The following is a 141,379-nucleotide window of genomic DNA, read 5'->3' as shown; positions in this document are numbered from 1 at the left end:
CTACACACACACACACACACACACACACACACACACACACACACACCCTAGGCCTTAGAGGTCGGGAGGCGTAGAACCTTGAGGGAAATTTTTCCTGAAGATCTCCTACATGCTTTAATTAAAAGTGGAACACAGCCAAGGTGGTGTCACACGTCTTTAATCCCAACACTTGGGGAGGCAGAGGCAGGTGGATTTCTGTAAATTTTAGGCCAATATGGTTTACAGAGGGGAGGGAGTTCCAGGATAGCCAAGGCTACACAAAGAAACCCTAAAAATAAAAAATAAAAAGTTGAACACAGTTGTCGTGCCTGGGAGGGCTACCCACCTTTAATTCCAGCACTCTGGGAGGCAGTAGCAGGTAGGTCTTTGTGAGTTCGAGACCAGCCTGGTCTACAAGAGCTAGTTCCAGAACAGGCTCCAAAGATACACAGGGAAACACTATCACTGGAAAAACAACAACAAATTGAACACAGTTGTTTGACTTTTTGAATTAGAAAAAGGCTTCATTCCAGATTGATAACAGACAGGAAAGGAAATTCTTAGGGTGAATGTAGATGTCAAACTCTACCTTAGGGGTTGTGAAAGTTCTAAAACTAGTGATTGAGCCAGGCATTGGTAGTGCATACCTTTAATCCCAACACTCAGGAGGCAGGGGCTAGTGAATCTGTAAATTCGAGGACAGCCTGGTCTACAGAGCAAATTCCAGGACAGGCTCCAAAACAAAACAGAGAAAACCTGTCTCAAAAACAAAACAACAACAAAAAAAAAAAAAAAAAAAAACTAGTCAGTGATAGAGTGGAGATTTGCATTGTCTTCAGTTTGAGTTAAGGTTAGATTAGATGCAGAAATGTTATGGGACTTGCTGCAAAACCAGCTGGGCATAGATAGTCCTGTTATTCCAGCGCAGGAGTCAAAGGCAAGAAGGTCAGTAGTTCAAGGTCATGCTTGGTTAAACAAGAAATCTGAGGCAATGAGACTATTTCATGAAGAAAGTGAATGAAAAAAAAAATGAAATGAAGACATGATGCAACAAGCTTGAGTGGGAGAGAAGGGTTATTGCAGATATGAGGGAGAGCAGAGGCATCTAGAAGAGTCTAGAGTGGACATGGCCAACAGACTAAACCAGGCCATGTGGGAAGAAAGGGGAGGGGAGAGGGACTAGCTAGAAGTCAAAAGGCCAGGAACCAAGAGGCAAAGAGACCTGTGTAGCTAAAATGGCTAGATCATATAGGAATCAGAAAAGCTAAGGGAGAGGCAGACCAGCACCTGAGTTGGAGAGTTCAGGGTAAGTGGCAGGGCATGCCAGCCAGGAGGATCCTATAAGGTAGGGACTGAGACAGACTGGCAGCCAGAGTCCACTTTGATATGTTAAATAGGCACCTTAGTTAACCATTTGTTCCAGATATGAACCCTAACAGAAAGGCTTCGAGAGATGGCTCCAGTAAAGAGCCCTTACAGAGAACCAGAGTTTGCCTCCCATTACCTACACTGGCTGGTTCACAGCTGCCTATAACCCCAAAACCAGGGGATCAGTTGCCCTCCTCTGGCCTCTGCAAACAATGCACACATGTACACATATAGACAAGCAGGCACACACACATATATTTTAAAAACCCAACAGGGCAGGAGAGGTGGCTCACTGGTTAAGAGAACATGCTGCTCTTCCAGAGGATGGGATTCAATTCCCAGCACCCACAGCAAGCAGCTCAGAACCACCTGTAACGTCAGCTCCAAGGACTCCAACGCCTCTAGCCTCTGCACACACCCACATACATATTAAAATTAATAAAAATGGAGCCTGGAAGCAGTGGCACATTGCTAGTTCCAGAACAGCCAAAGCTACATAGAATAAACAACAACTGAGACAGTGTCTCCATAGCTCTGACACTACTGGAACTCACTATTGAAATGACCACCACCTAGTCATGACTCTATTTTGTTTTTGCTTGAACAGTTCTTAGCCTTCTCCCCACCAATAATCACGTCTGCCTTGGCAACACACAGGAGATTTCCATGGCCTTGATCATGGTCCAGATGAACTAACCAAAATAATTAATGTAAACCAAAATAAGTGAAGAAAGTATAAGTTAAAAATAATTGTTAATGGGTGAAGGTGGTGGTGCACGCCTTTAATCTCAGCACTTGGGAGGCAGAGGCAGGCAGATCTCTGTGAGTTCGAGGCCAGCACTGTCTACATAGCAAGTTCCAGAACAGCCAGAGCTGTTACACAGAGAAAGCCTGTCTTAGAAACCCAATAAACAAATAATGAAAATAAATCATTAAAAATAAATAGATAAAGAAAAATATATTCCTCTAATAAGAGAGAAAGAGGGGGGAGAGACATTTGTGGAATTGCAGAGCTGGTTGGGTTCTGCCTGGGCCACAGGTAATGAAGGCCTGAGCTAGGGCAATGGAAAGGTTAAGTAACGAGGAGGCTTAATTGCTGCAATGGTTATGAGCTGACCACCATCGCTTCACTGTCCTAGTAATTGGCTTTCAGTCTCAGGTGCTGGCATCTCATCTGGCAGCTGCTTCTCACCCCCCCCACACCACCACATCCCAATTTGCACATGATGACACATTACTACATTACTGTGCTATCCACTGTAGTATGCTGGTTTCTCCACTGATGTGGACGGTGAAGCAGGCAGAATTTCTACCAAAAATACAGATGAAGGGGTTAATCTCTCCCACTTTTTACAACTTGTGCCAGGTTTAGAGCATCCCAAACCAACCCAAGGAGCCAACAGGTACCTCCAATGCCAAAGCAAAGGCTTCTTTTTATTGTTCAAGCTGGCCAGCTTGGATCTCACTCCATAGGGGGAGGGGGGGATGAGATGCCAACCAGCCATAAAGAGAAGCTTTTAAAGGAGAAGGCCACAAGGCTGAAGGCCACAGACTTCAGAGTTTCCATGGTGACTTAAGGTCATACAAAGTACAGAGTAAAACAGTAACTATATATTTTAAGCAAGATACATTTGAGTGCATGGGGTCCCAGGGTTACAGAGTCACAAGGTCTGTCAGTTGTCCCCTGAGCCAAGGGATCTTTACAACCTTATGACCAGCAATTAGCAGACATAGGAATGTTGACACAAGTGGTGGACAGTCACCTCCCCTTCTCTGAGAGCAGGGCTCAGGTACGGCATTCCCAGTCATTAAGTTCCCATTTCAGGGCCCAAGTTTTTAAACTTTTATTAATTTTAATTTTTTGGTCCTATAAACTGAATTTAAGTTTCACTTCTCTGAGAAGGGCACACAGGTGTCTTTTCCAACAAAGGGCCGTTTATCTACCAGGCTCTTACCTTCAGGGTCCAAGGAGAAAACAAACAGAGGGCCTAGGTCAGCCTCACAGTATCTCAAGGAGGAACCCAGAGGCCCCCTTCTGAGTCTTGTGCAAGCTTGTGTAGATGAGTCCAACAATTAACCTCAGCCAGTTAGAAACATACTAACATAACTGATGCTTACTTAACCAATTCAGTTTGAAATAACCTAATTACTCCTGAAACTCCCCTTAGCTGTGCTTAAATGGAGCCTACAGGTTTCTCTCAGGGTTCATGGCCATCTTGTACAGGTGAAGGACCCCCACATGCATGTGCTATAACAAATGCTCTTTGTTCTTGCATACTATTTAAGTCTGGAGTCTTCCTTTAGACCCTACATAGAAAGCACAGAGAAGCAGGCTTAGGTTTTTTGTTTTTTGTTTTTTTTTTTTTTTTTTTGTCTATCCCGGCACTCACTCTGTAGACCAGACTGGTCTCAAACTCACAGAGATCCGCCTGCCTCTGCCTCTGCCTCTGCCTCTGCCTCCCGAGTGCTGGGATTAAAGGCGTGCACTGCCAGCAGCCTGAAGGAGATTTGGAAGGGAGAGGAATGGGGGGAGCTGGAAGGGAGGCGATGGAAGGTGAATAGTGAATGGTTAATGACTGAATGACAATGAGAACTAGTGCTTCCTAGGTATGGTTGAGAAGGTCTTTATTGTAGATATGAGGGAGAAGATGCCAGAGGCATCTTGAAGGGTTCAGACTGCACCAGGCTATGAAGGGGGTTGTTGAGAAGAACAAGAAGGGAAGAGAGAGGAGAAAGGGTGTTTACTGCCCAAGCTGACCAAGAGAGGAACCAAGGACCAAACAGCCCAGATGTGGCAAAGAGGCCAAGAGAGTGGATGGCTAAAATGGCTGGTTTATATAGGAAGGAGGACTGTGGGAAGGGATGCAAAGCCCTGGGCTGGAGAGGTTTAGGGCAGGGGGCAGGTGAGACGTGCCGGGAGAAGGGGCAGGCAGGCACTGAGTGAGTCTTATCCTGGTTTCTCTGGCATCTGATGATGCCCTAAAGGCCTAGGTGGACTGAGAAGCTCTGAACAAGAAAGGTTGACTTGAATGATCTCACACACACACACACACACACACACACACACACACACACACACGGAAACTTCCCATCAGGAAGGACAGCCACATACTAAACCTGCTGCTATCTACCACTATGAGCCTTCAAGGGAACCCACCTGCAAATGGAGTCTTCCATCCCCCAAACTCCCCCTTTTCTGTTCTATAAAACCCCAACACCCCTGTGCTGCATGCATACTGTCTCCATAGGGTCAAAATACACTGTGATCGTGCATCACATTCTCAAAGAATAAGCATGTCTATTCAAATATAATACATACATTTATGGTTACAAAATAGAAGAAGATTTACAGTTAAAACAGATGCCTCCCAGAGAGAGAGGGGTCAAGGATATGTGTATCAGGACATCCAGTGGGAATTTGAGTCGTGGGGGGGGGGTCGGGTCATATCGCTCCAGAATCATGAATTTTCAGTCTCTACTGGTCCTTCCTCATCAGCATACAAATGTGCTGGGATGTCCCTTTTTTTTTTTTTTTTTTCTGAGACAGGGTTTCTCTGTGTAGCACAAGCTGCCTTGGAACTCACTTTGTAGACCAGGCCTCTGCCTCCCAAATGCTGGGGTTAAAGGTGTGAGCCACACACACACACACACACACACACACCCGTGGGACTTCTCTCATTTAACAAGCCATCTCTTGATCCTTGTGTCCTTTTCTATCGTGTCACTTCCCTGTTCCCCTGCATAGTAAAACTATGGAAAGAATTCCCCATACTTTCAACTCCCCTTCCAACTCTTCCTTAAACCAGTTCCAAATTGGTTTCACTATCACACCCATAAAAAACATTGTCAAGTACTAGGTGGTGGTGGTGGCCCAACCCTTTAATCTCAGCACTCCGGAGGCTGAGGCAGGTGCATCTCTTTGAGTTCACCGCCAGCCAGCCTTGAGTTCCAGGACAGGCTCCAAATCTTCAAGGAAACCCTGTCTTGAAAAGCCCCCCCCCCCAAAAAAAAAGTATCAAAAGACAAAATCAAAATTAAACCAGGCATGGTGGCAGACACTTGGTAACCCATCACTGGCAGGATTGACCCCAAGTTGAAGGCCAAGCTATTCAGTATAGCAATTTCTAAAGTGGATGTGGTAGGGAATGCTTGTAATGCCAGAATTCCAGAGGTGGAGGCAGGAGGATCTTGAATTTTAAGCTCATCTTAGCTGCAAGGCAAATTCAACCTACCTGGATCTGGGCTAGGTGAAGGCCTTGACTAAAACAACAAACACACACACACACACACACACACACACACACACACACACACAGACAGACAGACAGACAGACAGACAGAGGAACTCTGCAGGCAGGAAAGATCTCTCAGCAGTTAACAGCGCTTGCTGCTCTTACAGGACTTCGAATCAGTTCCCAGCACCCACATGGCCAAAGGTACTCTACACAGTACATGTACACACTTGGAGATACACTGTAAGAGCCTGAGTTACATTTTAAGTTTTAATTTCTATTCCTAAAAGGTCCATGAAACAAAAATGCCTCTGCCTCTGATCTACAAGCCCCTTGCCTAAGGACAGACAGTTTCTGAAATGCTGGAGGCTATTATTTATGAGAGATAATAAGACATGATTTTCATTCCCCTAAACAAGTTTGTTTGACCCACCTGTACCAATGTGTTTGATCATATATGGGTGGGAAGTTCATAGGATGGATGGATGTTAGGATGTATGCTTGCTTACCCCTGAGTGGACCTGATGTGAAATACAATAAATTACAGGTTTTCTGAGACAGGGTTTCTCTGTGTAGCTTTGGCTGTCCTGGAACTCAGAGACCCCAAGTTAGCTCCCTATCACCTTGTACCAAAGATATGATGGTCCATACCTGTGATCCCAGCACTCATGAAGGCAGCAGAATCAGAAGTTCAGGTTCATCCTCAGCTATGTAAGTATTTCAAGACTAAATTGGGCTATACAAAAACTCAAACACACACACACAAAAAAGCGAATGTGCCAGCCGTGGTGGCATTTTAATCCCAGCACTCAGGAGGCAGAGTGGATTCCAGGTCAGCCAGAGCTACATAGTGAGAGCATGTTTTTAAAAAAACAAACAAACAAAAAGCTAATGGATCTTGTTAGTAATGCACTGTTTTTCTAATATCCCAAGGTAGAGAGAACAAGCCATGCATAAACAAGGGAGTGTCACAGAGCCAAAACACAAGAGTTTCTATACAGCCACATAGACTGAGGCTTAGGTTAATGATTAAGAAAAACAATTGAGTCCCAGTAGCACAGCTAGCTAAAATTCTTTTAACTTTAATGTTGGGAGACGTGTTCACAGATGTTTGGAGTGCACCACAGCTGAAACAAAGTTTTAAAAATAACTTAGTTAAATAGCTTTGAGGGGGAAAACCCAAGAAGACAATCTAAAGTTTTAGAAAGGCACACAGTTAAGTGAGGAACTCTGTAAGGTCAGGGAATAAGAACAAAGCAGCCCAAATGACATTAGCTGGTGTGCCTTTCTTGCTAGGATTGGTTAATAACCAAAAGTGATAATGAATTTCTTATACCCATCTCTGCCCTCAATCTTCTGATATTAAAAAGAAAAAAACAAAAAACAAACAAACAAACAAAAAAAAAACTATTGATGGGTGGGAATATACCCTAAAGAGTTAAAGTAGAGATGACTGATTCTTTTCATATATAAAAGTTTGGATTTGTGATTGGTCTCTTCTTTGTAACTGCAAAACACAACCTGTCAGTAGAAAAACAACTTGCTTGCTTACACTCTGCTAATCTGTAACAAGTTGCTTGGGAATGAATGTATGTGGGTTCTTGGGGATAATTTGTACTTTACCTGTAATACATAAAAAGCACAATCCTGTAACAGGTGTGAAAAACATGCTGTTTTTTTTAAAAAAACAAAACAAAACAAAACAAAAAAAAAAAACCCCATGTATTTATTGTAATCATTCACTTGAAAAACAAGATGTAACCCTTTTGTAATTTGTATACTGCCTGAAACATTTTGCTGGGGTATATAAGCTGTAAGAGAAAGGATAAGGATAGGTTAAAATGAGTTAGAAGAAAAACATCAAGAGTGAGAGAATTAGAAGGAAACAAAGTTAGAAGGAAAACAAAGAATGAGAATCTCTGCCTCTTTTCTTTCTCTGTCTCTCTCTCCCTCTCCTTCCCCTACTCCCTTCCCTTCCTCCAACACACTTCCAAACTTAAGTTAAAACAAACAACCAATCGAATAAGGAAGAATAAAGACAGAGTTAGAAGGAAAACACCAAAAAATGAGATAAAGAAATCACCAGGAAAATAAAGAGTAAAAAAATATGAGAAAGGAATAGAGAAGATTAATGAAGGAAACCATCAAGAGTGTGCCTTTCCTCTTATCCCTCAGATTAAAAAACAAAACAAACAAACAAACAAAAAAAAAACCCTACTCTTTGGATTCCCTTCAAGCTGGAGGCTGGTCTCCAAGGCTGCAAAACACCTAACATTAAAAAAAGGAAGAAAGAAAGGAAAGAAAAATGTGGGTTTGAGAGATGGCTTGGCTTGGTGGTTAAAAGCACTGACTGCTGTTGCAGAGACTCCAACACCTAGGCCATCTGGCTCAACCCAGTGGGTATTACCCATAACATTACCCATAACCTCATTCAGACACACATACCCACACACCTTACTATTTTTCACAAAATAAATTAGCTATTCAATTCCTTGAATCTTCTCTAGTGCCTAAGATGGAGGTTTATGGTCCTTGAAAACTGAATTTACATGGATAATTAAACATGAAATTCCCCAATAACCCAATAAGATCATTTAGTGCTGTCCAGCTTTTGTACATGAGAAAAGCAAGACACAGATTAAGACCACTGAGCAATGGTCATGCAGTTAGGAAATCTGGCACAAGTAATACTCCATCCAATGCTTTAGTGACTTTGCTTATCATTATTTGTACTCAGATTCCTCACCATTTGTTTATTTACATTTATTTCTGTCATTATATGTGTGTGTCCTCTGAGACAGAAGAGGGCGTCGGATCTCTTGGAGCCAGAGTTACAGGCTGTTGTAAGCCACCCTAAGTGAGTGCTGGGATGAGTTCAGGGTCCTCTGAAAGAACACCACACACTACCCACCACCAGCTATTTTTCCAATGCCAAAGGTCTCATCTTTTAAATGAGGCATTTTGAGCACCTGTGTTAAGAGCAGTTTTCCAGACGGCCTGGTCCCACAGCCATGCCAGTGCCAATTTAACACACAGAGACACTGTATTAGGTATAATTCTGTTAGCCTATTACTAGCATTTCTTATTGGCTAGCTCTGTCTTAAATATTAACCCATTTCTATTAATCTAAGTATTTCCACGTGGTCTAATCTTACTGGAGAGAGGGGCCAGAATTCTGTTCTCCCTGGCCTACATCTTGAATCTCCTCCCTACTACTTCCCGAATTCTCCTTCTCTCCTAATCCCGCCTATCTTGCTTTCCTATTGGCCAACAGTGCTTTATTCATTAACCAATAAAAGAAACAGATTTACAGAATGACATCTCCCATCACACTTGCTCATGGTGGGTTCATGGTGGCAAGTGTTTATGACAGAGGGGATAACAAGTTCATCATCAACACTTGGCCTAGGGTCATCACTCAAGAGGGCTAGGGTGTAGCTAGGAGATATAGCAAATGCTTAGCTTATGGGTCCCCAGCACTAGCAAACAAAGGGTCAGGGAGTACTAGAGATATGAATGGTTGACCCCAGTTATGAAAGCTGGGGATATTTTAGGCTTGGAGCCCTGTCAGGGGATAAGAAAGTTTGATATGCTTTTTTTTTTTTCTTGGGGGGCAGGGTTCTCTGTGTAGCTTTGCAGCCTATCCTGGCACTCAATCTGTAGACCAGGCTAGTCTCAAACTCACAGAGATCCCCCTATTTCTGCCTCCCAAAAGCTGCTACTAAAGGCATGTGCAACCACTGACCAGCTGCTATGATTGTTATTATTGCTGTCATTCTCCTTTAATCCTCTGTCAGCATCTTTTAGTAGAACCCACCTATTCCCAGGGTGAGTGACTAACCTCATATACAGTTGTAATCCTTGCACTTGGGAGGCAGAGGCATAAGGATCAGGAATTCAAGGTCAAGTTTGAGGCCAGTGTGGATTACATCAGACTTTGTCGGAAAACACATAGATTAAAAATGAAAATAAAAATCAGTATTTCTAGAGAGTCCTGAAAAGATAAATTCAGAGAGATGTGATTGATTGATTGATTGATGGTTGGAGGACTCTTTCAGTTGGTTACAGAAGTGAAGTGTAGTCTGAGGAGGCAAAATGTGAGCCATGACCTAATGCCCTAACAAAGTCAGTCATGGACAGACAGCTTATAGGGGAGGAGCACTATGGATAGGAGTGCAAAGAGTCTGGGGCAGGAACCCTTAGGAATTGAAGCAGCTCCTACTGCCATGCACCATCCCTTCCCACAAATCTAGGCCCTCAGAGGGTTCCTTTGGTACCCTGGGATTTTCTCAAGCTCATTCTCCCACCTACCCAGGAAGGCCCAAGGCTGGAGGCCCCCACTTCTAGAAGCCCAGCAGCAAAGCCGGATCTGAGGCTCCTGATTTCTGTTTGCCTTGTCTTCTCCAGCGTGGGGCTGCAAATCTCCTTGGCAACCCTTAGACACAATTCTGATGCAAAGGAGGAAGACCTGGGAAGGGGAACCCAAAACACAGTGAGGGGACCCTAGGAGCTAGCCTCCCTGTTCCTTGTGCCCTGTGCACTTCGAGGAGCAGCACGTCCCTGCACCCCAATATCCCCAAAGACCCCAAAGGAGATTCTGAGGTCTGCCCGCTGCTGGACAGAGACCAAGGATGGTTTTTCTTTGGCAGCTGCCCCAAACGCTGCTCCTGCTGGTGGCAACTGCCTTGAGTGTGTCTGCCCTGGGGACAGGTGAGTATGCAGGGCCTAGAAGGGGTACATCTGAAACCCTTTCCCAGGCCTTCCCCAGTCAACCCTCACTCTGGCGGGCAGTCTCTTGATAGAGGAGGCAGGGTCTTACTTAGCATCCCCAAGCCTATTCCAACCCCTTTTAGAAGATTGGAGCGTTTTGTTTTGTTTTGTCTTTTTTGTTTGTTTTTTTGTTTTGTTTTGTTTTGTTTTTTTTTCAAGACAGGGTTTCTCTGTAGCTTTGGAGCCTGTCCTGGAACTCTCTGTAGACCAGGCTGGCCTTGAACTCTCAGAGATCCACCTGCCTCTGCCTCCCAAGCACTAAGATTAAAGACCTGCACCACCACCACCCAGCTAGGCTGCAGCTTCCAGAAGGACCCAGAAGGGATCTGTGGGAGTATGGTAACCCTTAGGTCTGCGGCTGTGGTTGACAGATTTTGCATTGGGCATTCCTGCATCCTCCCAACTTCCATTCTGCTGTGTCTCCTGCTGTCAAGGGGCCGGCAGTGCATCTCAGTAATAGCAAGTGGTTAAGTTGTCTAAGGCCATGGGTTCCATTCCTATACCACATTTAAAAAAAAAAAATGTAGCCTGGAGGTGGTAGAACATGCTTTTAATCCCAACACTCAGGCTGCAGGTGGATCTCTGAGTTCCAGGCCAGCCTAGTTTACAAAGCTAGTTCCAGGACAGCCAAAGCTACAAGAGAAACTCTGTCTCGAAAAACAGAGAGAACGAGGGGGGACAGATACAGAGAAAGGGACAGAGAGAGACAGGGAGACAGACAGAGACAGAGAGAGAGACAGAGAGAGAATAGCCATAAGTGGTTCCAGAGACAGATACTTCAGCAGCTAAATCATATCACAATCTCATCCCTGTAAGAGGGTTGCTGTGGCTTCCGCCATTACAACTTTTAGACACTGGAAGGAAAGAGAGCTTCTCAACTCATTTCACTCCGCCTTTTATTTTTTACAATACTAGATATTGAACCTAGGGCCTCACAGGCCTTAGGTACATGCTATACCTCTGAGCTACATCCCCAGGTGGCTGTTTGCAATCTGTAAGGCAGAGTTTCACTAAATTATCCAGGCTGTCCTTGAGCATGCTCTAAAGTCCAGGCAGGCCTTGGTGTTTTTAATTCTCCTACATGGGATTACAAGACTGCAACAGCTACTCATGCTTAGTTCTCATCACAACCCAAGACAAAAGGATGACATCCCCATTTAACACATCGAAGTGGACCTGTGCCAGGTTCCCCCTGCATCCCTCAGTCCCTAACTGCCATAGGATCCTCCTAGCTGGCATACCCCACCTCCTACCCTTGAACTCTCCAGCCCAGGGGGGCTGGGCTGTTCTTCATTTTGGTCACCCACTCTTTGTATTTTGGCCTCCTGGCTGCTACACCTGGCTCCCCTCTCTCTTTCCCTCCCCCTTCTCCTCACATGGCCCAGTTCAGTCTGGACATGTCCACTCTGGACTCTCCCAGATGTCCCTGCCCCTGGCTGTGCTCCCCCACATATCTACAACAAACCGTCTCCTCTACCATACCTAGGAGCAGTCATGTCCTTTTCTTCCTTTTTTTTATTCAGTCCTTGTTGTTATTATTTGCTGCTATTTATATATTGAGTAAGGTCTTGATGTGCAGTCTAGATGGTCTCAAACTTTGGGAGATCCTCTTGAGTGTTGGAATTAAATGTATGTACTACTATGCCTATTTTTATTTTTTAATCAGGGAGTAAACTACTCCCCAGAAACCCCCAGCAGATCTCTTAAGTCTCATAGGCCAGAACTAGGTCATATACTAATATGCCTTTTTTTTTTTTTAATCAGGGAAGAAAATTATTTCCCAGAAACCTCCAGAAGATCTCTCTTTAAATCTCATAGGTCAGAACTAGGTCACATAATAATCCCAAAGGCCCAGGGATGGAATTGGTACCTGTTATGATAAAGCTTGAGGGGGACCCTTTGTGGATTCCATGGCAGGTGGGGGTGACCAAGGCGGAGGGACAAACATGCCAGGCAGACAGAATTTTTTTTTTTCTCTGAGACAGGGTTTTTCTGTGGCTTTGAGGCTGTCCTGGAACTCGCTCTTGTAGACCAGGCTGGTCTCGAACTCACAGAGATCTGCCTACCCCTGCCTCCCACGTGCTGGGATTAAAGGCATGTGCCACCAGGCAGACAGAACTTAAGTACAAAGTTTTATTAGAAAGGGAAGGGGGGGGGGAAGGAAAGCGAAAAGAGGTAAAGAGACGCAGAGACAGAGAGAGCACACAAAAGAGGGAGACAGGAAAAGTCCTGTCTGCTCCAGGGGAAAGCAGTTAAGAGAAGGAAAGAAGGGGAGAGCTGGAAAAGGGAGGAGCTGGAAAGAGAGAGTAAGTGGGCGGGGTCTTTCTTTGTACCTGCCTGCAGATAATGCAACCACGGAACCCTGGGCTGACCAGGATACTGCCAGGTAACAAGGGCAGGCCAGCATAATGCCTGAGTCCTTACAGGACCATTTTAAAAAGGAGAAACAGAGAATGGGAGGTGGGTGGGCAGGCAGCACCCAAATGTCCAAATGTATCCACCTCATCCTCAAAAAAGATAACGGAGGTGGCTGAATTCTGAAGTGTGGGAAAACATTCCTAGATGCCCAAGCGTTCGTTGTTGTTGCAATCCCAACCTACAAAATACTTGAAAAAGTAACATTTGTTTTTTTAATCTTGACCACAAGACCTAATTTGACAGGAGCTGTTTGTTTTACCCCTAGCTATGCTCTGGCCTGTTTACTGTTTAAGGTTCATCTTTCCTGCAGTTAACGCAAGAGTTCTTGGGGTAGTACCTGATGGTAGAGAGGTCCCCTTTTTTTTCTTGAGACAGGTCTCTAGTGTCTCAGCTGGACTTGAACTTTCTGTGTAGTTATGGGTGGCCTTAAACTTCCAATCCTCCTGCCTCCACCTCTTAAGTGTTGGGATCAGAGAAGTGTACTACCTGAAAACTTTATTTACATTTTCTCTCCCTGTTTGTGTCTTTTTGTCTCTCTATCTTTCTGTCCAACTCTGTCTCTGCCCCTCTCTCCCTCTCCCTTTCCCCCTTCTCTGGTATTTTGAGATAGTCTCACTACATAAGCTCTGGCTGTCCTAGAATTCACTATGTATCATAGACTTTGAGGGCTGACCTTCAACTCACAGAGATCCACCTGCCTCTGCCTCCTGGGTGCCAAGACACGCATGGCCATGCCTGGCTATTGTAGTATTCTTTTTTTGAGACAGGATCCGAATTTGCAACCCAAGCTACCTTAACCCACTATGCTTCTTCCTGTCCTCCATAACATTGGGTTTACAGACGCTACCACCCTAAGGGCTGAAGTCCAGAGCTTTCGAATAAGGAATTGTGACTTTGAATTAGTAATAAAATGCTCATCTCAATTCATCCCTATTTCGCCAATGAGGCTCATAGAGGTTGTATAACTTGATGGGATCAAGCAGTGAGGGCGGGCCCGGGATGGCGGGATAAGCCCGGCATGATCCTTGTGCTCTCGCCCTCAGCGGACCTGACAGACCTGTGCGGACAGACGTGGCAAGGGGATGCCCTACAGCTGAGCTCGCACTCGGCTTCCCGCAAGTTCTACTTCGTGACTCCGGACACTGACTGCACTCTGTGGCTGCTTGCCGCAGCCCCTGAAGACAGGATACGCTTCCAGTTCCGCTTCTTCCTGGTCTACAGCCTGTCCTCGGCCACACAGATCACCGTAGCCACCCCGGCCACCGCGGCCGCCCTGACCCCCAATGCGTCCTCGCCTGACCCCGACCCGTGCACACCCGGCTCCTACCTGCAGTTCTACGACGGCCCTCAGGGGGCGCCCCGGGCTCTGGGACTCCCAACCTGCGGCCTGACCATCCCTATCCCTATCACATCCTCCGGACCCTGGCTCGGCCTGCGTTTGGTCACCAGGGGCCGTCATCCCCGCGTGGACTTCTTGGGCGTGGTGACCTCTTTCCGTCTGGGTGGGTTGGGGCTAATGACCAGGATGAGGTGAGGTGAGACAGAGCAGGAAAGGAGAGGTTCAGATGACGGAGGGAGGAATGGGGTCCTAGCTGGGAAAGATTGGGTGACCTGGACAGGGTTGGGGAACCTGTGAGGGAGGTATCAATGAGAGACCTACAAGTCCCACCTTCTTTTAGCCTTGACACACACTCTCTAAGCACACTTTGAAGCACATTCCCACAGGACACCAATTCCCACCCAAACCATACCAGTATCAAAGTCACAATTGAACTGATACTCACACATACACCTCACACACTCATTACCCCACCCCCCCACTTCAAGACTTTCTGTCATTGTGGGCCACACTACTGTAGGAGCTGGTCTAGGATTTCTTTCTTTCTTTTTTCTCTTTTCTTTGTTTTTCAAGACAGGGTTTCTACATGTAACAGTCCTGGCCATCCTGGAACTCACTTTGTAGATCAGGCTGGCCTGGAACTCATTGAGAGTCACCTGCCTCTGCCTCCCAAGTACTGGGACTTAAGGCCTGCGCCACCACTGCCTGGCTGGTCTAGGACTCTTACTCTCTGCTTTCCTTTTCTACCCCAGGGTCTTGTGGTACCTACTTCCGATGTCGGAATAGTAGGTGTGTGCCCCAAAGCCTTCTGTGTGATGACTGGGACATGGACAACTGTGGTGATGGCAGTGACCAGGACTCCCAACCCCCAGCCAGCTGCAGAGGTCAGTGATGAGGGGTGTTTGGACTCTCAATGAACAGCAAAGTGGAGAGGCTGGTTGGCCCTAATATCCTTCTTCTGGGTGGCAGGGCCTGGGTTGGCAGGTGGCATGCAGCAGGATGGAATGTGGCCACAGTGGCAGTTAGTTTAGAGACCAAGGGTGTGAGGGCCCGTGCAACAGGGAAGGGTCTAGTCTAGCTTGTGGCCTGAAACCTCAGGAGAGAGGCAGTTCTTCACAGGGCCTGAGGACCCAGCTCATTTATTTCAGTTAATTATTGCCAGCCATTACAATGACATCTGGGTTATAGCAAATGCTTGAGAAACAATAGTTAACTGATTAAAACAGCAAACTTCCTGATACCTTGGTTTCCTCATCAGGAGGGGGTGGGGTCATTGCACCTCACCTTGCAGAAACCTCGACTGCAAGTGTTGTCAGTTAAGTGTTCCACATAGAACGTGACACTTAATGTACAGAAGCTGTTCACCCAGGCAGGTCTGTCCCATGTCCTGAGAAGCAGCTCCATTTATAAGCCTGCTGAGGAGGAGACCAGACCTCACTTCCAGCTGTGTGACCTTGGCCAGATGTGTTATCTACTCTTTGTCCCTCATTTCCCTTATTTTGGTAGTGGGGATAGCAAAGAGGTCTTGTGAGGAGTGACACAGCAGTGCCCCATGAAGGGGAGCTCTCAGTCTGCTGTTAATTCTCACAGGTCCCTCTCTGATACCCAAGCACACCCCAAGAATGGAAGGTGACAGTTCCAGACCTCTGACTCTCCTCACAGCTCTTGGCTCTGCAGCCGAAAGGACCTCTCCAGCAAGCCTGGCACCCGTCACACAAGAAGTTCTGGAAGGTAGATGGCACTTGGTGACAAACCTCTTACATTCTTCTACCAAAATCCCTCTTGGCTCAGTCAGGAAAAAAACAAAAAAAACAAAAAACAAACACTTGTGCAAGTGTGAGAAGTTGAGTTTGGATCCCACCAGAGTATAAAGCCAGGCTCAGTGGGGTGTACCTGCACCTCAGCACTGGGAAAGCCAGTCCAGCCCAACAGGCAAGTCTTGGGTTCAGTGGGAGGCCTTGTCTCAGATAATTAGGTAGCAAAGAAGAGAGCAAGGCAAGGAAGCCTCCTGCATTGAGAAATAGCTGAGTTTCATTGCCAGCACACAGCTGGGCAGCTCACAGACGCCTGTGACTCCAGCTCCAGGGGAAACTGATGCCTCTGGCTCCCAAGGACACCTATGCTCACATGCAAATGCCCACACACATATACATAGTTAAAAATAAATCTTACAAAAAGAGGCTTGAGGGAATGGGATGGGGGTTGGAAGGGGACAGGAGAAAGGGGAGGATGAGGGAACTGGGATTGACATGTAAAACAAGCTTGTTGCAAATTTAAATAAAAATATATTATCAAAAAAAGAAGAAGAAGCAGCTTGGTGGGCATGGTGGTACGCCTTTAATCCCAGCACTTGGGAAGCAGAGGCAGGAGGATCTCTGTGAGTTCGAGACCAGCCTGGTCTACATAGTGAATTCCAGGCTAGCCTCCAAAGCCACAGAGAAACCCTGTCTCAAAAATAAACAAGCAAACAAAAACAAACAAACAAAAAAAGATGGAGGACTGACATGAAGGCTTCGTGGGTAAAGGTGATTGCTGAGTAACCCTCTTGCAGTCTGAGTTCCATTTCCAGTAACTGTGTTAAGGAAGGAGAGGACATGGTCCATTCAGCTGTCCCCAGACCACACACTTGCTGTGGCTCAATGCCTTCACCGCACCATAATATTACCTGGTGGTAGCACGCATGCATGTGCCCACACACACACACACACACACACACACACACTCACACACACACACACACACACACACACACGTCTCGTCTAGGTGATGGGCAGAACATCAGGCCTAGGGGGAATCTAACTGGATTCTCATTCCTCCTACAGGTACCTGGATCTGGTGGGTGGCTTTGGCCTCCTCGATATTATTGACCTCTACTGGCCTCTTCTGCTGGTGCTGCTGCTGCCCAGGCTGGCTGGTCTGGCACCCAGGTGCCCATAAGCTCAGCTTCAGATGCTGCACAGAATACAACCCCTGCCATCTATGTCCTGGCCGGGTGGCTCCTGGAGATCTGTGGCTGACCTGGCCAGCTTTCCAGAACCAGGGAGGCCATCCTTAGGGGGCTGTAATTATCAGATGTGTAGACCCTGGAGTCTGAAAGGCCTGAGCTTTTAAGTTCTGTTGAGTGGCTGACTTGGAACATGTCACTCAGTTCTTTGAGCCTCAGTCTGCCTCTCTGGGAAATGGGCCAAATTCTGTTTCCTGAATTGCGTAAAGGCTGCAGGAAGCAGAATAACCAGGCACACGTTGCTCTGAGTTATTCCTTATTGTCCAGCACAGTAACTTCCGTGCTGGGCCTCGCTCTGAGCAAATCCACTGTAGAAGCAGCAGCTGGCTGCGCCTGAAGTACAACGGCTGAGGCAGACTGACTCCTAACAAGTGCTGCAGCATGGACAGTGAGGCCCAGGCTGGGGACTAACAGACTAAACATCGCCACCTGTGACCATGTCAGGTTAAATCAGAACACACTGACACGGGGTTCATTCAGGCCTGGGGATGTAGCCCAGCACAATACTCACCTAGCATATACAGAGTCCTGGGTTCCATCCCCACCAACACCTCATAAAACTGGGTATGGCAGAATGCAACAGTTGTCCCAGTACGTAGCAGGCAGAGGCAAGAGCATCAGTATTCAAGATCATCCTTGACTACATACTAAGTGCAAAGTCAGCGTGGGCTACATGAGACTCTGGTTAACAACACATGCCCAAAACAACCATACGTCCCTTAACCTAGAGACAGGAGAGAAGTCCTGGTCTCTACTTCAAATGACTTGACAGATTTACATGACCCCACCTGGATGGCATCGCCCTTCATGTGGAATTGGGGTGGGGGGGATGGGAGGGAAGGGTGGTCAGGGTGCATGTGAAGGGGGAGAGAGGGTAAGAGGGAGGGAAGGAGGGAGAGAGAACTGGGATCGACATGTAAAATAAAAAATAATAAAAAACAAAAAACCAACCATACAAATAATAAATAAATAAGGACATTGGAGAGATGATAGCTCAGTGGTTAAGAATACTTGTTTCAGGGGCTGGAGTGATGGTTTGTGGCTAAGAACACTGGCTGCTTTTCCAGAGGTCCTGAGTTGAATTCCCAACAACCATATGGTGGCTCACAACCATCTCTAGCAGGACCTGATACCCTCTTCTGGCATAAATGCATACATGCAGATACACATATACATAAAATAAATAAATATCCAAAATATTTTCTTTAAAAAAGAACACTTATTGAGGATCTGCTTTCTATTCCTGTTGCCCACTTGGTATCGTGTACCACCATCTGTAACCTCAGGCCCAGTGAATCTGATGCCTCCTTTTGTCCTCTTTGGACATTGGTACTAGGCATTCATGGGGTATACATATATAAATGCAGACAAAAACAAACAAAATGAGTAAATCTCCCAAATCATTGGTCGATTTATTTTATTTATTTATTTTTGAGACAGGGTTTCTCTTTGTAACAGCCCTAGCGGCCCTGGAACTCATTTTGTAGACCAGGCTGGCCTTCAACTCACAGAGATCCTCCTGGCTCTGCCTCCCAAGAGCTGGCATAAAAAGCATGTACCACCACTACCTGGCCTAAATACATTTTTTGTTGCTTTAATGAGCCTATTAAAACTATATCAGAAAAGCCAAGTTAGATGTCAGTGATTACACCTGTAATCCCAGCACTTGAAATGTTGCCCTAAATTTGCCAGCCTGGGCTACAGAGTAAGACCTTGTCCTAAAAATACAAAAACTTGGGCTAGAGCCTGGCATGGTAACATTCAGCACTCAGGAGGCAGATCTGTTTGAGTTTGAGGCTAGCTTGGACTATATATTGAGTGCCAGGACAGTCAGGGCTACACAAAGAAACCCTGTCTTGGAAAACCAAACCAGGAGAGATGGCTCAGTGGTTAAAAGCACTGGCTGCTGCTCTTCCAGAGGACTCAGATTTGATTCCCAGCACCTACATGGCAGTCCACAACTGTCTGTAATTCCAGTTCCAGGGTGTTCAATACCCTCTTCTGACTTCATCAGATATTAGACACACATGTGGCATACAGCAGACACATGCAAACCAAACTCCTATACACATAAAATTTAAAAATACCGAACAGGAAGAAATACCAAGCCTATGAGCATAACATACCAATGAATGAAGGAGCCTCCTACCCTGGGTCATATACAAGGAAGGACACCTAATGTAGGGGTACAGTGGCTGCCATCAGCTGGTGGTGTCCTAGATGGAAGGCTGAAGCATTTGGGACTATGTCCTAATGTGGGGGCTTTGGTGCGGCAGGGAGCAGGGTGCCCTGCTTGCCTTGTTTGAGCTGCTAACTGTTGGGACCCAGCTCCTAGGTAACTGGGAATGCTGAGTTGTTAGACTAACTACAGCAGGGCCTCTCTGCATCTCTGCCATTGCCTTCCCTGGGGTCTCTTCAACCCTGTAGCTGTTCTGTAACACAACACACATGTAAATACACGTACATACACAAACACTGCTATGAGAAGTGTCCTGAGATATCTGAGAAATATTAGTCATTAGAATTGGAGGGAAAAGAATCTAACATTGTCAACGGCCAAGTCTGTGAGTGAAATTGTAGCCAATGATACTGACACAGCTTATGAATTTATTGTCAATTCAATAAAACCTGATTTGTGGAAAGACATCATCTTTCCATCTGTCTCTGAAGCAGAGTGTTCATAACAGAGAGAACAGGTCCTGTGGGTAGGGGTTGGCACTGTGCTGGGGGGGTCCTGTGGGTGGGCACTGTGCTGGGGGGTCCTGTGGGTGGGGGTGGGCACTATGGGTAGGGTGGGCACTGTGGGTAGGGGTGGGCACTGTGCTGGCTGGGAAGGGTGCCTGGGGCAGGTACTGAAGCCTTCTCTGATCATGAAACTTGTTTGGTTTTGCTTCTCCTCCAGATCTCAAAAACCATGATCTGTGCCCCCAACACTGTGCAGTACTGAATGAACCCCTTGTTAAAGAGAGGAGTCCAGCTGGGCAGTGGTGGTCTTGAATCCCAGCACTAGAGGCAGAAGCAGTCATCTCTGAGTTCAAGGCCAGCCTGGATTATAGGCAAATTCTAGGGTGGCCAGAGCTGTTATACAGAGAAACTCTGTCTCAAAAAACCAAAGAGAGAGAGAGAGAGAGGGAGGGAGGGAGGGAGGAAGGGAGGGGGAAAAGGAGGAGAGACAGGAGACTTCTTGGCGGGGATAGCACCATTTATTAAGAAAAAAAAATCAGATGAAGACCACAGGGTTCCCTCTAGGACCCGAGGTCAGGTATCCCAACAGCCTGCTTACTCCTCAGTTGGGTCCTCAGGCTTCCAGGTGGGCAGGGCATCACCCCTCTTCCCCTTCCCCATCTGAGGGCTCGGCTGCCCCCACCAAGGCACTGGTCTTCCTGATTCCTGCTCCCCCACGCCCTGGGCCTTCACCTCCAGAAGAGTGGGGGGGTGTGGCCTGGTGTGGTGGGATTTCATTGCTGGGCTCTGCCTAGCGGGTCATGGGAAGAGTCGGTCTCCCTTGCAGCTCCTGAGGGCAGGGCCCCGAGCTGTGTGTGGGTGGTGGTGGTGGGGAATGCAGGTGGAAGTGGCCTGGGTGGGAGGGGATGCTGTCAGGGACATGGGGTTTCGGGTGGGGGGGGTAGGGGGGGTGGGGGGTGGAGGAAGCAGGGATGTGGCCAGGGGGGAAGTGAGCTGCCTTCTACTCCCAGCACAGTAGCTCAGGCCATTGTAACACCAACCCTTCATTCAGTGTGGCAGTGAGGTACCAGGTGGTAAACTGAGGTTGGCACTCACAGCAATGAGGACTGTCCATGGACCGCTTAAATGAGCAGCCCGGCTTTCCTTTGTAGTGGGGATGGAGGTGGAGCAGTTCTGAGCCCTAGCAGTCATGGCACCTGACTTTAAGTCCCAGTGGCCTTCTGAGGAAAACCTCTTTCAGTCCACCTGCCCTACCCACCAGCCTTGGGGCTCTGCCCACACGTGTGTGGGAGCTGGTGCACCCACCCTCCAGTCCAGCCCAGGGTGGTAGCAGCAAGCGTGGCATTGCCTCAGTCTCTTACAAAAAATCATAATAATATTAATAATAATATACTCGACATTGTCAGGCTGGGTGCTGCCCAGGAGTCCGTGGGAGGCAGGCGGGTGCCTATGAAGGGCAGGGACCTGTGTCGGCCCCTGCCTGGGCACGATGCTGCAGGTCCAGGGGTTGTGGGGGTGGGGCTCCAGGCCGGGCTGAGTGCAGCACCAGATTCTTGATACAGCCTGTGATCCCAGAGGAGAACTTGCCCCTGGTCAGTGTGGCCACATCTGGGGCACCACCTGTGGGAGAGGAGTGTGACAGTGGGTCAGTAGTGAAACCAGAGAGTAGAGGAAGCCAGACTGCAGTCCTGAAGGCTGCCTGGCCCCCGACCTGTCTCAACACCCTGTTGGGCACTCACCAACATAGACGATATCCTTGGTGTTGACTGCCACGTTAGGACCTGGGGACCGGCCGATAACCAGCTCCTCACCGTCTACTTGGATGGAGCCTCTCTGGCCCTTTCTGCAGTGTGACAGGTTCAGACCCCTTGCCCTGAATCCCCATCCTTCACAAATGTCCTCCCCTTGTCATTGAGACTCCTTCCCCATAGACAAATCTGGCCCCTGCTTGCTCTCAGGTTCCCCCTTTCCTACTGGCCACACACAGCTACCTTCTGAAGCCCGTCCTCAGGTTGCCTCTCCTGCCTCTACCCGCCAAGTGCTGGGATTCCAGGTGTGTACCACCTGGACCCTGTGGAGCGCTGCATGGCCAGGAGCTCTGCTTGTCGGCAAAGTGTCTCCCCACATCAGTTTCTCATTCTCTCTAAGATGGCCAAACCTCCTCTTCCTTGCCACCCCCCCCCAGGGGTGCTCCTGGTCCCATGCCCACCTCTGGCCCCTCACCCTACCCAACTGGACTCCTTACCGAAGGGCCGTCACCCGATGCCACTCGCCATCATTAATGGGGTCCTCAGAGACAAGACGTGCCTCCCCACTGCCCAGTTGGTAGCTGTAGTATCAAAGATCCATGGAGGTGTGAGTTTTGGGGTGGGACAGAAGGTGAAAGGTGCAGATGGTTCTGGGGCTGTGTGGCTGGGGGGGGCACCTGGAGCTTCAGCTTCCCATGAGAGAAGCCAGGGATGGAAGAGGGGGATGGAGGTGCTAGGATTCACCTGAAGACGAGGTGGCCATCCTGCAGGCCAAGACTGATGAAGTCCTTGCTGCGGCTGGCCTCTCTCACCTGCCAAGGAAGCTTAAGGTGTCTAGGGTCCCACACTGGAGAGCTGAGACCCTGAGGGGTATAACCCCGGCCTTCCTCTTCCTACAGTTCCCCAACCAGGAGGCCAGTTTCCAGTCCCAGGAATTCCAAGACCCTCAGTTGGTTGTCTACTCACCACACCCTGCCAGAGCAGGAGGCCATTGGCTGTGCTGGTCCGAACCTCAAATTCAATGGTCTCAGGTACTTCAGGAAGACTAGGGGTGGGGGAGGGAGGGGCGGGGCAAGAAGCAGTAGGTCAGGGGAAGCCTGAGTCTCAGACTCCTGTTAACCCTGCTGGACCCATTGAGTCAACAACAGCTGTCTTACCTCCTGGAGAAGATGTTGCCAGGGAGAGCTAGGAAGCCATTGTCATGAAAGTAGGCTCCATATTGCCCAGGGGCATCTGTTCGAGAGTGGAAGAGAGTGAGTAAGCGTTACTGTGCCCATCTTATTTTTACTTATCATCAATTATCATTGTGCATGATGTGTGTGTGAGTGTGTGAGTGTGGGAATGTTCACACCAAGGTGTGTGTATGTGGGGATCAGACAACAACTTTTAGGGGTCAGTTCTCTCCTTCCATCGTGTGCTCTTGGGATCAAACTCAGGTCATCGGGCTTCCATGGTGAGTTCTACCTGCTAAGCCCTCTCATCTACCCACATTTTTACTTTTTTTTTTTTTTTTGGTGGTGGGGTGTGGGGAGGATTTTTCTGTAACCCCGGCTGTTGTGGAACTCATGCTGTAGACCAGGCTGGCTTCAAATTCATAGAGATCCACCTGCCCCTGTCTCCCAAGTTCTGAATTGTGTGCGAGCATATCAGAGCTTGTGGAGGTTAGAAGAGATGGTCAAACCCCCTAGATCTGGAGTCCCAGGCCACTGTGAGCTGCCTGATGTGGGTGGTGGGAACTGAACTCAGATCTTAGTAGGAGCCCCAATCACTGTTAACTGCTGAGTCACATCTCCAGGCACACATACTTTAACTTTTAAGTATGTGGAATTCCAGAGCATGAGCCCTGCACTGTTCCAAGCTGGCACACAATAGATGCTTGCTGCCTGAGGAACCAACGTCAGAGTGGGTCAAAGGTGGCCCAAGGTCGCCTTGCCAACAACAAGTTGTGTATGACTCTGTCCTTCTTTGTTCCCGCCTATCTGTGCCCAGTGAGCTCCTCCCACGGGCTTGTTTAACTTGACGACCCAAACTGAGGAATAAATAACTGGAGGAAAAGGGCCTGAGAGACCAAGACCAAGAAGAACGAGGCCACCCGTTTGCCTGGCTGGCCACAGGGAGTACATACCATTGCCTCCACTGCCTTCAATGCGCCAGTCAGATTCCACTACGCCATACCCTGCGCCTGTGGAGAAGGGTGGGCTCTGGTTGGTGGACACAGATAACAGAAGCTGTGTCTGGCCCCAGAGGAGGGTGGAGAACAACTATACCTTGTTGGCATCGGGGACCAGAGAAACCAGGGAGACAGAGACAATGAGCACCCCGGCAGGTGCCGCCATTCAGACAAGGCTCTTGGAGCTGGCAAGGGTTCTCCTCATGCTCACAAAGGTCTCCTGTTGGCCAAGGCAAAGGTGAGTGGGTAAGGGCTATAATTACCCTCTGAGCCTTGGCTTGCCGGTCCCATGCCCTGTTGTGCCCTGGGCTGGCTCTGGTACCTTTAAAGCCATCTTGACAAAGGCACTGGAACTCATATTCGCCAGCAGGCATGCATGTGGCACCATTCCGGCAGGGCTGGCGTTCGCACGGGGAGCTGTCATAGCACTGTCCCACACCCTGGCTGCCCAAGAAGCTGTAGGTGAGGTCCAACCGCTTGCCATTCACAGATACCTGTGGGCATAGGAACACCAAGGGGACTCATGGAGTGGGGAAGGCAGAGGCATGGGTGTGCCAGCGGAGAGATCATGTGTTATGGAGTATCTGGGAAGTCAGCCATGGGCATGAAAAGTGACAAAGGACCCTGAGTGTGGACCGGAGGCCTTGAGGCTGAGTACCTCCTGTGCAGCCAGTTCCCATCATGACTTTAGAGTGCCTACTATTACCCTATTTTGAAGAAACGGACTCAGAAGAAAATGTGGTTCCTAGGGCCCTGTGAGTAGCGCCACACTGAGTCGGACCCTCCCACTGTTCCTCTTGGGGGTGCTCCTCACCTCACCCACACAGCCGCGGAAGTGAGCACTCATATTGGTGGCTGGGGAAAGCTGTACGGAGGGCTCCACGCCACCCAGGTAGAGCAGCGTGTGCAGATTGAGGCCCTGGCTCTTTCCTGGTGAGGAGCGCAGCACAGGGCGCCCTCCATCCACCCGCAGGCTGCCATCTTTGTTGAGGCGCTCGGCAGACACTCGGTGCCAGCGTCCCAGGGCCAGCGGCTCATGGCTCCGCAGAACAGCCAGACCTGACAAGACAGTAGGCAGCATTGGGTATTGGAAGGGCCCTGATACTCTCTCACTCTAGGATGTGGTTAATAGGACACTTCTCATACGTCTGAAGAATCTCTGAAGAGGAGTTTGTGGTTAGGGGTGGCCTTAAAGTCACAGAGAAGGTCTCAGGAGGTCTGGCTTGTGAATTTAGCCCCTCTTGCTCCTGGAAACACGGTGACCCAAAGACAGTGCAGAGATTGGCATCCAGGCTCATCCACACATGGCAACCAGTGCTTACCTGACCCTAACTCATAGCGGAATTCCAGGTGGCCACCAACCATCGCTAGGGACACAAAATCTTCCACGGGCCCACTCTTGCCCCCACTGAACAGCAAGATCCCATCGGGTGCCTGTGGCTTGAACTCCACATCCAGGCGTAGCTCATGGTGAGTATTGGTGAGAGCCGGTAGTACAAGGTAGGAGCCAGTGCCAGACATAGATGGGGTGGTCACAGTCACACCTGTAGTAGCCAGAGTTTAGCTAGGAGCAGTGGGGATAGCAGAGTTCTGGGGCCCCTGCCCAATACCCTACCAGAGGCTCAGGACCAGCCCTGCCCATCAGATTGAAGATTCCCGGGAAAACAGTGTCCTCTTAGGGAATCCCAAGTACGGGACTCAGACTAGGCAGGAGTGTGTGTGGCCAGTTTATTTGAACACCTTCTGCTTTAGACTAACTTTACTACTCATAGGACTTGTGCCTTGTATAATGTTCCCAGCCATCATAGAGAACACTCACCTTCCTCACACCTCATTCCTGAGCGGCCCAGGTGGCAGCGACAGGTGTAGCCTCGGCCGTCTGGCCGGTTCACACAGGTGGCGTCGGGCCCACAGGCCTCTGGAGGCATAGTGAAGAGGCGTGGAGATGACTTAGCAGGGAGATTCTGCTACCTAAACTCTGCTCTCACACTCCTGGGGACCTTGGCTCTTAGGGCCAAGCCAGCCTAGGAGGACTGTCCGGGTCCAAAGTGGGGGCAAACAAAGGATACTGTCGGAGAGGACAGAGAACCCCGAGGGACAACTGTGGCATTGAGTGACTGTACCTGTGTTTGTTTTTGCTTTTAGGCAGTCTTGCTTTGTAGCCCTGGCTGGCCTGGAACTCACTTGGTAGCTCAGTCTGGCTTTGAACTAGTACATGATCCTAAATGCTACCACCCAGTATGTTTTTTGCTTTGTTTAGATTTGTTTGCTTTTTGAAATAGGGTCTCATGTAGTTCAGGCTGGCCTCAAAGTCTCTAGGAATCTGATGACCTTGAACTTCTGACCCTCCTGCTTCCAATTCCCAAGTGCTGGGACTATAGACATGCACAGGACACCTAGTTTATGAGGTGCTGGGGACTGAACACAGGGCCTTGGGGATGCAAACATTAGGCAGATACTCTAACCATTGAGATAAGTTCCCAGCCCTGTTTACAGAGCCTTTGAGACAGGGCCTCACTCATAACCCAGGCTTGCCAGGAGCTCACGGTAATCCTCCAGTCTCAGTCACCCAAGTCCTGGGATTATAGATGTGTGCCACCATGACCAGCTTGCAGTAGTAAGACTGGGGATGTGGTCAGGGCTGTAGCTAAGTGGCAGAGCACTTGTCTAGCATGTTCACGGCCTTGGGCTCAATCGCAGCACATACATACACACACAAAGAGAGCACCTGGGTAAGAGTGCAGGGCATGGATGGAGAGGCAGCAGAGGCACAGATGGTAGTGTCTGGGCTACAGAGAGTTAGCTACCGTTATGGGAGGGGGTCTTAAGTTCCTGAGGAGGAAGAATGGAGAGTTAGGGTGGGGTACTCACCTGGGTGGCAGTGCAGGGCTTGTGAATGCTCACAACGGCTGCCAGTGAAGCCAGCAGGGCAGACACACGTGTAGCTGCTGCTCTCAGAATCATGGCACTGGCCCCCATTCTGCAAAGCACCACAGACATCAAGCCAAGGAGACCACAGATCTCTCCCTCCCTGTCCGTCCCCCCACCCAGGGGCAAGTCATGGCTCAGGGCGGCTGGGGAGTAGTACAGGAAGAACCACCTGGCAGGGTCGGTCCTGGCAAGTAGGGCAGTGGGAGATGCCATGTGTTGTGAGGTTGAGGTCGTGGAAGATGATTTCCTCGCCTTGGATGCGCAGCTCACGTACACAGCCTGGAGGGCGGGGCAGGATTGGGGGGAGGCAGGATGAGCAAATGGAGGGAAGAGAAAGCTGGCCAGCTGTAGTCCACATCTATGGTGCCCCCCGTTTGGCTCATGGGGTTCTATAACCAGCCAGGCAAGTTTAGCTGGGGAGGTGGGGAGAAGGAAGGCTCACCAGCTGGGGAGGTGGGGGGAGAAGGAAGGCTCACCTACAAAGCCGCTGCTCAGCCCAGCCTTGGGGATGGCACCATAGTCAGGATAGCCACCCAGATACAGCTCCTCATTGAGGTCTAAGCCTTGGAACTTGCCCTGTGGAGGTGGGTAAGTCAGGTCCAGGTATTGGGGCAGGTACTGGCTGGGAACTGGAAACAGGACAGGCTGGGTCTCACCTGGGAGGTTCCGTTGACAGGGGCCGAATTGCCCACAATGAGGGATCCATGTGTGAGGCTTCGGAGCAGGGTCACAGTGTGGAACTGGCCTAGGGCCAGTGGTGTGGGGTGGCGGATAGTGGCCATGCCAGAGCCTGCATCAAATCTGCTCCGTAGGGTGGGGCAGGGGAAAGAGAGAGGTTTTAAAGCACAGTCAGACAGGCCCAGGTTAGACAATGAGGGCCAAAGGAAAGGCATCATTCCCTGTGGCCCTCGCTCTGAACTTCCTGCCTTTGCTTGTTTCTCCCTCATCACCCAGCCCAAGCTATCCTCACCCTTTCCAAAAGTTTTCTCCATCACTGCCTTTCATTGGGAGCATCTCCTGAGAAGGCTTTTAGGACTAGGAGAATTCTCTGCTCTGAGGCCCTGCAGCCTAGTACTTGCTTGACTGCATTTGCCTCTGAGGTGACCTTGCTTTTTTGTTATGTTTTGGTATCCCTAACTAGAGTGGACATTCCTATAGGAAACAATCTGATTTGTTCTGTTCATACCTGCAATAGTGCCTGGCACATGGCAAGCGTCAAGCAAGTAATTACTGGATGGATGAATGATTGGTGAGAAGATGAATGAATAGATGGATGAACTGATGGATGGATGGGCGGATGGATGGATAAGTAGATAACTGGTGATGTGAATGAATGGAAGAAGATGGATGAAGTAGATAATGTGTCTGGCACAAGATTCACAGGGCTGGCTCAAATGTAGATTAACTTTATACAGGGAGAAATCACTTACAGGTGATGCACATGATCACCACAAGTCCCTGCTCCGAGGATCCACACCGGCTGCCCTCCGTGACCCAATTGGGAGCAAGAGAGAGAACTGGGGTCCGGGACCCCAGACCTAGCCTCCCACAGGTCACCTCTGCCTGTGCCCATGCCCCAAATGGCATCGTCAGTGCAACAGGTGCAGGCAGGGGGTATCTCACTATAGATGCATGGGTGTGTGGATAAATGGAATATATAGATAGATGGATGATGGATGGATAGATGGGTAGATGAATGAATAAATGGACGGATGGATGGATGAGTAGATGGATGAATGAATGGGGTAGATGATGGATGAAAGGAATGAATGAATGAACAAGTAGATGGATGGATGAATGAATGAATCCTGCCTACATTAGAAGATCCCTCCTCTGCCTGCTCAGGAGATGGTGCCTCCTCCAATCGACTGAGTGGCCATCAACAGTAGTAGTCATAACTACTCTGTCTACAGATTCACCATAGTGTAACTCAGCCTAAAGCAGAATATGTCCAACTAAATCCTGTGTCCAGTGCCCAGTCTATCCCTCCTAGAAGATAGGGAGGTAGAAATCTCACCGGAACTCAGGTCTTCCGCCCACGAGGCCAAAGGAGATGAAATCAGGCTGCCTGTTGGCCAGGTTGGTGGGACTCCCTGGGATCCGCTTCTGCCCATTGTACAGCAGCATCCCTGGAGGGCATAGCGGTGTGAACAGCCACCCCTCTGGTCACCAGCCCTCTGTCACTCACCTAAGCTCTTCAGCCAGTGGTTTTCAACCTTGCTAATGTTGTGACCCCTTAATATAGTTCATGTTTTGGTGACTCTCAACCATAAAAACATTTTTGTTGCTACTTCATAATTATAATTTTGATACTGTTACGAATCATAATGTAAATATCTGATATGCACATGGTCTTAGGCATGTGAAAAGATTGTTCAATTCTCCCAAAGGGGTCATGACCCACAAGTTGGGGACCACTGCCTTTAACCTTTCTCTTCCATGATCCCTCACTCTGGAATGTGGCCAGGAACCTCAATCATAGGTTCAGTGACCCAAGGAGAAGAGTCTTACTAAGAGCTCCGAGATATGACCTTTTTGGGCATGCATCCTTAGGGTGTGTCTCAAGGAGGAGAGGAAGGCAGAAACTCACCTGAGTAGAGAAGGAGGCCTGGGCAGTGAAAGTGAGAGACCAGCAAGATGAGAGGATGAGGGGAAAGAGAGAGTGGGAGAGAGAGAGAGAGAAGTCCATCAGACAAGAAAAAACACTGAGCAGGACAGGAAGATGGGCCAGGAGAGCTGAGCACCAAGGCAACCATACAGCAGGGCCTGGTAGAGGCTAGAATGTCACAGAAGAGGGACTGAAAAGCAAGAAGGCAAGAGAAACCCAGTGGGCTCTGGACAGAACAGGGGTTCTGCCAGGGTTCCTACCATGATGACAGCTCTAAGGGACCGGTCCCCACCCTACACCAGCCTCCAGACTCACTAGGTGCTTGCTTACCATCTGCAGAATCTGGCCGGAAGGTAATCTTGATCTCAAACTTCCTGTAGGCATCTTTGATGGTGGGAAGTGGCAGGAAGGAGTAGGGTGTCTGGGTGAAGTAGGGTACCACTCGCTCTGCAGAGAGAAGACTGTCAGAGAAGACACCTGTGGGTGAGTTAGCACGTGCTGCCAATCATGGCTGGAGTTGGCCTACCTGGCACCTGCAGATAGGCGAAGGCTTTGACCTTGCCCTGCCGGTTGGTGGCAGTGCACACATAGGTGCCGGCGTCCTGGGGGCGAACTGATGGCAGCATCAGCATGTTGTTCTCCAGGCGGCTGTCGGGTGGCAGGTCACCATCCACCTACAAACATTGGCACTGAAGGCCTGGCCTTGGCTCATGCCCCTACTTTGCCCCAGGCCCATCTTCAAATTGGGCATTCACTCCTGACCAGGTCCTGTGGTACTGAGCTAGCTCAGAGCTGGGCCTGGCCTAGAGGAACATCGGCTGGCACTTGCCCAACATTTACCTTGCTCCAGGTGATGGCAGGTGTCGGGTAACCTGAGGCCATGCATGGGAAGACTGCTGCAGAGCCAGCAGGCACTCGGACCTCTGGGGGAGTCGAGATCTGAGGCAAGGCTGAGGGAACAGACAGAGGTCACTCGTGTGATGGCATCCACCAAATGTGTATTGCCTTATGCTTTTCTAGTCTTCATTTTACTCTGGGGGAGAGGTACTGCACCCACTGCATGAACGGGGGTGGACTATGGCTGTTCATTGCTGGTTGGACAGAGAGGACCAGGCAGAGATGCAGCTCAGGCCCAGGCCAGCTGATACCACTTCATGCCTGAGCAGACATCTTTACAGCAGGGGCCTGAGAAGGCCGCACTAGGACAGTGCAGTTGAATGGGCATGAAGTAAGTCTCAGAGTCCGGGGTAAAAGGAACCGCCTTTGAAGAAAACAGGTTTGGATGGGCGGTGGTGGCATACACCTTTAATTCCAGCACCCAGGAGGCAGAGGCAGGAGGATCTCTGTGAGTTCAAGACCAGCCTGGTCTATAAGAGCTAGTTCCAAAGCAACACAGAAACCCTGTCTTGAAAAACCAAAAAACCAAAAACCAAAAAACAGGGTTGTGTATACTGCATACCATGGTGTCTTTTTATTTGAAAACTACACTTATTTATTTGTGTTTATATTTGTGTAAGTGTGCACATGCCATGTATGTGTATGGAGGTCTCAGAGGACAACTTGCAGGATTTGGTTCTCTCTTTCTACCATGTGAATCCTGGAGCTTGGCAGCAAGTTCCTTTACCCTGTCTCCACCCCCTTTAAAAAAAAAGGCCGGGTCTCTTGTAGCCCAGACTGGCCTCTACCCACGCTATGTAACCTAGGGTGGCTGTAAACCTATGACTCCTCTTGCCTCCACCTTGGAGATATTGGATTATAGGTGCATGTTTATTTATTTATTTTGAGATGTTTTGTAGCCCAGGCTGGCCTCAAACCCAAGATCTTTCTTTCCCAGTCTCCTGAGTGCTGGAATGGCAAGTGTGTGTCACCACACTCGATTTTACACTGTCTGTTTCTGTAAAGTCTACCATTGGACTAGGGTATGGGTCTCCTCCATTGGACTTGGGTATGGATCTCCCCCATTAGACTAGGATAGGGGGTCTCCTCCATTAGAGTAAGGGTTATTTCTCCTCTTCCTCCTCCTCCTTTTTTTGGAGACAGAGCCTCACTATGTACCCCCAACTGGCCTGGAACTTGATATGTAGACCAGGCTGACCTGAAACTCACAGAAATTGCCTTGCCTATGCCTCTGGAGCCAGCAAGCCCAGGAAGCCTCCTGTCTGCCTCCCCAGAGTCCTGGGAGTGAAGGCATGCACCACCACACCAGGCCTACTTTTTCTTCTTGATAGTCTTTGGCATGCAGCCTGCTCAGACAAAACACTTACTTGCATTAATTTATTTGCTGGGAGAGCTATTCCTTAAATATAAACACTAGGAGATTCCCCAGGATAGCACAAAATGAGCAATGTAGCAAGATGGAGCTGGCAGCACCTCAAGGTCCTGTCCCTCCCCTGTCCCTTCCATAGTCCCTAGTAGTCTCTACCTTGTACGAGCAGCAGCACATGGGACTGGGTGGTACCAGCAGCATTGGTGGCCGCACAGCGGTACTGTCCTGCATCAGTCAGCTCCACATGGGCAATCCTAATGACACTTCCACTCTGCACGATGCCAGGCCTTAGGTGTCCTCCAACTTTGCTCCAAGTTACCTGAGGCTTAGGGTCACCCAGGGCCAAGCACTCAAACTCCACGGAGTGGCCGACTACCACGGAGTGCACAGAGGTTCGTACGTTGATGAGAACTGAGGGCAAGGCTGGAGGAGAGGCAGTTGTGGTGAGCCAGGATGGCAGGAGGTCAAGGTTGGGGGAGAGACAGGGTGATGAGCCAGGCCACAGGAGGTCAAGTCTGGGAGAAGGACCACCTAGAGGGAGCTCTAGGCATTCAGCCATCTCCTGGCTTGCTTTGTGTGTGACCACTCACACATCCAATTGGTAAGCTTCTGTTTGTTCATGCACTCAAGCAGCTGCTAACTCAGTCTTTACTGCTTTGCCAAGCACCCACTTGTCCACCCATCTCCCTTCTTTCCTTCCTAGCAATACTTGTCTCCGTGCAAGGTGCAAGCAAGGAGACAGTAAATCTCTTTATCATGCACATTTACAGGCTTTCCTGGGGAGCAGGGGCAGACCCCACCACCACCCCTTTCTTTTCTCTGGCTCCGCTCTTAGCACAGGTCTGAAGCCACCTCCTACCTTGAACAATTAGCTGGGCACTGGCCTGGGCTTGTCCCCAAGGCCCATGGGCCTGACAAACATACGTCCCTTGGCAGCTCTGGTCTATGTTCTGGATTCTGAGAAGAAAGAAGGGTGATGTCAGAAGTAGCCATAGAAAATGTTTGCAACTATGTGAGTCAAACCAGACAGACCACGGAGCTGGTGAGATGACTCACTGTGTAAAAATCACCTGCCCCAAAGTCAGGTGACCTGAGTTTAATCCCTGGGTCCTACATGGTGGAAGAGAACTGACTCCTGCAAACTGTCCTCTGATACACACACACACACACACACACACACTCACACACATTCACACACACACACAGACACACACATTCACACACACACACTCACACGTGGTGGCAAGTATATATGCAGACATGTATACACTTAAATACATGAATAGATAGATAGATAGATAGATAGATAGATAGATAGATAGATAGATAGATAAGGCCTCACACATGCCAGGCCAGTGCTCTACCAATGAGTTACATTCTCATTTGATTTTCACTTTGTTTGGAGACATGCTCTCAACTAAGTTGTCCAGGCCAACCTTAACTCATTCTGTAGCCTCCCTATTACAAGCCTGTGCCACGAGGCTTGGCTACCATGCCCGTCTCAGGCATAGGTTTCTTGCTCTAAGACTCTCTGTTACATTGACTTAAGGTCTCGCAGTGACTGAGCTGTAGATCTCTGGCCCCATTTTCTTGCCTTTAATAATAGTAGGAACACAGAGTTGGACACAGTGACTCACATTTGTATCCCAGTACTCGAGAGGCTGAGGCAGGAAGATCACAGCTAGTTAAGAGGCCAATCTGATCCACATAGTAAGTTTCAGGCTGGCCTGAACAATTAGACCTGGTCTCAGAAATACCAAAACCAAATAATACCAAAAAACAAAACACCCAAACCAAACCAGAATAGAAGGAACGCAGGCCACTGTTAGCAGATGGCCTTCCAGGCTCCAAGAAAGCACTAAGTATTTTAGAGAGAACAGCCTTCAATTTCCTAACTTACTGACCACTGTAAGAACTAAGGCTCAGAGAATTGCTCTGCTGTGGGCCCCATAGGCAGGTAAAGTGACTCAGTTCCACTGAGGTTAGGCTGGGAGAGGGGGTACCTGAGTCCAGTACACACCCACCACCACTCACCGGAGGACTCCATCCTGTACACTGTGTCCAGGAGGCAGTTGACCTCCCTCCTTGAGCCATCGAAGGTGGGTACCCCGTTCATTGGGCACAGCACAGTGGAACTCAATGCTGGCCCCCACATTCTTGGTCTCTACCTGAGGAGTGACTTGCACAGTCGGTGTGGATCCTACTGGGATGGAAGTGTCAGGGAGGTCACCAGAAGGGCCTGTGGAGATACATGAGATTTAGTATTTATTTTATTGCAATAGGATCTCATATAGCAAGAGGCTATCTTCAGACTTGCTAGGTAGCTAAGAATGACCTTGAACTTTGAACTCTGGATTTTCCTGCCTAAATGCTGGGATTACACATGTCACTACATCTAGTTTATGTGGTGTTGGGCATTGAACCCAGGACTCAGTGTAAGTTAAACAAGCACAAGTCATACCCCCCAGGCTCAGGGCATGAGGTTGTAGGTATAGGATTTTGAGATGAGGTCTCTCCTCTGTTGTTCAGAATAGTTCAGAATAGTCTGGAACTCCTAGGCTCAAGTGCTACCTCAGCTTAGTATCTTGATGAGCTTGGGGCTAAAGTCCACAGCATCACACAGGACACCTAAGGTTCTTCTGTACAAATGTATGCACCATGTCCCTGAAACACCCAGGTACCAGCATACCCTCATCTCAACATTCAAGAGATGTTCTTCTGATAGTCCTTTAAATACAGATCCATTCATCTACTTGTTCTCACGGTCAATCATTTGATGCACATAAGGACCAGTATGGAGTGTGGGGCTGGACTTTTCCTCTCATAATCTGGGCCCTTGGATAGGGAAAGTGGCCCAAGAGATGAATGGACAGAAGGGAGACACTTTTTTCCCCTATCTCTTTACATATGAAAAACACTGTGGTTCAACATCAGCTAACTTAGCTAACGTTCTCTGAGGCCACAGTCCAGGCTCTTGAACAGTAAGCTAGGTGCTCTGCTGCTTTTGAACTTTTGTGTCCAAAGGCTTATGTGGCTATGTGAGAGTCTTCATAGATACATTGGGGTCCTAACCCTGTCAGAGGTGGCCCTGTTATTTATTGATGCCGTTTCAGTCAAGTGTTTACTTCACTTTCTTTGGGCCTGTGGAGGACAAGCTCAGGGCTTCTGGGACAATAGGGTCCAGGCCTTGCATTGAGTGTCCTTCCTCTGTGGCAGGTGAGGTAATTTTCCTAGCAAATACAAAGCTAAGGGAGCTGAGAACAGTAATGGAGGAAAGGTCTTCCTGGACAAGGAAGCTACCTCAGGCCCTAGAGCAGGACACTGAAGATGGGTAACAGCTGAAGGCAATGTATCCCAAGTGTACATGCTGGTCAAGAAAAGGTCCACAGGGAAGCTGACCCCTGGCTTTCCACTGAGATTCCAGCTGCTTACCTTGTACCAACACTTGGGCAAAGGCCTCAGCTGAGCCCACCTTGTTGGAGACCTGGCAGCGGTAGCGGCCAGAGTCTGCAGGGCCTGTGGGCTCCAAGCGCAGCAGCTCGTTCCTGGCAACAGCCCTTTCAGGGAGGATGCCAGCCACACGGCTCCACTGGAAGGTGAGTGGGGGTGTGCCATGAGCCAGGCATTGCAGCTGAACCAGCTTCCCTGGCTGCACCGAGATATGCTCTGGAATTATGGTGGCATATGGAGGACCTGAAGGACACACATACAGAGATCAGGTGGGAAAGAGCAGAGGTCAGGGTCACAGTAGGTAGCTGAATCCAGATAATGCATTCAAGCTCCTAGGACCCAAGAGGAGACATGGATGGCAGCCAGGGCAGGCTCTGGAGTCATCTAGATGGAAAGGGAAGCTGGGGTTCTGTCCAAAGAGGAGCTTGGCAGGGGAACATAGACCTCCATGCAACACTGACCTAAGTCCAAGGAAAGGGTATGGGAGACTTACTCTCCACGTGCAGTACAACAGTGGCTTCAGTATGCCCAGCAGAGTTGGTGGCATTACAGATGTACTGTCCTGAGTCCTGCTGGGCCACCCGGGGAATGACCAGTGTGTTGCCTTCTACCCGGTGCTGCCATGGCAGGGGGGCACGCAGTTTGGACCAGTGGATGGTAGGCGGGGGGTTGCCTATGGGGTTGAAGATGGCTTGGTCATTAGGTTGTTCTAGGGATCAATCAAGTGTGTGTGGGTGATAGGAAAAGGTTCTAAGTGACCTATTCCTCCATGGGACTGGCTAAGTGGATGCTTCTGGGACATGGCATCATCTTCAGATGAATTCAAGCCCCAGAGCAGCACTGCTCTGCCTTTCTGTGGGGCCCCCACCACACCACACCTGTGGCTGAGCAGTGAAGGGTGGCCGTGTGTCCAGCCTCCAAGGTCAGCTCAGCTTCTTCGACCTGAACCTGGGGGGCACCGGGGGCCACGGTGCCAGTGTCCACGATCACCTCCACCTGCTTCCGTGCTGTGCCGAGGGCATTCTGGGCTACACACACATAGGTGCCTGCATCCGATGGTTTAGCTGATGAGATCTAGAAGAAAACAGTCTGGTTTGGGAGGTGCCCAGCAAAGAACACTGATATTGATCCTTTCCTTTGTATTTTGATTATTGTGTTTGTTTTCTGAGCTAGGGTCTCATGTAACCCAGGCTGGCCTTGAACTCTATGTTTGATGACAATCTTGATCTCCTGATCCTTCTGCCTCCAATACCCTGAATGCTTCAAGTACAGGCCTATGCCACCATGGATTTTTTTTATGTGGTTCTGGGAATCAAAACCAGGATTTTGGTGCATGATGGACAAACACTTTCCCAACTAAGCTATATGCCCAGATGCCTTCCTTTGCTTTCAGCTCCTCTCTGTGCTGCTCGAAGATTCACTTTCACATTTTTCCATGAGTCTACCCATCTGCTTAGGTACCAGTCTACCCATCACTCAGCTACCCATCCATCCAGGCTTCTGAGCCATTAATTAGTTCTTCCTTTCCTTCTCTCTTCTCCCATCTTCCAATCTACTCACCAACCTCCTCTTACCTATCCATCTACTTATGTCCCCTCTAGACACCTGCTTCAGTCAGTTCCTAGGAAGGACCTATGACTCAGACATGGGGCAGCCCCAATCTCACCTTCAGCATCGCATGGCTATTCATGAGTCCATATATCCGCGGCTCCAACTTGACAGGGGTGCCGAGTCGGGTCCAACGGGGGGATGAGCGGGGTTCCCCAGTACTGATGCACTCCAGGGTGATGTCCTTACCCATTTTCACATGCACAGGGCCCTCAGGGAGCACAGAAACCGTAGGAGACCCTGAGGGAGGAATGATACGCAGAGCTTTGGGTTACATACGAGTCACAGTCCATGGCTGAATACCATTCTTATATGGAAACTGACTTAGAGGACCAGAGCCATGGGTTGGTGTTTCTCACCATGCACACTGAGATTGACGACACTCTGGGCCACACCATAGGCATTGGAAGCCACACAGCGATAGGCTCCATGGTTGCTGGGCCGGGTGCCCACGATGGTAATGATGGAGCCATTGGGGCTGATGTGAACATTGTCTGTGGGGTTGCATTGGGAAAGTGTGGTGGTTAGTGTTAGCTGTTGCTTGACAGGATCTAGGACCATCCAGGAGACATTAGGTTAACTGTGGAGAAAGCTATCCCCTGGGCAGAGAATTCTGGACTGTATGAAAAGAGACAGTGAGCTAAGCAGTGGTATTCACCCCTCCCTCCCTACTTCCTGGCTGTAGATGTCACATGACCAGCTGCTTTGAGTTCTTGCTGCCTTGACTTTCCTACTGTGGAGCACCCCCAAGCTGTGGCCTGAAATTAAGTCCTATTTCCCCCGGAGTTGCTTTCATCAGGGTATTTTATGGCATCAACACTAAGAGAGGGAAGGCTAGGGAAGGCTAGCCCACTATCGATGCTTTGTGCCTGGGCACAGGACTTAAAGTCACAGATGCCGTAAGTGGGAGCTCTTGGAGTCTCCTGGGTTCTGCTCCATCACTAATGGATGGGTTCAAGCCTCACTCAGAGGCACTCGAGAATATGGCACGGACCCAGCTTCCCATCCTGTCTCTCACACCAGATGGCCCTCCCTCCTGCCTCCAACCCAGGCAGCCGGCCACCCACCCTCCAGCTCTTGGTTCCGGGTCTTCCACTCAAGGCTGATGGGTGTTGCTCCCTCGTGGATAAGGCACTTGAAACTGGCATCCTGGCCCTGTTGCACTGTGCTGCTTGGTGGCTCAATGGAGATGACAGGGCTCCTGAGGCCTGGATGGAACGATGGAACCCAAGGGTCAGATTCTAGGCAAAGTTGGATGGGCTGGCTCCACTCAGGTAGGGCCTACCTGGGCTCCAAGCCCCCGTCCCCACTCCCGGCATTCCCCATACTCACGGTAGGAAGATCCTGCACTGGGTGGGACTGTGACTGTGAAGGAAGCTTCATGCTCAGGGCGGGAGCTACCAGCCACTTGGCACACATACTCGCCGGAGTCAGCAGGGGAGATATGGTGGAGCCTCAGCACGGAGCCATGAGTCTGACAGGAGAGGAAGAGAAGGAAGCCATCAAGGGTTCTGGAGATGAGGTAAGTTCCCAAGTGAGGCATAGTAGCTAGGCCTATAGCTGTGGGCTGAAGGAGCTTCCTGTGCAGAATCTCTCGTCTGACCCAATTCTCTTTACTGAGGGGCACATGGGTTCGAATGCTAGGTGTAAAGCAACTCCAGGAAGAAAGTCTTTCAGCAACTGTTCTCTTGGTCTGGGGCACACTTCCCCATGGGACACCTGTTTCCCATGATCCCACGAATGCTGGAGTCTGCATGAGGCTTATGTGCAGAGGAAACTATAGGAGAAGACCTTGCCTGCCTTGGACTTCTCCCCACCCTGACCAAGTACCTGGTGTCGTGCAGGGAGGCTGCCCCCTCGTTTGTGCCATGTGACCTGGGCATGGGCGTGCCCAGGGACCACACAGTTCAGATCCAAAGTCTGCCCTTCAGCCACGTGGGAGGAGGAGGACTCGATATAGATCGGCTGGGCCAGTCCTGGGGCTGCAGGGACAGAGATGGGGAATGGTCAAGGCTCCTGGGGTGAGGGCAAGGACCCAACTGTGGTGATCCTCTTAGAGGGGACATGGCTGAGCCACATCAACAAAGGTGGTGTCCCGTCCCTGGGTTTGAAGTGTCTTGCTGAGAACCAGGGCTGGGTTCCCACTGATTGAGGGTGACTGAAGGACTAGTGATCCAGACACAGGAGCTTTGACCTGGGTGGGGGCTTGATCCTCAGCCATAGGAATGCCAATGCCCCAAGAACAATGCCAGGCCTAGCCAGGTATGCTGACAACTACAACTGTCTGTAACTCCAGAACTTGAGGCAGAGAAAGAGGAGTAGCATGAGTCTGAGGCCAGTAAGGGCTACAGAGTGGGACCTTATCTCAAAAAAAAAAAAAAAAAAAAGTAACAACCACAAAACCGAAATAAAGGCCCTAAGTGAAAAAGCAAGGCCAGGAAAGCACCACCCCAACCTCGCCCACTGTTCCATGTCACTCACCAGGGATAGGGCTGGGGTTAGAAGACTCAATGTTGATCAGGACAGAAGCCTCCAGGGTACCTGAGCTGCCAGTCACTTGGCATGAGTACTCGCCAGAGTCCGCTGGGGACACATGGTTCAGCCTCAGTATGTGGCCATGGACCTGCATAGAGGGCAGAGGGAGGGGAAGAACCGTGATGCCTCTAGATGCCCCGCCCTGTCCCACACAGCTCTGCCTCCTATGCAATAGACAGTAGAGTTTAGAAAGTAGGGTCTTGAGGAGATGGCTGGGTACTGGTGCTAACCCTGTTGAGCCCAGCCTGTTTGCAAATGCTTGTCTTTAGTGGCTGTAAATGTTTCCCAAACTGTCACCCACTGCTAGGGCCACCCTCCCTTCAGGGATGGGCTCTGGAAATGATCACTGGGGCTGAGGAAGAGGGGCACATGCTGCTCTTTTCGGCTCTGTACCTGGTGCCCGGCGGGCAGGCTGCCTCCACGTTTGTGCCATGTGACCTGGGCATGCGCCTGCCCAGGAACCACACAGCTTAGATCCAGGGTCTGCCCCTCAGCCACTCGGGAGGAAGAGGTCTCGATGCGGATGGGTGGGACTCCACCTGGGGCCAGGGCACAGGTACTGGTCAGTGGCTGAGGCTGCTCAGTCTCTCCCAGGTGCCCTTCCGTGCACACTGGATTCAAGGGGCCGGGTGGCTTCTTTCCCTTTCCACAACACTCAGACTTGGAGGGTAGGACTCCTTGGGGATGGGGGCCCCTCTTTTTTCCTAGCCCCACCCCCAGGCAACCTTGTGCTCCCAGAGTCACTGTGCCAGGCCCCTCCACAGAGTCACTGACACTTCCCTGTCTGCAGTAGGTGGTAGCTAAGGAGGCAGATCTTGGGGCCAGACTGCAAGAGCTCGGCTCCTAGCATGGCCATGTACTGTGTGATCTTTGGGACGCTACCTCTACCTCTGCGTCTCCATTTCCCCAGCTGAAAAATGGAGAACCTTCATCCTCAGGGCTAACAGGATGAGAAGCGGTTAACATGAACATCAGGAGGATTGGATCTGGGCAACGGATGTCACATCTGATCAGTTCCCGTCAGGCCTGGGTCCCCTTCCCCCCCACTGTCAGTTTCTGTGTTTTCCTTTAACTGGATCACTTTTAAAACATTCTAGTCCTTAGCCCCACTCTAGTGATAACTACCACAAACCACAACAGGTCTGAGGTGCCACAGTTGTTAATAGACCACAACTAGTAGATACACTCATCAAGGCAATCTCAAATGATCTCTAACAACCGACAGGGCAAGCTCAGGCTTTCAGGGCCTCTTAGATTGCCTATACATCGAGATAGTAGAGGGTAAAAACCCCACTAGCAAGAACCCCAATGTCCTTTGTCCATTAAGGACAGCAATGTGGAGAGGCAAAGTTCTTTGTGTGACATCTCCAGGTGGGGACACTGAGACCCAAGTCCACTAATACCACACTTGAAAGCTTGTGTTCTCAAGCTCGTGAGAGAGAAAAGACCCATTCCATCTGGCCTGGCCCTGTGTTCTGGAACAGCGAGGGAGAGCAAGAGACAGGAGGCAGAAGTCTGGGATCAGATGCCTGTTGTCTCCAGGTCTCTCAGGGCCTTTCTTTTGCCCAACTCAGCAGATATTCTCCCTCCCTCGTCTTTTTCCAGACCCATGCAGGGATTCTTACCAGGGATGTGGGCATTAGCGGTAGGTGCTGTAATGGAGACCAGGACTGAAGCTTCCAGAGGCCCAGAGCTGCTTAGAACTCTGCACACATACTCTCCCGAGTCAGCAGGGGACACCTGGTGCAGCCTTAGCCTTGAGCCATAGGCCTGGTCAGGGGTGGGCCAAAGACAGAGGAGCAGGGATAAGATGTCAACCAAGAGGCCTGGAAGGCTGGCAGCCAGGCACCCCTACAGGGTCTCATGCTTCCTTCCTGGGCAGAGCAAACCAGGACTCCCAGCCAGTATTTCTCTCATTTCTTTTCCATTTTATACCTGATGACGAGCAGGGAGGCTGCCCCCTCGCTTGTGCCAAGTGACCTGGGCATGGGCGTGCCCAGGGACCACACAGTTCAGATCCACGGTCTGCCCTTCAGCCACATTTGAAGACGAGGACTCGATTCTGATGGGTGTAGCACCGGCTGGGCCTGAAGATAGAGGAGAGCAGGTTGGCCTGGGTTAGATTCTCAGATGGGGTTTAGGATCCACAGAACAGAAAACCCATAGCTCAGGGTAGTCTCAACTGCCCCTGGCAAGCACCAACAGGGTGCCAGGCACTGCTCTAAGGGCCCACATCCTTGACCAGCTCACTTAACCCTCACAATTCCATACCCTGGGGTGATGGAAACATCCTTTTATGTGGACTTTAATTTTTATTTACAGATGCTCAGTATAAAATGAGTGTGTGTGTGTGTGTGTGTAGTAGCCAGAGATCAACCTTAGGTTCTATTTCTCAGAGCCATCAATTTTGATTTTATTCATTTATTTATTTGTTTTGGAGGTAGGGTTTTACTTTGCAGCCCAGTCTGGCCTCTAACTCATAGAGATCTGCTTGTTTCTTGCCTCTTGAGGACAAATCTTGTCCTTTCATTTTTTGGTTTCCCAAGACAAGGTTTCTCTATATAAGAGTCCTGGCTGTCCTGGAACTTGCTCTATAGACCAGGTTGGCCTCAAACTCACAGAGATCCTCCTGCCTCTGCCTCCTGAGTGCTGGGATTAAAAGTGTGTGCCACCACTGTCCGGCCACATCCAGTTTTTCTATGTGAGCTCTAGTGTGAATGGGGCAAGCACTTTACTGGTTGCACTCTCTCCAGTCTACAAGCCACATTACTTTCTGCTTTGTCTTCTGCAGAGCTTGGACTGAACCCAGGGTCTTTTGCATGCTAGGCAAGAACCTGAGCACTGAGCCCCAGCCCCAGCCCTCTTTTTACTTTGGTTTTGAGATAGAGTCTCACTAAGGTGTATAGGCTGCCCTTGGACTTTTGGTTTCTCTTGTCCTTACTTCACAAATAGCTGATATTATAGGCCTTTGCCATCAGGCCTGGCTTTACCCCACAAGGCTAGTGAGAGCTTTTTAGACAGTTTAGCCTTATGAGAGACAGCAGTGATCTGTATTGCCATTTCACTGTCAAGGAGGCTGAGGCTAAAAAGTGTAGCTTATTCAGTCCTGGAGTAACACAGCAGTATTTGAACACAGACACTCTTTGTGAACCCTTGCCTTCACCTGCATCCAGGTCTGTGGGCTACAACTCAAGGCTCCTGTTCCTAGGGAACTGTGTTTCCCTATCCCTTTCCTGGATCAGGAGTCACACTCACCAGAGGGACTGTTGTTGCTGGGGGAGACCGAGATCATGATGGAGGTCTCCTGGGCATCAATGTTGTTGTTGGCTCGGCACACATACTCGCCCGAGTCAGCCACTGACATCTGGTGTAGCCGCAGACGAGAGCCATGGGCCTGGGACAGGTGGGGATAAGACAGACAGGGCTGGGGGTCAGCAGCCACAGGGTCCCCACTGGCTCCAGCTTCCCTTGACAGGCCTTCTGAGGCTATCTTATTTTTTTTTTTTTTAATGTGTGTGCTTTTGTGAGTGTGTATGTATGTGTATGAATTTGGGTGTGGTTGTGCTGATACACGTGTCTGGACATGTGTGTAGAGGCCAGAGGATGGCCATTTTGTTCCTTTGAGGCAGGGTCTCTCTGTGAACTTGGGGATGTTTTGCCAGCTCAGCTGGTAGCCAGCAAGCCCCAGAGACACCCTGTCTCTGCCAACTTCAATGCTGGGATCACAGGCAGGTACAGGACCATACCTGGCCTCTTATATGAGTGCTGGGACTTGAACTCAGGTCCTCACACAGACCAGAATGGTCTGGGAAACTTACTAAACAGCGGAGGATAACTTTGAACTTCTAACCCTTCTGCTTTCACCTCCTGAGAACACAGCACAACTTCTGGTTTTATGTGGCACTAGGGAGGGGGTGTTCATGCCAGGCAAGCACTCTACCAACTGAGCTACATCCCTAGCTCTGGTGAGGCTGCCTTTTGTCTTCCCACAGTCCAGACTGCTGGAGTACACTGGGCGTGAGAAGGAGCCCGCCATCCTGAGAGATCCTGAGAGATCAAAGGGCCACCCCACTGCCTCAGTTCCTCTTAGTACCTGGTGTCTGGGCGGCAGGCTGCCTCCACGCTTGTACCACGTGATAGTGGCCTGGGGCTGCCCAGCCACCACACAGTTCAGATCCAAGGTTTGCCCTTCCACCACTAAGGGAGATGAAGTCTCAATCCTCATTGGTGGGGAGACACTGGGCACTGGGAACAGAGCAGGGGAGGGGAGAGAATGCAATTAGACAATAGAGACAATACTGGGGACCTCTGTCTCCCCAACACTCACTTTCCCAGCCCCTTGTTCACCACATTCTCACCATGGGATGGACCTCTGCTCTCAATGTTGACAATGAGTGAGGTCTCCTGGGAGCCAACACCATTACTGACATGACACACATATTCTCCGGAGTCCGCTGGGGTCACTTGAGGGATCCGGAGGCGGGAGCCCACGATCTGAAGGACAGATGGCAGTGGGTTGAGGTAGAACCTGAGTATCATAGTCCCTGCAGGCATCAGATCCTGGAAGCCCCCCCCCCCCCGACCTTGTGTGGAGACCCGGCAGCAGCCTCCGTGCCCTCCTGAGGGTCCTGGTGTGGCACCCTCTGGGTCCTGTGGGAGGAGCCTCTAGTCTTCATGCTGTTCCTATACTTCACCCCTCCAAAGGCCTGCTGGGCCCCCACAGCGGGTCCCACCTGTCACACCCTCCTGTCATTTAGCATGTCAGCTTCAGTGCCAGGCAAAGAGCTTGAACCAGGGCCGGCAGGATCAGTCTATACCCCAGTACCAGTTCAAGTCTACCCAGCAGAGATGATCAGTGTTTGCTAAGTGACTGAATGAGTGCAGGACTAAGGGCTAGAATCCACTCTGGACTGCCTACTAGACTGCTGTCCTATCTACTGACTCTGTACCTGATGCCGGCTGGGTAAGCTGCTTCCACGCTTATACCAGGTGATGGTGTGGGGGGCGTGGCTGGCCACCAGGCAGTTCAGGTCCAGGGTGTGCCCATTGGCCATTGAGGGTGACGAGGACTCGATGCGAACAGGGTGCACCACGGTCTGGGCTGGGATGAGACAGAATGCAAGCTGAGGGTGCAGCTGGGCCCCTCCCAGCCTCCGCTAGTCACTGTACTCTCTAAGATACTCACAGTGGGAGGGGCTGAGGCGCTGCTGGATGGTGACAAGGACAGAAGCTTCGTGGGTGCCTGAGCCACTGACCACACGGCACACATACTCCCCGGAGTCAGCCGGGGTCACCTGGAGCAGTCTCAACCTGGAGCCATGTATCTGAGAGGAGGGGAATAGAGGTGCCGGGTTCGAGACCAGCATGGCGGCCACCCACCAGATTCTACTTCCCTTGCCTGGTTCCCTCCCAGCCCAGTTAGCTAGGGGCTGTTCAGGTTATGACTGATTAAGTCTCCTTGAGCCTGACACCTGACTGCACACAGGGCTTGCAGAGACTCAGTCACGCTTGTTGACAGGAAGTCCGTTTGACAGGTGACCTCAAGAATCAGAGAGGTCAAGCAACTGGCCCAATGCTGCCCAGCAGATGGTGAGTGCATCTGAACTACAATACGCTTGAATTCACAGTCTGTACTCTTTATTCCCCAGCTGCAAGGGCTCTTTGGGCCCTTCCTTTGCTTCCCACTTCCTACCTGATGCCGGGCAGGGAGGCTGCCCCCACGTTTGTGCCAGGAGATCTGGGGGTGAGCCTGCCCAGCAACAAGGCAGTTCAGGTCCAAGCTCTGCCCTTCTGCCACGTGGGAGGGAGATGACTCGATTCGGACTGGAGGGGTGACCCCGAGTGCTAGCAACAGAGGGCCGAGTGTCAGTTTCCAGCAGATGAGAGATGGGTATGAGTGGGGACAGGGAGCCCACTGGACTCATGGAGGCATGGAAGGCAGTGTTGCCTCTGGGTCTTGTCATGGCTGCAATGGATTGTCTTCCATCCCCTCCCAACATGGCTACTCACCAGGCACAGAGCCTGCAGGCTCAATGGTGACCAGGACAGAGCTCTCCAGAGGCACAGGTCCTCCCTCCACCCGACACACATATTCTCCTGAGTCGATAGGAGACACCTGGTGCAGCCGCAGCAGGGAGCCATGGGTCTGACCGAGACAGGGTGGCATCAGGGAAGAATCCCCCCAGGACCCCCAACACAACACCCACAATCTGCAAACTGCATCCCTCTGTGAGCCCCAGGGCTTGCCCATTAGGTCTGGGTCAATCCAGTCTTGTGCTAGGAGTGGAGGATGCTGGGAGAAGCCCTTGAACTGGCATGCATCTTCCTACACTGTGTCAGTGCTAAGCATACTCTCCAATCCCAGTCAAGACCCTCTGCAGTGGTTATCAAATGACTGTAACCCCCCCCCCCAGGGGCACATCAAATAGTGCATCACACAGTCAGTGGGGTCAAAAGGCTGAAAACCCCAGCACACAAGCTGATGAGTTGCAATGATGGTTCAGTTCTTCTGCAAGCTGAGACCCTGAGAGCTGAACTTGGTCCAGAGACAACTCTGAAGACAGGGACTATTTCCTTATAGACCCCAAGCCTACCAGCACGGAGAGGTTGAACAACTTGCCTAAGGTCACAAGCCTGGGTGATAGATGCAGTTCCTACCTAGGGTGGGCTAGCTACAGTAGGACACACCAGGGTGACGGGCCCCGTGCCACCAGTTTTCCCCACCCAGAATTCCCCCTTCTTCTTGGCTCCTTTGCCCTCTATCCTCTACCTGGTGTCGGGCAGGCAGGCTGCCTCCTCGTTTGTGCCACGTGACTTGGGCATGGGCCTGTCCCTGCACCACACAGTTTAGATCCAGGGTCTGCCCCTCAGCCACACGAGAGGAAGAGGGCTCAATGCGAATGCGTGGCGTGCTACCCGGGGCTGGAGGAAAAGTGATAATCAAACAGATTCTCTAAAGCCACCCCAGCCTCCCCTTACCCACCCCCATCTCAGCCCAGCCAAGTGGACTGGCTACTCACGGTAGGCAAAGTTGGCCCCTTGGTTGCTTGTGACTTTGACTGTGATGGCGGCCTCTTGCCCATTGCCTGCTCGGCAAACATATTCTCCAGCATCCACTGGGGAAGCCTGGAAGATGTACAGGTGGGAGCCACGGACCTGGACAGTCATGGGAGCAGTATAAGAGGGTTTCCCAGAGCCCAGCGTGGGGCCCACCCTGACTGCCACGCTGTGACCCCATATAGCTTCCCACCCATGGACCCTCCCACATTCTAGGAGTGAGTACCTGATGGCGGGCAGGCAGGCTGCCCCCACGCTTGTACCATGTGACCTGTGTGTGGGCTTGTCCTGCCACCACACAGTTGAGTTCTAGCGTCTGACCCTCAGCCACTGTGGAGGATGGGGAATCAATTCTGACAGGCAGGACAGGTCCAGGGGCTGTAGGGACAAGGGGGAGGTCATAGATACTTCCCAAGATCCAGGACTGGAATTCCCTCCTGGATCTGGCTCAGCCTTGTAATTTGAGGTCAGACCCCCACTTCAGACACTTGACAGCCCTGGCTTGAAGCCTCAGCTCAGTAAGTATTGGAGGATCCAGGAGGAGGATCTCACAGAAAGTGGAAAGAGAGACAAAGTAAGTAAGTAAGACAGACAGGCAGGCATCAGGTGGGGTGGTGCATGCCTTTAGTCCCAGCACTAGGGAGGGAGAGGCATGCGGATCTCTGTGAGTTCGAGGTCAGCCTAATCTACAGAGTGAGTTCCAGGACAGCCAGGGGCCAGTGCTGTTACACAGGGAAACCCTATCTCAAAAGAAGAAAGAGGAGGAGGAGGAGGAGGAGAAAGAAGACAGGCAGGCAGTAAGGCTAGGGTGGAGAAGGGGAGGCAGGAGCAGGAGTAGAAACCAAGGTAGTGACATGGCCAGGGATAGCATGATGGGAAATCTGGGTCATTCAGACAAAGCAGTCTGCCTAAAGCCAGAGGCTGGGTGGCCTACCATCCCAGGCAGCAGTAGGAGCCATAGATGGTGACATTACTCCCTGGAATACTTCTGCCTCTCACAGCTTTCTGTATCAGTGGGAGCCACTCACCAGGGATGGACTCGGAAGGCTCAATGGTGACCAGAACAGAGGACTCTACGTGCTCAGAGCCAAGGACCACATGGCACACGTACTCGCCCGAGTCAGCAGGGGACACCTGGTGTAGTCTCAGTAGGGGGCCGTGGGTCTGTGTGGATGGGGAGGATTGAGGGTTAAACAGGGCCCAAAGTGTTCCTATCCATCCTCTCTAGCAGGCTGGCCCTGGGGTGGCTGTACCTGGTGCCGGGCAGGAAGGCTGCCTCCACGTTTACGCCATGTCACCTGTGCCTGGCCAGGCACCACACAGTTCAGATCCAAGGTTTGCCCCTCAGCCACATGGGAGGATGAAGACTCAATGCGGATAGGTGGGGTGCTGCCAGTGGCTGGACGCAGAGAGGGTGGTTAGAGGCCTAGCCTTGAACCTTATTGGTACCCTGAACAGAGTCATGAGCATCTCTCTTCCCCCACCTCCAGCTCCAGGGCTCTAGGCTCATCTGCCCTTGTGACCTTGGTTGAGGTGACAAGATGTCTCTCAGGCCAGGCAATAGGATGCACGGTAATGAGCTACTCCCTTTTCAGAACACCTACCATAGTTTCCCAACATGTTTCCTGGGCCCCATGTCACCTAAGCACACCCTGATAGCTTCACAGCTCCCATCGAGCTAAGCACATTCTGACTTGACAGGTGTTGAAACCACACCCATACCCAGCAGGATAACCTACAAATGGCACAGTCTACTCAGAGCGGGAAAACGAGGTTACCAGAGGTCGAAGAACCAAGTCAAGGTTGAAAAAGGGACAGAGTCCAGATCTGAACCCAGGTCAGCCTAACTCCCCGCTCAGAGTGAAAGCCAACACTGTGTTTTGCAGGTAGAGACTTATGGGGCTTGAGGCAAGCTGGGTCAGCCTCCACTCTACCCAAAGACTTCCGGCTTCCGGAGCAGATAGCAGAGAGTAACAGGAAGCCTCTGCATCCTGACGACCCTGAAGAGATCACAGCGTCCTTCCCTGCAGCTGGGAGAGCCTATGGCTCTGGCCCTCTCAGCCTGGCTCGCACCTCACCTGGGGTATAGCTGGGGCCCGAATGAACACCGTGAAGGACAGAAACAACAATGGAAGCCTCCTTGGGGCCCAAGTCACTCTCTACTCGGCACACATATTCTCCAGAGTCTGCTGGAGAGACCCGGGGGAGCCGCAGCCTGGAGCCGTGGGCCTGGTCAAGGTGGAGGCAGAGGTAAGTGAGGATGGGGCTCTGATTACCACTGCCTCTGAGCCCCAGTAGTTCAGTCATCCAACTCACAGGCTCCACTCTGAGCCATTCACACTAGGCTGGGAGCCAGGAGGGAGGAGGAAACTGTCCTGGTCCTAGAGCACAGGAGAGCTCGGCAGCCGGAACACCCAAACCCCCCACACCCTAAGGCTATTCACAGCTAGTGTCTCTGTCCAGTCCCCCAGGCCCAGGCTGGAAAAGCATCCTACCTGGGCGTGGGGAGGCAGGCTTCCCCCTCGCTTGTACCACGTGACCTGGGTATAGCTCAGCCCCATCACTGCACAGTTGAGGTCAAGAGTCTGTCCTTCAGTGACAGACGGCGAGGAGGACTCGATCCTGACTGACCCCGAGCTGGCCCCTGAGGCTGTGAGCACAGTGGGATGAGCATACCTCAAAGGAGGCCTGGCTCACCTTACCCATAATGTTAGCCCCAGAGGAGGCCCCATACCTGAGAGGACGACCACCTGGATGCGGGCCTGAGCGGTGCCTGTGGGGCTGGTGGCCACACAGAGGTAGAAGCCAGCGTCAGCAGGTGTGATGGCTGGGATGAGCAGCGTGGGGATTTCTGTGTTGTCTGACCGGGCCTAGCACATGGAGAGAGTGCTCAGGTACTTGGGAGGGAGTCCGCTAGGGCAGACTTGGAGGGAACAAGTCCTACACCAAGGCCCAGTGGGACTCCAAAGACCATGGAATTGGGAACTATTAGGATAGAGGCACATGGAATTGGGCACCTTGGAATCAGGCAGTAAAGGGGTGAGTGGGGGTCAAGCATGACTGGGGTACGGGATCTAAGCAGTAATCCTGAGGAGGGAGAGAACATGGAGGGACAGGTGGCTGGCTCACCTGTGGCGGCAGGCTGCCTCCCTCCTTCCTCCAGGTGATGCTGGCACTGGGCACTCCTGCTGCCCTGCAGTACAGCCTGACTGTGTGGCCCTCGTGCACCTGGGTCCTCTCGGGGCTCACCTGGACCCTGGGTCCACTGCCTCCTGCAGACAGAACCCTGTGAAGATGCCTCTCTGAGCCTCCCCAGCCCCACCCCCACCTCAAGCCCCGCCCTCTCACCGTGCACCTGAAGCATGGCCCTAGCTACATGCTGCCCGGCACTGCTGAGGGCGCGGCACAGGTACTGGCCCTGATCTGAGGGCTCGATTGCTGGCAGGCGCAGGATGCCACCGTGGATCTGAGCCTTCTGAGGAAGCTGGCCACTAGGTCCTCCTGGTGTGGAGACACTGGTCAGCACACCCCAGGACTGGTCTGACTCTTGTCCTGTCCTCCTCACCCAAAAAAGCCATCATGGCCTCACCTGTCCATTCCAGAGTGGGGGTGGGGTTCCCTGTGGCACTACAGCGGAACTCAGCCAGTTGTCCAGGCTGCACAGTGAGCTGTGGCGGGTGTATGGAGACCACAGGGGCGGTTGAGGTGCCCGAGACTAACAATGGAGAAGCAAGGATGAGATATGATCAGGCTGGGGACTGTTCTCCAGCTCATACCTATAGCTCCTTGCCCGTCTCGGCTTCTGCTCTAGCCCGGCATAGCCAGAGCATTGAAAACTTCATGGGCCTTGTTGCTTCCTTATCTAAGGCCTGCCTATAGCAGTCACCCTTTTTCAGAGGCGGCTTCAATATGCTGCCCAGGCTCCTTGGCTGTACAGTGCTTCGGCCTCAACCTCCAATTGCTGGGATTGCAGGCTCCCATTTGTGCCCTCCCATCCCTCCAATCACTCTCACTGCTGGCACGCATCACCACACACAAGTGCCTTGTTTCTGCTCTCTTGCTAGGGTTTCCTCAATTACACTTCCCCTAGCGTACACTTGAGGAGGCCTGAGACACAGTTTGTCCCTCTCTGTCCCCTGCTTCTTAAGAGCCTAGCGCATGTAGGGGTATCCCTGGGGCCAGACTCGGATCACAACAAGGCATACCTTGAACATGCAGTGTGGCTGTGCCCTGGTCCATGGCGAACATGTTGGAGCCAGTACACACGTAGGTGCCCGCGTCACTTGGCTGCACATTGCGGATGGTCAGGATGCCGTTGAAGTCCATAGCACGAGAGGGCAGCTTCCCGTTGTGTAGGCGGGTCCATACCAGGGTGTAGGCTGGAGACTGCAGGGCAGCGTCAGGGTGAGAGACACGTGTGGCCTCAGGGAGCCCAAGAGACAGACTTCCCCCACGGCTCCCTGTCCACTCACTTTGCTCTTGGCTGTGCAGATGAAGGTGACATCAGCTCCAGGTCGCACACTCTGGCTCCTCTGCTCCTCCACCGTCACTGTGATGGGCTTGCTGGGAGCCTCTGTGAGTGGGAGGTCTCCAGTGAGCTCCACACGCCTGTTCAGTGTCCTGTTTCTGTATCACTTGCTCTTAGGCCTGCTTTCCCGACCTCATCTTATTCTGTTTCCTGACTAGCCTGGAACTCACTATGTAGACCAGGATAGCTTCAAACTCAGAGATCTTCCTGACTGTCCCTCAAGTAAGCTCACTTCACTTTCTCTCTCTCTCTTGGTTTTTCGAGACACGGTTTCTCTGTAGCTTTGGAACCTGTCCTGAAATGAGCTTTGTAGACCAGGCTGGCTTCAAACTCAGGAGATCGCCTGCCTCTGCCTCCTGAGTGCTGGGACTAGAGGCGTGTGCCACCAATGCCCGGGTTGATACCTTTTAAGACAGAATCTCATGTGCCACAAGCTGGCTTCAAACTCCTTATGTAGCTAAGAATGACTTTAAACTCTTGATCCTCCTGCTTCAACCTCTCAAGTGCTGGGATTACAGGTTTGTGCCACCATACCCAGTTTTTATGTAATAATGTATATGTGTGTGGGTGTATGTATGTATGTATGTGAGTATGTATAGTCTATATACATGTGAGTATAGGTGCCTGCAGAGGTCAGAAGAGGGTATTGGATCCAAGCTGCAGTTACAGGTAATTGTAAGCCACCGACAGAGGAAGACCAACATATGCTTTTAACCACTGAGCCATACCTCCAGCCCCATCATCTGGTTTTTGTGTGGTTTGAATGCAAGGCTTTGTGCATGGCTGGAAAGCCCTCTGCCAGCTAAGCCACATCCCCAGCCACCTCCTCTGGACATCCCTTCCGAGTACAGCTGGGATGCCGCTCCACTTCCCTGGACCTCCCTGGACCTCACCACCCATGTCTAACCCATGTGTTCCAGTGGGAGGGCACTGGCCCCCCAGTTCATCACCCCAGGCCACAAATGAGCTCTTAACACTTGACACTTCACTGCAACTGGCTTCTCCATCTGCTTCTGGTTCCCATCTCCCTCAACCTCCCTGCCCATAATTCCCCTCAAGGCCCACAGCCCAAAGCCCAGAAAGCAGAAACTACCAGTCATCAGGTGAATCTCTAGCTTTCCCACCCCCACTCTAACCCTCCCGTACTGCTCTCTGGGCCCTGAAGGATGGGTCCATGCTTCTGCATACCCCAGCCCACCTTTCATTTCAGAGCACTGGATCCTTCCTTCCTCTGTTGTCACATCAATCCCTGCCTCCTGCTTCACAGACCAATGTGTCCTAAAAATGTCCACTTCTGAAAATGTCCCCTTTAGTTCCACGCACTTCAAGATACCGCCCTACTGCTTACTTGACCTCTCTTCAGAGCTAGGGCTTTTTATTTCCTTTTTAAGGGCTCTCTCTCTCTCTCTCTCTCTCTCTCTCTCTCTCTCTCTCTCTCTCTCTCTCTCTCTCTCTCTCTGACAGGGTTTCTCTGTGTAGCCCAGGCTGTCCTAGAACTTGATCTGTAGACCAGGCTGGCCTTGAACTCAGAGATCTGCCTGCCTCTGCCTCCCAAGTGCTGGGATTAAAAGCATGCACTACCTCCACCTGGTGACTTTTTCTTTTTTTCTCGGCAGGGTCTTGCTACATAGTCCAGGTTGATTTCCATCTAGAGCTCCACCTGCCAAAGTCCCCTGAGCATGGGTACTTAAGGTAGGTGCTGCCACCTACTCTGACTTGGCTCTTGCAAGAGTTTCCACATGTTCCTAGTGTCTACTCTGTCACTCTGTCCTGTCAAGAGTTCAACCTTCATGCCATCTCCCTGCCATACTTCCTATAGTAGTGCTGGATGAGCAGCTCTCCCAGAAGCCTTTGCTCCAGCTCTCATCCTGGATTCCCTCCCTTCCTTCCTTCAACACAGACCAGCACAGTAATGCTGGGGTTCCCAATTCCTTCAGCCACATTAAACAACTTGGCAAAAGCCACTTATGGTGGCCATTCACCTGGCCATGTCCTCCCTGTTGGTCACTTCTTCTCTGCCCCTTCCTTTGCTGGAATCCTACACTGCTCCTGCTTTGGGGAATCCAGATAAAGACCCTTGCTTGACTCAGGATTCCTCATTCAGTAAATGACACCCAGGCCCCAGGTGGTATCTTTTCCCTTAAGTCTTAAGGATCATAGTGAGTCCTGCAGATTCTCTCTGCCCCCATCTTCACAGCTATCGTCCTTGTCCAGCGGCTACTGTCCTCTCTAGGCAGATGCTAGCAGAGACAGGGAAGCAGGGGCTCACCAGTGACCAGGAGCTCGGCTCTGCTGTTGCTGGTGTGAAGCAGGTTTCGGCAGGTGCAGATGTAGACACCGGCATCGGAGGGTTGCACGCTAGGGAAGTGAAGCTCGGAGCCTGGTGTGGGGAGATGCTTGTCAGGGTTCAGCTCCACATGCCCCAGTAGGACAGGAGCAGGGCAGACTACTCATGGGACAGAAGAGGCTGTAGGTCTGTGACTACCTTGATGCCGCTGCTGAGCCCCGCTGGGTAAGGGCCGCCCATCTTCACGGGACCAGTAGAAGTAGTGAGGCGGACTGCCGCTGACCTGGCACCTCAGGGAGTGTGAGCCTCCTTGGGGAACCACACTCCGAGAGGGATGGATCTGAACCTCCAGGGAGTCTTTTGCTAATGGGGGCGGGGAAGGAAGCCATTCAGCTAGGAAGACCCCAGCATAAAGCAGTGTCCCTGACACTGGTCTCCCAAAGCCCCAGGTCCCCAACCTCACAACTCTATTCCTCTACTCCCTGGGGTTCATGAGTTCCTCTCCCACCACCCTGGGTCATGGTCCTACTTACTCAGTGGCTGGCACCGGCCTCCTTGCACATTGGGGTTACCCTCGTAGCCTGGGGCACACCTGTTAGGAAGAATGGGAGCCGGTTCTGTAATCCCCAAAGGATCTAGTGTCTAACAGGGAACTTGAGGAGCCAGTTCAGCCAGCTGCAGTGGTATGTGGAGGAAGCTCACAGTTCTAGAAAGACTCTGGGGGAATCACAGAGGTTGCAATACACAGTCTCAGTGAGCTGAGACAGAAGTTGCTAGTGGGCTGGGTAATGGAAGAGGTGAGCCTGCTATTCTCCAGGGAAGCATTCATTCAACAAATATTTATTAGGGAACTAGTGTGCACCAGACACCATGCTCAGAGTGGAGTCACAACAGGAAACATGGCAAGGTCGCTGGTCCGAGGACTAATCAGGCAAACAGCATAGAAACTTCATATAAAGTGAGGATGAGGGAAGGGCACAGGGGTCATGTGGACCCTGGGAGGTCAGAGAGACCACAGAGCATGGTTCCTACACTGCTATGGGCCCCCTGCAGCATTCCACACACAGCTTCCAGAGAACTGGTCACATTTGGAAATATGTATCTTGTAACTGCTTTTCCCTGATTCACCTCTTGTTTTGGGTTGCAGACTCTATAGGGCCAACACAGGGTCTGTTTGCCATTTACCCTCAGCACTACAGCACACTGCACACATACACAGTAGATGCTCAAAAAAAATGTGTTGAGCCCTGCATGGCAACCCACACCTGTAATTTAAGTGGCTGAGGTTTCAGGCCAGCCTGGATTACAGTTGGCAGCCACCTTAGGTTTATACTGAGACTCTGTCTTAAACTTCCCACCCCCTCCAAAAAGTGTTGAATAAAGTGTGTGTGTGTGTGTGTGTGTGTGTGTGTGTGTGTGTGAAAATGTTCTGCAGACAGGGAATAGTACATGACAATCTGAGTACTAAGAATTCAAGACATTTCCAGTGGTGAGACCTATCTGCAATCCCAACAATGGGAACAGTACAGCCTGGACTACATAGTGAGGCCTGTGCCTTATCAATAAAACAAAAAAAAAAAAAACACAAAAAAAAAAAAACAAAAAAAAAACACACACATTCAAGAATCTTATCCTATTTGGAGTGGAGTAGAATGCGCATGCCTGAAGCAGAGTTAAGACAAACCCCACCTCATCCCCAGGGCATCGTGAGTGTGGAACAGGGAGTTTGGGGCAGGGAGGGACATGATCCTGGCTTTCCTGAGCCACATCCTGCAGGACTCTCACCTGGGAGCCTCTCATTTATCCCTTCTCTTCCCACTCCTGTCGGAACTTACTGCTCACAGTACTGGCCAGTGTAGCCGGGTTCACAGGCAGTGCAGCGGTACCCTCCAGCTCCAAGGCTCTCACAGGTGCGGGAAAACCTGGGGCAGGCAGGCAAATGTCAGGCCTCAGGAGCCCACTCCCCGTCTTGCTCCCCCATCCTGCAGCAGGAGTTCGTCCTGGGATCTGAGCCAGATACGCACATGTTCTCTGGGTTGGTCAGGGGGCAGGCACATGGCTGGCAGTCCTCAGGCGTCCCGGCCGTGGCATCTCCGTAGTAGCCAGTTGCACACAGTTCACAGAACTCGCCAGCCGTGTTGTGCTGACATCGCTGTGGGGCACAAGGTTGTCAGACGGCAGCCATGAAGCAAAACTCACCAAGACACCCTGATCCAGAAATCCCAAACCTTGTCTCAAAGAAGAGTCTTGGAGGGGGACTGGAGAGATGGCTCAGCGGTTAAGAACACTGGCTGCTCTTCCAGAGGACCCATAATCACACCTGTTTGTAATCCCAGTTTCAGGGGACCCAAAACCCACGGAAAAACACCAACGCTCATTTAAAAAAATGTCATGGAAGGATATACAGATTTATACTGGTGCCCATCAGCTCAGTACTGCTGAAAAAGGTACCCATGGGGACTCAGATAAACCAAAAAGTCCATCCAAGCCTGGGGATATGTCAGTAACATCAGCATTGGCCAGAAGGTGGGGGATAGCAGGAATTCAGGGTCTCAGAAAAAACTTAGTGTGTGTATATATGTGTGTGTGTGAGAGAGACAGACAGCGAGAGAGAAAGACAGAGTGTGTGTGTGTGAGAGAGAGAGCTGTGACATTAAAGGAAAACAAAGGTATACATTTGGGCAGAGCCTTGAAGATACATGTTTCACTGTAAAAAAAACACATGGAGGGGGACTGGAGAGATGGCTCAGTGGTTAAGAACATTGGCTCCTCTTCTTGAGGACTCAGGTTCAATGCCGAGAACCCACATGGGTCTCATAACCATCTGTAACTCCAACACAAAGGGATCTGATGCCTTTTTCTGGACTCCATGGGCACCAGGCACACACATGGTACACAGACATAGGCAAAACACCTCAAAACATAAAAGCCCAAACAATATACAATCTCATCCAAAGACAGCTACATCTGTGGTGTTAAGACAGTGTGTTCCTTGCTTCACACTGAGTCTGGGTGTTAAGACAGTGTGTTCCTTGCTTCACACTGAGTCTGGGATTCTGTCAATGATCTGTGCCATGGCCATGTACTTGTGTGGACATACAAATACCACTCCAAAGTGTGTGAAAAGGCATTTACCAAATTTTGATCTCCAGCACCAACAAAACAAATAACCCTACCCCCAACCTCTGTAATCTAGTTCTTCTACAATAACATCGGCCACTTGGAAGCAAGCAATAAGGAACCATTGCTTTCTTTACAAAAAAGAATGGCTTTCCATAGCTGTGACTCCCCATCTTCACCTGCTGCATTCATCCTGGTGCTGTCTCCCATGAACTTGCCCCTGGAAGGCATAGCTTAGCAAGACCCCTCCCCATCGCACAGCCCACCCCTGGCCTATCCCTGCTTGCATCTCACCGAGCAGGCTCCAGTCTCCGGGTGACACAGGTCAGAGTGGCCGTTGCATTCACACATCTCACAGTGGCCAAGGTACAGTCCGCTCCCAGTGCGCGTGTAGCCTGAGGCACAGTCCTGGGGGCAGAGGAAAGTTGGCCTCCATTACTCACAAAGTTCCACCCAGAACCAGCAGATCTAACCTTCTGTCCCTTCTGCATCTTCCAGTGTCTAGACCCCACTGGAAAGAGCATACCAGACCAGACCCATCCACAACCTCTCTCAGGAGCCTCCAGCCTGCTGCTCATCTTCACTTTCATGGCTCCAGATGGAGATGGAGCTTGAAATGCCCAGGCAGTGTTAGCTTAGTGAAATGTAATATATCCTGAATGGGGAACATGCCTCATTTCAAGACCTTGGTTCCTGAAAATCCTGATGGGAAAGGTTTCTATGGAAAAACATTACAGCTAAATAGGGACACGAGCTAGGGAGACTCATGGAAGCAGGGCTCCTTGAAGATATTTTTACATTTATGTGTGTGTGTGTGTGTGTGTGTTTGTGTGTGTGTGTGTGTGTGTGTGTGTGTTTGTGTGTGTGTGTGTGTGTGAGCCACAGCACATATGGAGCTCAGGGGATAATTTGTAAAAGTCAGTTCTCTTCTTCCACCATGTGGGTCCTGGGGAATGAAATGAGGTCCAGGCTTTGTTGTAAGTGCCTCTACCACCTAAGCCATCTTGCCAATCTTTATTACTGGGGTTGCATGAACCAATTAGTAATCCTGCTAGGCTTTGTGGCACACGCCTGTAATCCCAGCACTTTGGGAGTGGTGGCAGGAAGATACTTATGTTCAAGGCTAGCTTCTGAGTTTATAAACACGCGCACACACACACACACACACACACACACACACACACACACACACACACGCAGTGTTCAAAGTCATTCTAAGCTGCATGAGCTTCTGCCTTGAAAACTCAAACCAAACCAAAACCAAAATCAAACAAGCACAGTGACAGAGGTAGCACACAGCATCACGGATGTTGGTGCAATGTGGAGATAAAGATCTGAAGGGCAGCCTTCTCCCCTGCCCCTTCTGTGACAGCTGCCAAGGGTCTGCTCTCCACATTCCATGGCCAGGTTGTGAACCTCTTAGGGCTGGGCTACAACAGTGTGCATAGGCACGCCCAAGAGCTCCTCTTTCAGATGAAGAGCACGAAATTCAACACTGGGATTTGAGAAGTCTGTGGTCCCAGAAAAGGCGTACAGACATTAAAGTGAAGAGATACAGACTTGCTATAGCTGTACCCATTCCTGACCTCTGCCACCTCATCAGGTATTAAATGGGTCAATGTCATGTGTAGGGTAAATGCCTGACAGACAACCTGGAGCTAAAAGCTTGGGCCACATCCAGCAGAGGCTCTTAGGAGCTTCAGAGTGACAGCCCTCTGTCACACCCTACTGCTCCTCCACACAGTACACCATGCCTTGATCTCTTTCTCTGTGCCATCTATTTTGTCTACATACATACACATTGTCCCTGCCTGGCTCTGATTATGGGATGTCTATAGCAGCACGACTTGCCCCATCCCAGGGCCCTGTTCTAGGCTAGCCATAGCAACCTGACTGCAGGCCTAGTCCCCATGTGCCCCTCCTTCTAAGCTGGTCATCCCTTAAGCCTACAGTGTCTTCCACTCCATGCTGTCCATGTGTACCTGAGGCACGTCCTTGCCCAGCTCTGAGAGTCTCCTGTGTTTGTTTGGGTCTCCCCAGCTGAAAGTGTGCCATTCTTTAGGCAGTGCTGTCTGCTGGTTAGGATATCAGATCTAGGTTCAGGTTAGTTCTCCACATGTTGGATCCTTGGGTAAAAGGCACCTAGCTATCCCATGGACAGTTTGCTTTTGTCAGTTGAGGGAATGGCTTGGCTATTGTGGGAGTGATTGCAACAATGTAAGAGCATAAGTTACCCAGCTCAGAGAGCAGTCACAGCCTACAGCAATGGTTACTGACCTTGCACCTTGCATACACCATTTGCATGGCACTGAAGCGAATGCAGTCAGGCCAGCCACACACTCACCTGGCAGGACAACCCGACGTAGCCTTGGGGGCAGCGGCATTCTTCTACCTCAAGAGCTCGGGGTCCACTAGAAGGCCCAGGCTGGGCCACTTCTAGACTCACAGCACTGATACTGGCTGCCTGTGGCACCGAGGAGAAGGTGGCCCGAACCAGAAGTTCATCCAGATCCGCCAGGGCCATGAGCAAATGCTCACGGGTAGCAGGCTGTCCATCCGGCCGCCGCCAGAACTCCTGGGGGGATAGGTGAATGACTGTAAGTGCCAGTGGAAGTTCCGGGCTTGGTTTGCTTAACTTGTAGCCCTGCATGTACTTTGCCAAAGCGAGGATGGACGATCAAAGCCAAGTGCCACCTACCTCTCGGAAGATAATCTCATAACTCCTTCTCTCTGGGCCCTGTGGTGCTGGCTGGGAGGCCACCAGCATGATGTTATTGCCCTGCACAGAGGTTAGGAAGGGCATTTCGGGTTACTGGAGGTAGGGATATCCACCATCTCCAGGCTCTCCAACCACTTGCCTCCCATCTGTCCATACCCCCAAGCTCATGTGCCTGCCTGCTGTTCCCATGCCCAGCAGCCAACCTAAGATCTGAGGAGTAGCTAGCCAGAGAGGGACCAAGGGCCCACATTTGGCTAGCTGGGTGTTGGAACACGGCTTCCATCTTCTGCCTGATCACTGTGGATCCTACTGAGCTCACCGTGATCTGGATATCAGGGTCCGAGAGTGGGCTGCCCTGTGGCCCTGATGTGTAGGAGAGGGTGTATCGTAGCTTCCCGCCATAGGCTGCCACCTGGGGAGAGACAAGGTCACACAGGTGAGGGACAGAGCCTCTTGGCTCCTGCGTGTAGCACCCTAGCCTCAGAAGGCCAGTACTTGACACACAGAAAGCCGGGCAACAGGCCCGCTCTATCAGTCCCTCCCTAGTCTCACTCAAGAGAGGGCCTCTTACTCATTCTCCACTGCCTGGCAGCCACAATCAACAAGTCCCTTTTTATGTGAAGACATTTCCCATAAAATGACAAGAGTAACTGGTGACTCTTGTGGAAAGACTGCCAAAATCAGAAGTTCTAGCCCAGGGTATGGATCTGTGCAGGCTCTGAGGCCTCGTCTCCTAGAATACTGGCTTTGAGCCTGCCTAGAATTCACTTCCTTCTTTCTGTAAACTACACCCTAGTTCCTTCTCTCTCTGCCTGTCTTTTAATGTATATACTTTGTGTGTGTGTGTGTGTGTGTGTGTGTGTGTGCTCACCTGACTGTATGTACATGAGTTCAGTGAGCCCTGAGTGTACGGGAACCCATGTAGGTCAGAAGAGGCTTTGGATCCCTGGCACTGAAGTAAGTTACAGAGGGTTGTAAACCACCATGTGGGTCAGTGGTGGGAATTGAACCTGGGTCCTCTGAAATAGCCGTCAGTGCTCTTAACTGCTAAGCCATCTCTCTAGTCTCCTCCTTGTTCTCTTTTAACAAACAACCTTCCTATACACTCCGGTCCCTCCCATCTGCAGAGGGGAGCAAGCCAGGCCTGCCAATCAACACAGTTCTGAATCAGGAAGATAGATGGGATAGGATCAGCACAATGTGGTCATGGGTGTTTCTCCCCAGCTGGAGAGTGACTGGTACATCCTGCACTCCTCTTTCTTTTGGGGCAGAGAAATTCCCATCTTCTATGTGATCAGAAGCTACAAAATGACACCAACTGAGAAAAAAGCCCTAATGGGCACCTGGACCCGGCCATCATCCTTGGACCATGGGGTTGCATAAACCATTCCGTTTGTTGTTTTTGTTTTTTATTGTGGGTAAGCCAACTGTATTTGTCTTTGCAGGAATGACTTGAAGGCTTAGGTTTGTTGCAACGGGCTTTCATCCTGGCAGCTGAGGTTCCAGCTCTACCCACTGGCCTTTCCTCCCTCTCCTCCATCACCAGCGCAGACAGCTGGTTGAAAACTACCCAGCATGGGGTGTCCCTCTGGTTCAAGTGTGTTCATTCAGTGAGTGAACGTTTATCAAACAAAAGTTGATAACATGCCAGGCCCTGGGTGACACAGGCCCCAGGGCTATTCTCTACCAATTTAGGGTGTGGTAAGGAACCAGATTACAATGGAAACAACTGGTTTCTTGTTTGTTTTGGATGCCAGTGAGTTCACAGTCTCATCTGGAACCAGCTTTCTAGGAAGTGGAAGGCGTGTGCCACATAGGGATGTGAGTCAAGGACTACATTGTGAAAGCCTGGGCTCAGACTCCAGCTCTTGCTGTCTTGTAACTGTGGACAAGACACTTAGTCTGAGCCCTACTTTCCTTATCTGCAAATAGGAGTAAAAATAAAGGGGCACCTCGAGGATTATGTAATTCGGGACACATACAGTGACACACTCATCTCCATGCAGAGAACACACTCGAAGGCTGATAGCTCTCCACTGCTTCTGACTCTGGTAGACTCTCTTCACCTCACATCCCCTGGCTCCCCCACTGCTGGAGACTGGACTTGTGCCTTAAGAGCTCTACTACTGAGTCAAAGCCCCAAACCCCTCGATACACACACTCTGAAGAGGCTCTCTGTGTCTTGTGGGGACAAGGAGGCAAGATGGAAGCAGCATCAATATTAATGCTAATGCCAGGGTAACAGTAACAGCATTCAGGGCTGGAGAGATGGCTCAGTTGGTGAAGTGCTTATCATGGGAGCATAGGGACCTTATAACACCGGTGAGACAGAGAGAGGCTGATCCCTAGGACTCCATGGCCAGCCAGCCTACTAGGTGAGCTCCAGGCCAATGAGAGACGCTGTCTCAAAAAACAAGGTGTGTGGTACTTTCTGAGCAATGACACCTGAAGTTTTCTTCGAGCCTCCATAGACTCATGTGCCCATGTAAGTACACACACACACACACACACACACACACAGAGAGAGAGAGAGAGAGAGAGAGAGAAACATTCTAAATGCAGGACCAGTACATGAGAACAGGGGACAGTTCGGGAGGCCAGTGTGCCTCTGCAGCGGCAACACAGCATTCAGCAAGTGCCTAATGAGTGTACACTAGGTACAGGGAGAGAGGGCTGTTCGGCCCCCACCCTCTGATAGCTAAGGATCACTCATGGCCCTTCCATTTCTTGGTTACCTTGTTCCCTAGGAAGGCTCGGGGCAGCTGCCAGTAATAGAGGCTTCCAGGCAGCAGAGAGAAGCCCTCGTAGGAGAGGGAGAACTAAGGGAGAAGAGCAGAAGGTAAGAACGGGTCACAGGCGCCCCAGCAGGGACTCAGGACCCACCCCAGCTCCACAGCATTGGCCCACCATGCTCTCTGGGCAACCTGCTTCCTGCTCTGGGCCCAGGTCCTCCAGCTGTCCTTTCTAAGCCTGTTCTTGGTCTGTTTTACTTCACACGTGCTGTGTCCTTCCTTCTGGTGGACCCCAAGATCAATGGGGTACACTGTAAACACTTAAAAATTTAGTGGCTCCTTTTTTCATATATTTAAAAAGGTAAAAAATAAAGTAGATGGAGCTGAATGTGTTAGCATATGCCTTTAATCCTAGCATTTGGAGGCAGAAGCAGGTGGGTCTCTGTGAGTCTGAGGACAGCCTGGTCTATACAGTGAGTTTCAGCATGGTGGAGGCTATATAGTGAGATCCTATCTTTTATTTTATTTGAGAGATAGTGTTACTCTGCGTAGCCTTGGCTGTCCTGGAATTTGCTCTGTAGATCCTCCTGCCTCTATCTGCCAAATTCTGGGATTAAATGTATGCACCACCACTGCCTGACATGTGAGAGCCTATCCAAAAAAAAAAAAAAAAAAAAAAAAAAGAAAAAGAAAAAGAAAAAAAGAAAGAAAAAGAAAACTGTAGTTAGAAAAAAAAGAGACAAACAAACAAACAAACAAACAAAACCAAAGTAGCCAGAGGGCTGTAAATGTAGCTCAGCTGGTAGTGTTTACCTAACTTGTGTGAAGACCTAGGTTCCATCCTAAATATGGGATATCACAGTCATCATCCCGGGACTCAGGAGGTACAGGTAGGTAAATCAGGAGTTCAAGGTCATCCTTAGCTCTAAAGTGGCCAGCCTGGGCTACAGGGGACTGTCTCAAAAAGTAAAAAGTAGTTGGATATGGTAGCATATGCCTTTAATCTCAATCCTTGGGAGGCAGAGACAGGAGGATCGACACAAGTTCAAGGCCAACCTGGTCCATATAGGGAAACCCTGTCTCAAAAAAAAAAAAAAAAAAAAACAAAAACAAAAAAAAAAAAAAAAAAACAAAGGTAGCAGACAGACATGGTTCTTATCCCAGCACTTGAGAGACTGAAGGCTAAGACAAGGATTCTGTGCTTGACGTCAGTCTGGGGCCATTGTGAAATCCTGCCTCAAAACACAAGCATAGTTGACTTGATATCGGGTGGAGTTAACATGACATCTGAAGTCAATGATGGTCCAGAGAGTCTCAAGAAATAGCAGACTAGTTTGGAAATGACCAGAGTCTAGGAAGCATGGTGGGCTGGTCCCTCAGTGAGTGACTCAGTACATACCTGAGAGCCTGTTGAGGAAGACAGAGAAGTGGAGGAGGAAGAGGAAGAGGAAGAGGAGGAGGGACCTGCTGGTAGAGCAGCGGTTAGCTGGGGGTGGGGGTGTGGCCCACGGGGAGGTGATTGGGGGCGGGCAGCAAAACTGGCAAGGAGCTGCCAGATCTCAGCATCCACCCGCCTCTGAGCCTCATCCACCTGGGGGAAAGGAAGGATAGATGACAAGAACAGATGGACAGAAAGACACCCATGAGTTTCTGCCTTGCCCTAGGCTGTGCCAGTCCCATCCAATTACCGGACGTGGGCCACCCATGACTTGTGCTGATGCCCACCCCCATCCCCGTGTGTCCTATGCCTTCTCCCTCCTAGGACTCAGGCAGAATATCCCAGGATGGATAGCTGCATGTGGGCTGGGTCTGCTGGGGAGGAACCTGCCTATGGTGTTCCATAAGGGAAGGCAGAAAGTTCTGTGCATTTAGGGCTGACAACCGTGTGTGTGTGTGTGTGTGTGTGTGTGTGTGTGTGTGTGTGTGTGTGTGTGTTGGGGGGGGGCAGGGACAGCTGCCCACAGCACTATAGGCCTGGACAGTCAGGGTGGGCAGAGGTGGCCCAGGACAGTCTGACCCCTAGATCCCCAGACAGAGCCTGCCCCTGCTCTAGGTTACCTGTGATGCCCGCTGTGCCCGGCCCCTGCCCTCTGGGTCCCCAAGGATCCTCCCAGTTGTCACAGCTGCCCGCCACTGTTCCTCTGAGAGGGATGTGCGGTTCTGATGGGGCAGAAGTCACAGGCCAGCTCAGTCCTCACAGGGCTCAGACCCAGAGCCAAGGAAAGCCCTTTCCCCATACATGGTGCCAGCAAGGAAGGCCATAGTGACTGGTTGGGGAGGCATGCCCTATCCCCAGGATGGCACACAGGGTTACTCCAGGCTACTAGAAGGGTACATGCACAGAGGTTAATGGTGGTTACTGGCAAATACATGGGAAAATCAGGGAGCCAGACACAGTCACATGGATTAAGACCGCTTTCCTGTCCAAAGACCTCCAACTATGATGGTACCAGAAAAACACCACATGACTGGTGGGGCCCAGCCCAGAACAAGGCCCTTCAGACTCAGGCAGGGCATCCATGGGTACAGGATGTCTCCCATGCAGGGCTGAGGGCAGCCATGGACACACTTCACCCCCACTTCACACCACTCAACAAGGTACCTGGTGAGCCCGGCGGAGCCGTGCAAAGTGAGCCTCGCTCTGTGGGGCAGCAAGAAGCACCAGGTGAAGAGAGGAGAAAGGTCTGAGGGAGGCCAGGAGGAAGAATGCACCGGAAGGCAACCAGGTTGGACAGAGGTGGCACCTCTTTCTCTCCCAGGAGCAGAGACTGGAAGGCCTCAAAGTCCCACTGCTGAGTGGACTAGGGTATAACTGATTGGGTACTGGCCTCAATTGGTGGGGGACTTACATACTAAGTAATTCCCACGTGTCCTGGCACATGTGGCCGTTCTGGAGTTCACTTTTTATTTATTGTTTTTATTTTTGTGCATTGGTGTTTTTGCCTGCATGCACGTCTACATGAAGTTGTCAGATCCCTTGGAACTGGAGTTACAGACAGTTGTGAGCTGCCATGTGGGTGCGGGGAATTAAACCCGGGTCCTCTGGGAGAACACCAGTGCTCTTAACCACTGAGCCATCTCTCCAGCCCCTCTGGAGTTTACCTCTTAGACGCTGCCCTTTACAAGGCCATCCTTGATGATGCTGCCTTCCTAGCAGATCTCACTTCAGGGTCAAAATGATTCTCTTGCCAAGATCAGCATTTTAAGGGCAGGTCTGACCTGGATGCAAATCCTGCCACTATTGCCCACTAGTTGAGGGACTTGGGTAATATTCTTGATCTCTCTAGTTTTACTTTCCTCTGCTAGGAAATGGCAGTGAGGCTGGCTGGTTCATGTAATCATGACCTAAGATGCTTGCATAAGTAAGTGTGTAGTCAGAGCTCAATGGAAATGACTGGAGAATCATCATGCCAGCACTCAGCACTCAGCCTACACCACCTAGCACAGATGGGCACACAGGAAATCCACACTGAAACTCTCACCATGCACACGTTGCAGCCTGGCCTGAAGGTTCAGTCATTACCAATTGAGTGTTCGGTTTGTATTAGGGACAATCCCCCCAGCTACCCTGGGCTGGAGAGGTCAGGTGTCCAGCTAGTGGTCAGCTCAGCTGAGATGTAATCTGAGGTCTGCTGGACCCCAAAGGCCACACACTGCATGCCATGGCAGCCATGACCCCACGTTGTCTCCATGTTCAGCAAGGACCTGGCTCACAGCTGGCACTTCGGGAGGGGCTGCAGGCCTCGCTTATATCTTACCTTGTCTCCCTGGTATGTTTCTGGAAGCTGCCAGTAGAAAGACCCATGGCCAAGGTGGGCAAAATTGCCGAAAGAGAGCTGGGGCCCACCAGGCGCTGATTCCACGGTGAAGCCTCCTGTCAGGTGGCTGTTGCGCTGCGGGTTCACCAGGGCAAAACCTTGAAAGTCTCCAGGAGCAAAGTGGGTGGAGATCTGGCAACAGGAGGAAAACCACGGGTCAGCTAGGCACACCAGGATGGACAGGGCACAGGACAGGACAGGACATGGCGTTTGCCGAGACCAGGGCTGAGCGAGACGTGGCGGAAGGGATGGAATTCGGGGTTAGATGAAGGGGTGTGCTCAGTGCTGAGATGAGCAACAACAGAGGACCAGATCTTGAGACAGAAGTCAGTTCACTGGACTCAGTGCCTAGGTGAGCCATAATGGAGGCCTGGAGATGGGTATCCTCCTGGGAGGCTGGCACCCAGCTGGGACAGTGCTCCTCATCTTCAGGGGGGCAGACTGGCTCTGACCTGATGGCGTGAGTAAGAGGAGCTGGCACACTGCTGGGTGACACCCATGCAGAAACAGGGAAGGCAGCCTTCTGGGTTGCTGGCACTCAGGTAGAAGTGGTGGGGTCGGCAGAGGCTGCAGGTGAGGCCTTCCACCTGGGCCTGGGGAAGATGAAAACAAGATGCGAAGGGACTCGAGGTGTCTGTGAACCCAGGAGCCTCTGAGGCCAGCCTTCCCAGCCACTTCTAGCAGTTGTAAGCAGCCCTGCCTACCCACCCCATGGCCAGGCTCAAGGATCCCCTCGGATACCGTGTGATTTCTATTCGGCCCCAGTGGTGGACTGAGATAGACCTCATAGAAGGCAGGACTTTGAACTGACCTTGCATTGGCACTGACCAGCGGCATCACACTGGCTGCTGACACTGCCATGAGGGTCACAGCCACAGCCTAGACCATCTGGCACCTGACCATCTCCTGAAGTGTAAAGAAGCCACAGATGACATCCTCAAGCCCTACACCCAACACCCCCATCTCTGCCGCTCCCTAAGCCTGTCACTTGGCACCAAGAGGACTGTTACCTGCTTCTGAGAATGTGGGCGGTGCCTCTGCCCTACCCCAGGTGACAGATGGAGAAGCCAAGAATCAGAAAGGTAAAGCCACCTCTCCCAGGGAATCAAAGGACCTGTCCTATTTCCCCTTGGAAAGAAAAGCACCACCACCACCACCCCACTCCCATGCCCTCCCAAGTCTACAACTCTACTCACTGCGGCAGGGCTGTCCCTGACTGGGATTACCATAGTAACCTGGGGCACATCTAGAGAGAGAGAGAGAGAGAGAGAAAGTAGTGAAGAGCCTAGATCCCAGGGGAATCTGGACTCAGTGACTCCCCCTCCCCACTGTAAGGGGAAAAACATCAGCCTTGTGTTGTGCGTCCATTTGATAGATGAAGTGTGGGGGAGACCGGGGCAAGGGAGAGGCCAAGACCACAGCCAATGAACTGATTCCATCAGGCCCTGACTCATAATTAAGAGGCCTAATGTTCAGCCTCACGGTGTGAACTTAGGAGCACCTCTAGGATATGGAGGTAGGAGGAACAGGGCTGTACCCCGCAGCATAATGAGTTTGTAGGTAGCCTGAACTACATGAAACTCTATATCAAAATAACCAAACAGCAAAGGGTATAGTGGGAGGACTCTGGCCTGGGTAAGAAAAGGAATGGACTGGAAGGTCAGCTGCAGGCCAATGCCAGGCTGCAGGGTGGGACTCCCAAAGAGGAAAGCTAATGGCCTTTGACAGCCTGTGCAACAAAGAGAAGACACAGGCTTCTTGTGAAAAGGAGGGCTGGGGCTCACTGAGGACTCTCAGGTGCCTGGTCACCACCCTGGCACTCCCCACCACCCATCTCACCTCTCACAATGACGCCCACTGTGGCCCGGTGAACATGAGTCGCAGGTGGGGCGGCCATCTGTGTCCAGGAAGCAAGTATGGGCAGCCCTGAGAGAGTGGGAACGTCCTGTCAGTAAGACACTGACTGTTCCTGCTGGGCTCTCCCAAAGACCAGGGAGGCAGGCGAAGTCTAAGCCAAGAGATCCTCGCCTACCACCTCGCTAGGTTCTACTCAGGGTCTGAGGTGTGTACTATGTCCCCACTTAGGACCTGGCGCTTTGAAAGTGAGCATACCTTTCCCCAGCGACACTGAGAAGTGGCCAACCTGTAGCCTCTCCCCAGTGCTGGGCAAGAGAGGGGATAGGAGGGAATAGTAGGTATTTCAGGAAGAGTGGGGTTCAGACTCACTGGCCAGAAGCAGGGGCTCCATAGCATGGGCAGGGCTGGCAGTCCTGAGGTGTGCCCCGCTGGGCATCCCCATAGTACCCTGGCTGACATTGCTCACAGCGAGCACCCTCTGTGTGGTGCTGGCAGCTCTGGAGAGACAGGGGGCAAGTTGAGGCTAGCCTCTAGAAGTCCCAACTTGCCTCCCAACCAAGGATGGAGAGTGAAAGGGCAGAGCTCACCTGGCAAACACCGGTCTCAGGCTCACAGACCTCTGAGTGACCATGACAGTTACAGCGTTCACAGGTACCCAGGTAGAGCCCGCTGGGCATGCGTGTGTAGCCTGTGTCACAGTCCTGGGAACAGAAAGATGGCGGGGGTGCTGAGCATATGGGGAGGGACGAAGGAGGACAGGCCAGCAAACACTGGGGAGGAAGCTGGGTGGATGGGCGGGGACCCAGGCTCACCTGGCAGGAAGGGCCACGGTACCCGGGTGGACAGGTACACTGCTCTACTTCCAATGCTGAGTCCTGGCCAGTGTAGTCCGGCACAGCCACGTCCATGGTGATGCCAGAGATCCTGGATGTAATAAGACTCATGGTGAAGGACACTCATGGTACACTGGGAATACCCAGAGTCCCATACTCCATCACCATGTGGCCCTCATTCTCCAGCAGTGAACTGCGGTGAACTGCTCACATCTGCTGCTTCCTCCAAAGGGCTACCATCCTCTACCCCTCCTCACCCAGACATGCTACACTACCCAGTCACTCTGGGGACTTCTGGAAAGCTGCTGACTCAGGAGACATTGGTCCCCAGTTCCTTAGGATTCTGTGAGGGAGTATGCTTTCCATTCTACAGGCAGAGTGTGAGGGGCTACACCATGTTCCTGCTTAGTCTGGAGACCCTTCTGCCCTGCCTGGCCCCAGCTACCTGCTCTCAGCTGGTTGCTGGGTGTAGGATGCTTGGATGAGGAGGGTATCGATGCCTGCCAGGGCCATCAGCAGGTGCTCCCGTGTAGCTGGCTGCCCATCAGGCCGCTGCCATGCTTGCTGTCAAGGAAACGACATATGTATGATTCATCCTGCCACCCTGGGTGCCAAGGCCCCAAACTAGAGAAACAGGAAGAGATGGGATGGGGCTCACCTCTCGGAAGGGCACTATGAAGTTGCTGGGTTGGCCAGGGCTGGGCTCCCTTGAGGTGTGGTGCTCCAACACAATGCCATTGCCCTGCAGCAACACCAGTGGCTGTCTGTGCAGGAGTGCAGAACTGGGCCGGGGCCGCTGGGTTATGGTGAAGCGCAGCTCTCCTCCGTAGGAAGTCACCTGGACGGGGTGGGCAGGTGTTCAGTGAGACACTTCAGTCAGGCCATGTTACTGTTATTCTGTCAGTGCCCTGCCTGCCTCGCTCTCTGTTCCACCCACCTTGTCTCCCCGGAAGCTGGCGGGAAGGCTCCAGAAGTAGGGTCCAGACAGGAGGTTGTGGAAGGAGGAGAACAAGAGCTCTCCAGGTGCAGGGGATGAGACCCCTTCACTGGTGGTGTGGGTACCTGCGGCATTCGTCAGGCTGAACTGAGAGGGCTGTTCAGAGGCCCCAAGCACCTGGGAATGGAGAATGTTGGGATAGGGCAGTCGTGGCGGTGGTGGGACCCACCCTTCATGTTCCCCCTCCCCCACCAGGCCCCAGGTCTCATCCAGCTGTCGCCGCCCTCCTGTGGGTACCTGGGCGCGGCTCCAGGACGAGCTGCTGCACTGGCGACTGACCCCCATGCAGAAGCACTTGAGGCAGCCATCAGGGTTCTGCTTGCTCAGGTGGAAAGAGCCGTCTGGGCACTCGTTGCACAAGCGCCCCACCACATTGTTCTGCGGACACAGAGTTGGGAGCTGCAAGATGGCCCACGGGAGGGGCTGCCTGGAACTTGCAGCTGAATCCACCCACGGGTCTAGATGGGGGTCCCAGAGCGCCATGGAAAACACATATGTATGAGGCATCACCAGTAGCATAAATCACCGCCAGATCATGGGTGCTTATGGAAACCGCTCTCTCCTTTCTCATTGGCCGCTAAGAGGCTCACAAATACGTTAGGATTTGAAACAAGGCAAGTTGATTGAATGGATGACCGCTACAACTTAGGATGGAGAAGTTCATGTGCCATGCTATTGTCTCTGCAGCCACCTCACTCAACTCCCATTAGAGACGGCAGAGGGAGATGGAGATCTTTCCATCCTTACAAAAGCGAGGCTTGAGACATGAAACAGCACACGGGGCCACTTGGTGTGTTTGTCTACTCTTCCTTACCAGATCAGGGGAGCCTGGCTGCAAAACCCACCAAGCTCTTTTAACCACTGACATCTGATTCTTCCACTATTGATATAATATCAACATGAACCCTGACAGAGTGACACAGGTGAGGGCCAGGAAGGATTCGATAAATGCTGACTGAGGGCATGTCAGGAAATTGAACTTGGGGTGGCTGAGGGAAGGCCAGGACTTTCTCATAGTATAGAAGACCAGCCAGCCAGGCCTGGGCCTCAGGCAAGGCCAGTCCACTTGCCAAAGGTACTAGAGAGGGTAGGATTCCTTTCCTCCCTTGGCCACAGTAAGGCTGGGCCCAAAGTCTTGGAGACAGCAGACAGTACACATACCTTACAGCGGCAGGCCTCTCCGGTGCTGCTCAGGCTGCCTCGGTCATCACAGCGTACAATTTCCTGGTCTGGGGGTTAGAAGGAAAGCACTGGCAGGTTGGGTGAGAATGGGTGGCTCTCCAGGGATTCTGGGTATGGACTGGAAACGGGGAGTGGTTTCCAGCCCAGCAGGTTATTAGAGGAGGTGGTCACAATACTCACTAGTGGGCCTGCACTTCCCGCCTGGCTGGATGGGGTTGCCTTCATATCCAGGGGCACAGCTGGGGGAGACAACACTGTCACACCCAGCCAGGACATCCTGTCTCCAACCCGCCAGCCCTATTGGCTTCTCTTTACCTTTCACAGCGACGCCCGGTATAGCCTGGGGCACAAGCATCACAGGTGGCTTGGCCATCTGTGTCCAGGAAGCAAGTGTCTGAGAATCTGTGGAGATCAAGTGGACAGGATAGAAAGGTAAAACTGGGTGCCAGGCCTGACAGGCTCATCCCAGGAAATGACTTCTGTCCTCACGGACACATGGAGAGGCATAATGCCATCTCCTGGCCCCTGTTCTTGCTCTGTGTAGAACAGGAGATGGGTCCATTATACAGAAAGGGAAAAGGAGGTCCGCAAAAGGTCAAAGAGCATGGGACTGCTCAGTGAAGAGGTCAGGATTGGAATCCATGTGGGTACCCGGTTCCCCTGGCAGAGAATGCCCCTACTTGCCACACTACCATATCCTGAGCGGGGGTCTGACCTTCGGGAGGCATCGATGTATGGGCAGGGGCAGGGCCGGCAGGCAGTGGCTGTGGCTTTTGTGGCATCCCCAAAGAAACCAGCCTTGCACTTATTACACTGAGGTCCTTCGGTGTTGTGTTGGCAGTTCTAGGACAGCAGAGGGTAAGGGATGGCTCAGGTCTTACTGAGCAGAACTGACAGGCTCTAGAATGTTCTACAGCTTTGTAGATAGTAGCATCAAGGTACCTCCCCTGGCAGTGGTGGTCCAGCATGGAAGTCAATCCAATAGATGGTTCCAAGCACCTCTTGATATGGACCCAGACCTGTCACTCTCTTGCAGGCTATACCCAGGGCCATTCTGACACCCCTATAGCTGCTCGGAATCTGAAGACTGTACCCTGCCTTTGCCTTCTCTTTGATCAGCTCCATAATCCCAGTCCTCATCACTATTCTCAAGAGATGAGGTGTAACGTCTAGGCCATGCTTCCTCCACTTTCAGCTCCCTTGTCTAGACACAGTATCTCTTGTTAACATATCCAGAGATCATGGCAGTTCACCTGGAGCCATTCAAGCCTTTCTAGACATGATGCAATGCTCACAGATGCAGGAGAGACCCACACCTACCCAATGAGTGGCAGCTTGCACTACTACTCACCAGGCAGTGGCCATAGACAGGGTCACAGGAGCTGGCATGGCCATTGCAATTGCAGCCAGAGCAAGTGCCCAGGTAGGGCCCTCCAGGCACCCGGGTGAAGTGGGCATCACAGCTTTCACAAGACAAACCAGAATAGCCAATGGGGCATCTGTGGGGAGAGGATCGAGAGAATGGCTACAGGAACTACATACGCTGATGTTTCACTTCTACCCCAGATAGTTTCTCCATGATCCACAGTCCCACAGGGGCAGGCACCTGCACTCCTCCACACTGTGAGCACGGCCATGGATGGTGGTATGGGTGACAGTGGTGTCCATGACGATGTCACTCAGCCCCACACTGGCCATCTTGGTGTTGTACACTGTCTGCAGCAGTATACCCTCCAGGCTCGCCAGTGCCTGCAGCATCTCAGCCCGCTGCACAGGCCGTCCGGACTCGTGGACCCAGTGTTCCTGGAGGCGATAAGGTTGTTTTGTCATCAGTGCTTGCATGGCCTGCATCACTTCACCCTGGCCAGTCCTCCCTCCTAGACTGCCGCCTGGGATTCAGGTGCCACCAACCTCAGAGAGCTGGACCTGGCGCTGGTTCAGAGTTCCAGGCTGGGTGGGTGTGTGGCCTCGAGAATGGAGGCGGTACCCTGCACCCACGAGGATCACATCTGGTTTCTGCACTGGTTCCAGCATGCCTCGCGCCAGATCATAGCGCACCTTGTAGCGCAGGGAGCCACCATAGGAGTCCACCTGGCCAGGACAGCTTAGATCAGGGCCGGGCAGCCATCCTCAAGCAGCTGCATCCAGTCCTCCAGCTCCTCACTCTGCCCATCTGAGGTTTATAGAGTGCCTGGCATGAAAGGCTCATAGAGAACTTGGCCTGGGGAGCCCAGCCCATGGCAGACCGCTTGTAATGCTGTATGCATGGAGTGTGGGACACTCTAGCCAGCCCAGAATATGTGGTCAGGGAAGAACCCAAAGTGGGTTGGGAGAGCAGCTGGCAGAGATCTTGCTGCCCTGCTTCAGAATGAGCAGAGACTGAGCAGGCCCTGCCCTCACCTTGTTCCCCAGAAACTGCTTGGGTAGAGCCCAGAAAGCATCATGGACAAGGAAGCGGCGTGACAGGTCAACCAGCTGGAACTCCTGTAGTGCCGGGTCAATCTGCAGCTGGGTGGAGGAGAGGGGTGGCACACCGGGCTGCGATGGCATGGTCACATTCACACCTGCAAGGACAAAAGCGGGGTGAGGATTGCAGTAAAGAACAGCTATCCTCAGAGCTGGGACCCAGGAAGGAATAGCCGAGAGAAAACAGAGCCATCTCTCTGGAACTTAGGAAGTAGCCAAGAGGAGCTGGGCATGGCACACACCTGTAATCCTGGAGGATCGTGAGTTCAAGTGGAGGCCAGCCTGGGCTACATAGACCCTGTCTTAATCCACCCACTCCCACCCCCCCCAAAAGAAGCATCTTTCTTTTCTCTTGTTGTCATTGTACCTCCTGTGGTTTTGGTGCATGCTCTAGGGAGGGTCATCACTGCAGAGTGACAGCTGGGAGCCATGTTAGAAGCCACAGTCAAGGAAAGGGCAAGAGGCTCACTACAGCAGGGCTTCTCAGAGCCTTTGGACCATCAGGCTGGGAAAAGCCCACTGAGGTTAGCAGAGAACTATGTAGGGCTGAAGAAGAGAAACCCAAGCCCTGGTTCCACCTTGTTCCTGGGGCCCTGAGCCTGGACAAAGGGCTCCGTTTCCTAATCTATAAGACAACGATCCCAGAGCCCAACTCATGGAGTTATGAAGACAAAATGCCCAAGTTGACAGAAAGGTTAAAAATGAGGGTAACATGAAGGAAGCAGTCAAAATAGGGCTCACTCTTATTGTTATGAGGGGCCACTGGTCCAACCCCATATGTGCATTCATTCACTCGCTCACTCTCTCCTCACTCACGCCCACACAGGGCTTCTTTGCAGCACCCGGCCAGCCCCAAGGACAGTACCACTTCACATGACAATAGAAATACTTGGTACCTACACTCTGCCATTTGATGCTCACATATCATTGGTGGCAATCCAACAGTTTTGCTTTTTGTGTGGTGTATGTGTGTGCATACATGTTTGTGTGCAGGTATCCATGAGTGTGTGTGTGTGTGTGTTTGGAGACACAAGGCCTAGGCTACAGTCTGTCCTCCCTACAGCCTAAGGCAGGGAAGCTACAAATACTGATGTGGCTTATCCTAAGGGTTTTTTTTATATAACTCAGTATTTTATCGGTCACTCCCTGCCCTTTGGCCCTGGTCCTTCTCCATCTGTCTCAGGTTCCCAGGAGCCTGGAGCCCACCCATCCACATACCCTTGAAGTCATTGGGCTGGTCAAAGCTTAGCCGGATCTGGTCCCGGAAGCGCCGGCTGCTCTGGCACACGTTCGTCACACCAAAGCAGAAGCAGGGCAGGCAGGAGGCGCTGTCTTCCAGGTAGAAGTGTCCATCGGGGCAGGGGCCTGCTGGGAGGCAGGGAAGGGGCTGTGGTTGGACACCAGCAGGACGTCCTGTGGCACTGGTGCCAGTCACCCACCTTACACCCACCCACCCGCCTATCTACAGCACCTCGCTGTGGGACGAGCTCCAGCACGCCATCAGGAATGCCGAACACCATGCCACGAGCGTTCATGGCTTCACAGGTGTATGCACCCTGGTCTGCCTCCTTCACATCACGGATGATCAGTGTGCCACGCCCTCCCTCGCTGGTCATTGTCACCCTGGTAGACCCCAAGACAGTAGTGGGTTAGGCTTGAGCCAGACTCAGTCTTTTATGCAGGCAAGTCACCCCCACCTGAGTTGTACCTGGGATGAACAGGGATGTGGCCCCAGTTGAGCCTCCAGTTGATGATGGGTGTGGGGACACCAATGGCTACACAGGTGAAAGTCACTGTCTGGCCCCGGGAAGCCTGGATGGACTGCTGGGGAGGAGTCACCACCTGGGGGGCCACTGGGAACAGCAGAGCAGGAGGGAAGTGTTCAATCAGCAATTGGGGCAGGAAGTGCCGGAAGAGTAGAGATTGGGAGTAGAAGGTGGAACCCACCCAGCGCCATCCCCTCTCCACCCCCTGCAGGACACTCACTGCAGCCAAACTCATCGCTGCGGTCAGGACAGTCAGGTTCCTCGTCACAATGGAAGCTGGCCGGGATGCACTTGTTGGTGGAGACGCATTGGAACTGTGTGGGCCCACAGTCTTCCCCAGGCTCCTTGACGGCTGGTGACAAAATCAGGTGGATTGAGCACCGGGCACTGTCTGCAGGGTACCACAGCTTACCACCATCTTCAGGTGGCCTCTGGGTCACTCCATTAATCTTGCCCACATTACCCACAATGCCTTCAAAACTGAGCCAAATACAATAGGTTCTATAGTGACCGGGCTCTGGCATTCTGTTACAACATAAAATAAACTGAGTAGCCCACGGGTCAGGTTGTGACCCACACACTGGTCCAGGACACCATCTTCACAGAGATCCGAATATTCACTTCTCTCACCAATACCAACACAGGAACAAAGAAAAGATTAGTGGTCACCCAAACGCTGTAGAGCAGGAGAGGCATGGCCAGCAGGCTGTCAGCTAACTGCAGTTCCAAACACAGAGGAACTTGGATGTTTGTCTGCAGGGTCCCTCACTGACCAGTAAGGCCAGGACACCTCCCAGAGCAGGGGACAGAAACACACAGACTAGAGGGACAGGGGCAGAGTAAGGCCTGCTGTACTCACGGCAATTAGCCTCATCCGTGCGGTCCTCACAATCGAAGTCACCATCACAGCGCCACAACTTGAGAGCACAGTGTCCATTTCCACAGGGGAACTCGTTAGGTTCACAGGGTGGCGGGGGCCCTGTGTGGACCAGGCAGGGGGTTCACAGTGGTCCTTTGCTGAGCAGAACCCAGCCCCCACACTCACTCCCGGCCTGCATGGTACTCACCACAGCCCAGTTCGTCACTGCCATCCTTACAGTCTTCCTGACCGTCGCAGAGGTAATCTTTGGGGATGCAGTGCCCACTGCGACATGTGGCCTCCTGGGGTCCACACGCCGTGGGCACACCAACACTGGGTAACAGAAACTGAGGTCCATATGTGACTGGTGGTGGATGTGTTGTGGCTGCCTCTGGCCAGACTGGTAAAGGTGACACCTTCACAACAGCAGGTGGCAAGGAGCTGAGCTCTGGGACTGCCTCCTCTGTGGACAGAATCCCTTGATGTTTAGTGATGGGTGGCTCTCACCCCTCCTCCAGTCTCCCATTCTCCCTGGAGCCTACCCCAAGACCAGCCTCTGCCATCACTCTTTCCCACCCCTCACCCTCTCCATCCTCTCTGTCTGCACCAAACCCTTACAGCCCAGATAACCCAAAGACTCAGATGTAGCCCCGCCCTGGGCACTAGGGGCTCCTTGAGGTTCCCAACAACTCACCACAATTGAGCTCATCAGACATGTCCCTGCAGTCAGGTCGCCGGTCACAGCGATACTCCAGAGCCACACACTCGTTATAACTGTGGCAAGCAAACTCCGTCTCTGTACAGACCCTTGGGACCTGTGTCACTGTTGGGAGGGGGTGGCAGGAGGGAGTCAGGCAGGCTGAGGCAGCTAGTGAGTGCTAATGGCAGACAGCACAGGTGAGGCATGGCTGTGAGTGGCTCTGGCCCCTGCGTCAGGCCGCTGTGGCAGACAGCAAGAGCAAGAAGCACTTGGTGGGCAGGCACATGGCACACACGGAACACTGTGCAGGACCCTTACATGGACCTTCACACGGGTGACATGCCACACACATGCAGCCACCATGCCATACACGTGCAGGCTATAGCCTGGCCCAGCGAGGGCAATAGGCAGTGGGAGGAAGCAGCCATGTGGCCTTCCTTTCTCCCTCTGTTAGGTTCTCTAGGAACCCCTGGACCTCGGCCAGGCTCCACTCTCACCTGGTGTCACTGTGACCCCCACAGCAGCTGGGGATGGCGGGGGGGTCTGTGCTGGAAAGGAAGCTGTCGTCAGCAACCATCCCACCTGAACTTGGAAACTGAGGCCCGAGCCGAGCCTGCAGCTGCCCCCTCCCTGCCAACAATTCACTGAAGATGGGATTAGATGGCTAGGCCTCCAGCAAACTGTAGGCCTGGGTCTGAAGACCCAGGAGAGCAAGTGCGACTTTGGGGTGCACGGATAGGGGTTTTACATGCTGAGCAAGGGAGGTGATAGTGTACTCCTTTTTTTTCCCTGTTATACTTGATACCATTGTAGGGCTGGGATCTGTCCCATTTGGAGCTTCACTGAGTCAGAGGCACATGGCATGACGAGCGAGAGCCTACTCAGTAAGGACGCAGAGATGGAGAAGGCCTGAGTACCACAGCCTATGAGGAATGAACCAGAACTGGCCCAGGAAAGCCTCAGTGGGTCAAACAGGACAGCAGGTAGAAAGACAGGAACCCTGGGGTGACCCTGAGCACCCAGGCCTGGCTTCTACATCTAATGACTGTGTGACTTTGGGCCCATTTCCTGTCCTCTATGAGCTGGTTTCTCTGTCATTTCCCAACCGTCGTGGGTTCTAGAGAAACACACACACACACACACACACACACACACACACACACACACACACACACACACACGATCTGGTTTGCATTCCCGTTAGTGTGGACAGCTGCTTTTCCTCTCTGCACTTCAGTTCCCTCATCTTGAAAACAGGAGGAACACTTCATGGAACTTAGGAGTCCTGAGTGGATGCTGGGGATCAGGGCCCTATGCATAGGGCATGACCCACTTGGTGCTTGGGGATGACGGATGGGTTAAAAAAAAAAAAAAAGTGTGTTTGTGTGTAGTGTGTCTACATGTATAGATACATATCGTGAAGATGCACATGTATGTGACATGTGTATGTGGAGGCCTGAGACTGACACTGAGTTGTCTTTACCTTTTTTACTATGCCAGGGTCTCTCTGGAATCAGAGAGCTTGCTGATTCAGAAGTCTAGCTAGCTTGCTCTGGAGATCCGGCCTCTACCTCCTGACAGCTGGAATTACAGGTGGCTGCCACACCCTCCTGCTACATACATGGGTGCTAAGGATCTAAACTCCAGTCCTCATGTTCTCGCAACAAACACTTCTTTACCTGTGGAATCACCTCCTCGGCCCTACAGCTGTTAGTTTTGCTGAATGCCAATGTCTTTTGACTTGGGAGTGCTGTATGAAGAAGGAGTTTTATCTACTGTCCATGTAGGAAGGTCTGTGAGGACACAGCCTCACGGAACCTATTAGAGGAAACAGTTTGGCTCCAGCCAAGCTGAGACTGTGTAAAGACTGACAGGCGGGCTAGGGTTCAGGATGGAGCAAGTTCCTTGTATCCAGGGGTGTGGAAGCCCAAAAGGGGCCAGAGTCTGAGGAACTGGAGGGGTGATCCCAGTTTGGAGGACAGGCTCACCTGTGCCCAGTCGTCGGAACTTGAACCCCCAGGGGGAGGTGATATAGGGACCAATGGAGCCGCTGGAGACCACTGTGTACAGCACCTCCTGGATCTGAGCCCCATCCGCATTCCCTTCGGAGCCCACATCCAGCTCAACAAAGACCCAGCCATCCTGCTCCCTGAGAAGAAAGAGGCCTATGATCCCCATTCCTCCATCAAGTTCCTGCCATGATGCTTAGCCCAGTACCTGGGCAGTCTGTGCCTAGGGTAGGGCCATTTCTGATGCAGGATACCCCATCTATGCTCTCCGATTTCCTGTCAAGAATGACCATCCCTGCCTGCCAGGCAGTGGTGACACACACCTTTAATCCCAGCACATGGGAGGCAGAAGCAAACTCTATGAGTTTGAGGCCAGCCTGATCTAGAGTGAGTTCCAGGACTGCCAGGGCTACACAGAGAAACCCTGTCTCGAAAAACCAAAAACAGCCCATCCCTTCAGACCCTCCCTGCCCCTGCTCTTGGCAGCCTTGCTACTTCCCACTCTTGGCCCCTCCTGGTTGCTCCCACCCCTCCCATTCCCAGGAACCCATCTCACTTGATGAACACCACGCTGACAATCTGGTCTCCGGGGATCTTCAAGTACTCTGACTCCAGCTGTGGGGACACACCACGATCAAATGCCTCCCACATACTCCAGTACTGCCCTGCCACGCCTGGGGAGCCCCCAGCCCCAGCTTCTCTCTCCCACATACCTTATCCACCACAGCCTCCGACACCTCTCGGAACTCCTTAGCACTTGCATCCTCCAACTGGGGGCTGTACTCAATAGACCGAGTAAAATTTACCAAAGCCCGGAAATAGACTGCGGAAGAGAAGGTGGAATGTCATGGTGAGGGTCCAGCTTGGTGGGCGTGAGCCCAGCTGGCAGGCTGAAAATGAAGTGTTGGACTGCCATACAGGCTGACACCCATGTTCCCACAGAAAGGCCCAGCACTGCCTGTCCCAACACAGCCTGGTGAAGCCTAAAAGGCCTGCCCAGGGCTCAGAGGAGGCAGGGCAGGAAGGGGCTAGCATGAGGATCATCACCCCTTTCTCGTGATATGTTTTCCCAGCCGGTTCCTATTCATCCTTCTGGGCTCAGTTCAGCCACCATACTCTCTTAAGAAGACCATCTGGGCTGCCCTGGCTAGTGTGGGGCCCCCACTCTGGGCTCCCACAGCCCCTCTGCTTGCCAAGCTGGGAACCTTCCTTCCCTGGTTACATCGATTATGCTGGGTACACCTGTGCCACACAGCACCACAGTAACTGTCAGGCCCTGAGTTAGCTACTTCAGATACTGACCTGCCTCAGTCAAAGTCTCAATCCTTCTTCATAAAATGTGGGGCTGAGGGAGTCAACCACATTTATACCCCAAGGCTGCTGCTCGGGGTAAAAGATGTTTAGCATCCCACACTGCTCCTGTGTGCAGAGCTGGCACTCAGAAATGAGCATGGTCACCTGTCACCTTGCCCCACCAAACCAGGAGCTCCATGAGGAAATGAGGGACCCACCCATTTGTGACCCAAGTGCCTATCTGTGAGTCATGACCAAGTAAACTCACGCTGTTCTGTCGTGAATAAACCATACAACTACTGTTTCCTTCAGTGCTGGATGTATACGACACAGTTTAATAGCTACTGATTATCATATTGGCGAGAGTTTAGATCTCAAGTGTCCCTTGAAACAGGGTTTCTCTGTGGAACAGCTCTGGCTGTTCTGGAACTCGTTCTGTAGACCAGGCTGGCCTCAAACTCAGAGATCCACCTGCCTCTGCCTTCTGAGTACTGGGATTAAAGGCGTGCACCGCCACCTCCCTACCCCAGCTGGTAGTAGACCTTATAGCCATCTCCTCAGCCTCTGTTTCTTGTTGCTATAGAGGGTGGAACCTAATGAATGGAAGTTAGGTCACTGAGGGCCTGGCCTTGAAAGGGATATTGACACTCTGCCCTTCTATGTCTCCCTCTATCTCTACCTCCCAAACACTATTAGCTGACCCAGACTCCTCTGACAAACACTCCCACCATGGTATACTGTGTCAGTGCAGGCCCAGAACAGCCAAGGTCTGAAACCCCTGAAACTGTGAACCAAAATAAATTTTCCTTTCTTAAAACACTTCTGGTATTTTGTTACAGTGAAAGAAGGCGGGCAAGCACAATGTCCTTGAGTTAGAAATGTGGATTAAGCTCTCTAGTGGCAAATGAGTCAGGCATTTGTATATAACATACAAGCACACCCATGTGCGCGCACACACATATACATAGAGACTGACACAAATAATGACCAATCCAAGCTATGCCATATTACAGAGAATGGTGTGTGAAGACACATAAACACAAACACTCCTGTATTCTCAATTATTTCTTTGTGAGTGTGTGTGTGTGTGTGTGTGTGTGTGTGTGTGTGTATGATATGCACATGTGCATGCAGGCACACAAGCCCATGAGCCCATGGAGGCCAGAGGGAGGAATGGAGTGTCTTGTTCTATTCTCTTCCCTTAAGATGGGGTCTCTCGCTGAACCTGGAGCTGGAGTGGCAGCCAGCAAGCCATAGCCACCCTGTCTCGTTCTGATCAGAGCTGGGGTTACAGGGCCTTGGAATCAAGATGAGAGTTTAACATGGATGCTGGGGATTTGTACTCAGGGTCTCATGCTTAGGCATCAAATGTTCGTTCTTTTTGTCTTGTTTTGATTTTTGAGACAGGGTCTCTCTATATATAGCCCTGGATGTCCTGGAACTCACTCTGTAAACCAAGATGGCCTTGAACTCACAGAGATCCACCAGCCTCTGCCTTCCAGGTGGGAGAATTAAAGGTGTGTGCCACCAGCAAGTGCTCTTATTCAGTTGCTGTTGTTGGAGACAGGGTCTCGGGTTCTGGGCTAGCCTTGATATATAGTCAGGGCTCACCCTATTATGTACATACAGGATATTTTTGTGTACTCATGAGTTTAAGCACAGGTTATAAATATCAGGTTAATAAGAGTCACCAAGTAGTCTGAAGTGTGTGCACAGAGCTCAGGACACTCCCCGGTACAGAGTGGGCACGACTCGATACTTGCTATCATCATGCGTAGGTAGGGAAACTCACTAGTTAACAGCCTTACTGCTGGAGCAGAATGGCCACTGATGGCCTGTGACATTTCTGAGCTCTAATGTTGCATCTATAACCTGAGGACAGCAGTGCCCACCTCAAGGGCTGCTATGAGGATCCACATGGTACCCAGAACACAAGGAGCAGGGTTGACAGTAAATATTAACTCCATCTCCAGGACAAACCCTAGGGCCAGCTTTGGATCGAAAGAGCATCCCAGTCACAAATAGTGTGTGTGTGTGTGGGGGGGGGGTCTGCCGTGTTCCAGGGGGTGTTCTAGGGCAGGGGTATGACAATGAACTCAACAAATGGAAATTCCCACTCCCGGGACAGCATCTTTTGTTTGTTGGGAGAGAAAGGAAATAAATCAAATGGGTAAGAATGTGTGGACTATGGGGAAGGGGGGCTGGGGAGAGGTGGGATGGGGAGGGGAGGTACATTTTCCCATGGGGTTCAAGGAAGGAAAGGGGTGCTCCATTTGCAGTGTCTGTGAGAGGACACTGTACAAGAGAGGGACTGAGGCTGAAGAGAGTACGTGTGACATCTGGTCAGGACATGTGTGACACCGTAGGGGCGCCTTCCACTTCTCTCTTATCCTTCGGGCCTACAGGTATGCAGACCCCAAGCCAGGGTGTTCTCCCTCTATGGTTCAAGCTAAGAGTGTCCTTGGGGTCCTGGGCCAGGTGCTGGAGTGGATCCTACACTGTGAGGGGACACTGTGTCTGCTCTGAATCCCAGCCAATGGTGGGGCTAGGCTCCTGGGTGCTGTGTAGGTGGAGCTTGTGGGCAGAGTGTGGGGCTGTGAGCTCTACCACAGAGGCCTCTTGTGTGCAGGCACAGAGGCCCATTGAGAGCCCCCACCCCGGCCCCTGGCCTCAGCCCACGGCCAAGTTCGGGTGAGGAGGCCGGGCCTCTGCCCAGGAATGTGCCCACTCCCGAGGAGTGCCACAAAGCCCCTTTCTACTGGGGCTTGGGAAGGGCTGGAGCCCTCCGGCCTGACCCCCTTCCATGTCACCCTGGCAGAGGCGAGCCAGGGTGAGCACCCTGGGTGGGTCATTAGCCTGAGCTGAGGCCCCACCCAGAGCTGAGGGATTGAGATGACTGTAACAGTGAGGCTGCCTGGGGGACGGGGTTCTCTGGGCATCTGCCCTGACCAGGCCTCCCCCACCCGCCTCTGACCCTGGCTAAAGCAGTCACTGAGATTGGAGGCTGGAGCGGAGGAAGATTAAGCTGCACTGAGCCCTGGTGTGAGCAGGAGGTACACACCCCTAACGGGCCACCCCAGCTCCAAACACCCATCCCTTCTCAACAGACTCCTCATCATGACTGGCCTGGGCCTCTAGTTTGGGATGCCTTGGGTGGACAGTAAACCAGCCTGTGCAGAGGTTGAGACAAGCTGCTCCCAACTCTAGGGCCTGGCTGTATCCTGGCCAGCATCCCCCAAGGATGAAGAGCAGGCTCCCAGCACCCTGTTCCAATCTGGAGTCCTGGTGGGGAGGCACAGGGACTTGCCTGGCCTTGACTCTTCTTCAGGGGGGCCTCTGGCTTCCGGTGTGACTCTTGGCCAAGGTGGGCTGGGCAGAGGAACACAGGGAGGGGAAGAAAAAGGACTGACTGTCAAGGGTGAGCTGGGAGAGCGTTCTGCAGAACAATGACAGACAGACAGAGAGGGAGAGCAGGCACAGCAAAGGAGAGAGAGAACCAGAGACCTTGGGGAAGCGACACACAGACAGTAGAGTGGAGAAATGACAGTCTAGACAGTGGCAAAGATGGGGAAGATGGAAGAGCTAGTGATAGAGGTGGTGTTGGGAAGCCAAGGAGAAAGAGGACAGTTTCCACAGAGACGGAGAAATAGGCAGTGGCCAGGGCAGCCCCAAGACCGCGGTGTGTATGTGTGTGTGTGTGTATGTGTGTGGCTGACAGGCAGGTTAGCGACTGGGACCCAAAGGGAGAGGAGTAAGGCAGATCTAGGGGTGGCCCATGAAGGTTGTGGTCCAGATGAAGCTGGGTGGAGCTGGAGAGACGGCCCTGCCTGTGTGTAAGGGATGTCTCGGGGCCTGGGCTCTACTGTCAAGTCAAGGACAACCCAAGCATGGCCCTATCAGAGTCAGGGCAGCCTTCCTTGCCTACACAGGAAGGGCGCAGGTCCTGAGCAAGCCCATATGATACACACTAAGACCTTCAGCATCAGGATCCTGTGTTTCCCAGGCTGGGGCTAAGCCCAGTTGGCTGGCCACACCCCAAGGGCAGGCAGCTGTGCAGGGTTGGGACTGCAGAATTCAGGCCCTACCACCTCCTACAAAGGAAGGACAAGTCCCAGAGCTTGGACCCTCTACCCTGTTTCCTGGCTTCCCCCACCTCTGGCCTTGCCAGCCCTCACTCCAACATCTCAGAAAAGAAATGGCTGCCAAGGAGCATCTAGAGGCATCCCCAGGCAGGTGACAAGTGCTCTAGAAGGAACTAGATCAGTGGTTCTCAATCTTCCTAATGTTGTGACCCTTTAATACAGTTATGGTGATGCCCCAACCGTTACATTATTTTGTTGCTACTTCATAAGTATAAGTTTTGCTACTGTTACTAATTGTAATGTAAATATCTGATATGCAGGATTTCTGACACTTAACCCCAAAGGGCTTGTGGCCCACAGGTTGAGAACTGCTGAACTAAATAGACCAAAGCCTCAATGGGAGGCAGTTCCCAGGGTATATCAGCCTAGGAATGGCTCATGACCACAACACCACCGGACACCTCCACTTATATCCCCAGCCAGGTGCCGGGCATCCTGTGGCCCTGAAAAGACCTATGTGTAGGAAAACTTCAGGCAGCAGTCATGTCCAGGTGCCATGAAGTTCCAGTTGGACAGGCTGCCAGGGCCCAGTCCCTCATGTAGTGTCCCAAGTGGAATGCCACTCTTACACATGCATGTGGATGTAGTGGATGCTCATGCTACACCAGCTTAGGGAAGATGACATCGGTCCTAGAGACACCTAACTACTTTGAACACTGAGAGGCAGACTGGCTTTCTGTCCCAATCAGAACTGAGCTTTCTTGTGGTCACTGTCCTGAGTTTGGTGTTGGTAACACAGGAAAACAACCATACTTGGCCATTCCCAACCTTGCAGGTGCTTGCCCATCAGGTCACACAATTGCCACTCGATAGGAAAAGGATTGTCCCCACAGGACCGTCTCCCAGGACCCTTGAGATGGGGCCTCTGTAACCAACAGGTCTGCTCTGGGGCTCCACTCAGAAACTTACCCATCTGGAAGTCTCCACTGCCCAGGTCTCCACTGCCCAGGCCATCTGCACATAAAAGGGAGACTTAGTTCAGCAACAAATACTCACTGAGCACCAACATGGTGCAAGACATTACTGCAGGCTCCTGACCCAGTGGTGAAGGGTCATTCCCACAAACAATAGCCATCCCACTCCCACCCCATGCCTACTTAGCTTGGAGGCCTCCAGCATAGGGTGTGGACTGAGACCTCAGATTCCAGGGACCACCTGTTTGATGGGTGGGACAAAGGAGCCAAGTCAATCTGACCTCCAAGTAGGGACAAGGAGGAGGTAAGATAGAGAAATGGCAAGTGTCCCCTATTGTGCTCTGTCAGCTATCTTCCCCACTGTTCCTGATGGCCCCAGGCAACAGAGAGGAGTGGCGGCCAGCTTAGGGTCGTGGAGATTATAAGTAGAGGATACTGGGACCAGGAGACCAGGGTTCGGGACATACATATCCACAGCTTTTTTTTTTTGTTTGTAAAAAAAACTGTACATTTTAAAAATGTACAGTTAATTGCTTATTTGTTTATTTAGTGTGTGCATGTGTTTGCGACCACAGACCACATCTGTGCCACAGTGAGTATGTGGAGGGTCTAGTTGGTTCCCTCCTTCTGGGGTTCTTGCAATTGTACTGAGGTTGTAAGACTTGGTGGCAAGCGCCTTTACAACTTACCCACTGAACAATCTCACCAACCTTTGTCTATTTGTGTGTGTGTGTGTGTGTGTGTGTGTGTGTGTTTGACAAGGTCTCATTTATATCAGGCTGGCCTTGAACTCATATATTACAGAGGCTAGCCTTGAACTCCTGATCCTTCCTCCACCACCTCCCATGTTTGGGAATTAAGTAGATGAGTACCATCACACTCAATTTATGGCCTATCTTTTTTTTTTTTTTTTTTTTTTTTTTTAATGGCCTATCTTTTAAGGTTCCATCTGGGGTGACTTTCACAGAATCTTCAGAAGCTCTGATGGAAGGAACCAGAACTGTTCCTGTTGGCCCTCCCTCTAGGGAGACCCCTGGTTTACCTCCTGAAGCATCATCAGCCAGCAGGTCCTCATCATCAGAGAGGTAGGAATGGGTCCAGCCAGCCCGGCCAGGTGTGACCGTCTCTGTGTCCTCAGGCAGGGAAAGGCCATCGTAGGCCCTCAGGCAGTGCGTCACCTATGGGAGATGATAGTCCATTAGTCACCCTCTCCAGTTAACTGCCAAATCCCAAGGCCCTTCTCCTCATTTCAGAGGGACCCAAGAACCCATCCCAAAGCCCCACAGGGTTGTTAGACTTACTTGGCTAAGACAGCCAGGAGGAGCCTGAACCACTCTTTGGGACTTAGCTTCCCCAATCCCACCAACCTCTGGAGGCCTCAGAGCCAGAGCCCAACGTGCAGATTCTCAAGCACTGGTCATTTAAAACGGATAGTAAAAGGAAGATCACTTGGTAAAAGGTGGCTTCTTTTTATTTGGAGACATGACATGAGAGTGGGCAAGGGGACAGACACAGGTAGGTATGGGGTGACCTGAGCCAGCAGAGACAAGAGACATAAGCATGTAGAAGACTGTGGTCAGTTTAAGTGCAGAGGGGACATGGGCAAAAAGGGTATTGATTTATTTATGTGTTACTGGTCTTTAATAGTTCCCTTCTCAGCTCCTTGGCCTTCTCCACCTGGTTTGGTGTCCAAGCCTGGCTGCAGGCAGCACATTCCACTGCTCAGAACACTTAGAGTCCTGCAGCTCGTCTAAAAAAAGGCGAGACAGACACCAACTCCCCATGGCCTCAAGCTGATGTTAAGCTCAGCTGGATCTGAGGCATCTGTCCTAGGAAAGCTGGGTGTGTGTGAGTGTGTGTGTGTGTGTGTGTGCGTGTGCATGTCCACTTGGACTTGTGTGTGCAGCACACAGGCCAAGCAAAAAGCCCCATTACCCATTACCAGACTTTTCCGAGAAATGACTGTGAACCCTGAATGCCTTCATCTACTGGGACAATATCAAGATGTTTTCAAAGGCGTTGTTCAGGTAACTGAGAGGAAAGCCATCCGGGGAGCCAAAGGCCAAGAGGTCCCAGGCACAGGAATGCAGTATTCAATGGCCCCAGAACAGTCTGGAATCCCTGGTGAAAGAGCCTCAGGCACTACAGGGGCTCTGGACTGGACAGAGGAAACTCAGTTCTCTGTGAAAACCAAACAGCTATACCAGGTAGCTGAGGGAAAACTGCAAATCCATACAGTCCACATCCCCCAAGCCTGATACTGCAGGGCCCTCTGCATAATGTCCTTCTCCCATTGGTTTTTGGAGCAACTCTTACTATCCTCTACATCCATCTCTCTTAGCCATTGTTCTTCTAAATGCCCAGTAACAAAAAGGCATGGTTAGCCAAGTATACTGGCTCACACCTGCAACTAACAGGTAGGGGCAGGAGAATCAGGAGTTCAAGGTCAACCTTGGCTACATAGCAATGTGGAAGTCAGGCTGAGTTGCCTAAGACCTTGTCTCAACACACACACACACACACACACACACACACACACACACACACACACACACACACAATGGCTGTTCCTGGCAGTTAGAATGACCCTCACTTCCTTGCACAGTGGACAGAAAGCAGGTAAAAAAGACCTAGGGATCATTTGTCCCCTTACAGGGACTTAAGGTGGGAGAGAGTGCCCACGCAGAGCCAGAAGGACAGATCAGCAATTGCTTGGGCTATGGACTAAACAGGTGGGTTGGAAGGGACTCAAGACATTTTGGGGAGAAGGTTGCAGAGTATATGTCATGCTCAAATACATTATTGACCTGTATGCTTGAAGCAAGCCCATTTTACTCTGAGTCACCTGTGACATCATAAAGAAGACAAAAAAGAAAGTTCTAGAGAAATATCCAGACTCCTTGCCTTTCACAGCCACCTCTGTCCAGGCCAGGTCCTGGGCCCTGGTGGGCTCAGTGTGGTCATGTGTGTCACCACTAGATAGAAGCAACCCAAAGACGGGGCAGTGAATGGCCCAGCTCTACTTTCTCAGCCATTTGCGCAATCCTTGAACACATGAGTAAAAGATAGTGACTGTGACTGAACCCACCAACCTATGTGTATCCCCCCCACCGGGGACTGAGAACTCGGTTCAGGGACCGAGCATCACTTTGTGTTAGCCAGACTGCTGAGCTGAACTGCCTTCCCCCAAAACCCTGGTATTGCCTACTGCTCTATCCCCAAAGAGCAGTGCCAACCAACACCTGTTCCTTCCCATCCCTGCCCAGAGTGGTAGCCAAAGGACTTGTGGTCTATGTCCCTGTGCATATGTGGATGTGGCTTCAGAATCTTCAGGACTAGTAGCTGAACACTGTGGCACATGCTTGTAATACCAACACTCAAGGCCAAAGCAATAAGGTCATGAGTTCAAAGCCAGCCTGTCCTTATTGAGACCATGTCTCAAAACAAAACAAAACAAAACAAAACAAACAAACAAAAAAAAACCACAACAGCAACAAAAACTAACTAACTAACAAAATACATACATACACACACCAAAAACAAAGGCTAGGGTATGTTCTAGTAGTTCATCAATAGAGCTCATATGTACAAGGCCCCAGAGTTGATCCCCAGTAACACCATCACCAAAACACAAAACAAACAAAAACACCCTCTGGGGCTGGGAAAAGAAGAAGAAAGAAAGAGGAGGAGGAGGAAAAGAAGAAGACGACAACGATTATTCCCGGCCCCTTCTCAGAGCTAGAGGCAGCTTCTCATCCCAGGTCAGACAGACTTGACAGGCCCACTTAAAACAGGACCCGGGGCTCTACTTCCTTCCCTACCTGGGAGCAGCAGTAGCTAGAGGGTGAGTCCTGAGCAGGTTTTAATTGACACAGGGGACTAAGAGGCTAGGGCTGGTGCAGGGGACACTGATTTGAGGCACAGGAGGTTTGAGAGAGAACATACTTGGGTCCTCTCTGGGTAAGAAGCATCACTCTGTTGTGTTCACACCCTCCCAAAGCCCATATGAGCAAGGTTATGGGGGCGAAGCACAAGGTGCAGATTCCCACCACCACTCAGACACTGCTGTCTGGAAAGGAAGCCCTTGCTTTTTGTAGAAAGGAAGGGGGTGGGGCAGTAGAGCCTGGAACTGGACAGGAAATAGCAAAGTGAGATTCAACAGGGAAAAACATGCCAGGAACACACATCTGCAGGAAGGCCAAGAGTGCAGGGCACTGAGTCAGAAGTCCCCCAGCCCCAGACACCCAGGCTCTGCATGCCAGCTGCTCTTGCTTATAGCTCCCTCCCAGGATCTGAGTATCCAGGAGTACCGGGGCCATCAGGGAGAGGCAAGGCAGCCAGGGGCAGAGACTTCATCTGCAAAAAGCTGTCTATTCCAAAGCAGCTGGGATTCACATCTGGGAGAGGAGATGAAGCCAGAGCAAAAGAGGCTCTGGAAAAGCACCTGACGGTGGAAAGGACTCAGAGCTGGCCAGCCTCATCTGCTAGGGATAGTCAGAGCCAGTGGTGGCTCACAGAGTGTTCCCTGCACACCAGGAATGCCTGAATGGGACACGGAAAGATGGGCTTAGCTGTAGGAGCTGGAGGTCTGCCTCCCACACCTGGGCTCTCGTCACTGAGCACTGAGCAACCCAGGACTTCCTCTCAGAGTCCCTCTTGGCCCATGCACCTCACTCAGAGAACTACAGCTCCTAAAGACCGTCTGAGGAATGGGGCAATGGTGTGTGGTACTCACACAGACGTAATCAAGGCCTGTGGGAAGACCTTGCCTAGATCACAGATCGCAGTGGGGCTGCTGACCTCTGCTCCAAGCTCTGCACTAACCAGGCAAGGCCGAAGCACTGGGCCACAAGGACAAAGCAGACAGCAGAACCAGAATGCCCAGGGCTACCCAGGTTCCATCCCTAACCTGAATGGCCTGGGGAGGGGGTTGGGGGGCTGGGCTGGCAACAGCAGCCTGGGCTTGTGCAGTGTGTTCCTTAAGTCCTAAGAAGGCCTACGGGTAGCTCCAAGGTCAGAGGCAGAAATAGAACCCAGGCTTCCTGCCCTGTAGCCTGTCTCCGGCCATTCGGGAGCCCTGTTTCCTCCCAGAGGAACTGAGCACTCAGGCAGGGCTGGAGGGAGACCTGAGCCAGTGAGAAAGGAGCCAAGCTGGGAGGGGGATTTTCCAGACCTGTAGGTTGCTGGAGGGTGGGGGTGAGGGTGACTGACTCATGCAGGCCAAAGCCAAAGTCTGTTCTAACATGCTGGGAACTACTTGAGGCAAGGATATAGACAAGGTGGTCCTCAGTGACACAGTGATGGCTATTCTCTGGACCCAGGCAGGTAGCACACAGGCAGACAACAATTTCTGAGAGGCACCGCCACTCTCAGAACACTGGGTGTGTGCCTAGGCTTTTCTGGTGAGGACAAGGGACACATGGAGATACCTCTAAGCCCAAGGTCTATAGAGGTCCAGAGGGACAAGGAAAGAAGGGACAGAAACTAGGCCACCCTTTCTAGCCTCCATGAGGCTACAAAGAAATCAAGGCTGGCTAGGATGCTCTCAGAGTAGAGAGACATGGAAGGCATGGAAACCAGACAAGGAAGCCAGGCAATGGTGGCACACTCCTTTAACCCCAGCACTCAAAAGGCAGAGGCAGGCAGATCTCTGTGAGTTCAAGGCCAGCTTGATCTACAGAATCGAGGTCCAAGACAGCTACACAGAGAAGGGAAGAAAGGAAGGAAACGAAACTAGATAAGGCTCGGAACACAGGAACTCGGTACATACAGGACCGAGTGTGTAGAGGTTCCACAGCACTGAGTCTACACCTTTCAGAGCTTACACTACCAGACTGCTTCTAAGACTGCTCAAATCAAAGCTGGTGACAGACAGGAGCACAAGAGAGAGAGGACAATGAGTGCCAGAGGGGCTCGGGAGGTGACCCAGTAGGAAAAATGTTCCTTGATCCAACATGAGACCCTGAGTTACACACAGAGACTAGACACACAGACATAGACACACACACACAGATATAGACAGACACACACAGCTACACAGACACTCAAAGCAGACACACACACACACATATACACACACACACACACACACACACACACACACACACACACAAAGAGCCAGATTTCACAGAGGTTTTCTCAGGCCAAGCCCTTCCCACACGCCATGTAGACCAACCATTACCCTCATAGCAACCCCACAGGCCTGATGTTACAGGGACACCCTTCTGTATCCACAAAAAGGGAAAACCCCAACATGGTTCCACTATGGAGCTCAGGCTGACCTAAACCCCACTGACCCAGCCTCCCAAGGTATTCAGAGGCATGTTCAAACATGCCTTATACTTTTGTTTGTATTTTGGGTTTCTTTTGTTGTTCAAGGTCTCCCAGGATGGCCTCAAACTCACATGCAGAAAAGAATGACTTTGAATTCATGATCCTCCTGCCTCCAGACCTACAATGTTGGAATTACAGGAATAAGATACTATGCCCAGTATGTTTTTGCTTTTGTCTTTGAAAAATGGCCTCACTGTGTAGCCCTGGATAGTATGGAATGCCCTATGTAGACCAAGCTGGCCTCAAATTTATGGAAGTGTTTCCTGTCTCTGCTTCCCAAGTGCTGAGTTTTAAGGCTTGAAACACTGAAGCCACAGAGATACATGATTTTGGCAGCAATGGACATGTGTTTGATTGTGGGTGTGGCCCCAGGTACCAATGCAGACGTCACCACAGCTGGCAAGTGTTTTGTGTCTCCTTTCTCAAACTCAAAAATTTCTGGATTCCGAACTACCTCCAACTCCAAGAGTTTCCCTTGCCACTGTAACTTATTTCTACCTCATGCATGAGGGAGCTGAGGCTCAGAGAGGGTAGTCTATGTACCCACAGCAGTTATTCAGTAAGTGTTGAAAACAGTACCATAAAGGAAGGTCAGAGCAGAGGTGTGCCTGAGGGGTGGTGCCTGCAGAAGGTGGGGTGTGAGCTCAGGCCTGGGGTCACCTCCTGGTATGGAATGGGAGAGGCAGGCTAAGCGGCAGGGCCTAGGCTGGGGTGAGCCACAGAGCCCTGAAGGCTGACAGGGGTTCTCTGGAGACATTCTTCACATGCCTTGGGTAGCCAGCCTCTGTCTTCATGGCCCAGGTCTGGAACTGAGGCCCCTCCACCCCCACAGCTGGTCAGGAAGTCCTGAGCCCCTCCCCCTCCAAGCAGTCCCCAGGGTGGCTATGGCTGCCCAGGGCAAGGCTCCAGGCATATGGGGCTGGAGTGAGCTCACTCCATTAGAATCTGGAGATAGTGGGAGTGGGTCTGACCATTTGGCTCCTTCTCCCATGCTCCACAGGCCACAGCCCCAAACCTTGATGCAGGTGCCTAGGAAGCCCCAAACAAGTACAACCTCCTCGGGCTCCAGCCTAGGCCATAGGACAGGGCCAAGGTGCCCCTCCCCCCATTGCCCAGTGTCCTGTCCAGGGCAACAGACGGCAGAGGGGAAGGAATCTGTCAGGGCAGCAGTTTACCGAGCAAACTGCCAGGGGCGGGTGAGCAAAACACAAAGGCCCAAAGGCCCTTAATCCCCTGGCGGTCTGAGAGGGGCGCCAGGCCGGAAAAGAGGTGGCTGTGCCTCCTCTGGCAGGCCCATGTGCCCGCCCGTGCCGCTGGGGAGGCCTGCCAGCTCCTCACACTTGGGCCCTCAAGGTGGCAAGCAGGAACTTTGCCAGACGCTCAGCTGGGAAGAATTCATTTCCCCAAAGGAGGACAAAGGGTGGACACAGAATGCCTGTGCACTGGGTGTCAGCCTAAGGACTTCATGAGGTGATTAGCACTTGAATCCATGACAAGTAGTGGAAACCAGGCACAGAGAGGTAAAGCCACCTGTCGAGGTCACACAGCTAATGGGAACTATATTTGAACTCCAGGGCTCTAGGCTTACCTGCCTGTTCCTACTAGCTCAGTAGCAGGGGCCAGGAGACCCCTGCTTGACCTCTGGCTCCTGCTGTCCCAGGCCTGGGATCTGGAAAGGCTGCATTCCAGCTGGGGGAGGGGTGGTACTAAGGAACACTGAGGATCAGGGCTTTTGGCATAAGCCAGGGAGCGGTGGGTTTGAACAGCACCCACCTCCTGCTCCTTTCCCTTTTAGCAGCTCAGGGTGTCTCCATCATCCACACAAGGGGCCACGCCAGCCACCTCAGTTGCTACCTATACCAGGAAGGTGGCGACCTTTATTGCTATTTTGCTTTGTTCTTTAAAAATCATTTTTATTTATTTATTTTATGAGACTGTCTTACTACAGACCCCTAGCTAGCCTGAAACTGTAGAACCCAGGCTGGACTAAAACCTGTGGTGATCCTTCTGACTCAGCCTGCAGCGTACTGGGACCACAGGTATGCACCACTGTGCCTGGCTAGCAAGTAGAGTCTGGGGCTCATGAAGAATCGTAGATAGTGAACTCTGAAGCTGGCAAAGCATTACCCAGGGCCCAGGAGGCCCTGAGGCTGTCATTGTCTCAGCATCCCTCTTACATAGCTGGGCTGGCATCTATGCCCAAGGACTTCTGATCTGACAGGATAAGAGAAAGCACGGATACTGAGAGACTTGGAAGGGCGGTAGGGGGAGCCAGAGCAGGCACTCGGTCAGACACCTTGATTTCAGGCCTGGTTTCTCCATCTTTGAATGCTCAAAGTAGACAATGTCACTGGCCTAGACCTGACCATTAAGACTGAATCCAAATCCCTTCAACCTCCACTTTCTGAGTTGTATTCTGCTGGGCCCATAGAGGTGGGTGCAAACCAGGTGTGCGGGTGCAGACCTATAATCTCAGCACCGGGAAGATAAAGACTGCAGCGAGTTAGAGGCCAACCTGATCTACACAGTGAATTTCAGGCCAGAGAGATGCACAGCATCTCAAAACCATCAAAAACAAGGGCTGAAGATGTGGCTTAGCTAATAGAATAGCCACCCAGCATGCAAAAAGTCCTGGGGGTTAACTGCCAGGACCGCATAAACCGGGTGTGGTGGTGTACAACTGTAATCCCAGCACCTAAGAGAATCTGGAGTTCAAGGCTATCCTCAGTTATGTAGCGAGTTTGAGGCTAGCCTGGACTACATGAGCGAGCTCTCTGAACTCTGTGAGGTCCAGCCCAGCAATCCAGAGAAGGGCTGTAATGGGGAGAACAGTGGCTGAGGGTTCCTCACTTAGCTAGGGGGTAGAGAGGGAACTGGTCTTGAGAAGTTTTGCCTGAGTGGCAGGGGATAGGCGATGCCCAGCGTAGGAGGGCACACAGGTTCAGAGGCGGGAGGGCCTGTGGCATGTGGAGGGCGGGAGGCAGCAGTACAGAGGGCATGTGTGGTAGAGGGCATCAGGGAAACAACACCTGCGCTTCCCCACCTCTAAGTGCTTGGCCCTCAGCTGCGCTGTGGACCCGGAAGGCTCCCACTTCCCATAGAGCCCACACTCCCTTTACACTCTCCATCACATCCCAAGGATGGCACCCACCCACACCCGGAGGCTGGGGTAGCTATTGTCCATCTCCAGGGAGCACACAGGAATCCCTCTGGTAAGTGTTCCTACCCCCCACCCTTAGGCCAGGTACAGTCAAGGCTGGTGGTGGGTACCGCTTCTAGTCAGGGATGCTGGGTAGAAAGGTCCCTGGGGGCTGAACACTGTCTGCCCAGCACAGCCAGTGGCAACTGCTTGCAGCTTTCACGTGCAGCCTCCTGCTTCCGGCCTGCCTTACATCTCAGGTTCTCTGGCTCCCGGCAGCTCTGCTGCTGGGAGGCACTGGCCTGTCTGGAGGATTTTTTTAGGCCAGTCCCATCTGGCTGGACCTGTCCACACCTGCAGATTTTTCTAATGAGATGGGGGGGCTACTCCCCAAACTTCCATTGAAATAAGACACCAATAATGACAATGCCTACCCCCCAAACCTATTATGTCAGACCTTTTTGCTGCCTTCAAGCCACCAAAGGGTGAGAAGAGAAGCCCACACCGTAGCAAATGATGTATAGACAGACAGACGGACAACACACCTGCCAACCTCCTCTGTTCCATTCTCCCTCCTTCAGCTACATTACCTTCTTGATAGTATCCAAAAACACCTCGCCCCTTCCTAGTACCCCAGGGACTTGGCACCCAGTGCTCTCTGCCTTGGTCCCTGATCCCACACATTCCACCAGTCACCCCTCTCCTCCCCCAGTTTCTGCTCAAATGTCACCTTTTAGAGACCTGTCCAGGTTACACTCCAGGTCTGGAATCCATGCTAGCGCCCTCTTATTCCTTCACCCTCCTCCTGGCTCTTCCTGGCCTCTTCATTCTGGTGGCACATCTACCTGCCAACCCTCCCCTCCACTAGAAGGTTCCACCAATGCAGGGCTCCTGCCCTTACGCCCTGTCGCTGTTTCTCCAACACTCTGTCCATGGCAAGTGCTCATTACATCTGTTAAATGCAAGAATGAGTGGGGGCTGGGCACACTGCAGCGATGCTCAGGGGTTAAGAATGTATTTTGTTCTTGCAGAGGACCTGAGTTTGAGTCTCAGCACCTACACAGGACTATTACTCCAGTTTGGGGGATGGGATTAGAGCCCATGGCACACACCCACACACTGGTACCTGCACTCATGCGCACACACTCATATACATACATACATGTAATTATAAATAATACAAATTTCTTTTTTCCTTCTTTCCTTTTTTTTGTTTTTTGTTTTTTTTTTTTGTTTTTTTTTTTTTTTGTTTTTTGTTTTGTTTTGTTTTTTCAAGAAAGGTTTCTCTGTGTAACAGCCCTAGCTATCTTGGAACTTGTTTTGAAGACCAGGCTGGCCTCATATATTTTATTTTATGTGGATGTATGCCATGTGTGTACAGGAGCCCAGGGAGGCCAGCAGAAGGAGCCGGAGTTATATACAGTTGTGAGCTACCTGATGTGGGTGCTGGAAACTAAACTGGGGATTTCTGGAAGAGCAAAACGCAGTCTTAACCACCGAGTCATCTCTCCAGCACCAGCAATAAATATCAAAACAAACAAACAAACAAACAAACAAAAACATCTGCTGGGGTTTACCAGAGAAGAACCTTAGGCCCAGAGAGCCAGCTTGCCCATAGTTACAGAATTGTAAGACCTGAGACATGAAGCCAGGGCCCCTAAGCAAAAGCCTAGAAGAAACTCTGTCTTGTCCACCTCCTGGCATCTCTTGCCCCAAATGCCTGGGCTTTCCTGCTAGATGCCCGCCTCTAAAGGATAGGTGGTTATCACAATCTCTGAAGAGTGTCCCAGGGACAGCAGAGGCCTTGGGTAGAGCCAGATCTCTCCCTCTAGGGCCTAATCAAGACAGCCAAGCAGTCAGGTAACCCAGCTTCTGTGAGGTTTCCAATATGGTCGCTGTGGGCATCCACCACAGGAAAAAACAGGCTGAACAGCAGCTGAATCCTGGGCCAAGGAGGCCAGCATCCCTGCCCTAGGATTTCCTCATCTGCTTCTGGGACAGGGAGGAAGAGACAGTGGGCCAGGCCCGGGCTTCTGCAATGGAAATGAGCAGGACCTGCTGTTTCCTCACACAAATGTTCATTCTGGGCACAGTAGCCTGGGACAGGAGTAGGTATAAAGACTCTGTAGACAAGGGCACCTGGGACAGCCCGCTGTAAGAAAACTGAGCCAGGTACCCCCACCCGCCACCCCACTCCCATCCTACCTCATGAGGGAAGAGATCACCTAATTACCAATTCCCAAACGAGTGTGACTTGGAGCCTTTCCTCCCTGCAAAGGTCTTATTGCCCTTGCAGAGGTGGTCCTGAACTTGATTCCCAGCATGCATGGTGGGCCACTCACAGCCTCACTCCAGAGGACCCCAGCTTCCATGTGCCCTGAGTTTCCTTCTGGCTTTGCAGCTTTAGCTCACCTGAAACCCCAAAACCTTAGGATTCTGAAATCCCAGCCTGGAACTCCCCTCAGCAAAAGGGTAGGGGAGGGCATCTGGGGGAAATGACAAAGTTGGGACAAGCCAAGTCATAGGAGCTTGGCTGGGGTCTCCTACCCTTCCTGCTTCAGGGAGCTCGCAGGATGAACAAACGCACAATAGCAAGAGAAGATAAACAGGCAGACATGAGAACCCAGGGGTGAGTAGACAGACAAGCCTGCAGAGACATGCCGGTCAGAGTCAGTGCCCTGTCTCAAACTTTCCAGTGGTCCCTGGGAAGCAAGAAATCTAACCTGCCTGGCATTCCATGTCTTGTTTCTTAGAAGGAACACAAATATTCCTGATCCAGTGAGTAGGGGTCATCCCCAAAGGAAGAGGCTGCTGTGGTAATCTCGACCTTGTTTGTGGAGCTTGCAACCCTTCACAGTCCTCTGAGATCCTTTGAGGCTGAGGCCAAAGACAGAGGTTCCAGGGATCAAGGCAGCAAGGATAGAGTTGAGAGAGTGTGGCGCACCCCCCCTCCCCGCCCCATCCCAGCATCATTGGTCTGGGCAGGATCACCCATCACTCCCAAAACCTAAATGCAACCAGTGCTCAAAAATAGCCAGAGCTGGCAAAGGTGCCAGGAGGCCCTGGGCGGGGACTGGGCTAGGCCTGCCCACCACAGAGTCCTGTAAGCCAATGCACACAAAGGGGCACGTTACCCCAGGCACGCAGGCCTCCCTGGGAGTCCCCCACCCACTGGCTCCCTCTGGCAGCAAGTTACTCATGCTGCTGCCCTGCCCTTCCCAGGCCTTCCTGCAAGAGGCAAATGGAAAAGTATTAACAGAAAACACCATATAGGGAAGCATCCTGGACCTCCTACCCCCACCTCCAGGCCCAACCTCCCTCAAGACCTGCTAGGCTCTGTGAGCTCTCTCTCTCTCTCTCTCTCTCTCTCTCTCAACCATGGGCTGAGACAATGGGGGCTATTCTGGGCATCATGGAGTATTTAAAGACCTGGCTGGGCCTCCTCCCTGGGGAACAAGAAGCCTTGCCCTCCCCAAGAACTTCCTGAACTTGCCACTGCCCGGGCCTCAATGGTAGCATCCCTTAACACTTAGAATAAGCTCTTCAGGCTGGGACCCTGGGCAGCCGAGCATTAAGTGTCTCTCATGCTCAGCAGCAGGAGCAAGTCACAGACCCTCTGAAAAGCAGGGTTCTAGGCCCTGAGCAGCCATCTACCCATGATCTCTGGGTCCGAGAGCTCTCATCTGCAGCCCTCATGTGTGTGATCACAATGCCAACGTTTGTAGAGCTAGCCAGAGGCTTGTGTTGTTAACACAAAGGTGTGTCTCTCTGGCCACTAGAAGAGAAGGCAGGTAAATGTGAGAAGTGGGTTGGGGAAGCTTGGTTAATTTTTCACTGCTCTTTTTATCAGCACCTGGCACACAGTAGGTGTCAAATATTTACTGAATGGTACAAATGCTTGCAGGATGCGTCTGGAACCCCTGGAGAGTGTACAGATGGCTAGCACTCTGTGATGATAACACTGCTTGCTCCTACGAGCTCTGTGGGTGAACCTGGCTAAGTACTGCTATAAACTCCATTATCCCATTTCATTGACTGAATTCCGAAATGCTGAGACTACCATCACCAGGCCTTATAAGCAAGAGCATGGAAGTCCCATCCCAAATACTCGACCAGCTTTGCCTGAGTGGCCAAGCAGGGAATGGGACCATGAAGTTTCTGTCTCCTTTCATGACTGTGCCCTAAAGACAGGAGCAGGGGACACCGAACTAGGGGCCAGGAGCCAGAGGTCAACTACAATGTAGCTCTGTGATTTTCAGCAAGTCACTTGGCCTCTCTGAATCTGTTTCCTCTCATATAAAAACAGGATATTCATCTCAGTATTTTCAGATCTTTAGTGGGATCAAAGGAACTAAAGGATGTGACCATGCCTCCCCCACCATGTGCCCCAACCTCTTCCAGAGGCAGGCTAAGGATGGCGGGAAGTTCACTAGAAGGAGGAGGGTGTGATGACAGTGCTGGGCTCGGCCCCAGCTAAAGGAGAAAAGCAGCCTGGGAAGTCACCTCTGGCCCTCCTCTGTCACCCTTCCCGGTTGACAGCTGCTGGGGCTTTAGGGCCAAGGGCCCCACAGCAGGCAGAGGAGGAGGAGGCAGTGCTAGCTGGCTGGGGTTATCTTAGTCCTCAGGCAACCGCTGCCCAAGTCCCAGGGGCCCACTGGCCAGGATGCCAGGCTGACTGTCCCATCCACCCCCAGCTCTTCACCTAGTTCTGGGGGAGTCTGGCTGAGGGTGAAAGGCTGGAGTAAAGGTCTGTGCATGGAACATGGGCTGGGGATCCCTTTTACCCTTTGTGGCACTTCTCAGGGGTCCTTCTTAGCAGCTGTGAACTTGGCCTACCTCAGGCCTCACTCAGCTCCCGGCCAGCTCTAGCCCACACGCCTCTCTCTCTCCTCTGAACTCTTACACACCCATAATTAACACTGACCATATTTTCCAAGGCAAAAACTCAAGAAATTGTAGAACAAAGGCTTTCTGGGCTACTTCCGGGTGCTAGAGGCAGCTTGGGAAATGTAGTTTGGATACAGAGGTGTTCAAATTACTGCAGCAAGTTAATACTTCTAGGGAAAGAGTAAGGCATTTAATGTACTCTATTAACAAATCAGAAGTCATTCTAGGAAGTGTGTAAGAGCCATTTGCTACTTCCCACTGTTGGGCACTGGACACCAGCTGGGCAGCTGTCTAGCTGTGTGGTTCTGGGCAACTCACTTGACCTCTCTGAGCCTCTATTTCTCACCTGGAAAATGGGAATAAAAATGACCATCTCATTCAACAGAACAACCTAAGGGCTTTTTGCATCAGCCACGTACAAGGTATGTTGTTATTTCTTCCCCTCTCTTCCTCCCCACACCTCCCCCAGCTCCCCAAACCCACCACCAAGAGTGTGCTCCCCAGAACTACCTGGAAAGACAATTCCTCAAGAGAAAGCCATGGCCACAGAAAGTTCCAAAGTTTCATCCCCAGAACCTGGGCCACCAAGGGCTGGAAAGGATCGCCTGAGCGAATACCCTTCACTTATCGGAAGGGGCAAGAGAGGTACAGAGAGGATTAGTAAACATGGTTCGTGTGACCAGCTTAGGTCAGAGGGCCTGTTCAAATGCCATCTCAACACTGCTGGCTGCTACGGGCACAACACTTGAGCCTAATTTTCTTATTTCGAAAGCCCCATGGCGGCAGTCCAGGGCAAAGCTGGGTGCAAGGGAAAGACCCGACTCTGGAGAGGAAGAGCACATCAGGGACATGATCGGGGAGGAAGACCCAGGGCCCAGGCTTCCTGGCTGCTAACACAGGACCTGTCACCTTCCCACTTCTTCCCTTCTTAGAAACAGGGACTCCACAAGGCCAGGATGAGGGTTTGGGGAGTATGGCAGCAACTGGGGCTGGGGGTGGTGGCGGGGGTGAGATGGGACCTGAGACCCACCAGGTCTCAAACCCTGGAACTATAGGTGTTCCCTCTAGCTTTCCATCCAGCCCCAGACAGGCCAGCCCAGCCCAGAAAAAGTAACAGTAGGAATGGCTAGTGAGCAAGGGGTGTCGGTCCTTGGCAGGGAGAGCTGCATTGCTGGGGACTCTGGTTACCGGAAATGGTAAATCTTCCTGTTGCCTGCCACCTCCAACTAGGAACGTCTGCTGCCAGGGAGCCGGGGAAGAGCGTCCTGTCCACCTGCCCCTAAATGCTCCAGGGACACTGGGGACCTGGGCCCACTTTTTGCTCCCTGTCCTAGCCTTGGGGCCACAGGAAGCCCTGTTGTAACTGACCAATTCCAGGAGAGAATGAAGAAAGGGGAAATCCCAGGAGATGAATGTCACCCCTAATCCTAGTCTGCTAGATCAGTTACAAGTGGCTTCTGAGGCCTCAGTTGGGGTGAAGGCCTTGCTTCCTTAGCTCAGCACACAGGACAGCAGAGTATGAGTTCTGGGGTTGAACCAAGCAGCCTGGCCCTGTCACTTACCAGGTGAATGACAGTGAGGAAGTCACCAAGAGCCCCTGGCAGATCTCCATTTAATTCTTAGAGATGAGCTCAAAGCACAAAGGGCCGGGTACTAGGGCCAGCAGGCCAGCATGCAGAGGAAACAGAAAAGGGTAACTTTGGCAGAGGGGCAGGTAAGGACAGTACCTGACTCAACCCTCAGGGAGATGATACAAGCTACCGTGAGAGACCATAACTTAATACCCTAAATGTGTCTGTGAAATGGCAAAAGAAGACTGACAGGCAGAGGGGGCAGAGAGGCTGGATACACGTTGTTAATCATGTCTGCAAGAGAGGACCACAAGACGAATAAGGGGATGGGTGCCTGGCGTGAGGAAGAGCATGGAGGACAGCAGCTGCATCAACCCTAAGGCAGAAGGGTCCTAAGAATGCTCTGGAAACTCTTAGGGGGCAGGTCTTCAGCGTGTGCCACTGCCCTGGGAGCTGGTGTTCTTACCACCCCTCATCCCCTGAGAATATGGAGGGGCCAGAATTCCACCTCCTTCCCAGAGAGGTGCTTGGGTACCAGTGTCCTTAGATCTTTGGCGGGGAGGGACAGAATGGGTGAAAAGCGCAGAAGACAATGGAATGAGATCTCTGTGTTCTGCCCAGGCCAGCCTGGGGCTCTGATAAGTTTTCTCTTCTTGTCAAGTCTCGCATCCTCTCTCCTTATGAACCAGCATGTCTGGTCTTTTTGTCTCCTATGGGATTAAGGAGCAGCCAGAAGAGGGGGAGGGGGAAGATGAGGAGCTGGACACCAGTTGAAAAGCTGGACCTCAGCTTTCCCACTACCCTAGACCAAAGCCCCTCCCTGACAGGTACAAGTGTGGAGTAGAGACCATGTCCACCTAAACCACCCAGGCTGGTGATCTCTAGCCTGGTTCTTAAAGGGCCACAACCCTGCCTATGCCTGCCTGGGCCTTACCCCCGCTCAGCACCCAAGACCTTGCCACAAGTGGCAGATATAACTAACCCTCAGCTCCAGGACTCAGCCCAAGCCCAGCTCTCCATACACTGGAGCAGCCTTTGTTACCAGGGTGCCTGAGCAGACCAGCCCTTGTGGGCACCAGGCCAGCACAAAGCCTGGCCAAGTGCAAACAGCACGCTTGGCGCCCAGGTCCAGGAGCACTGGAGTGGGACGGATGCCCACTGCCCCCGTCACAACAAACCATCCACCCTGTTGAGGGGCCCCGGGCAGCTGGCACCCCTGCAGGGAGTTCAGGACACGACAGAAGCTTCTCTCCCTCACCCTCTGGGAACCAGCAATAGCAATCTCAGAGGCCAAGACAGAAGGTCCAGATGCCAGCAGCTGGACAAGGAGAGCAGCAGAGCCAGGCCCAAAGAAGTGGAGTGTCAAGGGATGGTGACAGATGGCCTCAGACTTGTTATCAGTATGATGACATTACCAAGGAGGAGGATAAAAGGGCTTTACCCTAACCTCTGTGAAGACATAGTGTTTGGCCCGCTACAGCAAGAAGGACAGTCTAGTGTGGCTCCATTGAGGCCTGGGTGGCGCCAAATGGGACAGAGAAGTAGTGATGGCATGCGGTACTTCCCAGAACATACGGGACAGCTTTATGCCAAGATGACAGGGTCCTGCTCCTTCCTACACCACCCAGTTAAGGGGCCACTTGACACATTTGACTACTGAGGACTTGTCACTAAGCAAGTGAACAGAGACACTATGTACTTTAAAATCTTTAACATTCTTTCACTAAGTTTCACTTTTAAACAGTCATGTAAGGCTTTTGGCTACCACAACAGACAAGTCCTTTGGCACCATCACAGCCTCCATCCACAGAGGAGGAAACCAAGGCTTGCCTGAGGTCAAAGCTATGTAGCTGGCAAGCTACCGAGGAGATGGGAGTGCGTGCCTGGCCCCAACCCAGTGCTCCCCACCCAGGGTTATTGTCGACGGCACTGGGCAAGTCTAACGGAAATCATACATGTGCGGGAGATAAGGCCACCTCATTAATCAAGATATCAAGTCCCTTTGCTTTCCATCCCAATTCTGCCAGCTACAAGGGCTATCTCACAGAGACCAGAAGTTCTGGCGGCCATTTATAAAAGGCCTTTGATTTTCTGACTTGAAGAAAGAGCAAAAAGATGACGGAATATCCCAGCTGGTGAGGGTCCAAGTCCCTATGGATATGGGGACTTTTTCCTTGCAAGAACAGGGAGCTGTGTGCCCTTTTGTGTCATCCTAGATCCCATGTGGGTCACAGAACTGGATGGAACCCACTCTGAGGAACACAGGGTCGCTGGGCTTTTATGTATGTGATTCCTTCCTTGTGGGGTGCTGTGAGCCCAACTCTAACATGCCCCTCACCCAAGGCCAGCTCAACTGCAGTCTCTTCTTTGAGATCTCTGACAAATCAGCCTTTCTTCCTCACACATCTGTAGACTTTAATTTCTACCTTTCAGTGCTAGAGATTGGGTCCTAATTACAGCCATCTGGGTTGCTCTCATTTGGAGCCAAAGTCCCTTGGGGACAAATAGCAGTTTTGGGGGTTTTGTTTGTTTGTTTTGGTGTGTGTGTGTGTGTGTGTGTTTGAGACAGGGTTTTTCCGTGAAACAAGCCTGACTGTCCAGGGATTCTCTTTGTAGACCAGGCTGGCCTTGAACTCACAGAGTTACCTGCTTCTGCCTCCCAGATGCTGTGATTTACCTGCTTCTGCCTCCCAAATGCACCACTACTGCCTGGCTTTATATAATGTATTTTTATAGTATTTACTTATTGTGCGTGTATGCATTCCCATGATGTGCATGCTATGACAGGCTTGTGGGAGTCAGAGAACAACTTTCAGGAGTTGGCTCTTTCTTTCCACCACATCGGGTCTGGAGACCAAACTCAGACATCTCATCAGGCTTGGCAGCAAGTGTCCTTACCACTCAGCCATCTTGCCAAACCCCAAGCATAATTATTTAAAATAGGTACATAGGTAGTTTAGTTTTTTCTTTCTTTTTCTTCCTTTACTCCCTCCTAAATAAGACAGAGTCTTATTATATACCACAGTCTGGCCTCAAACTCTCGGCTGTCCTAGCATTACAAGTACACTACTATGTCTGACTTTATGCAATGCTGGGGATTGAACCCAGGGCCTCATGCGTGTTGGTAGGTACTCTGCCATCCGAGCTGTATCTCCAGCCCCTGAAGACAGAAAAACTAAATCAAGAGAGTGCCAATTAGCTACATAAATAACGGTCAGCTTGGATCCATTTTCCATATAAAGAGGTGACAGATTTGGGAGAAACAGGATCACACACCCACTGTGCCTCAAATACGTTTTGTTGGGCAGCCTGAGTCTGGGACACAGCAGTGTTGGGAGAGGAGGGAATGCAGGGACAAGTTAACCAAGGCCCCTCTGGCTCTCCTTTCCCTGCTTTCCTTCTTCCCCTCCTTCCTATGAGAGAAGGCACTGTCACCACCACAGGCCACACCAGCATGAGGCTACTTTTCTGGGACAGGAGTACACCAGTACCTGAGGGTATCAAGCCTGGGAGTGAAGGAGAGTGTCCTGTGACCTCAGTAGCTGTTCCTGCCAGGGCTCTGACTCCCCATCCCTCTGAACCCCAGCCCCCAAGTGGAGAGAAGGTGAGGGTGATTGGTCCCTCAGGTGCCTTGTCCTGAATTTTCACAGCATCTGCTCATTCCTACACCACAGGGTGTTTTCAAAGATGAAACAGGGTGGCCAGCAAAGCAGGGCTTCCCACGACACCTTGGGAATCTTGGGGCACCTTGGGAATTTTGGGAAAGTTCACCTCAGATTTAGTAGGGCTGGGCTGGGCTGGGGCTGAGGCCACATTCCTCAAGATCTCCCAGGTGAAGTCCACGGGACAGCTACAGGAGCCCACCCCTGCAATCAATCAGAAGACCACAAAGGGCTCAGGCTACGCTGCGCCCTCCACAAAGAGCTTCTTTCACTGGCCACGAGGGCCAGTGGCCTGCCTAAGGCTAGAGAGAGGTAGAAGCGGGACTCAAGGCCAAGACTACCCATCCATCCTTCCCACGCATCACACCACCCCAAACCCCACCCCCGCCAAGCAGCAGCCACAAGCATGGAGCTATGAAGCCCAGCCCTCAACCCTGATCCTCTCACCAGGCCAGCCCAAAGAGTCCAATGGTATTGCCCGCCCCCTCAGCTGTGGTTTCTATCGGGTTCCCCTCCGTGGCCTTATAAAGAGGTCCAAACTGCCTTGTCATTTTCTACAGAGCCACCAGCCTTGCGCTCTCCCTGCAGCCCCAGTGACCAGGCTCCTCACACATTCCTCCTGGAGCAACATTGCCTAATTTAACCAGGGCCCCTGCTACCCAGAGCTCTCAAAATAGCACTTGCCAGGATGGGGAAATGCCCTAATAGCCCTAGAATAGTTTTCTCTCTTCCAGGCCCAGGGACCCAGTCTAGGAACAAGCATGCTGGAGGGCTGAGGTGGGCTCCAGCCCCATCCCTACCTGGACCCATCCCTCTTCCTCCCTCCCTTCTTTCCTCCCTTCCTTCCTCCCTCCCTCCCTCTCACTCTCTCTTTCTTTCTTTCTTTCTTTTTTTTTATGTGCATTGGTGTTTTGTCATGGATGCTGGGTCCCCTGGAACTGGAATTACAGACAGTTTTAGCAGTCATGTGGGTGCTGGCAATTGAACCCAGGACCTCTGGAAGAGCAGGGCAATGCTCTTAAGCACTGAGCTACCTCCCCAGCCCCTCCACCTTTTTTTGAAACCAGATCTCATCTTGCCTAGGCTAGCCTAAAATTTTCTATATAGCTAAGGATAATGTCCAACTTATAATCCTCTTGCCACCACCTCCCTTCAGTACCTGCCAGGGCAAGAAGTGAGGGGTAGGCACCTAGGAGAGAGAGAGAGGCACTAGAAGCTGTCAGGGTGCCAGGAATAGAGCAGTGAGTGCCAGGATTGCAGGCATCTGCCACCATGCCTGGCTTATGAAATGCTAGGGTTTGAACTCAGGACTTTCTGCATACTTGGCAAGCATTCTATCAACTGAGTCACATTCCCAGCCCCTACCTGCCCCTTTCCATTCATGCAAGCTCCTTGGATGTTCCCATTTCTCCCTCCTACTCCTAAGCCCTCAGGCTCACGAGTGGCCATTGCCCTGATTACCCCACTAGAATTCAACTTTCGCTTTCTCCTAAGTGCAAACCCCTCAACAGTAGTGGCTAGCTGCAGTTGTTCTCCAGCTATTAATTACAGCCTGAACACTTCTGGCACTAGCAGAGTAGGGGTGAGCCCTCCCTTCTTGGAGATAAAGAAGCATGTGCTCCAGATGGGGAGAGGACTTACCCAAGGTCACACAGCCCAGAGCAGGCAGGAGGGAGTAACTGGGAGCCAAACCTCATTGTCCCAAACCTCCCACGGAGGAACCACCTGTAGGAAATGGGCCTTGAGCATGAAGGTTTCAATGTTAGAAGGATCCTATTTGCCTGGGATATTATTCTTAGGTATGCTTACACAGACAGTAACCACAGTTCACCCTGATATTATGGCCTTAAGCTACCAGGAGTACAAGCTGTGACTCAGAGTCCCCTCCTCCACCCCAGGGTCTCAGATGAGGACAGCCACATCAAAACAGGGAACACCCAGGCCTAGTGGTTAGGGATCGGGAGGGCGGCACTTCACTGCAGCCTGAAGCGATCATTAACCAGGGTAGAAAAGTGAGGCGGACCTAGCAGCAAGTGGGGCCAGTCCCTCCCCGTCTGGTCTGGGTCAGGGACACCTGTGGCCACACATCTAGGCCAGTGAGGCACCAGGTCACTTGACAATTAAGACTCACGTTTCACCTGTAGTCCATGAGCAGAGCAGGTCCCTGGAGGATAGCAACACAAATCTCTCACAAGGGCGATTGACCTGGGGCTTGGAGCTTCCCCAAAGTAAAGTACCTATTACACGGCTACCTAGGCTCAGGGAAGTTAATCTACCAGCCCAAGGGCAAGAGCATCATGTTAGAGCTAGGATGGGACTCAAGGCCATGCCTGCTTTCCTATGACCCAGCCTACAACAGGACTTGGGGTGGGGAAGCTAGCAGCCTAATGTAAAAGGGTCCTGGGGGCTCTTCTCTAAACTGAGTAGCCTACTTCTGCCTGACTAGTGTCCTCCTTCTGGTTTAAGTGATCTAGGCTCAGGCCTGGGCCCAGGTTCAGAGAGCTGAGACAGGGGAACAGGGGCAGGCTGCTAGAGACTGTGCCCCTACGCCTTAGGTGCCAAGAACAGGTGGCTCCTGGGGCTTCTGGCATCAGCCAGGGCAAGAAGTGGGCCCCAGCGGGGCGGGGGGTGGGGGGGTGGGAGGGATTGCAAATCTGGGGGAAAGCAGAGGGACTTGGGAAGTTGAGAGTCAGGCCTCCTGGAGTGTGACAAGCAGGAAGGTGGGACCCCAACCCCTAGCCCCCACCCTCATCCCCTGGGAGGCCAGGTCCTTGGCCCAGGAGAATTCCCTCCAACTGCTCAGGTGAAACAGAGGTGAGGCCCAGGCAGCCAGCAGGCTTTGATCTTATCTTGAACATTCCTACCCCAGTGTCCTGGTTCCCTCCCCTTCCCAGGCCCGCTTAACCCTTTCCTGGCATTTTCACCCTTCAGTTCCAGGCTTGAACTCACCTCTGCCTCCCCCATCTAGGAAAAGTGAGAGACAAAAGTGGAGGGGCTGTGGGAATTCTAACCTCCTCTTTCTCTCCTTCCTTCCGTTTAAAAACAGGGTCTCGCTGGACGGTGGTGGTGCACGCCTTTAATCCCAGCACTTAGGAGGCAGAGGCAGGCGGATCTCTGAGTTCAAGGCCAGTCTGGTCTACAGAACAAGTTCCAAGACAGCCAGGGCTACACAGAGAAACCTTGTCTGGGTTGTGGGGTGTAGCTAAAGACAGAGTCCCATCTAGCCAGGCTGACCTTGAATTCCTTAATGTCTACCTCCAAGTACTAGGATTCCAGGCTTGTGGCACCGTCCGTCCGCGGCTGTTGTCTTGGTTTTGAAGACAGGGTCAGTCTGGATAGTCCAGACTGACCCAGAACCTGAGATCCTCCTGCCTTAGCCTCCAGAGTACTGGAAATGCAGGCAAGCATCACCACACCTAGCCTCCTGCATATTACTGGACCTAATCCCAACCTGAGGTCTGAGAGCCACTTCCCATCACCCTAAATCCCAGACTCTGTATAAACAGCCCCTTTATTCTTCAGTGAACCAGCATGCCCCCATCCTTCCTAAGGGTCTTCCCCTTTGTCCTAGCAATCCCAGGCCCCCTCCTCCCACCAGGAGGGGGGTGGTGACACAGATTAATGGTGAGCGAGTAGTGAAGGGAAACTGAGGCATGCTTGAAAGCTCAAGACTCCTCGGGGCCTCTTCCTGGCAGCCTCCTCTCTCCGTCTCTCTCCCCAGGCACTGGCAGCTCCCTCAGCCATGTGCTGAGGGAATAAATGTAGAATAAATGAATGAATTGGTCCCATTTTGCATTTGGAGAATAGGTTCTAAGAAGCTAAAGTTTGCCCCGAGTCGCACATGCCACTGGGAATCTTGAGGCTCTTAGTCTAGTGCTCAACTGCCAGACACCAACAGTGACTGTGGCTGTTTGCCCAGCATCAGGGACCCACAGGACACAGAGATAAGCTCAGGGGTCAGATCACCACAGGACCAACATACAGGACAGGTTCAGGGATGTCTAAGGGTACACCGAAGAGTCCCAGACCCTCATTTATTTCAGGGCTCAGTACCTAAGGGCTGGCAGCATCAAGGAAGGAGGATATGACAAGAGGTAATGGCCAGGAGTGAATTCCAAGGGACCACCTTGAGCTTGAGAACATTTTATGGCTAACTCCTTGGAGAAGCTCGGGTCCTTTACTCCATGGGGTGGGGGGCACTGGCGGAGGAGCAGAGAGCAAGAACACGACCTGCTGTGAGAGCAGATAAATGGAGGCTGAGCAAAGAGGATGAAGCATGGCCGTGGCCAAGTAGAAGCCAGGCCTAGACTTTTTGCCTACTTGTCTGGCTAGGTGGATGGGGGATGCTGAGGTAGATGTCACCCTCAGCTATCTTGGGGACTTCCTCTCATTCTTTCCTCAGTGTTAACAACTCTAGCAGTAGAGGGTCCTTCCTTCCAGTTCCTGCACATCCAATACAATGGGGACAATAGGATCCAGGCGGGGGAGGGGGGCTGAGGAGGCTGGGAGCTCTGCCTGATGCTTCCTCTTCCCTAAGCATATCCAAACCCACCCTGCTTTCAGAGCCACTTCCTCCAGGAAGCCTGTCCTGATAACAGGTGCCAAACTCGTCTCTTCCTCGCCTGACAGCTTATTGTGAATGAGCTTCTGCTTCTGGGTTGCACTGAAGCTCTTGTTCTGCCTCTCCCAAGTAGGAACCCAGCCTCCAATTCCTTCCAGGAGGCGGTGATGCTAATCTTGCCTCTGGCTGTGGGATCTTGGGCAGGCCATGGTTTTTGGAGCTACTTTTCTTCTGGCAAATGTAGTATAATCCCAACAATGTTCAGAATGTTAGATGAACGAATGATTCAATGGATAGACAGATGTCCCAGCTGTCTGAACGACAGCTTGGGACTCATCTACATAGTCTATGTGTGTCTCTACATGGTACATCACTCAGTCTCTCAATACTGGGGGTACACAGGCTGGCTCCACTCAGTAGGCTCAAGAAGCCCAACGGGGAGCTTGGAACTCACTGAGAAGTCCTGGTGGAAGCCACATGCCTCAACCTGGGGGACTTACCAGGGTTGAGATGGCAGTCTGGGGGAGGGGGGAGATAACCAAATTTAAGAAGTAGGAGCCAGCTAGACCCATGTGGCAGACAAGCACCTTGCTCAAAGGCTTGGTTAAGAGGGTCCTGCTCCCCTCCTCCAGGCAGCGCTCCTAGACTTGACCCACTGAGGAAAGAATGAAAACTGGGAGTCAGAGGACCTGGGCTCTACTCCTAGGGGTGCTACAGGCTGAGTAGATGCTGGACTACTCCGTGTCTCAGTTTGCTCCTCTGAGAGGAGATAGTGCAAGGCCCACAGGCAGCAGGGAGGGCAGAATGAGATGATGGCCAGAAAGAGAAGGCCCTGTGCCAGGCTGCCTCTTGAGGGTGACAGCTTTAATCAAGAAGGTGTGAACACCACTAAACACAGCCTAGTGACCTAGGCGACCTGGGTCACACAAGGGACTGACCTATCCTCTGAGAAATCCCCATCTCTGTTCTTCTGGCGCCAGGGTCACAGGAAGGCAGAAGGCAAAAGTGGGTAGCAAGCTGTGAAAGTAACAGAAGTCGCTGGAGCTGGGATTTATGAGGCTATGGTAGCAATAGCCAGGGCTCCAACAAGAGGCATGATCCCAGTTCCCAACTATTTGAAAACTGGAACCGCCAAACATGGACAGGGATGAGTCAGCGGCTAGGAGGGGCTGCCAGGAGGTGGGGGTTGGGCTGGCTTCTTCAGGGCAGAGGTGGGCTGGGAAGGGGCGAGGCAGCTGGGAATTCCCAGCCTAGCCCCAGAAGAAGCATCTGTGGAGGTCACCCCAGGCCACCTCTGAACCCCTCCCCTTGCCAAGCCCCTGGCTTCCTCCCCTTCCCAGTGACCAGAAGTTGAGGAAGCAGGGAAAGATGTCAAGAGTTAAAAATGAAACACCTGGGCGTGACCCACCCTGGTAGGCAGTGAGGGCTGTCTGCTCCACACCTCGCCCAATGGGCAAGTTCATGCGCCCCTGTGTGTCTTCTTTCTCCCTGGTCCTGCTTACCCTGAGAGCCCACAAGAAACAGATCCAAAGCTGTGGTGCCCCTGTCCTGGCAAAGGGGGGGGGGCTACAGCCTTGTCCAGCACTCCCTGGGCAAGCCCTGCATTCTCCAGGCTAAGCTTGGAAGAGGAACTGTGCTGGGATGGGGTTCCAGGACGGCCCCTCTCCTGTTCCTCTCAAGATGTTCAGACATCCTCTCTGCACCCATGGGAGCCATTTGGCCACACCTTCTGTTGCTTGGAGCCTACCAACTGCACACAGCTGGGAAGGGAATGAATTTATCCAGAAGCCCCAGCCTTTCCCAAGCCACACCCTGGGGTGTGACCCCCCCCCCCTTTTTTCCCTCCAGGAAGGAGCAATCAGGAGAGAAGAGTGGACTCTGTCCTGCAGCTGTGGCCTCAGAAAGGGAAGGAGGGCAGTGATGGAGCAGGCACAGTTGTATCTGGGGCTCCAAGCCTGCAGAAGAAAGGCAGAGGGAGACATGCCTTCAACAAGCCTGGGGTTATTCCCATCCCATGGTCCAGAGAAATACGACATGCCAGGCTCTAAGTATTCTATATCAAACAGCATACTGGCTTTGTACTACATAGGAAAATATCTAACAGCAGCCACGCCGCTGGCTATCCAACATCTACCAATTCCAAGTATATCCATCTGGTCCACACATAACCACAACAACACAGGCACTGACTATTTCAAAACTGATCCAAGGGTCAGAGAGGTCCAGCAACTTGTGCAAGGTCACACAGCCAGTCAGGAATAAGCTACAGAATTGAAAGCAGGCTTGTCTGAGCTCACTACTTACCCTGTGCCACACGCCCAAGGGGAGAGGTCCCAGTGAGGACACAGACAAGGGAAAGAGAGTAGAATGGGTATCATAGCTCATCCCACACCCTCGAGGCCACAATACATTTCAGTGGCTGAGAAGCTAGCTCTCCTGAGTCCAGGGCCAGAGGAAGACCCTTACTAACCTTCCATAAAGCCATGACCTTAATTACTGGCCCAGTGTCTGCCAGCCCCTGGCAAAAGGCAACAAGGAAAGCCACGTCCCTGATCTCATGGTGCTTCATAAATGCATTCCCCACACACAAAAAACCAGGGTCTTGGCTGTGGGTTCTGAGGAATCCCTATTGATGAGTTCTACAAGTGGATACAAGTGCCCTCCATTCTGCCCCCAGGTTACCACAGAGGCCACAGCAGGGGCAAAAAGGGATTGAGTGGCTGGAGAAGCACAGAGGCCACTGGCGTTGGCAGTATCAGTCACCCCAAGCCCACACTGCCCCTCTACTACCTATCACACTCCATCTTCCTCCATGCAGTTCCCTGGAATTGTTACAGGTCTATCCTGGAAACTCAAGCCTGAGACTCTGAAGCCCTCCCAGTTTCCACTCTTCCTATCCCGTCCACTCCCAGTCAGTCCCATGAGCCCAACTTTCAAGATATATTGGAGAGTCAACCACTTCTTTCTATCCACGCACCTAGTACTAGCTCCAATCATGTCTGGTCTGGGTTAGCGACTCCTTGTTTTGCCCTTGACTCTCACAGTAACTATGGCCATCCAAACACCATGGCTGGAGAACTAGAGAGACAGCTCAGCAGGTAAAGGCACTTGCTGCTCTTGCAGGGGACCAGAGTTTGGTTCCCAGCACCCACACCAGGGAGCTCACAACCACCTGTAACTGCAGCTCCAAGGACTCCAATGCCCTATCCTGGCCTCTGTATTCACCCCACCCCCCCACCCCCCCACACACACAGAGTATCTTTAAAATGCACTAAGGCCCTTTAAGACCCTGGGACTTTGCCATAGCCACATCTGTGCCACCCTGCCATTAGCATCTCACTACCCACCACTTCAATGGTGCTGTCCCACAGACACGCCAGGCACAGCCCCACCTCCAGGCTCCTTACTGACCATGCCCCTTGCCTGGATGCCCTTCCCCAGACATCTGCCCACCTTCAGTTCCTTCCACACCCCAGAATGGGTTATCAGGGCTTTTCCTACCCCACATCATCACTTGACACACCCTTCTCTGCTTTATTCCCCCCTCTGAGTGTAGCTGGCTTCTGTACTGGCTAAAGCACAAGACACAGAGGGGTGAGAATTTGACTTCTTTGGTTTTCTGCTACAAACTTAGCATCTAGAACAGGGTCAAGTACAGAGACGATGCTCCATAAATATTTGTTAAATGAATTTTAAGTGTGATACACACCCACCGGCAGCCGCGGTTTGAAGACTCTTTTAACAGTCCACACCACTGGCTCACTCACCAGTGTAACCCACACTGTCAGCCTCTGTACAGAAAGCATCCCAGAAAATTCAGAGCAGTAGGACACCCTCCTCTATGCCCTAAGGAAGAAAAGTGCTGGTCCTGGGGATGTCTCAAGGTGCTCCAAATGCCCCTGGGATGCTATGATGCCCCTGCAGGCCTAGCACAAGCGAGCAGCCTACGAAAGAGGTGAGCATGATTCTGGTGTCGGCTCAGACTCACATCCCCAGGCTTCAAAGAGCCACCTTGTTCTCGGGCTTTTTCATAATAGTACCCCCCACCCAGCCCAGCCAACCCTGGGCAGCCATGAGCCACACCCCTCTCAAGGCCGTTATTGACACTGCCTGACGCCACCAGGCTGGGTAGTGAGGCTGGCGGCTCCCCACGAAGTGAGTTCCACACATATTTCTGGGTTTCAGTCAGCCAACTCCAAGCTCTAGGATCAGGAGGGGGTGGCAGGGCCAAAGAGGCTAAAGCTTGGGCTGGGGTAGCCTTACAACAGGTCAGGGACCCTCAACCCAGCTCCCCTTGTCCTTGATAGGAACACGAGGGAAAAGAAGAAGGCATTGGCAGACCATTAGGAAGCCTCTGGGGAGTCTTATTCCCCATCCTCCTCCAGCCTGGCCCTCACAGCTGGAGCTGGACCAGGAGAGGAGAGGAAGGCCAGGGCTGGGAGCCCACCCCTTCCATCCCAAACTCAGAAGGTCCAGAACTCAGAGGTCTGGCCTCCAACTTGCCTATGATTCATCACCCATATCTTTCCAAACCCCACCCCCAGCTTTCACCCCAAGGCCAGGCAGTCCTCTGGCCTCTTCAGACCCATCCTAACCTCCAGACCCCAGGGAGTAGCTGAGGAGCAAGGAAAGGCTCTCTTCAGGTCAATGGGGTCCCAGGCCATATATTTCCCTCATCATGAATATACACTGGGCAGAGACCATTCATATCCTACAGACCTGGTCCTCAGAGCCTGGCCCCTAGCTGCATTCAACTGTCTGCAGGGCCTCGGGGGCAATTAACAAGCCTACAAATGACTGCTCCAGAGTCTAGCTCCTGGCATTGCCAGGAGCCATCCTGACCCTGTGTTACCACTGTGTCTTGGTTGAAGTACCCCCCCACCCTGCCCCGCCCCCTCCCCATGCCACATGGGGCCAGAGTTCTTACTGATAATGACATCAGTTACAAGTTTCATCAAAATGTGATGGTGGGGACTGGGAGATGGCTCAGTGGGTGAAAGGGCCTGGATACAAGCCTAAAGACCCAAATCTGATCCCCAGGACCCCTGGGTTGGAGAGAACTGACTCCTACAAGCTGTCCTCGAGCCGTCACATGTGTGCCCAGCACACAATAAATAAAATAAATTTTAAGAATCCAGCTGTGGCTGTAGGCAGGTGAGACAGCGGGCAGCGTCGAGAGAGCTGTGCCTATCTTCAAACTCGACTCTTCTGAGTAAGCAAGTGGGCAAATCCCCTAACCTCTCTGTGCTTCCATTTCCTCTGCTCAGATTCTGGGGACCATGCTGGTCTCCATGGCGTTAATACATTTCAACAAATACATTTACCGAGCACTAACTATACCAGTTAACAAAAGCAGATGGAGTAGTTACCTGCAGTGAGCCCTATACAAGACTGACCCTGGCAGTCATGGACGGAGGAGGGACTCTGCTGAATTTTTGGTTGTTGATAGATTCTGGAAGATGAGAAGTCACTGTCTTCAACTATGTGTCTACTGCTGAACCCACCAGGCTCACACAGATAGCCTTGGTCAAACTCAGTGGGTCACAAAACGAAACAGACAGCAATGTCAGAAAGAGTGGGGGGTGGTACACAGGGAAGATAAGAGAGTGGGTGTGAGAATGGCTAGTTTATATTATAGATGTGTGTGAAACTGTCAAAGAACAGATTTAATCAATAATACTAATTAAAAAAATCAAGCATGTTAAAACAGAATTCAGATAAGAGGGCCAGTGAGATGGCTCAGCAGGTAAGGGTGCTTGTGATCAAGCCTGAAGATTTAAGTTCAATCCCTGGCACCTGCAAGATAGAAGGAGAGAACCAATCATAGCAAGTCCTCCTCTGACCTCCACACATGTGCCACCTCCACCACACACACACACACAGAAAAGAAATAAATACTATTTTGAAAAAATAAACAGATGAGGTCTTGTCATCATGGGACTTAAACAGAGCAGAGAGATGAATAAACAAGTGAATAGACTCATGTTAGATGAGGCTGGGGCATAAAACATATTATTTTATATGTGAGACGCCCTGGGCTGGTTCTCAGTATTTCCAGGGCAGCAGAGGGATGGGGCTGGGTGAGTTTGGGCTAGGAGGGACAGGGCAGAATCATCAAGACCCGGGAGGAGGCAGAGGGTCCTGTGGATTTAGGGACCTGTGTTCCATGTTGAGAGAAAAGCAGACGTAAAGGCCCTGAGGTAGAGGTATGTTTGGCATGTTCAAGGAACTTAGTCAGGCAGGTGGCTCAAGCCTGTAATCCTAGCACGTACACTGGGAAGCCCGAGGATCAGTTCAGGGTCATCATTTACATAGTCAGTTTGAGGCAAGCAAGCCTGGGATGCATGAAACTCTGCCTAAAACATACCCCCAGAAAGGCAGGGAGGAGGGTGAGAGAAAATAACAGGGAGACAAAATGACTAAAATACAATTACATACACATACAGATTGTCAGTTTTAAGGTGATTTCAAAAAGAAAAAACTAGCAAGGGGAAAACCCAAAACAAAACAGAAACCTAGCAAAGCACAAGGCAGGAGAGTGGACAGCAGGGCCCCAGAGGGAGCAGGCCCTGTGTTCTAACTCTCAGTAAGGAGGGACATGGTGAGCAGGGAACAACAGAAGCAATGTGAGGATTTGCTGACAAACTTAGCGTTCCTCAATCAATGGGTGCTGAATACACGTGATCCAACTGCACTACTCTGTCACTGCCTGGCCTGCACCCCAAGCTCTCCCTACCCACCACTTACTGTCTTCCAAATCCTGAACCTACTGGCATTCAAGTACCTTTTTTTTTTTTTTTTTTTTTTTTTTTTTAAACCTTCTCCCAGACAGAGACTCAGGCCCACAGATCCTGACTTGCCTGTGCTCATTCTGAGAACAGGCCTGGGCCAAGCCAAGCAAGGCCCAGACGACTCCACAGACTCCTTGAACTCAGCCTAGGAGAGGGGGTGGGGAGCCATATCCTTATAGCTCTCTGAAGTCCCTGACCCCTGCCCAGACTGTGGGCATGGTCCTGCAGCCTGATGCATGCACTCTCTCAGCTCTGCCCTTCGCCTGGCACAAGTCTGGAACAAAGGGGGTGGGTAACAGCTGGGGGGACAGGGTAGCCAGCTGTGTGGAGGGAAGGGCTGAAGTCACTCCAGGAAGGAGAAATTCCCCAGCTCCCACTGCAAGGAAATCCAAGGCAGGCAGGAAGCAGGTATTTCAGCCACTCCCCTCCTCAGCCTGGAAAACACTGTCATTCCTCCAGCTACCCCAAGACTCCTATCCACAGTAGGCCGAAGAAAGGAAGGGCTAAAGTAGGAAGGAAAGGGTCAACAGGCCAGGGCAGGCCCTGAGTCAGCCAGGCCTGGTCTCATCCTCTCCCCAGAACAGAAATTACTCCCCCACATAATCACAGACCACTGTCCCTGCCTCCAGTGAGGCTGACTCCTAGGCCCTGTATAGGCTGCCCTCCTCCACCCAATGATTCTGCCTAGAATCAAACTGAAGGGCTGAAGTGATCAAGAGCAGTGGGCAAGGCTTGCTGGAACACAGGGCTAAAAACTGACCTTACTGAAGCTGCAAGGGCTGGTGTTTCCACCCATTTCACAGATGTGGACAGTCAGACTTGAAAAGCTGGGACTAAAACTATAAGACCCTTAGGGCTAAGCTCTTTGGGGAGTGGGCCCCAACTCTGAGCTTGGGTGGGTCAGTGATGACTTCCATGTGACTGCTTGCAGCATCTACAATCCCAGAGCTTCAGGGATGCCTGCTGTCTCCTCAGAGTCACAGTTTACTAGTCTGAGTCCTAGAAGGCATGGAAAGGCGTGCCAGGGCCCATCCAGACCACCTCTAGCCACCATGTACCAGCGCATAATAGAAAGAATCTTCCCAATGAATGAGCCTGGGGGACTCCCAGTGACTGCCATAGAATGCTGCTCAATTAAAGATGTGGTGAATGAACAAGTGACTAGGGCGATGGTGGCAGTCAGAGAATTTCAGTAGAATTCCTCCGGCCCTCAGCAAACAGTTCCACCCACCACTCCTGCCATTGTACAGTCCATGACCAGGGGAGCCCTCAACAGGGGGCAGAGCTGAGGGGAGGTCAGGAAAAGATAGATAGCACTCCAGGTCTAGGTCATTGCCTTGGGGAAGAGATAGTCAGTGTTAGGAGCTACAAGTTCAGGCTGAATGGGGAGCAACTGCAGTGCCCTGCACTCAGACAGGAGATTAAGGAAGAAGGCTGCTTAGATGGAGGGTGGGGAGGAGAGGTGGGTGGGGCAGAAACAGTGAGGGGTCAGGCCTGGTGGGAGGTTAAGGAATGACTCAGGAGGGCAGAGGTGAGAGAGAGCCAGCCAGGCAAGGACAGAGAATCAGTCACTGGGTAAATACTGGCCCAGTTGGAAAAGTCACCTTCTTGGCTCTGAAAACAGGGAACAGGGATGGAGACTGTCTAGGAGCACCTGGGCCCTGTGGCTCACCACAGCAGGTCCAGATGTACTCCCACCCTCATCTTCCACCCTCTGTCTGTCCATCAACTCCTCCCAGTCCTCCTTGAGGTCACTCAGGTCCTCTGGGACTCTCCTGCCAAGTGCCTTCTAGATCTTAGGATTCCTGACTCAAGAGTTCCCTTCTCCTCCTTTCTCCTCCTTGTGGCCCCATATGAGCTCAGAATAAGGGCTGAACTGTAGGGGCACACAGCATCCCCCTTCGGAGACCTGGGAAGAATGCTGGGGAAACTCAGCTTCTCATGGGCCCACTCATAGCAGGCGCTGCACCCAGCACTCATTCCATCCAGGCCCAACTGCCCTGAGGCTACCCATTCTGAGTTCCCTTTACCCACGTGGGACTATCGCCGAGGTTAACCAGCTCTCTCCAGGTGTTAAAGGGACTCAGTGCAAGGCAGTGATTGATTTAGCTCATGGCTTGGAGGACTCCAGGGTGCAGGGGTGCTGCACACAAGCTTCAGTTTTGTTCCAAGTTTTTACGTATGATTGACTGTCTGATTACGGTCTCCCCAGAGGGATATCATGGTAAAGTTCCAGCGAAGACTGACAGGGTCCCCATCACCACGGAGTGTCCCTTCTGCCAAGTTGGCAGCGGGAAGAGGTAACCTTGTCCTGCCAAGTTCCCACCCTGCTAGAAGTTTCTCCGTCAAGGCCCCGAGAACGGCAGGCCGAGCCATGCCCAGAGACGACTCTGAGCCTGAACAACGTGGCCGGCGACCCTCGGGTTTCCAAGCTCGCAGGGACGGCCCCTGACCGCCACCCTGGGTCCCTGAGGCGTCCCCTAGGAAAACCCCCACGCTGCTGGGTGGCGCTGGCCAGTGCCAGCCCAGGGTCCTGCGCGGGCGCGGCCGTCCCGGGCCAGAGTCCCAGCCGAGCAGTCTCCGATGCCCCCGCCAAGTTGGCGCGCGCCCCCCGCCCTCCGCCCTTGGCCACGCACACTCACCGCGAGCAGCCGCGCGTGCAGCAGCAGCCCCAGCAGCAGCGCGCCCACTGCCCGCCGCCCCATGGCCCGGCCTCGCTCGCTGGCTTGCTTGGCGCCGCCCGCAGCCACCAGCTCGCTGTCCTGCGGAGTCCTTCGGACTGCTCGTCTCCCCCCCCCCCCGTCCCCGCCCCCCCTCACACTCCCCGCCCCCGGGTCTCCGGCTCCGCCCCCGAGGCGCCAAGTTCGGGAGCCCTAGACCCCACCTCCAAGTCTCTAGCCACGCCTCTCAAGGCCAGGCCCCGCCCCTCCAACAAGATCAGGCCCCGCCCCCTCAAAGTAGCCCCCCCCCCTCCCCGCCTCCGGGCCCTAGCTAGGCTCTCTGGAGCAGCAGCGCGACGAACTGTGCCTTTGTCTGGGCCCCAGTCCCCTTTGGTGTGGGCCGAAGCCCAACTGGCTCCACACCAGACGTGTCCTGGAGTGTGGGATGAGACTTGGACGCCACCCGGTAGGGCTTCGAGACCTCTGTACACACCACTCCTTCACAACACGTGCTCCACACTGTGTCCACAGCAAACAGCTTTCGAGGGGGTTCCACATCATGCAGCTTTCACAGAGTTTCACATTCAAAAAGGTGTGTGTACTTTGCGGAGCTTCTGCTTCAATTCAGCTTCGTTAAAAGTCAATCCTATTGCCTCGGAACAATGAGGTGTTGGACCCCAGGGCAAGTGCTCTGCAGCCCATGAGGTGCCCCCAGCTGTCACTTGCACAGCTCATATGCACTTTCACTAACAACCCCAAGTCTTCTCAACCCTCACACACACTCAGCTGCTCACATAAACTTCATGTTTATATATATATATATATATATATATATATATATATATATATAATGTTTCTACAGACTCAAGTGTCCCAGTAAGCTATCAAGCATCTTTGATTTTTATACAGGCACACGGGTATGTGTGTGTGCCTGCATACATGCCACAGTGCACATGTGGAGGTCAGAGGAGTTTTGGGAATTGATGATCTCCTACTATGCAGGTTCAGGGGAGCCAACTCAAGTAGGTAATCAAGCAGCTTGGGGGCAAATATCTGTACCCACAGAGCCATCTCTCTGGGATATATATGTATGTATGTATGTTTCCCACACAGTTTACACTAGGGCTTATGTGCTTTTCACACACTCACTAGCCAGTATAATCTACATTTTTCTCATACATTCATCCCAGGCCTGGAGTGGGTTCTTGCTACTGAACAAGATGGCTCTCCTACCCCTATACCACAAGACAATTGGAATCATTCATAGACTCACTCTGATTCCCACAGATCATTCCCAGAGACACACCAGTTCTCATACTCAGGTTCATACAGACAGGCTCTGCCACAGACTAGATCTCAGGCGTTCTTGGTAAATCATGGTCGTCAATGCACTCCTGCTGCTGCCCATGGGCAGGCACACAAGCCTGGAGCCTGGGAGTGTCTCTACCACCTATCCAGGGCCCCTTTTCTGACTGAAAATTTCCAGGCAGCCCCAGGCTATTGGGTGGAGAGAAAAATAACTGGAGTGTGTGTGTGTGTGTGTGTGTGTGTGTGTGTGTGTGTGTGTGTGTGTGTGTGTGGCTTTGAGGAAAACCTTTTGAGTAATGATAGAGGGAGGAGAAATACAAACCCAAGTTTCCATTGTTTCCTGAGAGTTGCTAGGTTCCAGAGACTCCTGGCGGGCTTTGCAGCCAGGAGTGAGGTGGGCTGTGGACAGAAGGAAATGCCCGGTTCACTGGATGACGCCAGCCCTGTCCGGAAAGCATGTTCCCTGTGATAGGGCCCAAACACTTAGGGACCTGAGAAAACACTGACATCCTGACCCTTGTTGGATAGAGTCTCCATCTCCAAAAGTCTGAGCTCTTCTCTGCCCTGTGGGCATAGCTATGGGCGACCAACTCAGAGCATGAAGAGAAGAAAGCACATCCAAGTGGGCCTGCCAACGCCCTGGCCTCGGCCCAGGCTCCAGCCACAGCACCTAATAAGGTCTGTGTCTGCTCCTGGCAGGGTTGGGGGGGTGGGGAGTGGGGGGTGGGGAGGGTGGGACAGACAGAGAAGGCATGCTTGCTCGGCTAGTCGTGGCCCCTAGTGGTCCCTGTTCTGATGAAGGGGACAAAGGAGGACACAACTCTGCCTCCACCATCTAGCAGGGCAGACCTAAACAAACCCTGTCAGTCTCATGTAGAAAGCAAGGGTGATCTTGGCTTTCCTCTTAGTGAGGACTAAAGTTAACTGATTAAAAAAAGAGAGAGAAAAGAAAAGAAACAAGTGTCAGGCCAGAGAAATGGCTCTGTGAGTAAGGTTACTTGTCACCTACCAAGCCTAACTACTTGGATCAGAGCTCCATCTCTGGAAACTTCATGGTAGAAGAAGAGAATCAACTCCACAGTCCACAAAGTTGTCCTCTGACCTATGTACATATGCTTCAGCCCCCCCCCCCAACACACACACATACACATAAATAAACAACTTTAGTTTGAACTGGAAAGATGGCTCATCCATTAAAGCATGTACCACTTTTGCAGGGAACTTGAACTTTGTTCTCAGCATCCATACTAGGCAGCTCACAACAACCTGTGGCTGCAGATTCACGGGGTATGACGCCTCTGAGAGCACTACACTCGTGTGTGTGTGTGTATACCCCCCGCAGTACACATACTATTGCGGTAAATAAGGATCAGGATAAAGAACATGTAGGTGCCTACACACATACTCATGGTTTAAGAATAAATATTTTAAAGGTATTTCAAAAGCTGAGGATGTAGTTCAGTTGGCAGAGGGCTTGCCTAGCATCCAGAAAGTTCTAGATTCCATCCCCAGCACCATATAAACTAGTGGTATTTTCCTATAATCCCAGAATTTGAGAGCTGAGTTGGAAGGATTGCCATAAATTCAAGATCAGCTTGAACTACATAAGACCTTGTCCCAAAAGAAGAAAAGAAATAGGGGAGGGTGAGGAGGAGGGAGAGGAGGAGACATATAGCTAATGCTGAACACTGAATAGGAGGTGGTCACTCCTCCCTCCCCCCCCCGCCCCCTCCCCCCCACAGGGTTTCTCTGTGTAGCGTTAGAGCCTGTCCTGGAACTCACTCTATATACCAGGCTGGCCTTGAACTCACAGAGATCTACCTGCCTCTGCCTCCCGAGTGCTGGGACTAAAGGCATGTGAGTGGTCACTCTTTTAGTACTTTCTTGAAACAAGCCTTGAACTCATAACCTTCCTCCTCCTGAGTGATGGGATTACAGTTCTTTCTCAACCTAATAAGGAGAAAATGAGGCTATTGTCTGAAAAGTTCAGTCTGGTGGTAGAGCAGCCCCTGTGCCCATTGTGTGGCTCGCCATCTGACAGTGAGGTACAGCCCCTACCTAAGGATCTCCAGCCAGATGTGGGAAGACATCCTGGTGCTATGTGGGAGGGAACTCCCTTCTGATGAAGAAGGCTGACTTCAGGGTAGGCAGCAGACCAGCCTGGTGGCAGGGTTTTTCCAAGGCCTTGCCTGTGTGTCAAGGGGTCAGCATCCATGACGAATCTCATGGCATGAGCTGCCCGAGTGTCCTTTCCTTACCCCGGGCCCTTTTCAGTCTCACAGATTTAGCTTCTTGCGTGATTTGCTCATGGCTGCAGAGATGGGAACAAGGATGTCTTTGTAGATGTTTGGTCAAGATGAACCCAGGCCTATAGGCCTTGCTTGCTTCCTGAAAGGGTTTGAGGAAAGAGATGGGAAAGCTGACTGGAGCCTGGAGGGAACCAGCTGACACCACGAAAATAGGGCTTGTCCAGAACATACCCCCAAAAAAGCCCCACCCGTCTGGGAACCAGTCATCTACCTATTTATTCCGTGTCCTCTCCTTTCCACGAAGGGGTTTGGCTGGCTGGTTTACAGCATGCTGTCCTCAGTATCTTTAGTAAATGTTCTCAGGTTGATCTGTCTGGGGCCAGGCTATCATCTCCTTGTATGGCTTACAAGAGGATCTGGGCTTTTGGAGCCTCAGAGGTGCCTGTAACTACATCATATGTGCTCACAGCTTACAGTGCTTAATCAGCATCTTTAAGATAGGAACAGATCAAAAAGGTTCTGTGAGGAAGGAGGGACCATGAGAGTTTGGGAAGGCAGGTACAGGCTAACTCCCCTGACTTGAGGAATGGGAGCTGGGAACTTTTAAAACAGTGGCTTCAGTTATGGTTTGCCCCTCCCAAAGTGGTAGGAAGAGTTTCTTCTCTTGGTTTCCAATTGATTCCGAATCTTTTCCCTGCCTCAGAACCTCTCCCCCAGCTTAGGTTTTCTTTCTTTTGTTGTTATTAGTCATTCAGTGCTGCACTGGACACTTGGGCAGGCTGTTCTCATGGCAAAGGTATGCTCCCAAGTGAAGGGGTAGGTTGGGTAACGTCTGTGGGCTTGTCTGCCCCGAGGGGGTGCTTTTTGATAACATGAGTGAAGGCACTCATGGGCTAGCTGTGCACTACATTCTCTGAGTAATGAAAGCAGTTACTACAGCCAAGGGTTTCCATTGCCTGTGTGGGAAACCAGGGCAGAGACAGGATATGTCCTTGGCTTGGTCTGGAACTGATGGGATTGGCGGGGGGACTGAAGAGGAAAAGACACCATTTTAGGAGGTGGTAAAGTTTCCCACAAGCAGGGAAGGGAATGGGTAGGATGGATGGCAGGATCTAGTCTTGCTCATCTTTCCAGTCTTTGCTCACCTGGCATGCCCCTACCTTGACAGAAGCCTCCCCACCCCCAGCTTCTCATAGAGGGCGTGGTCCCTTGCTTTCCCATAGTCCATGCTTCTTTGCCTAAACATCTTGACCACTGAGTTAGTCTCAGCATAATTTGCTGTCACGAGGCCTCTCATAGGGCAACTGGAGTGCTGTTGTTATTGGGTCTTCTTTCCACTGGGGTTCTCCACAAAGAACACAGTGCCTGGTGTGGACCTGGCAAGGAGGCCGTTTTCATTTTCACTTGGGTGAAAGAGCAAATTGCTTTGAGCCTGGCTTGTGACATGAATGTTCCTCTTCTTTTATTTGTTTGTTTTGGTTTTGATTTTTCAAGACAGGGTTTCTCTGTGTAACAGTCCTGGCTCTCTTGGAACTCTTTCTGTAAACAAGGCTGGTCTCGAACTCAGAGATCTTCCTGCCGCGGTCTCCCAAGTGCTGGGACTAAAGGTGTGCACCACAATGGCCAGCCAAATGCGCCTCTTCTTTTCCTTTCCCATAGTCCTGGGAATCAAACCCAGCCCTCATACAGTCTAAGCAAGTTATCTACTACTGAGCTGTGTCTTTAGTCTTCTTTTTATTTTTTGACACAGGGCCTCTCAAAATTGCCCAAGCAGGCCTTGAGCAGCCAAGGCAAGTCTTGAGATTGCAATTCTCCTGCCTCAGACTCCAGAGTACCAGGTACTGCAGATTTATGTCACCGGGCCAGGTTCTGGTTTATGCCTCTAGTAGAGATAAATCCCTTCCACCGCTCAGTCAGCCAGAGTCTTGCTTGATCGGACAAGGTCCTGAGAAATAGACAAGTGTGGCTTTGTCTTTGTTTTATGAGACGGTGTCTCACTATGTATCCTTGGCTGGCCTAGACCTCCCTATTTAGACCAGGCTGGCCTCAAACTCACAGAGCTCTGCCTGCCTCTGCCACCTGAATGCTAGCTAGGTCATACTCCACTGACTGCTGTGCTTTTGAGACAGGGTCTTGGGTAACACTGACAGAGCTCACACTCAGTATGTAGCAAAGAAAGACCTCCAGTTCTTGATCCCCTTCCTTCTGCCCTCCCACCCAGATGCCCCAAGGAAAAGGGGTTCATTGGGTAAAACATTTTGAGATATTTGACCTTTTTTATTATTACTACATGTTTATTGTGGGGGCGTGGCACACACACTATGTGTGGAGGTCAAAGGACAACTTTCATGAGTCGGTTTTCTCCTTCCACCTTGTGGGTTCCAGAGATGGAATTTGGGTTGTTAGGCTTGGTGGTGGTAGGCATCTTTACCTGCTGAGCCATCTTACCTGCTTGAAAATCTTGCATCCTTTCCCACATTGTGGCCGTCTCCTGGGAACGTATTTATGCAAGTCTTGAGTGAGTTGAACTGTTTAATCTGTCCTTCCTCAATATGTTTGTGGACAGACCCCACTTGTTTTGTGGGGGAAATGCTTTGGGGTTTTTTGTTTTGTTGGTGGTGGGGTGTGTGTGTGTGTGTGTGTGGTTTTTTTTTCAACACAGGCTTTCTCTGTAGCTCTGGCTGTCCAAGAACTCACTCTGTAGACCAAGCTGGCCTTGAGATCCCCCTGCCTCTGCCTCCCAAGTGCCAACTGCTGAGATTAAAGGCATGCACCACCACCTCCTAGTGTGGGAAACACTTGTAAGGTTTCGTAGGGCATGTGTTGTTTAGGACATGGTTTATGAATGCTACTCCAGAATCTGGCTGCTGAGCTGACCATAAAATGGTCTTTATCTTTTCAGCCCGTCACTGTGGCCCCCATCCCCCAAACCTCTTTAGTCAAGCTAGAATTCTTGGGGGTCCTATCCACCCCCTCACATTCCCACCCACAAGCCCAGCTTTAGCCTAGAAGGCTTCCATGCAGGCCCCAAGCTGGACTGCCACCAATGTCCTTGCCCCTTCTCCTCCAGGCAGAGAAGGCATTGTCCCTCACTGTATGTGTGTCAGTGAGGACGGATGGTTCCATGTCTTGTTTTTCTCACTTAACACTCTTTTCATAAACGCAGTTCTATGTGTTGGTAAAGACCAGGGCTACTGACAAGTGGAGCTGTGGACCCGTGCCAGCCCCCCAAACTGTTTATTACCATTCTGAGACAAGAAGCTGCTGCTCTGAAGCGTCAATCAACAGTGACACTGAGTGTCCTGTTTAGCCCAGCCCTCTGCAGTCCTTCTCCATGTTGGAAACAGCACAGAGATTTTTATATTTTGGCATGAACTATAGCCATCTTTCCATCTTTCTCTCCCAGTGCTGTGGATGGAACCCAGGGCCTTATCCGTGTCTACTGGAATCCCTAGCTTGGGGTAAAGCTTCTTGGGTCAGATGGGAATCATTGGCAATTTGTGAACTGGAAACTTCAGATAGCATTCTCTCTGCCTTTCCAAGTGACCTCTTTTTCCTTCTTTCTTTCCCCTCTCTTTTGTGACCGGGTCTCTCATATCAAAGGCTGGCTCCAAATTCACTACCTACCCAATTTCAGATCCTCCTGCCCTCATCTCCCAAGTACTAGAATTACAGGCCAATGCCACCATGACTGTTTATGCAGTGCTGGGGGTCAAGCTTGGAGCTTTGTACGGGCTCGGCAAGCACTCTACCAACTGACCTACATCCCTGACCCATGTGCAAAATATCTCTAACAATAACTGCTTGATGCTATACCTCAGGGACACCCCATAATGCCTTTAACCCTCTTCTGTTGCTGGGTCTTTGCCCTGTCTGCAGGTGTTGGTTACTAAGTAAACATCCTGGCAATGGCTCTTTGTGTATCCATGTTTACTCTTGTAACTCCCTCTATTTTTAAGGATCACAAATCTGAGGCCAGAAAGATGGAGAGACTTCTTCAGGGACACAAGTGGCAGGGAAAAGTAGCCCCACCCACTCCAACAGGGGCCTCTTAACCCCTGGCCCCCTTGTTCCTTCCTCTGATCTGCACTGCCCTTCCTACTGGGCAGAGACTTTCCGTCTCTTTCGTGATTTTTCTTTTACGAGGCCATGAGCTCTCTGTACTGTTCTTGCATGTTGTCTTTTGCAGCCTGAGAGAAATCCTTTTGGAATGTCCTGTGCCTTCTCCCTCCAAGTTCCCGGCTTTGTTCAATTGTTCCCCAGAAATTCCTGCCTGGTCACAGGCAGGGGTGGGGGGGTTAGGGGTGGGGGGACAAGGGGGTGGGGGGTGTCCTGTGCATGAGGCTGGTGAAAAGTTGGCCAAAAATGGTGAGAATAACTCAGCCTTGCAAGCGAAGGACCTTTGGTGTGTGTGTGTGTGTGTGTGTGTGTGTGTGTGTGTGTGTGTGTGTGGTGTGTGTGTAGATATCAAGCCAAAAGGGAGATGGGCTCAGTTTGGGATGGAGTAAGGTACTAGTCAGACAGAAAAAAGCAGGGAAGAATAAAATGAGGCTGGGAAACGTGGTGATGGATGGGTAGTCTGAGGCCTGGAAGGGTCAGGAGTAGGGTGTATCTGGTAGACATACATTGGCTGTTGCAAAACTGTATTTCTTTTTCAGACTCCTGGAACTGTGATATCAAACTATTTGTTTATAAAAGACAATACTGAACTTTTTTTGAGACAGGATCTTAGGTAGTCCAAGTTATTCTCAAACTCCTTAAGTCACCGAGGATGACATTGACCCCAATGCTCTTGTCTCTATGTCCCAAGTGCTGACATTGCAGGTGCATAACTCTTTGTAGTGCTAGAGATGAAACCCAGGGTTTCATGCATGCTAGGCAAGTCCTCTACTGACTGAGCAACATCTCCAGGCCCCATAGTAAATTACTTTTAATGTATAAAAATTGTCAGTATTATTCTTCTATACCAAGTGGTATTAAATGACAAGGACCTCGGAGATCATATCTAAGATCAAAAGTGGCTTCTGAGGAAATTACCCTTTTATTTACTGCTTTCTGGAAAGCACCTGTCTTAGATTTACTCTGCCCTGTTTAGAACCCTGACATTGATGCACAGTGTGGTATTACACATTTTTTTAAAAATATAATTTTGAAAACATTTTTTCATGGTTTTTGGATGAGTTTTTGTTTTATGTGCATTGGTGTTTTGCCTGGATGGGTACCTATGTGAGGATGTGGAATCCCCTAGAACTGGAGTTGTGAGCTGCCATGTGGGTGCTGGGACTTGAACTCAGGTCCTCTGGAAGAGCAGCCAGTGCTCTTAACTGTTGAGCCATCTTTCCAACCCCAGATGTTACACAGTTCTAATCCCAGCACATGGGAGGCAGAGACAAGAGGATCAAGACAAATTCTGTGTTAGTCTATTGTACATACTGAGTTCTAGTCCAGTCAGGAATACATAGGTGAGACCTTGCCTCAAAAAGAAAAGGAAGGGGCCAGGAAGGGGAGACATTGTTTGTGGGGAGAAGCCCACGCCTCCTCCAGTTAAACATCACCCTTGATTTGTTCCATTCAGTGTAGTTTGGAGACCAAGTTTCCCTCCATACTTCTCTTAGAATCTCTTCGGCAAGATGGCTTAGCGGGTAGAGGTGTGTACCATCAAGCCTGACAACCTGAGTTTAATCCCCAGCACTCGCTTGATAGGAGAGAATTCCCACAAGTTGTCTCTCACCTACATACATGTGCCATGGGTCTTGTTCATAACACACACAGGAAAAAGAAAGCCTGCCAGGACACAGAGAACTGGGGCTCTGATTCAAGCCTGGCAAGCAGTGAGAGTACCTCACAAACAGTGGCATTTTCCAGTAGGTATGAAGGACTTTCTTGACCACTGCCAGCTGTGGTGACACCCAGTCCATGCTACACAAGGGAGACAGTACATCAGGCCACTGCATCATTCTGCGGCCAGCAGGCTGCTTCCTGTTTCCATGGACCCTGCAGGTGTGTGGATTGAACTGCTCTTGGAGGACCTCCTGTGGCTTCAGCATGGCTGGGAGGAGCAGGGGACCTTCTCAAATATGTCTATTTTCTCCAGGCTTGGGTTCAACAGCCTGTGGAAGGGACTTGTGACTAGTGAGCATCCATCCCAGGGAGCAATTTGGATCAAGGGCAGATCTCCGGTCCCTACATGCTATAATCTAATCCCCAGTGGGCAAACGGCATCTGAGCACCTACTATGTGCTGGGTCCTCTGATGACGTGTGTACCCACTGTGTGCCTTTGCAGAGAACCTGCTCCTTCCACAATGTAATCTTGAAGAAAAAGATGATGGCATGCCCATTCCAGATGCAGTGCCCTCTCATGATGCCAAGCAGGCTTTGAAGGTCATGAGTTCCAGGCACTTCGTGGAAATTATTTATACCTGATGCCTCTGTGCTACAGTGTCTTGCTCCAGAAAATGGCATTAGTGCTTTCCTTAAAGAGTCAGTATGGCGATTAAAGGGCTAGGTGCAGCCAGGTGCATTGGATTGGTGCTTTAGAGGTGAGCCCAAGCTCTTGCCATTTCCTTTTCTAGTGCCTGGGAAGAGTACATGGATGGCAGAAGGCACTATGGTGCCTCACCTGCTGGCTTCATCTTTACTTCTGACATAGGCCTAAGTTATGTGAAGCTGAGTCACAGTCCTGAGATGTCTGCATTTTAGAGACTCAACATATTCTGCTCTCAGACACACGTACACTTCTTTTCATGGTTGTAGCCCCTGTGATTATGGGTATGGGCCACTACCCCCAACTTCTTCTGTTGTTCTAAAGGGAAACACCGTCTTTTTCAAGTTAGAATTTAGTGACAAGTTACTAGATGAATGATTAATAGGCAGATCATCTTTGAACAGGAAAGTTCCAGCATGATGGTGTATTCCTTTAATCTCAGTACCTGGGAGGAATAAGCAAGTAGATCTCTGAGTTCCGGAGCAACCTAGTCTACATAGCAAGTTCCAGGCTAGTAATCACAGATGATTGGGAAGCTGAGGCAGGAAGATTCTGAGTTCAAAGCCAGACTGTAACTTGTCCTGTAGCTCAGAGTCAAAGTTCTCTTCTAGCATAAGGCCCTGGGTTCAGTACTTGAACACACACACACACACACACACACAATTAAAAAGAACTATTTTTAAGCTATTTCCACAGTATGGAGGCATGTCCTTGGGAGGAAAGAATTCATCTTGTTGGGTTTGTCACTACCTCTGTGTTTCACTATGGAAGGGTCAACCCTTAGTCTCTTTTGCATTCATTCAAATGAGTTGTAGTAGTTTCCGGTAGCTGTAGGCAGGACCACTCTCCTGGCAGAGGATCCTGGACTGCACAAAAGGGAGAAAGCAAGCCCTGCATCATCCATCCTTCTCTGCCTCCCGACTGTGAGCTCAGTGTGACTGGCTGCTTCAAGCTCCTGCTGTTTGACCTCCCCACCATGATGGGCTGCACCTTGAACTGTGAGCTAAAATAAATCCTTTCTCCCTACATGGCTACTGCCATCTTGTCAAAGCAACAGGAAAAGACACTAAAATGTGACTAGATTTTTTTTCTTTTTCTTTTTTGTAGTATTGTGAAGAGTTATCTTCCTTTTGAAAGAACTGAATACATCCAAAGCACTTTAGATGGTGCTTGGCTTATAAGTACGAGTTAATAAATGTTGACTGGCATTATTAATAGTATGAGTTACTGAGCAGCCACAAGTGAGGTTCTATCATACTTCTGAGGACAGCAGTGTCACTGTTATGGAGCACTGTTGGCCACAAGGTCCAGTGTCTATCAGTATTATAAAAAGGATTTACTGTGAGCCATACTGGGCCAGGCACTGGTAATGTTGAGTGGTTCCCTAGTCAAGGGCCCTGCACTTCAGTTCGAGGAAATGGAACCATTTTGGAGGGGAACATTTCTAGAAAAGCCAAGGGGGTAGTCTGTCTTTCTGCTTTGGAGTCAGATAAGCACAGACCCAGGTCAGAAGCATGGTGACTTTGAGCAACTGTACATAGAGCTCCAAACTTAGCTCTGTTTCTCATGCTAGAGCATGAGAAGCTGTTCCTGTGATTGTCCATCTGGGGAAGGGAACAGGTAGGTGTGGACTAAATGGACATCTTATTCTGGGGAGAAGAGAAACAAAGGACAGAGAATTGAGGTTGCGGCCTGCTGAGCCCTGAACCAAAGGAGGAATCAAAAATGAGAGTGAATTCATGAACTCAATGGACCAGGAGCTTGATGCCTCCTTTATTTTTTTCCTTCCTCCTGACCTTGTGATCCCATGAGGGGGACACTTGGGCCTATCGCCCTCGCTGCTTGACCACAGGAGCCTGCTTGGCTTCAGCAGGTCACTGTTGCGTCTAAGAGCAAAGGAATTTTGAGAGCCTCGGAGTTCTGCATTTTCTCAAGTGACCCCATTCTATAGTCAGAGGTGCTGTGGCCTTCACGTTGCCAGGGAAACAAGATTGGCAATAATAAGGACCAGGTCTTAAGTTTACAGCCATACAGAACTGGGCCCTTGGGTAGGCAATGGCTGATGAGAAGCCCAGCAAGATGGCTGGGGATTGCAGGAACTAGAGTGCTTGTGTGGATCACTCTTGGTTCCAGTTTAAGGGGCACACTCAGGGGACACACTCAGAAACACAAGTCCAGGAGCCCATAGATCACTGAAGCTACACATCCAAACTGCAGGTAGAGAAAACAGACCTGGAGAGAGGGGCAAAGGATCCGCAGCCTCAGGGGCAGCTAGCTTTCTTCCATATGGAGCAGATAGCCCTGACTTTAAATCAGTTGGGATCTGAGCATCCTCAGCAGCCCAGACATTCAAGGTCCAGATGAACTCAGTGACTTTGGAGAGCACCCAGCAGGACCACCCTCCCTCCTGTGGGAAAGCCTGGTTGTCTGTTGGATACCTCTAATACTGGCCATCAAAAAGGTCTGCTGTATCCATTTGAAGAAGGATACAATACTGAGCCTGTTCAGTGGTACACACCTGTTATCACAGAACTCCAGAGTTCTAGGCCAGCCTGGGCTACATGAGAGCCTGTCTCAAGAAAAGAGCTGAGAACAGGCCCTGCTGCTTAGGAACAGTTCTACCAGAGAGTTAAAACTAGAGATTTCTGTAATTTGTGGTCTTGACACTCACCCTGAAAGTAGTTTTGATCATTCCTGAGGGCACTGTGACATTTTTGCATTTGTTCCTAACGTTAAAAAAACAAAAACAAAAACCGGGATCCGGTGAGATGGTTCAGCAGGTAAAGGCACTTGCTGTTAAGTCTGGGACCTGAGTTCAATCCCAGCTAGACCCACAAGCTAGGAAAGAACTTACTTCTGCAAGCAGTCCTCTGGTTTGCACTCTTACACAGTGGAATGCATGCAAGAGCATGAGCACTAATAAATATAACTCCAGCCGGGTGTTGGTGGCACACGCCTTTAATCCCAGTGCTCAGGAGGCAGAGGCAGGCAGATCTCTGTGAGTTTGAGGCCAGCCTGGTCTATAGAGCGAGTTCCAGGACAGGCCCCAAAGAAACAGAAAAAAACCCTGTCTCCAAAACCCTAAATAAATAAATAAATAAAACTTAAAAAAATCAGGTCGCAAGCACATGTTTGTTGACGCCTCCTAGCCAACAGAGAATCTGAGGTAAAAAATTGGCCTTTGTCGCCTAGGATTCTAGCTCAGTTGGTGCCATGCTGTAGGCCTTGAGTTTGATCCTATAAATTACAGTATGGCAGTACGCATCTGTAATTCCAACAGATGCGTAAAGGCAGGGGATCAGGAGTTCTAGGTCATCCTTGACTACACAGAATTTGAGGACAACCTGAGCTTTACAAGACACTTGTACTGACTAGTTTTAGATCAACGTTATACAACCTATAGTCACCTGAGAGGAGGGACCCTCAACTGAGAAAATGCTTCCATAGAATTTGGTTGTAGGCAAGCCTGCAGAGCATTTTCTTAGTGATTGATGGGGGAGAGCCCAGGCCATTGTGGGTGGGAACACCTTAGGCTGCTGGTCCTGGGTTCTATTAAGAAAGCAGGCTGAGCAAGCTATGGGGAACAAGCCAGTAACAGCACCCCTCCATGGCATCTGCATCAACTCCTGCCTCCAGATTCTGGCCCTGTTTGAGTTCCGTCTTGACTTCCTTCAGTGATTTGGAAGTGTAAGTCAAATAAACTCCTCCCCAAGTTGCTTTTGGTCATGGTGTTTCATCACAGCAATATTAACCCTGACTAGGACAACCTTTTCTCAAATTGTAAAAAGGGTGTGGGTGTGTGCACGCACAGATATTGTTTGTGTCAGGAGTTCCAGCCTGAGCAACAGACTTGAGACTCCACTTTGGGAGTAAAAACACCAGAACCCCTGGTTTGTCTCATGTTAATTTATTTTCCACACTGTGGTGGCCGTGTGCCCATGGGACAAAACTGGCATCCATTTTACCACCAGCCCGAGGGCTTAGAGGTGGGTTCGGGGGCACTCCATCCAGAGCGGATTGCTTCCCAGAACTTGGGTAGACGACCTAAGGAAAAGAGCCCGTTACCAAACAGAGGGATCTCTGGTAGCTTTACGCCTGGCCTCTGAGGCATCTCGGCAGAGAAGCTCTGATTCTGAGGCTGGTGCTGGCAGCTCAAGCCAGTGGAGCCTCCCATGTACTGCAGAGTGTTGGTGTCCCGAATGGAAGGGACCAAACAGTTATTGGTTGAAGGGTGATTGGTAGTGGTGGCTATGTTAGTGCTGGGAGAGGAGTAGCTGCGGGGTGGGACATGGTCCATTGGGTCCATGTAGAGTGAGTTGGCAGCTCGTTCCAGGTAGGTGGCTGCCAGCTGAGGCAAGCTCAGCGCTTTGGGATAACTGTTGCCGAAAACGTTGGTGGATCTGTCCAGGTAGTTGATGCCTTTGATGAGCTGGTCCAGGAAGGTAGGGCTAGACGGGCTTGATGGACGGTCTGTGCAGAGCAGGCATTGGGGGTTGCTACGGTGATAAGTGGGCTTTCTGGCCACCTTGGAATCTCTCATCAGGGGACTTGACTCTACACACCTGGAGCTGTAGGGCCGGCCCATGCAGATTTTCCCCACAGGAAGTTTGGGGGAAGCAGGGTTGAAGGGCTGCTCGGAGGGGCCACTGGAGGTGCTTAATTCAGAGCCACTTGGTAAATGGGTACCTGGGCCCTTGACATTGTTCATATTGGAGTACTGGGTCCAGCCTGGAGTTCGGGGAGGAAAGGAAGTGTTGTTGGAATTGTTCGAGCGGCTGTAAGTGTTGGATCGACTAACCTGGCGTCCAGACATCTTGGCTGGGTCAAGTTTCTAAGGTGTGACAGTGTTTGGTTGGTTACCTGGACCTGCCAAAGAGACAGTTGGATCAGCTCTGGCTCCCTGCCACCTTCCTCTGACCTTTCTCTTTATGGGCTTTGTGGGCTCTGCTTCCCCTTCCCCCGCCCCCCCTCCTTCCAGACTCAGGACTTCTCTAGATAGCACAAGAGAAGGGAAAGGCAGCACCATCTGACTGTTCAGGACCTGATGATGGCCGCAGAAGGAGGTATAGAGAGAGCTGCCTCCCTAGGGAACGTGGAACAGACTGTTGTTTGAGCCCACGTTTCTCAAATTCCAAAACAGGGTCCCCAGTGAACCACAAAAGCCAAATGACAGTATCTAATATGTTGAATGAAACAGCCCTTAGATGACACCCAAAAGCTAGCCCACAGTGCTAACCAGTACCTCATTGCCCTTCAGCCCAGACCCTGTGCTCTAGGCTCGACCTCTGCTCTCTGCCCTTTGCCACCCCCTGTCTTACATGCTGCAACATAAGTGGGGAAGTAATGTTCTATTTCCAATTGACAGATGCTCTTACTCCCAACACAAAGGAAACAGAGTTCAAGGGCAGCTTAGCCACATAGTGAGTTCAAAGCCATCCTGGCTACATGAATCTCAAAAAAGTCCTGCCAGGTTGTTTGATTCTAATCTCCTCTGACAGTATGGGATTTCTTCATTTGTCCTACTTGAACAGAGAGCCTCGGAGTTCCCACTGTTTCTGGTCCTGAAGTGGGCATTTTATGGGGGCTAAAACCTGGCTAGGTTAAAGACATGCCCACTCCATTGAGCCCTGTCCCATCCCTGGGTAATGACATCCCTGTAGGTTCCTTTTGCCCTGTCCTATCCCTTCGGTGTCCAATACTGGCCAGCCATCCATCCCTGCAGGAGTCTCCCCCACTCCCGCCAGCTCTGCCTGACTCCTGATATTTGCTCAGTGCCAACAGAACAGTATTTGAGCCCGCTCCATCCAGAAAACAGCTGCAAATCTCTTTCCCTGCCCCCGGCCCCTCAGCTGCCCTTGTCTTTTGGTCTAAAATGGGTGGAATGTCCAAGCCCTGGCCTCTCTTCCCTGCCCAACCCCACCTCATCCCCTATTCTAGAAAAACAAGAGGGACTGAGGCCTGCCCCAGCTCAAGTCCCTTCCCCTTCCCCGTCTGTGGGACCCCATCTGCCTGCCGTAGGGCTGGTTCCTCTCTTACCCTGGCTCTTTCGAGGTAGATGACATAGACCTCCCTGGCTCTCCACTGGGGACACCCGCAATCTGCCGCTTCAGACTGCTGGCCATGTCATAGAATCATAGAATCCTAAGGCAGGGAAGGGCCTCCAGTGGTCATTCCAGCCAGGCCCCAGCCTCAGGGAAGGAACTACTATGAACCTGCCAGGGCAGATGGGCCCTATTTTTGAACCCAGACTAAGGTGGCTGTTTTCCAGGATTTGTTTTCCTTGTGTTGAATTGAAAGATGTGTGCTAGCTCTGACACAACCCAGGCTGGCTGCATCCAGTATCAGTTTCTCCTCGTGTTGGGCAGGCATGTATTGATCCAGCCCCCCCAAGGGCTGTCCCTTCAGGGAGCCATTCTAGGGAACTGAGAGTAGTCAGCAGTTCTTTGTAGAGAACCTGCTGTGTGTCAGACTTCAGATGGAGTGTGAAGTCTCTTCAAGGACATTTCTCAGAGTTCCTTTCCAAACCCCACATCCCAACTGAGACTGGGTCCCCGGAGTGAGTGATGGCCCACATCTTCCTAAGACCTCATGCTGTTTCTCAGGAAGAGCTTTTCTCTCCATCCCATTTTTACCTCTTGATTAAAAATACAGTTTGCTTCTAAATGATCAGTTAAGCTTCTGACTGAGGTGTGATGGTGTGTGTCCATTATCTGAGCTTGCCAAAGAGAGTCAGGGCAGCCCTGGCTCCCTGCACTTCCCGCTGACATTTTTCTTTATGGGCTTTCTCTGCTTCCCTCTCCCCTCTCCTTCCAGGCTCAGGACTCTCCCAGAAAGCACAAGAGAAGGGAGAGAGAAGGCAGCGCCATCAGAGTATCCAAGACCCGATAGAACATGTTTTTTGCTTGTTAAGTCTTGGGATTAGCAGGGCAGTGGTAGCACTCACCTTTAATCCCAGCAGGCGAATCTCTGTGAGTTCCAGGCCAGTCTGGCTACACAGAAACCCTGTCTCAAAACACTAAAAATCAACCAACCAACCAAACAAACAAGCAAAGGCTTGGGATTCTGTGGCCTCAGTGCCACAGAAAACAAGAAGGTGGAGGAAGACTGAAGTACACCTCAGTGGTACAGGGCTCACTGAGCATGTACAAGACTTGAGCTCAACTGCCAATACTGGAAAATCAATCTCTCTCCCATATAATACATACATGTGTGTATGTGTGTGTGTAGTGCATGCTTCTACACACACACACATATATATAATATGCATGTATATATTATATATACTGTGTGTATATAACATACATTATATATACTCTATATACTATGTGTATATATGTAGTATGTATATTATGTATACTCTATGTGTATGGTGTGTATATTATTTACACATTTTATGTGTGTATATGGTATATATATAATATATACTCTATATAGAGTGTGCAATATATAATGTGTGCTCTATATGTGTGTAAATAATATGTATATGTTATGAGTGTATATAGTATATATATATATACATATATATAGATATACTATGTTCTATGTGCACATATGGATGGTATGATATATAATATATATACTCTCAATGCACACACATGTTTTTTTCCAGACTCTCAAGCTTACTGAAACTTTTAAGATAGACTTGTCATATCCTCTTTTTTTTTTTTTTTTTTTTTTTTCATTTTATTTTGTGTGTGCTTGCATGTGGGTATGTACATGCCTTGGTAGAGATCAGAGGACAGCTTACAGGAATCACTTCTCTCCTCTTTTATGTGTGTGGCTTTTCAAGACAGAGTTTCTCTGTGCAGCCCTGACTGTCCTGGAACTCACTCCGTAGACTAGGCTGGCCTCGAACTTAGAGATCTGCCTGCTCTGCCTCCCGAGTGCTGGGATCAAAGGCGTGCCTCCCCACTGCCTGGCTCAGTTCTCTCATTTCTCCTTGTGATTTCCAGGGATTAAACTTGAGTCATGTGGCTTGGCAAACAAACACCTTTATTCATTGAACTGTCTTTCTGCCCCCCACATGTTCTCTATTCAAATCCTCTAATTAAACATTTCTTCCACATTTAGCACTTAAGTCACGCACATATACATTGCTATGCTGAGTCAGTCGCAGACAACAGCAGTTTTTAATCCTTGATGACTTCAGTGTCATCACTGAAGAGGACAAGGATACTTTCTATCCTCTCACAAGCTCCTTCCAGGATGTTTAACATGAACATAGAACCTTTATCATTCAATAGATAGCTCTATTGTGGACCATTATCCTTAGAGCAAAGCAGCCATTACCATCTTCATCCAAGAGACCCTCAAGATCAGGCTTGTTGATGTTCCCTCATAGAAGGATGGGGCTAGGGAGGTAACTGGACCCTCACCCAAGACTCCAGCCACCCATTCCTGTGCTCCTCCCAGATAGGGGTATGTGGACTTGGGAGGGGCTAAAGTACACAGAAAGTAGAAGGTTAACTAAGGAAGGGGGTGCCGTAGAGATAGCTCTGGCAGGTCAACACCAATGCTGGGGTGAGCTTTATCAGGGATGTGACTTTTGGGGAATCACCTACGGTTCTGTAAGTCACCCCTCTCCCATTCTTCTATAAAAGCCTAATAAATCGGGTGGTGGTGATGCACAACTTTAATACCAGCACTCAGGAGACAGAAGCAGGCAGATCTCTGAGTTCAAGGCCAGCCTGGTCTTCAGAGTGATTTCCAGGACAACCCGTGCTACACAAGAAACCCTGTTTCAAACAAGCAAAGACCAATAAACTCATTGTTTACCAGTCTAACATTGGATGGAGCTGTTTCTTTTTGTTTGTCTTGGTACCCTATCTATGGTGAGTACGGTTCAAGTCTTCCCAGGAGAAGTTAATCCAAAGTCAAATTTCTCTAGCTGGCCCTGGACAGTTCACCCCAAGCAGCTTGCAGCTAGTTATCATGTCCTTTCCTGTTGTCTCCTTCAGTCTGGAAATATCTCTCTCCTCTCTCTCTGAGCATGTGTGCATTTGAGTATATGTCCTGTGTATGTGTGTGTGTGTTTGTATATTCCTCTCTACCTGTGTGCATGTGTGTGTGTATAATTTCCTCTGTGTGTGTGTGTGTTCCTACATGCATGTGTGGAGTGCATGTGCTGGGTAGAAGTCTGGTATCTTCTGTCACTCCCCACCTTACATTTTGAAGGAAGATCACCCAGGGAGCTCATCCATTTGGTAAGGTTGGTGGCCAGAAAATTCCAGAAAGTTCCCCAGTGCCGGGATATAGGCACACATTGCCAAGCCCAGCATTTTACATGGATGCTGGGGACCCAGAGCTCAGGTCCTCTTGCAAGCTCTTTACTGACAGAGGCATCTCTCCAGACCCTCTCACTTTCCCTTCATCTTTGATAGACTGGAGCAGACTAGTTACTGACAGAATGTCCTCCAATTTGGGTCCAGCCCACGTTTCCTAATGACCAGATATCATATTGCAAATCACTGTAGCCCTGTGTCCCGGGACCTCCTCAGTGTGCCGTTGCTGAGAATGAATACCCTTGTGCCTCTGGGTGGGAGTCAGCTAAGCAAGGGGCAGAGATGAGGGACCCAGAGACACCTCTCCCCAGATGAAGAACAGTGCGGGAAACTCAGTGAACAAGGGAAGCGGTGTCTACCACTCTCTTTTGAGGCCTGAGCCAGGGCTGGGTGCAGCACTGGGCTGGGGGCCGGGAGGGCAGGCAGGCAGGCAGCCAGCTGAGGGCTGGGCCTCTAGGCTGTTTGTCCTGATGGTATCCAGGCATGGAGATCACTGGCCATTTCTGGCCTGGGCACAGGAGAGCTGGAAATAGCTGTAGGATTATTTCGGGAGGAATGTGCTGTTTCTCCATCTCCCCAGAAAACCAGGCCATGTCCTAGGAAGATCAGCAAAGTCTCTTCTGGTGCCCCCACTCTATGGGACCTTCAGGACAGCTGGTGGCCCACAGAGAACTTCAGTCAGAGGGGGGCTGAAGGACTACAAACCTTGCTGATGGATGGGGGGGGGCTCTGCGATCCCAGCCCAGGTTGGGCACGGTAGGGTTCAATTGACTCCCTGCCTGGGAACACAGGATAGGCAACATATAAGAACACTGTTTGCCCTATCCCTGGCCCATTCTCCAAAAAGCTGACACTTATAGAACCTACTGTATGCAATAGAACCTGATGTCATTTTTGCCAGGCTCTGCATGTCCACTCTCTCATTTAATCTTCACAGTCCTCCTATGAGATAGGTATGTGTTTGCCATATGAGGTCATAGGCAGCTCAGAGAGGGAAAGAGACTTGATAGAGCATGCCCAGAAGGCCAGAATTAGGACCTTACTTCTGGGTTCAGAGAAGAGATTAATGGTTAAGTAGGAAGTAGGAAGATGTGTGGGTCACTCTCTCATTCATGCTGGGGGGTGGGGCATGTGCTCTGGAAAGTGGCCCTGTGAGTCAGTCACCTTTGGGAGGGGAGTGTGGCCGGGAGCTGTTCCACACTGAGCCCTTACCTGATTCACCTCCAGCCTTGGCTTCTTAGCTCCATGGCCAAATCAGCTACAAACTGTGGCCTTTCCATCACCCTTCTCGTCTGACTTCTCTTCCCGCCCTCCCCACCTTTTTCTTTTCTAAAACCAAGAGGTCCCCCTTCTCCACACCCTACTCCTAGGCACAAGTATTCTGGGATATCTCACTCCTCTGAGCTCCCTCAGGATTTGGGGAGCAGCCCTTCTGAGACTGAAGACCCTGCCCCATTAGCACATAGTCCACATATTAGACCCCTCACCAGCCACTCCTGCCCCATTAGTGCATAGTCTAGGCATTAACCTCCCATAAGCCATGCAGTTTCTCTTGCTGCCCTGGAGATCTGAGATGAGGGGAGGGATGTTGTCCCTTGCGTCCCTTTACTTCACGACTCTTGGAAACATTATGTGCAAACAAGTTCAGTTCACCAGTCACATGTGTGTGACAGCAGACAGGGACAGCTAGAGGCACGAGAACTTCAGTGCTCCCACACGCCTGAAGGGCATCTGTGCCTAGCCTGTGATGACTATTGGCAATGTGCCACCCCTGAACCCCTGCCTGGCGTTAAGCCAGCTGCCTGCAGCGTTATAAATCTCTCCTGGGCCAGGAATTCTGCTCTCCCCAACCCCTACACTGCCTGCAGCCTTCTACCCACCAGGGCGCATGACTCATGCCCCTACATCTCCCAATACCCTCAGGGAAAAGGCCCCTTGTTTGTACCTACTGCCAAAACCAGCGCTTCCCCAAGCCCACGTATGGCAGGTACAGGCCAGGACAGATTCCAGTTCAGGAGGTCCTGGACCAGGATGGGTGGGGCTTGGCAAGGACCCCAGGCAGCAACAGCTCCCTCCTGCCAAGCTGCCTCAGGGCTTTGGAGGCAGAGCCACCAATCTGGGAGGTGTCTGGGAAATTCCCTCTTGGGGGAAGATGGTCACAAATAGGTTTGTGTGCCATGTTGCTGAGAGTGGCTGATGGGTGCCCAGAGGAAGCAGAGCTGCAAGGAGCCAGCTAGTGCTGAGCTTTGGGGCTGGTAGATGAGTGTCTACAGCTCTCAGTCTCCTGTTCTGTAAAATGGGCAGGAGGGTGTCTAGTGAGCATGGCACAAATTGCTGTAATAGCAAAAGTTTACAAAACCTCCAGGCTCAGATCCGAAGCCTCCACCAACGCACCAGCTGCTGTGGGCCTGGAGCTGGCTGGAGCCAGTTGCTCAGCATTCTGGAATTTGGTGGGCTGTTTTCTTTTGTTTGCCTCTCTCTCTCTTTCTCTCTCTCTCTCCCTCTCTCTCTCTCTCTCTCTCTCTCTCTCTCTCTCTCTCTCTCAGGTCTCAAAATGCAGTCCCTGCTTACTGAATACTAGAATAACAGATATGCAGCACCAGGTGGGGCATGGTCAGCTGCTTTTAAGCATGAGTAGTATAAAACCAGGCACAACCTTCACCCCGGAACTAGCATGTGTGACAAATTAAGACTTTCCTTTGAGACTTTGCTGCCAGCACAGAACTGGGGAGGTGGACCCTGACCAAATGATCACCCTTTTGAACTTGTGTTTCCTCAGCTAGGAAAACCACAACAGTAATGCTATAACAGATCCACATGTACACACACACACACACACACACACACACACACACACACACAATCCTAACATGTCCTGTGTCCTGTGCTAAGTCTCATGCATCAGCTCATTTGGAATGTTTCTCATTCCAGCCTTATAATGGAGAATGGAGTGTGTCCAATCTGCAGCCCACAGGCTTCATGCACCCCAGGGTGGCTGTGAATGCGAGCCAACATATCAGAAACTTACTTAAAACATTACCAGATTTGCATTCTCTCTCTCTCTCTCTCTGTCTGTCTGTCTCCCTACCCCATTCCATTTCTTTCACCTTGATTGTGTAGCTCTCAAAGTTTGTAGATGGCCATGCAGTATCAAAATGTCAAAAGGCTGGACACACTTGAATGTTAACATCGAAGATTTTTGGAAAAACTTAAAGGCAGGGATGCAGTACCTGGTCTAGAGGAACCTGACTCCGCTCTGCCCCCGACCTCTGTTCTCTACAACATAATCCTACTAGCTGTTCATGGCAACCATCAGTAACTCTAGTCTATCAGATCTGATGTCCTCTTCTGGCCTCTGTGGACATTGCGAGCACATAGTGTACAAACATGTATACAAGCAGTGATGGTGCACGCCTTTAACCCCAGCACCCGGAAGGCAGAGGCAGGCAGATCTTTGTGAATTCAAGGCCAGCCTGGTCTACAGAGGGAGTTACAGGAAAGGCTCCAAAGCTACAGAGAAACCCTGTCTTGAAAAACCAACAAAATTTAAAAAAAAAATGCATGCAAAAATAAAAAAGGCATGCAAGCAAAATACCCACACACATAAAATAAAAACTCAAAAGATTTACATTTTTATTTTGGTTCTTTGAGACATGGTATCACAGTATTAAGAATTTGAAATTACATTTTTTATTATTTCATGTGTGTGTGCATGTGTGCATGAGCATGTGTATATGTGTATGTGTATATATGTGTATACATGTATATATATGTGTGCATGTGTATATGTGTGTTCATGTGTGAGTGCATGTGTATGGGTGTGAATGTGTATATATGTTTGCAGGTGTATGTGTGTGCATATGTATATTGTGTGAATGTGTATGTATATGTGTGCATGTGTATTTGTGTGTGCATGTGTATGTGTGTGTGTGCACATGCATGTATGTGTGCATGTGTATGTATGTGGGAATATGCATTCTAAAGTGCAGATGTGAAGGTCATAGGATCATCTAAGTCAGTTTCTCTTTGTACCATGTAGGTTCAAGGGATTGACCTCAAGTCA

At 51.2% G+C, this 141,379-nt stretch overlaps 3 protein-coding genes across 3 annotated transcripts; 1 reads left to right on the top strand and 2 right to left on the bottom strand.

Annotated features, from left to right (window-relative positions):
• The first annotated feature begins 10,210 nt into the window (after positions 1-10,210).
• Ldlrad2 (low density lipoprotein receptor class A domain containing 2) lies at positions 10,211-17,315 on the top strand. Its single transcript, XM_051173617.1, has 5 exons — positions 10,211-10,289; positions 13,811-14,269; positions 14,859-14,990; positions 15,697-15,837; positions 16,929-17,315. Exons 1-5 carry the CDS (start codon positions 10,211-10,213, stop codon positions 17,159-17,161), a joined length of 1,044 nt encoding a protein of 347 aa, XP_051029574.1. The 3' UTR covers positions 17,162-17,315.
• A 2,383-nt stretch (positions 17,316-19,698) lies between these two features.
• Hspg2 (heparan sulfate proteoglycan 2) lies at positions 19,699-118,104 on the bottom strand. The gene is made up of 97 exons (XM_051173524.1): positions 117,976-118,104; positions 85,432-85,567; positions 84,385-84,429; positions 78,754-78,863; positions 78,597-78,655; positions 78,020-78,180; positions 76,026-76,154; positions 75,540-75,794; positions 75,332-75,451; positions 74,693-74,824; positions 74,415-74,559; positions 74,178-74,329; positions 73,925-74,071; positions 72,641-72,804; positions 72,152-72,331; positions 71,847-72,043; positions 71,592-71,739; positions 70,956-71,083; positions 70,556-70,642; positions 70,421-70,479; positions 70,220-70,287; positions 69,296-69,436; positions 68,999-69,175; positions 68,720-68,899; positions 68,507-68,625; positions 68,041-68,152; positions 67,816-67,929; positions 67,598-67,725; positions 67,211-67,297; positions 66,568-66,617; positions 66,183-66,277; positions 65,824-65,964; positions 65,312-65,503; positions 59,141-59,233; positions 58,801-58,881; positions 58,447-58,677; positions 56,397-56,510; positions 55,007-55,134; positions 54,818-54,904; positions 53,516-53,574; positions 53,181-53,345; positions 52,965-53,075; positions 50,640-50,740; positions 50,373-50,553; positions 49,757-49,882; positions 49,516-49,668; positions 49,297-49,439; positions 48,902-49,037; positions 48,663-48,817; positions 48,246-48,396; positions 47,421-47,566; positions 47,196-47,331; positions 46,394-46,545; positions 46,131-46,266; positions 45,881-46,032; positions 45,121-45,256; positions 44,804-44,955; positions 44,297-44,435; positions 44,061-44,212; positions 43,470-43,605; positions 43,205-43,356; positions 42,367-42,505; positions 41,047-41,198; positions 40,737-40,881; positions 39,505-39,650; positions 39,058-39,199; positions 38,407-38,558; positions 37,909-38,050; positions 37,644-37,784; positions 36,936-37,070; positions 36,635-36,816; positions 35,847-36,042; positions 35,462-35,641; positions 34,951-35,211; positions 33,553-33,757; positions 32,378-32,475; positions 31,675-31,941; positions 30,093-30,202; positions 29,779-29,926; positions 29,583-29,699; positions 28,662-28,773; positions 27,301-27,445; positions 27,121-27,220; positions 26,814-26,923; positions 26,585-26,693; positions 25,533-25,631; positions 25,036-25,257; positions 24,528-24,772; positions 24,036-24,207; positions 23,811-23,933; positions 23,669-23,725; positions 22,701-22,776; positions 22,510-22,588; positions 22,288-22,355; positions 22,041-22,124; positions 21,535-21,638; positions 19,699-21,415 (listed from the first exon to the last, which is right to left on the bottom strand). The coding sequence occupies exons 1-97, from the start codon at positions 118,036-118,038 to the stop codon at positions 21,243-21,245; spliced, it is 13,161 nt and encodes a 4,386-aa protein (XP_051029481.1). The 5' UTR covers positions 118,039-118,104; the 3' UTR covers positions 19,699-21,242.
• Positions 118,105-131,996: 13,892 nt separating this feature from the next.
• Positions 131,997-134,152, bottom strand: LOC127213299 (uncharacterized). The gene is made up of 2 exons (XM_051173628.1): positions 134,072-134,152; positions 131,997-132,901 (listed from the first exon to the last, which is right to left on the bottom strand). The coding sequence occupies exon 2, from the start codon at positions 132,846-132,848 to the stop codon at positions 131,997-131,999; it is 852 nt and encodes a 283-aa protein (XP_051029585.1). The 5' UTR covers positions 132,849-132,901; positions 134,072-134,152.
• Positions 134,153-141,379: the final 7,227 nt, after the last annotated feature.

The sequence above is a fragment of the Phodopus roborovskii genome, unplaced genomic scaffold, assembly GCF_943737965.1.
Source record: "Phodopus roborovskii unplaced genomic scaffold, PHOROB, whole genome shotgun sequence".
NCBI classification, from domain to species: domain Eukaryota; kingdom Metazoa; phylum Chordata; class Mammalia; order Rodentia; family Cricetidae; genus Phodopus; species Phodopus roborovskii.
The sequence above is the reverse complement of the archived record's forward strand: the minus strand, read 5'-3'. Positions and strand labels throughout refer to the sequence as shown.

Coding starts and splice junctions, on each gene's coding strand:
- Ldlrad2 (XM_051173617.1), top strand. CDS start 10,211: ATGGTTTTTCTTTGGCAGCTGCCCCAAACGCTGCTCCTGCTGGTGGCA. Junction 10,290..13,810: donor TGTGTCTGCCCTGGGGACAG/GTGAGTATGCAG, acceptor TCTCGCCCTCAG/CGGACCTGACAGACCTGTGC. Junction 14,991..15,696: donor ACCCCCAGCCAGCTGCAGAG/GTCAGTGATGAG, acceptor TAATTCTCACAG/GTCCCTCTCTGATACCCAAG.
- Hspg2 (XM_051173524.1), bottom strand. CDS start 118,038: ATGGGGCGGCGGGCAGTGGGCGCGCTGCTGCTGGGGCTGCTGCTGCAC. Junction 53,076..53,180: donor GGCTCAGCAGCGGCATCAAG/GTAGTCACAGAC, acceptor TCCCCACACCAG/GCTCCGAGCTTCACTTCCCT. Junction 29,700..29,778: donor CGCCTATCTGCAGGTGCCAG/GTAGGCCAACTC, acceptor TTCTCTCTGCAG/AGCGAGTGGTACCCTACTTC.
- LOC127213299 (XM_051173628.1), bottom strand. CDS start 132,848: ATGTCTGGACGCCAGGTTAGTCGATCCAACACTTACAGCCGCTCGAAC.